Raw genomic sequence first — 144179 nt, 5'->3', positions numbered from 1 at the left:
ATTGCATGTTTCCTGAGCAAAAAACCGCTGTAGGCACATTATAGCCTTTTTTTCACTTAAATTTTCACTTTTTGTTATTAAACCAAGTTGAAATTTTGAGTTACTAATTAGTAAAACGTGAGTAAGGTGGGGAAGTTGTGCTCCCGTCCTGAAGAAGGAGCGTTTGCTTCGAAACATGTCGACGCACACAAGAGGTACTGTCCATTAACAAGACAGAAGTTACCTCGCACTTCACTTCTTTTAATAGTGCCAGCCCGAGGTCCTGAATACATTTTTCTTTCACCTACGAGCCAGGTACTTTTTAAACCAGTCACTACCCACCACCACTCACATTATTTTGCTTTATCACTTGCACCACACACACCACACATAGCCATTTATCAGTGCTCCCGCGTAGTCGTAGGTCGTAGCACGCCGCATCCCGTTAGAGGGGTGCGAAGACCCCGATGATGAAGCATGACACCAAGGGGCCTTTTGGTGTGTGAGGGGTATTTTAAAAGACACTAAGTGCTCCCATATCCTAAGGGCCAAGTACACCATAAAATAACCTGTGCTCACCCTCTGGTAGCTTGGCACAGGGCAGTCAGGATTACCTTGGTGGCAATGTGTAAAGTATTTGTGCGACACTTCAAACAGTAGAACATTGAAAACCCGACACAAAAATATTCCACACCAGGTTAGAAAAATAAACTTTGAATTTGAAAAAATAAACCAAAACGACAAAAATAATATTAGTAGAACTTGAGATAGTGAATTTTAAAGTATAATGTCAACAATAGTGACAAACAGCACAAAGCGCTATTTCAGCGGTGGTTTCTGCGTAAGGACGGGGGAGTGTCGTCTTCCCACGAGCTGCGAGCCACGCTAGGTATTAAAAATAAAATGGCAAAAAAGTAACCTCATTGCCAAAATGAGCCAGGAGAAATGGGGGCATCTCCTTTGCTGTCGATTGGCAGCACGGACGACCGGCTAAACACTGGAGAGTATGCATGTCAGTTTGGCCAGCTGTCTTACGGCTGCCAAAGTGACCTGCGCACTTTGCAGCTCTCCACTTAGCTGATTAGATAGCTGGGTCGAGAGGAAGCATAGGTCTCCAGGGCCTAAAGGTGCGTCAATGCAACCTGCTCCATCCAATCCTTGCACTCCTCTCATGCTGGTTAACAGTATGTGAGCAGCATATGGATTGGTTAGGGGAGCTCTTCCTACCACAGACTGCAGGAGAACACCAAGGAGGACTAGTTGTAGCCCGTGGGTAAGTAAAATTCACTTTTTAAAAATATATTAAATGTGTAATGCATGTAATTAGTTTATGTTTAATTTTGGGGCTTTGGAGGGAGGGGTTGTTTTTATTTGGGGTTTTGGAGGGAGGGTTATTTTACTTTGTGGTTTTGGAGGGAGTGGTTTTCTAATTTTTTTTTTTAGAAGTGGTGGGGCACTTTGCTTGCCTCACCACTTTCAAAGGGTACCAGCCGCCCCTGCACTTTTGAGGGATATCTGGTCACACCGGACCGGGACAAAGCCAAAAGACCGCGATGGAACACAGGCCGGCTACATGGACCCAGTTAGACTAAAGTACCTTAAATTCTGGTTGCGAAGCGATTCATGGATCTGCATCGAAGATGTGTCACACAGCAGAGGCAAAGTGTCTGTTCTGAAATGCGATGAGTCTGTGGTGTGAAGTTCTGATGCAACAATGTCAAGGATCCTGTTGACAGGGCATGCGATGCGAAGGCCGGTGTCAAGGATGCGAGGAGCAGGTGAGACGATTTGTAAGTTCAATGAGCAGTGAAGCTGTGATGCGGAGGTTTCGGCGTCATCTCTGAGACTGTTGTCAAGGGATGGGAGGAGCTTGCGCTGGCTCACTCAGTGTCGGTTCCGAAGGCAGTGTATCATCTCAGATGGAGGGTACAGTGACGATGCAGGTCTTTTGCGACAGGTCCAGTCCACGCAACAGCAGTGATGCTTCGGTTCTGCTCGAAGATGCACCGCTAAGCTGAGGAGATGCATCAGTTTTGCTTGGGGATGTGTCGCTCAATAGAGGATGCGTCGGTTCCACCAGAGAAACACCTTAGGCCCACTTCCAAGGGACCAGGCCTGGGGTAGCACCACTTGACAGGGAAGACTCACAGATGGCATAGTCCAGGTGCAGAAGCAGGATGGTTGTAAGTCTTCTATGTCCCTGAGACTTTAGAAGGAAGGCCAGCCAGCTAGCTCTTGGAGTCACTCTGGGTTCAAGTGATGCAGGTCCAGTCCCCTCACCCATGTAAGAGGGCAGTAGGCAGCAAGTCAGCATTAAGGCAAGAGTTCAGCAAAAAAGAAGTCCAGCAGAGTGGCAGACCTTCCAAGAAGCACAGCAGTCGTTCTTCCTGGCAGAGTATTCACAGGTCCAGAAGTGTACTGAAGTGGTGCTGTCCGAGGTCCAGTACTTATACCCAGTTTGGCTTTTGAAGTGCTCTCCCTGCCCTGGCTCCAGACTCACTACAGAGGGGTATGCAGCCCTTTATGTGGTCAAAAATAATAGGGCGGAGTCCCGAGGAACACCTATTAATGACGAGCATGTTAGAAAGTAGCGTAAGAACTCATTTTTAGAAAATAAAGGCTGCTTGGACCTCGTTTGAAGGTATGAAATAACTGAATTTCCCACACTTGCAGTATTATCATAACAGAATAACATCTATGTGATTTTGGTTTAAGGTTTTTGCGCTTTTTTAAGCGCATAGAGGGAAAATGTCAATTGGAAAATGTTTATCGCTATGGGTAATAAGGCTCTGTGTACAACACAGTTGGGACATGTTCATACGTAACAGTGATGTTTGTTTAAATTTGTAGTGATCCCCCTGAAGAAGGGCTACATTATAAGCCCGAAATGCATTGGGAACCAGCAGAATCACTAAAGATTTGTTTGAAAGTACAAGCATGCGACAGCAAGAAGTTTTTAACACAGCTGCCGTGTAGAAGCAGTGTCACTTTCTATGGTCTACCCTGTAACAAGCACAACTGAGGATACAATTTGAATACAAAATAAAAGAATTAAAATGTGAAATGATTGATGAACTTTTGATATACGCCGTTCCGGCAAATGCGGCGCGCTCGAACTTGAAGTTACCCGCTTCAATTTCACTTGCATCTATTCACCATGTGGTTCCAGGACAGACCGCTATCGAGCGCACGCCAAACATTGTAAACATGGACTAAATCGATAAAGAGTTAAAAAGCAAATAGGAGTGCACTTGACCTTGCACGTTGTTTTCGCCCTTTATGTTTCGACATGACACAGCCTATTCGGGTGTATATGAGGCTGGGTCCAGCTCTTTCCTCCCAGAATGGCCCATGAAGTCACACCTAAGCTCCCACTGTGTGTGGCTGTCTAGAGGGAACACACAAAGCCCAGCTGTCACCCACCCCAGACATGTGGTCAGAAAAAAGCAGCTGGCACCAAATGGCTAAAGTAAGAAAATGCCAACGGTCAACAAGTGGCATTTTCTGGATTATAATTTAAAATCCGACTTCACCATGAGTTAGGATTATAAATTAGAATTCCAAAGACTTTGGGGTCTTATCTCTTCCCAATTGGAAATTGCACTTATAAAAGGCAATAAGGTAATCCCAATGTTATCCTATGGGAGAGGTTAGCCTTTATGTAATGAAAAACAACTTTGAAAGTTTTTCACCTACCAGGACAAGTTGAACTTAAAAGTACATGTCCTGCCCTTTAAAGACATTAATACATTGCACCCTGCCCTCTTGATTGTCAAGGGTCTACCTTAGAGGTGACATATGCATAACAAGCATTTGCAATGTAATAGGTCTTGCATTTATGAGAGTTTGAGCTATGGGCATTCTAAATGACAATGCCTTTTATTTATGTGTTGTTTTTAAAACAGATAAATAAAAGGCATTGCCATGTACAATGCCAATAGCTTAAACTCTCTCAATTGCGAGACCCATTGCATTGCGTTCGGCGCCCCGGCTCTAAAGTAAAAAAAGCGCTAGGAGAGAGAGTGTCGCAGGCAGGACAAAGCTATTTGAAAAAATAGTGCTCAGAGGCTGTAATTAAAGCCTACAGAGTAACAACACACGTAACGGGGTGTCGCTATGTGAGGTTATAAATTGAGACAAGGCGGTACTAAGAAGGGACTACTAAGCCTATTGACCAATGAACAGCTACAGTTTACAGTAGACAATGACACAAGCCAATGAACAATATATGCAGAGAGTGGGCAGAGATTCAAGTCCCTACCTGAATACAGCATGCCTCTCAGAGCAGCACATGCACTGCCCAGGCTCAACCTAAAAAGGGAAGGTGTGGGTCTGGCAAAAGGTTTATTTTGCCTGGTCGACATGGTAGTATACTGCACATGCAGGCTCTGCAATGGCAGGCCCGCGACACGGTTAAAGGGCTACATAAGTGGGTGGCACATTCAGTGCTGCAGGCTCACTAAAAGCATTTAATTTAAAGGCAATAGGTATAGGGGGTACCATGGTTCGAGGGACGTATAAGTAGATTAAATATGCTAATTGAGGATGAACCAATATTACCATGTTTAGGGGAGACAGGACAAGCAGTTTTGCACTGGTGATCACAGGTAAAGTGCACGGAGTACTAAAACCAGCTAACACAAGGTCAGAAAAGTGGAGAGAGGCAGGCAAAAAGTTGGGTGTGGGAGACCACCCTAAGGGTCAGGTCTAACACACTTGTATCTGGTGCAGTGGATATTTTATTCTTCAAACAGCCATCAGCTGATTGGAGACATTTCTGCTCGATATACGAGCCTTGATCACAATGAGTGGCATATTCAGGGGGGTAGGCCACACAGGTGTGAGGAGGTACCCTATGATGAAGCATGCCACCTAAGGGTGAGTGAGGGTGACCATGCTGAAAAGGTAAGTTCACATGTTCTTCTCACTCTAACATTGGTTCACATTATTGCAGTGCACTTATCCTAGGGTACTTGGGTTATTAATATATTAGTTACAGGGTTGTACCATAATTAGTTCTTTTCCCCGTTTCTCTTCAGCGTAGCTTATCAGAATTAATTACCTTGGCCATTGCAGGGTGCTGGGGAGAAACATATTGGGTTCTAACAAAACACGAAGAGGATCTCCCTTCATGAGTGCATTAAAGAATACAATACATGACATAGGTTGGTGCTGAAGTACACACAAAATTCCAACTTCAATAGAATCTGGAATGGCAAACATACAAGAAGTCACAGAGCCTCACAAAGGAAGATCTTGAGAAGAGCTTGTAGGCAGTGCGGGACAAGAGTACAGCAAACTTCCAAGAACATCTTCATTCCCTTAAATCAAACTTGGCGTAACCCATTCCGCGCTGCGCACATTTTCGTGCTGTGCGGGCGTTTTATTGAGTGGGTGGAGTTTGGATGGCCCCCGGCCGTCCTCCGCACATGCCCACCGTGACGTCGGACGGCCAGGGGCCGTCTGCAGAACACAAGGGGTTAATCAGTGAAGGATTTCAGCATCTGGGGATACAAATAAAAATAAACAAACAGGCACCGAAGGGACCAGCTTCAACAGGAGATGAAAACACACAATATTTTAGGCTTAAGATGAACAATTGATGTAAGTTTGAGAAAAGTTTATTGACTTGGAACACAGACCAGTAATAGATAATGTACACCTAAAATATATCGGAATCAAAAAGGACATAAAGAATGTTTTAAGAGTTCATTTCACAGTCCTGTTGATATAAATGTCAGCATGCTGGTGGATATTTATCGAGCACTCTGTGTAAGCAGAGCTAGGTGTCACACATAAGCCAGGAGACGCATTGGTCAAGGTGTCCATTTTACCGGATCAAAGAAAGGATGATTTGAGAGGTGACAGAACAGTCCAGAGTATGTTTCCTAGGAATAGAAGTCCAACTCTTCGAAGATTGTACAGCGCAAATACTAAGGACATGAAGGAAGCCACTACAGAGTTTAGAAGACATACAATTCAGGTTGCTTCACCCATGGACACTGCTCTTTCAATAATAGTTCAGTAAACTCACCATGAAGTCACCTTGCCATGCAAAACACTCAGGGGCTTATTTATGAGCCCCAGTGTCACTTTTGCGCCGCCGTTGCTTCACTTTTTGCAACGCAACAGCGGCGAAAATAATGCATCAGCTTGCCGCCATATTTACTAGGCAGATGCGTCACTTCGTAAAACCCTGCGCTACAGTACACCTGCATCAGGTATAATGTATGCAGGCTAGGCGTTCCCCCGCAAGAAAGGGTTGTAGGAGTGGCGCAGCGAATTCTATTAGATTTCACTGCGCCACTTCTAGGACACCAATGTGTCAAAACCTTATGTCTGCTTCATAGCAGGCGTAAGGGTGATGCAGGCCCTTTCACATGGGGCTTGCCCCATGTGAAAGGACACACCGATGGAGTTGTGTCTGGTTACAGGCAATGCGCCACTTTTGTGCCAACAGATACATTAGTAATACTGACGTATCTGTCAATTCTTGCAACATGATGCATCATGTAGTAAATATAACGCATCCATCATGTCGCAAAGAGGGTGCACTGAGAAGTGTTGCATCTCTGCTTTCATGCAGCGATGCAATACTTCTCATAAATGAGCCCGCAGTGCTCAACCCATGTGCAACACCTAATGCACCCTTGGGTACCTCAACCTGTGCTGCCTGGAAGTGCATCTTTCTCTGCTCTCCTAAGACACATCTCCCGGTGCCCCCAAGAGGTGCATTAATTAATGCTACCAGGCGCACCTCGTCATTTGTTCATTTTTATTTATGTGTAGTTTTATATAACCACAAACAAGACCCAAAGGGCTTATATTAACATATGCTCCATGACTGCACTGCACATTTGTGATCACAATTGTGTGTTACACTGATGCACATCCCCCAGGATCCCTGATACGTATGGTTGTGTGGAAATGTTGGTGTGTACTCTTTGTATATCTCTTCGCCTGTGTCTAACGGGGTCTTGGCCTTTATGAATGCTTTATTGTGCGCTTACCTTACCCACCTATATGTGCAATCATTGTGTAATAAAGCAAACCTATTGGCTTTTCAATGCTTCTCACTATCTGAGATGAATCCAAGGATTGTTCCTCCGGCCACTCCCTAGTGCTGAACTGTGTCATGATGCAAGAATCTTTTATAAATGCTTTTTAGTAATGGGAACACCATCTAAGCAGACTCTCTCTTTGTGATGTTATCATGGTTTCCTCCAACTTAGTAAATATTCTCTGGAACTACTATGTACAGCAGCTACGTTGAATAGCTCACCCCTGAAATGACATTATTGGGATTTTTCAGATTTAGCATTTCGATAGAAATTAAAAGTTAAGATGATTTTTAAATACTAATACTAATTAGTTTTTAATGAAAAGCAACTGCACCTTTTTATAATAACGGTATTGTGTTAAAACCAGGTGTATTTTATTAATGAAATACTATTTCTATTATGATTTCTATGTACACTGGTGGGGAATTGTAACGATTTTAATTAATCATACAATAAAATATTGACTAATACGTGGGACTAGTTTATTTTCTAATTGGCAAATAGTCCATGGTCCGGATTCTTAACAAATGGGAACATCTGCACCCATTGATTTGCTTTGACAATTGGATGCACATTTTCAAAGTTTTAGAATGTCAAGAGTTCTCTTGGAAAACATTTGTGAGTTTATAATTATGCCATTGTGAAGTCAATTCTGCATGCCTATTTGTACATTGCTTGTATAGACTCTTCTAAAAAGGCTTTATTTTCCCTTGTCTCAAATAGTATTTCCTGTGGATAAACCACCTCCCACAGCTTGGTACCAATTATGGGGCTGTTCCCTCCCCATTGCACTTCAAGAAGGATTTTTCTTCTACCTTTGACAGGAGTACATCTCCAACCATATTCTTGGTGGGAATGGGCTGAGCAGAGGTTTGTGAATTCCCACAAATTCAAAAGTTTTTGGGATTGCACAAACTTTCCAGTCCAAATATTACCCCTAGAAGAATATCCAGGTTGACATACTTTTATTCAATAATGTGGTAATATAACATCTTTTTAAGAGTGCAAGACTACATTCTGTGAATACCAGTAATGTTATTTGTGCTCTTAAGCTGAACTTACACATGCAAACAGCTTTGTGGATTGGACCCAATTCTGTTGCTCAGTATAAACACTAGCAACAAAGTTCACTCTCTACTTGGGTGGTTAGATCTTTCAACAGGGTTAACTATTAGGTCCTCTCCCTTCCCACGGGTTCCCCAAAGATATCGGTTTGCTGTTCACCCCAGCATGTACTCATTTTCTCCACTTTGCCTTGTCCTGGAGAAGCCTCTGCTGTTCCTAGGCATATTTGAATTTAATGCAGACTGTCTCCGCAGGGTGCTCCCGTTCAGGAGGAAATTATGCTTTACAGTCATAAACACAAAGAAAGGGGGTAACTGAGGTGACCTTTACTTTTCCTACTTCAGCAAATTTATAATCATAAGCGTCTGCTTTTTCAAATATAAAACAACAGAAATACTTCCCCCCCCCCGCGTACTCTTAAACTGTCTCAATTAAATACAGACTACCCCAAAGAGACCATAGGCGTGGGTCTGAGCGAGAAAAAGAGAGGGCGGGACAAAGCCCAATACCAGAGGGGATGCTAATAACAAGCATCTGCAGTGCAATAGATCTCGCATTTACGCGAGTTTGAGCTACTGGCATTGTAAATGTCAATGCTTTTTATTTATGCTTTGGTTTTTAAAACCAAAATAAAAGGCATTCCCCCAGATTCATCAAAGTCCCGTTTTGCGAGTCCTTAATAGCGATTTTTAAGGAATCGCTATGAAAGACTCGCAAAACGAGATGCATGTAGAAATCGCAATATTTTTTGCGATTTCTACTGCTTCCTTATTTGCGATTCGGTAATTGCTAATCGCAAATAAGGAATGGCTTTCCCATTCATTCCTATGGGTCTAAAGGCCCATAGGAATGAATGGGGAGTCATTCCTTATTTGTGATTAGCAATTAGCGAATCGCAAATAAGGAAGCGATTTCAAAGGTGCCAGGGTGTCCAAAGGACACCCTGTAGCACCCCTGAAATGGTAAGGTACACTGGTGTTGCGCACACACATGTCCAAAGGACATGTGTGTGTGTAACATGTGCATTTTTCTAAGTTTTCGCTATTTACCACGTAGTTAGACTTCGCGGTAAATAGCGGCCCCAGATTGCGAATACGCAATTTTAAAATGGTTCATGAATTGCATTTAAGGAATCTCAAATTGAGATTCCTTAAATGCAATTATTCGCAATTTAGCAATTTCTAAAATTGCGATTTTTGCATTTGGGATGATGAATCCCAAATGCAAAAATAGCGCTCGCAAAGGGCCAGATTCGCAGAATTTGGCCCTTTGCGAACCGATTTCGGCTTGATGAATCTGGCTGTACGTCATTTACAATGCCAATAGCTTAAACTCTTGCAAATGCGAGACCTATTGCATTTCAAATATTTGAAGGCATCGCTGATTTGCCCCCTTCTGTCTCCCATGGCCCCTGAAGAGCTCCCAGTTTGCTACTGGTTAAATAAACAAGCCGGTGGTCACAACTGCACACGAGAGACCCTTCAGCAGTAAGAGAAACGGATTAAAGAAAATAGTGATTACAGACTAAAGAAGACGTACCCTGTATCAACCGAAGTAAAAAGGACAGTCCTCATGGGCGGTTACAATTGCAGACAAGGCGGTACAAGCCTTATATCAACGGTCAGCCGGATGGGGGATATGCTTGAGGTCTGGTCGATGTCCGATTTTGTCCAAGAGTAGTAGCACAACGTGGTAAAGGACCACTGCGGCAGCCATCCTGGGGTCAGGCAAGGGATTCAGCCCCTGGTGTTTCATTCTGCCGGTCCCCATTTTTATCTTTCCCCTATATATTCACAGGGGCCCCAAGGTTAATCGCGCAACTTCGTCAAGTGTCTCCTTGGCTGTTTCAGTAGGAGACTTCTCCTCGATGCCTATTCAGCCACCATTTAGGGTCCGGGGTGCAGTTAGAGAGATCACCAGAGGCGGAGCCGAAGCAGGCTCTCAGGGGTGAACGCTGTGCGATCCCCGCGTTCAAGGGGGCTGTGTTTGTTGTGCAATGGAGCAATAACAATAATACTTCTTATTTACTGCTCTGTGTCATAGGTCTAGTCATGATAAAAGTGAAGGCCTGACTAGTCACGCCATTATTAACCCGTTTACCGCGCGAACATTCCGCTGCGGTGCAGGCGTTCTGAAGGCTGGGCGGGGCTGCGTCGGCCAACGGTCGTTCGCAGCACCAGGAAGGGATTGCTCCTGTCGGCCAATGGCCGAAGGGAGCACGGAACGGGTTAAGGAGTATTTTTGTGTTCTACTGCATTCTGAGTGTTTATATTATATTACCTGCCTTGTTACCATTATGAGCCAAGTGTGAAAGAGGGGGTACTTGGCCATTTCAATTTGGTGTCTAATAGTAATGTGGCCCTAAATTACCAGTGCTAGACCAGTAACCTCTGACCACCATAGGACTCCAGGAGCCAGGTATCCTAAAGTGTTTACAATTTTGGCCTGGGCCCGCAAACCCGCACGTGATAACTTGAAACAGTGTCGGCCACCAGGGTCATGCTGAAGGCTGATGTAGAGGCACTCAGTCCAAGACTGAAGAGCACACCAGTACTCCCTTGGGAAACATTTGAGTGGCGGTTAGATGCCAGGGTCTTGTTTGGTTGCTATGTTCTTTACCCTTTTCAAGTTGTGTATGAACTTGGCCATTGATGTACGGCTCATCTGAGGTGATCTTTCAATAATGAATGAGCTTTAGTGATTCAAAACAAATGTTGGAAAGACAATCCCATTTTTTTTGTTTGAATATTTTTATTGGTGTTTCAACATATAGTAACAACACAGAGCTGTACACAGTGTAGGGCGAGACAACAATTATCGATGTGATCAGCAGCAAGGAGTAAATACAGTGGCAACACTGCACGTTACAATCATCTCGAGCCCCATCCAACATTGCTGAGAAAAAGGAAAGGAAAAGAAAATAGTATTGGAGACATACAGCAGTCCCTCTCCGCATTCCCCACCAGGGTGTTTTGCCTGTGACCGTTTCCACCCGTAACCATCCACCAGAGTAAAGATTGCCTTCGAAGATCAAGGCAGCTGGACTTAGCATGCGAATGTGAGTGTGAATGTGGTTCATCACAAATGTCAAGTGCACGGGCAGTGGGGTGTCATAGGGGAGGGGCGCCGCTGAAGGTCGTGATGGGTGCGGCACAGGCCAATCCATGCCCAGACATCTCGCGTTAATTATGTCGGGGGAGAAGAAAAGTGAAAGTATATCCTACTCGTTTCTAATTCACAAGGATATAGGTAATGGTCGCAGTGCGTTGCGCATAATGTTTCTCTCTGCCACTCAGCGATTCGCAATGTGGTCTCAGCAGTGTCATTGCAGTCTTGTGCGCTCCGTCATATGAACATGTAAACAGGGGAGAAAAGGAAAAAAGAAGGGGGGGGGCCGGGGTGTGGTCATGAGTCTCGGTGGCGTGTCGTGCGTGATGCTGTGGGTGCGCCGCGACATGAGCGGGTCTCAGAGAGGCCATCTGGTGTGTTTGTCGGGGCATTTCTGTTGTGGTGAATGCGCGGGGAGGCGTGCAGGAGCTGCGAGACGCGGGAAAGGCGTGGAGGTCGTCATCTCGTCAGCTAGAGTGTGGCTCAACTGATGGTGTGGTGATCTCCCTTTCAGGGGGATGCATGAGTGGCTAGGCTAGAGATATCAGGGCTGTTGTTTACCTCGGCCGCTTCCGCTATCGCGTCTCCATCCCTTCTGGGGGAGTTGATAGGCGTGTGGTCTCCTAGTGGGTGCCTGTCTCTATGAAAGGTGTTGAGCATGTCATCCCATATTGCTGCTATTGGGAACTGGCGCAATCCCGCTGTCTCTTCATTGTGGAGGACTATGCTTTCCGCTCTCGCCCAGTTGTCTAGGGAGGCGCGCCAATGTTGCGTTAGGGGTGGAGTCGCGCGTTTCCAATGTTTAGTGAGCAGCCTTTTGGCCGTAATGAGGCCTAGGTCCCAGAAGCGGGAGGGGACTCTATTGAGGGCGGTCCTCCTATAGAGGCCCAGTAAGCATGCCTCCCATGTATGCGGCAGTGGCATAGCCGTGCAACGTTCAAGGATCGAAAGCACAGACCGCCAGTATGTTTGTATCCGTGGGCATTGCCACAGCATGTGTAGTAGGTCCGCTCCAGCAAGTGCGCATCTTGGGCAGCTAGCCGAGGCACCCGGGAAATATTGGTTGATTCTGTCCGGCGAGAGGTATGCCCTGTGTAACACGTAAAATTGTATCACCTTAAAGCGTGCGTTACGAGGGACGTTTTTGGGGCTGGCTAGCACCATCGCCCACTCCTTGTCCGTCCAGTCCCTCCCTCTGTCGATCGCCCATTTGGCTCGCAGGGGTTGTAGAGTATGGTGTGTGTGTGTCAATAAAGCTTGAGTTAACCAATGCACCACGTGTGTACCATCCCCCATGACATGTAGGTGTTGTATCAGTTGATGTGTGGGGGGCTCATCTGTGATGTTCCCCCATCGTCGGGTGTATGCCGCCACTATGGATGCGTGTTGTAAGAACTGTCCTGCGGGGATGCCCGTGTCACTGACTAGTGTCGCAAAGGGAATTAGGGTGCCGCCAACATATAGGTCCGCCATGGTGTCTATTCCCGAGCTCGTCCAGTGCTCCAGTGCGGCTTCCGTGACAGTGGCTGTTGCTTTAGGCGTACCCAGGAGCGGAAGTGCCGGGGCATAAGGTTTGACATGCTTAGTGAGCCGCAGGCCTCTGTTAAGGCATTTCACAGCCACGTCTACATGTAGTTGTGGTCGGTGTTTCGTGCGCGCTAGTGGGTGGAAGAGTGAGTGTATCTGTAGGAGATTAAGTGAGTCCGCGGACGTGGCCGTGTCTGCCAGGTTCCTGCCCGAAAGCCAGGCCGTCACCCACTGTAGCTGCGCCGCCAGGTAGTAGAGCTCCAGGTTGGGTACTGCGAGGCCGCCCGCTTCGACCAGTGCGTACAATTTACTTAGCGCTACTCTGGGTCTTCCTGCGTTCCAAATCAGCTCCCTGAACATAGTCTCTAATTCCCTAAACGTGCGGGCCGGGACGTATACCGGGATGTTGGCGTAGTAATATAGGAGTCTGGGCAACACTATCATTTTTGTCAATGTCACCCTGCTCGGTACATTAAGTGGGAGAGTCTTCCAAAAGGCTATCTGCGACCTAATGGACGTGATGGCGCGTGTTAGATTGCCATCCAGGATGTCTGGGTGCGATCTGTATATATAGATCCCCAGGTATTTGAACGTGGTATCATGCCACGGCAGCTGCTCCCCGTTGATGCTAATGCCGGGGTCCGGGATGTTGGGTGCAAATGAATATGCTCCCGATTTTGTCCAATTCACCCTGAGTCTAGACATGGCCTCAAAGGTCTGGAATATGCCCGAGAGTTCTGGTGGTAAATTCGCGAGGTCCCTGAAATACAGTAGTAAATCGTCAGCATACAGCGAGACAACGTGTGTGCCGTCTGCTAGCGGTATGCCCCAGTTCGCCCCACCACCGCGCAGAATCTCAGCGAGAGGTTCAATTGCCAGTGAGAAGAGTAGCGGGGACAGCGGGCATCCCTGTCGGGTGCCCCGTCTGACCTTTATGGCGTCTGATAGTAGCTTGCCTGTGCGGACGCGTACCTCAGGACTCCTATATAGTAGTCCGACCAATTCGATGTACTCATCGCCCAGGTCGAATTTGCGCAGTACCTCTTGTAGATAGGGCCACTCAACCGAGTCGAATGCTTTTTCGAGATCGAGAATTAAGCACCCTGATCTCGGCCAGTCCCGCACCGCATATTCCTGCACCCGAAACAGCCTTCTGATGTTGTGGGATGTGCTCCTAGTGGGCACGAAGCCGTTCTGGTCACTGTGTACCAGGGAGGGCACCAATGGCGCCAGTCGTCTGGCCAGGGTTGACGCCAGGATCTTATAATCCGTATTCAGGAGTGCTAGGTCTACGTCTTGTGTCCTATGCTGACGACACTCAGCTGGTGGTATCCCTCTCACGCGCACCTGGTCTAATGGCAGACAAGTTCAGAGTCTGCATGCAAGAACTGGCAGCCTGGATGTCCGCCAACTGCCTAAAACTTAATGGCAGCAAGACCGAGGTGCTCGTGGTGGGGGGGGGTCCACCTGTCTGGTCGTCGGCATGGTGGCCACCCTGCCTGGGAGAGGTACCTGCTCCATGTCATGAAGCAAAGAACCTGGGTGTATGGCTAGATGAGGATCTTGCTTTTGACTCCCAGGTTAGTCGAGTGGTGGGGACATGCTTCGGCATTCTAAAAACCATGAGGAAGATCTTGGATTTCCTACCCATTGCTGCTCGCCGGACGCTGGTGCATGCGTTAGTCACATCTCGCATGGACTATAGCAATCTGCTGTATCTGGGGGCAACGGAAAAGGTTTTAAACCGCCTCCAGGTGTTGCAGAATGCTACCGCTCGCCTTGTTTTGAGGCTTCCTAGAAGATCTCCCTCCAGGGCAGCGCTCCAGGAGTTGCACTGGCTTCCGGTCAGGAGTAGGGTGGAATTCAGGGCTTTGGCCACATGCCACCGCATTCTGAGAGGAAAAGCCCCTGCCCCATTACAAAGTCTGGTCACCTGGTATGAGCCCACCAGGAGCTTGCGCTCGTCTTGCACAGGTCTTCTGAAAATCCCCAAAATAAAGAAAACACGCATGGGGGGTAGATCATTCAGATACCTGGCCGCTAAGCGGTGGAATGATCTGCCGATGGAACTTCGCATGGAGTTTTCGGAAACCCTGTTTAGGCGAAAACTTAAGACTCATCTCTTCAAACGCTAACTACTGTTGGGCTGCTACACGATCACCCTACCCACCACAGCGCGGGGACACGCCTTGGGCGTAAACCAGGCGCTTTACAAAACTCCCTAATAATAATAATAATAATAGGGGTCTGTACGAGCCGAGGAGTGTGGCGTTTCAACCAGGTTTGAGAAGCGACACCAGTGTTGCTTCGTTCATGGATGCGGGCAAGGCAGAATCTTCTAGTGCCGCCGAGTACATTTTGAGGAGCTCCGGTATCAATATATCGGAGCATGCCTTATAGTATTCAGCCGGTAGGCCGTCCGGCCCGGGGGCCTTGCCGTTCGAGAGGGCAAAGATGGCGTCGCGCAGCTCGTCCGCCTCCATTGGCGACCCGAGGTCGTCGCGCTGGTCTGCCGTGAGGGCGGGCAGTGTGATTTCGTCTAGGTATTCGGCAATGTTCGGATGTGGGTTCGATAGACGTGACTTGTATAGTGCTTGATAGTGCGCTATAAAGGCTTCATGGATCTTCGCTTGGGTGTATACCACCGGGCCGGTGGGCGGGTGTATCGCCGTGACGGGTGATGTTCGCTCTTCGCGTTGTATCAACCAAGCCAGCATTTTGCCGGGCTTATCGCCGGTGTGATGTGTGCGGGCCGAATGTGCCGCGTAGTTAACATGTTTCAGGCTGTCTATCAGTCTATCATGTTCCGCGCGAGCTTCCAATAGTCTGACGTCGTCGCCTTCAGCCGCATCCTGTTCCGCTTGTAACAGGTCTGTCTAGTCGCCTAAGGTCGGTTTCTATTCGACGGCGTGAGAGAGCTTGTGTGCCCAGACATTGCCCCCTGAGGACCACTTTAAATGCGTCCCACTCAATCTGCCGGGTCGACGCCGTGCCTGTGTTGTCTTCAAAGTACTGCGCTGTCTGTGCGCTAATGGAGCTTCGGAATTGACCATCTAAGAGTAGATCGGGTTGGATCCGCCAAGTAGGTGTCGGGGGTCGGGGGCAGTCCCACGCTATACTCAGGGTGTGGGGGTTGTGGTCAGAATGTGTGCGGCCCATGTAGCAGGTGTCCGTGACGTGTGGCAAGATGTCACCCGTGACCATGTATCTGTCTAGACGCACATGTAGAGCGTGTGCCCCAGAATAGAATGAGTAGGCCCGGGTGTGTGGGTTGCGACTGCGCCAAGCGTCCTGCAAGCCCCATTGTGTGGACCATGCCTGGAGGGTGCCCGCAGCAGTTGGCGCACGTGAGTTGGGCGGCGGGGGATGTGATCGGTCCAGGGCCAGATCTAATGTACTGTTGTAATCTCCGCCCAGCACCCAAGGGATACCATGCCAGGGAGCTAAAGTGGTGGACAACTGTGCCAGGAAAGCCGTCAGGCCCGTGTTGGGTGCGTATACCGAGGCTAGCACCAGCGGGTTCCCGTCTAACCTGCCATGGACCACCACGAATCTTCCCCCGGTATCTACATGTGTGTTCAACGTCGCCCATGGGGTGCCCGGTCTGACCCACACCAGTGTTCCCTTAGCGTAAGACGAATAGCGCGTGGCATACAGTTGCCCCCGCAATCGGCGGCGTAAAGTGCAGATTTCCGAGTCACTGAGGTGCGTCTCCTGCAGGAGAGCTATCTGTATGTGATGGCGTTTGAGGTATGAATATATCTGGTAGCGTCGGGACGGTGTGTGCATGCCCCTGACATTCCACGTGCATATCTTAATGACAGACATTACAGTATCTCAATAGTGTCCCTTCTCCCGCCTCCCCGTCACCTCCTCCCACGCCCCACATTTTCGTTGAACAGTCCTCCCCAGCACCACACAACAGCAGCATATCCGTGGCCACAATTCCCAGCAATGGAAGGGGGGAGAGGGTAAAGGTGCAACAGAAGGAACAGTGAACCTGTGAATGTGGTGAACAGATAGAATACCAAAAGGTTGGGTGCGGAACGTGCACCCGTCCATACTCTCAAGGAGAGCAACAATGTCTAAATCAAGAGGGGGCAGGTGTGCAAGGCGCACCGTAACCGTGGTATCAAACCAACAAAGTCTGTTCATGGAGGTCCTCCACCCTCCCGCACCTCGTGTGGTTCTACTGGTAAATGGGGCGCTGTGGGTGCTTTGCCCGCATTCCCGATGCGTCTGGACTTCCCACTGTCTCGGGCGGTTGGGCTTCCTCCTCGTGGCCGGCTGCGGGCGTGTGTGCTATCTCTAGGGGCAGTCGCCAGTGTTCCCGTCCCCAGCCGCCTCCACTGCCCAGGCTCCCGCCGCTCACCTCTACCAGCAGCTCGGCCCGTCCGAACTTTCCGCGGGCTGGGTTTTGTCTCCGGTCGTCGCGTGGGCCAGTCGCCTATCGCTGGGTTCAAAGAGGGCCGCCCCCGCGGCCTCTGGGTCTCAGCTCCCTCGCCAGTGCCGCGTCAGGAGCAGTAGCGTGTGTGGGTCCAGTGTTCACAGTGACCAGTTAGAGGCCTTGTATGTTGTGGCCGGTCAGCGTGGTCAGCGCCGTAGGCGTGTCATGCAGGCCGCTCCCACGGGCCTATCCATAAAGGTGGAGCCCCGGACTTTCCTAGGCGCACGCCGGGTGTGGAGGCGGCGTGCGCGGCTGCGCCCTAGCAGATCACCCGGTGCAGATCGGGAGCACCGATCCTCTCCAAAGTTGGTGGGGCGCTGCAGGCGCGTCCCGGTTTTTCCGGACACTCCTCTGCTTCGGGCGGTTGAGCCTCCTCGTCGCGGCCCGGCGGCAGGCGTGTGTGCTGTCTCCAGGGGCAGTCGTCAGCGTTCCCGGCCCCAGCCGCCTCCTCCGCCCAGGTCCCCGTCGCTCACCTCGCCGGGTGCTTGGCCTGTCCGCACTGACCGCGGACCGGGTTTTGCCTCTGGTCGTCGCGTGGGCCCTCCGTCGATCGCCGGACACAAAGGGGGCCGTCTCCGCAGTCTCCGGGTCCCAGCGACCTCCCCAGTGCTACGCAGTGTCACAGCACCGTTTAGGTGCGTAGGTGTCGGGAGCGGCAGTGTGTGTAGGTCCTGTGTCCGCAGTGGCCGTTGAGAGGCCTAGTATGGTATGGCCAGTCAGCGCGGCCAGTGCCGTGGGCGTTTCATGCAGGCCGCTCCTCCGGGCCTAGCAGCAGAGGTGGAGCCTCGGGTTTTCCTAGGCGCACGCCGGGTGTGGAGACGGCGTGCGCGGCTGCGTTTCAGGATATCTCTCGGAGCGGGCCGGGTGCACCGATCGCCCCCAAAGTTGGTGGGGTGGTGGACGATGGCTCCCCACCGCGGCGCCGGTAGTTTTCGTCGGCTGCAGTTGGTGTTCAGCAGGATAAATGCACCGGGTAGGGGAGCTCAGCGCGGAGCTCTACCCGGAGGCGTCCATGTCGGTCGCGTGCGTAACCACGCCCCCCTTGGAAAGACAATCCCATAATGTGATGAAAGGGGCATTGCCCAGTTTTTTTTTGGGGTGGATTTTATGGGTGACCAGATTCTTATCTATGTAGAAAGTCAGTACTTCCGCAGAGGTTTCATCAGTTCAACTTCAGGGAAATGAATACCAAAGGTTTGATGCACCACAGGGGGTTTTCAGAAGTCAAGGCTCAGCTTCTCTTGGGTTGTCATTCCTAGGTCATCAGACGAGATGCTCTTGGCTAGGTGTTGAGCCTGTCACAATTGGCAGTGGACTACCTCCTTTATCAAGAGTCCATCCACATTAGGAAAACACAACTTCTCCTGGATTCAGGTTTTCCTTTTACCTACTCCCCGGCAGTGGTTAATTTTTGAAAAACAACATGGAAGGGCTCTGGTCAGGAAGCAGCTTGAACCCACCCGTTTCTGCTGTAAGCGTTGCCTAAAACAGAACCCCGTGCCTAGCGAAAATGAATTTGTCCATGCTCCAGAACCGCTGGGTCGAGTTCGCGCTAAAATCACTCATGTTCATGATTAAGTGCCGGTGCTGAGCAATGGAAACCACCGACTCAAATTAAGCACTGCTACCTGGTATCCTTTTTGTGCTAGCATCGTGAACCAGGGATAATCCAGGGCATATGCGACCAGTCAGGGCACAGCTCTGCTCTAGTTTTCATGCCACTGTACTGTTTAACCCCTTGGCTGCGGGGGGATGCCGCACTCGGTGCCGCTGTTCTTGAGACGGCTCGTCATGAGGCACAGTGCAGCTGCACTCATGACGAGCGGAGCTCGTCACAGCCACACCCGTTTTGGAATGTTCAGCACAGCGGGGAAATTATCCCCGCGTATGAACGTTCCAACGGTCATGACGAGCTCAGCTCGTCATGAGTGCAGCTCAACCATGCCTCATGACGAGCTGAGCTCATCATGAGCATGGAAGAGGTTAAAGTGCATGCATTTAACTTGGAATTTCTCTTAGTGCCTGAGCTGCTGAGAACACCTCGGACACAGAGAGTGGCACCACTGCTCGTTGTTTACGAGATGCACTGTCTGCAGCTCATACACTAACCCAAAATTCCAAGTTATCTTGGAAAGGATTTCCTTTAAATATAATACCAATTCAAAGACTGGCAACTATGTGTGCATATTTGTTTTGGTGCGTCAACGTTTTTATTGCATTGGCAATAAGTACTGGCAAAGTCAATATCCAAAAGCCTTCAAAATTGAGCCCATTTGGCTTAGCCAATGTCTATTGCTTTGGGTTTTGTTTCTTTCTTCCTCTGTTTCTTTAAAGATTTCAAGTAGTGCAGATGTTTGATTGCCTTTAAGCACGTCTTCATTATTTGCAGTTTGCGTCCCATGGGGTCACCAGACTTCTCCCACAAAAGTGGTCCATTTGTGGAATAATGTATTCAGTATCCTGAGCCAGGAGAAGAATCTACACGGGTTTAGTTTCTGTCAGTCCTGTCTTCCTAATTAGGGCCATATTTTTCTTTTGCAGATTTGGCGGTAAATTGTGCAAAGGAGCAGGACGTGAATTAGAGATTTTAGGTTGTAGCCATTGCTTAGGCATGTTAGTGATTTTACTTTGGATCTCTCGGCCAAGAGTGTGTTAAGAGGAAGGATGTTGCTGCTGCATGTCATGAGGAACAGCCTTTTTTAAATAGACTGATGTTCATGATGAAATAGTTGGCCGGAACTTTGTCAAAATTTGAAGATTTCTGATCAGTGGATACTTTTCTTTGTTTCTCTCGTGGCTCGTTGACATTGTTTTTGTTGAGCTTTTTGCAGACTGAAAAGTTCCCAACATTTTTCTAGGTTTAGACACATGGGAGCTTTTTATTGATAGTTCATGAGAGGATCTTTGGATATTTAATGCACTGCCAACGAGGCAATTGGATCTACTGAATTTTCCCTTCGAGGTGTTGTATAGCAAGGCGTTAGCGGCTCTGTCTTAGATATGCACTTACCCTAGCTCTGCCTCCAGAGGGTGCAGTTGTTGATTGGGGGAGTTCCATGGTGTTTTCCATAGCGGCCTGTTCAGGCGGTCTATTGCTGGCCTATTGCCTGTCATAGGTTTAACGTGTCACTGGGAGGTCAGGAAGATTAGCGATTGTTCCAAATGCTAGTGTACACCGAAGAAGATTCATTTGCTAGAATGGCTTAGGAGAGCATTAACAGCTTTACGATTACAAATGCTAGGCAACAATCTGGTGGCAGCACCAGATCAGCACCATCAACAACTTGTTCCACATCATTGTAGTTAGAAATGTTCAGTCAGGAACCCCAAGACTCATGCCTGCCATTTGGCTTTGAGGCCCAGCTGACTCAAAGTAGAAATAGATGTGAAGTAGATGTGCAGCCAGGCAAGCTCGCATCGAGAAGAGATTTTGAACGAATATCATTTGTTACAGCACATCATTACATTGTAGTACATTCCAAAATGTTTTTTTATCAAGCATGTCTTTACAAAACATTGTAATGTACCACTGTGTAATTTACCTTTACCACACAAGATTTTACAGTGCTTTTTTGATACCGTATTACAGAAGAAAATAAATTCTTTTAAATAAAAGAATATAATTAAAAAGCATTTTTTTTCTTAAAAACGTATATCAATATTGAAAATGAATGTGTATGAATGTGTTTACGAACAGTTTAAAATTCACAAACAAATATTCTTGCAAAAAGGTCAAAAAGTGTTTTTTTAAACGTTAACAAAAAATAGGTTTCTGACACACAACATTTCCCAGATTGGAAAGTATTCCAAAACCTCTTTTAGAAATAGAAACAGATTTACAGCTGATACCTATATAATCATATGGCCACCATTTTGCTGTCAGTCAACTGGAAACCTCTGAGAAGACTGTACAATAAGCCTGAGGCTGGTGTGGAGTAATGCTGAGGCAATTGTGCCATCTATCATTTGCATTTGGTATCCAAAATCAATAAAGATACACACTTAAATATATACATAAAAATAATATTATAAGAATTTTTTTGTTTTATTTTAAAAAGGGATTTTTGGTAGGAATATTACTACAGCCTTTAAATTAAACTTACTGAACTCTATTGGGAGTGTTGATTAATAACATCATATATTAAATACACCACCAAAAAACACCAAAGAACAAGCCATGGAATGAAAAAATCACTTTCTTTCTTACTTCAAAGTGAAAAAAACCTGTGACAAACTATTTAACTAGCATTTCAATTAATGATAATTCTTTCGTCTCAGCAATTACCAAAATTATATTTTTGTTTACAGTACACCTAACATAATTGCTTTTTACAGAAGAATGTAATAGCACAGAAATGAAACAGAAAAGCTAGCAACTTTTTTCCTTCAGCCATTAAATAGAGGAAAAATAAATGGAAACATAAGCGATTGTTAACAATCTTGTTTTTTGTGTTGCAGGAAAATAGATATATAAACAATATTATTGTTATTCAGCAAAGACCCACAGTGAAGGGTAAGGTATAAAGAACATTGGAAGCATAAGAAGTCAAAGTAAAATGCAATATAAAATCAAAACGACAATTTTCAATGAATGTTTCTTTAAAAAAAAATATGAACGGACCCTCAGTGGAAAATATGTCAAGGGCTAAATACCTTTTATCCAAAAGTGAAAGATTATTAGAACATTGGAAAGTTGGGAGCTCCATTGAAGACAAATGGAGTGCTCCTTGCTGCTACAGGCCGGTAAAGGCCTGCAGAGCAACATTCTAATGTTTTACAAAGGCCTCTCGGAGCTCGAGGGAAATGAAACATTCTGCCCTCTAGTTTCAGAATGTTCTAATAGCCTTATAGCCCTTCGTAGCAGGGCTATACTGGCTATTAAAGTACCATCCCTTGTTCAAGTACCTCGCCTTCAGCCTTTAACGCGGGAGCAGGCCTTTAATAGCCGGTATAACCCGCTACGGCGGGCTATAAGGCTATATTAAAATATGAATGATAGCTTTTTTGTAAGGACAGACACACTGAACCCAAGGTACATTGGAAGTGTGTAAATTATTTCTCAGCTCACAGCAGAGGAAGAGCAGTTACTCTGTGGGACTTTATTATAAGAGCCTCAGAGCATTATAACTTTGTCCTTGCAAAATAATAGCTTCCATATCCAATGTGGCATCTGGTGCAGTGCTCCAGAAGGTTCCCAAAAATGTTCCTTCTCATGTTGCTGGATAAATACCTGCTATCCCAAATAGGAGGAAAAAGAGGCTAGTAATGAGGTCCGATGTTATCTAGCATATATCTTTACCAATTCCCACCTGAAAGAAACTATGTACAACACCTTTTTAATGGATATGACATATAAACCTATTAAGACAAAACATGAGTTCACATACTGCATCGTAAAAGCATGCAGAGTTATGACAATGATGACATGAAATTTTAACAGAGTGAGAGTTTTCGAGAATAAACGTATTCAAATGTGCATTAAAATGAACATATAAATGCATGGTGGTATTAAAGAAAATGTAGAAAATGCTTTTGCAAAGAGAAACTGATGTAACAAGAATATTGAATTTTGAATATTGAATTTTGTAACATATATGAAAACTAATATAGATAAGGTACTAAAAGGTGTTTCGTTAAGAATTATAATAACTGGTATTGAGTTGATAATGACTAATAAGGATAAAAGATTTTTAGTAGTACCTAATATTGGCGTGTATTTCATGAAGAGAAATTATAACTGCATTAATGAGAAGTTAAATGCATTTGTGAAAATGAGTTCTTCAATAATGTTAACGCAACCGCGATTCAACTATTTTGCTGTGTAGGCCTCATAGCTTTTGATTCCTTTTCGCTAATGTAAAATAATGTGAGACAGTCACCTAAGTGCTCTGAGAACTTTCTGTAAAGTGTCACTCCTGTTCAGACTAACAATGGACTCTCTTCTCACTAGCAGTGTAATCGATAGAGCTGTAGCAAACATTGTTGCAAACCCAGGGAAAGGCACTTGGGAACGGATTGATTATGGACAAGTACAAATACCTCCTAATTCAGGGGAAGTGACGAAATACTAACTAATGGACCGTAATGAATTCTAATGAGATATGCAAAAAGGGATTATTTGATTCCGGAAACTTTATGATATACTGATCACCCCATGTCAAACCCACCGTGAATGACCAATGACAACCCGATGGACTGATAAAATGGATATGTTAAGGGGTGTAGACCTGAAGCACTTTGGAGTATATTGCCCCCACTGAGGAGGAGACAGTGATGGCTATCATTCAACTTTTCTGCCTGACATGCTGTCAGTCTGACTTTGGATTTCTAATATTCACCTAAGACCCTCTCCCACTCCATCTCTCTGGATTTTGTTCCTAATGAACTGAACTTTAATTGAACTGCAACTCCTAACCTTGTACCTTGCAGCATACGACAAATAACCTTTCGGCTGAGAGGTTAACTGACTCCTGCTATGGCATGTGGTGCTTTAGCTTGATATTGAACTGCAGGACTTGAGGACAGACCTGAAGCGAACTGCAGTGCTTGGTTTGTATGCTAATACATGTATTTCTCCCTATGCTCTATTTTAGGCTGAATTGTACTGCCCATTAATGATCTGAGCTAAACTGTGAATGTACTTGAAATTAACCTATGTCATTAAATCCGAAACTGAATTTGCCCCTGCTTTGTCAATCCAACTCGAGGCATGAGATAAATGTTTTTCTTGAAATATCTTTATCGATTCTGTCCCATTCTTTTGGTCATATCTATTATTTCAAGGAGTCTAAATGTGTAGCTAAGGAAGGCTTTGTTGCAGGTTTGAGAAGATATATGGTCAGGATATCAATTATCTATTCCAGGTTCTCATAGGATAATTGATTGCATCCCCACGTGTTCCAGTTCCCTATCAGCTGAAAAAAAGATCTGTTGGAGGAAAATGGGTCTGTGTGTTTAATGTATGAGAACTGGTGAAGAGGAAATATTGGTAAACTTTTTCCTTCAGCCATTAAATAGAGGAAAAATAAATGGAAACATAAGCAATTGTTAACAATCTTGTTTTTTGTGTTGCAGGAAAATAGATATTTAAAACCATAATATTGTTACTCAGCAAAGACCCACAGAGAAGGGTAAGGTAAAAAGAACACTGAAAGCATAAGAAGTCAAAGTAAAATGCAATATAAAATCAAAACGACAATTTTCATTGAATGTTTCTTTAACAAAAAAATGAACGGACCTTCAGTGGAAAATATGTCAAGGGCTGAATGCCAACACTGAAAGATTATTAAAATATGGACGATAGCTTTTTTTGTATAGAGAGACACACTAAACCCAAGGTGCATTGGAACTGTGTAAATTAGTTCTGAGCCCACAGCAGAGGCAGAGCAGTTACTCTGTGAGACTTTATTAAGAGAGCCTCAGAGCATTATCACTCTATCTCTGTGAAATAATAGCTTCCACCTCCAATGGGGCATCTGGTGCAGTGCTACGGGAGGTTCCAAAAAGAATATACCTGCTCATTTTGCTGGATAAATACCTGCTATCCCAAATTCGAAAACAATTAATAGGAGGAAAAAGAGGCCAGTAATGAGGGCCATCCCCAGCTCAAAACATGCATTAATTTTAACATACTTAATGATTGAAACTTTTAATATGAACCTTTCCTTCTTTATGCGCTGCGGTAGGGAGGTGGTGGCAGCATCCCCCGACCCGCTGTTGCATACGAAGGTAAAATGACTGCCTGCTTGTTCTGACTGCGAGGGCTGCGAGGAGTTGGGAAGGAGAACGGCACGCAAGGCATCTTTTAATAGTGAATATCGTGATTTTAAATATTTGTTGGAATTGATTTAAGAATCCACATTTATTACTACAATTGCCTAAATTCCTGATACTCTCCCCCGCATTGTCCGCATTCCCTGGTTCGATACTGAATCCTGTCCGCCCCGGTCCGACTCGGCAATTATTGCCGTAGAGCGGAGGGCGGCCAGGTAAGAACCAGGCATTACCAAATTCATACTTCCGCTAGAGCGGAGGTCAGCGCTCTAGCTGTCACCGCCCTCAGGGCTATTTAGCAACGCCCTTCTAAACAAGCGCGCAGCGGTTGCGCGCCTAAGAAGCGCCGAAGAAAAGCCCGTCTGCGCCCGTCCACGACAGGACGGGACAAGGGACATGGCGCGGATCCCTGGATCCTTTAATACTCAGGTAAGCCCCATTTTATGTTACCCTAGAGAAACGCTTCTTAGCTTAAATACAACCCCTGATGAGATATGCATACGTGACACTTGGCCTAACTTCGAAGGCCCCTTTTCTTGTGCCAATTGCCATTTTCTGACTACAAACATATGCATACCTAGAGATATCCCCACTGATGTGGGCTCTATAACTGGAACACAACAGCTCGCTCGGACCCCTCCTCTAATCGGAGCTGATAGCACAGACAATATTAATCATGCTGCCAGGAAAGGACCCCCAGGACTCAAATGTTTTCTATTGAATGTACGCTCATTAGCCAAACACCACCAACAACTGTGGGATCTCATTAATTCCAAATTGCCAGATATCTGTTTTCTTACCGAAACATGGCTTAAACCTCATACCATCCCCACAATTATGTTAGCAATACCTGCCGGATATAAGATTCTACACCTAGATCGACAGATTAAAACCGGAGGTGGTGTGGCTGTTGTCTACAAAGATAATTTAAAGGTCTCAATACTTGACCAGTGTAGCAACGACCAGATGGAACTAATGATTTTTAGATTTACCTCCTCTCCCAAATCACAATGGAAAGGGGCATTATTATATCGCCCCCCTGTTTCTTGTCTGGACTTTTCCTTAAATCTCATAGAACTATTAGCCCCATATTTTAGAGCCAATGAAAACTTTATTCTCCTTGGAGATTTTAATATTCATGTAGATATACCAAATAATCTTGATACCAGAATTTTACTTGATGACCTATCCAGTTTAGGACTTGAAATTCAAAACTATGGTTCAACACACATAGGAGGTCACACACTAGATTTAATTTTAACTAACTGTCCTAAAATAAGATGTTGTCCACCCATTCCTATTCATTGGTCAGATCATCATCTACTATCCTTCCAATTACTTGGTCCGTACACACGGTCCCAAAAACCCCTTCCACCTATATGGAAAAGGAAATGGCACAAAATAACACCAGAAGTATTACAACAAACATGGAAAGAACCCACTTTCCTTGAAGAGGATAATATTGAAACAGGATTGGCCAAATTCAATAAAGCATTATTAGAGGCCATTGATCAAATTGCTCCACTAGAATTACATAAACAATGTATTAGGTCCAAAACTGAAATATGGTATACAGAGGAACTAAGAGCCGAAAAACAAAAATGCAGGAGCTTGGAGAAAAAATGGAGGAAAACTCACACTCCTATGAGCAAAACTCTTTATATAGAAGCCCACTCCAACTACCTTAAAAATATAAAGAAAGCTCGGAGGCACAAACTTGACTCACAAATCACAGAGGCAGGAAATTCCACTAGGGAACTGTTCAAAGTGCTACAATCCTTTGTCAAACCTACAGTTTGTGAGAGTCCAGATGATTTTAACCAAAATTTATGTGATGAGATCTCGATATTCTTTGAGAAAAAGATAGACTTAATCTATGACAAAATCACCAAAACACCATACAATAACAGAGATATCATAGATAGTCCCAGGGATGAGTCCACTAATAATGGAACATGTAGACTCACTCTAACTTCGATTCCAGAGATCAGTCCCACTGAAGTAGACTTGCTTCTTAATTTAATTAAATCTGGATCACCGATTTACCTATTACCAGCCATGATGATTGCACCTTTGGCCAGCATTCTGGCTCCAAGTCTTAGAACTCTGATCAATATCTCCCTAAAGGAAGGAAGGATCTCTAATGACTGGAAGATGGCGGTAGTTAACCCCATTCGTGAAAACACCGCGCTACCATGGTCTGACCTTAATAACCTACGTCCTATTTCCCTCCTATCGTACATCAGTAAGATGACGGAGAGACATGTTAACACCTATCTGTCTAAATTCATCGAGGCAGCGGACGGTCTGGACCCTTCTCAATCTGGGTTCAGACCAAATCATAGCACAGAATCAGCTCTCCTCTCCGTGACCAATACCATCCGAATGGCACAGGATAGAGGAGACTCTATGATTCTAGTGCTATTAGATTTGTCCGCTGCCTTCGACACGGTGTCTCATGACACCCTGATCAGTCGTCTAGAGGGAGTAGGTGTGGAGGGAACCGCTCTATCTTGGCTGAAAAGCTTCATTTCCAACAGATCACAAAATGTTCGCCTGGGCTCCCACTATTCCACCTCAAGGGAGCTCACCAAGGGGGTTCCACAGGGTTCATGCCTAAGCCCCACATTATTTAATGTGTATGTGGCCCCCCTGGCGAAGGTCGCAAGGAAATTTGGGTTTATACCAATATCCTATGCAGACGACACCCAGCTGTTGTTTCCATTCCAAAACATGACTTCTGCAGTAAGGAATTCCTTCGCTGCTGGAATGAGAGCCATAGCTGGATGGATGACCTCCAATTGCCTACAGTGTAATGTGGGCAAGACGGAGGTCATGCTCTTTGGAAATGCCCCTCTCTTTTGGTCGCCTGAGTGGTGGCCGCCGGAATTAGGTACAGCTCCTTGTCCCAAGGAAAGTGTGAAAATCTGGGTGTTAAATTAGATCAATCCCTGGTGTTAAAAGATCATGCCACACAGGTTACGGGAACCTGCATGAGAGTCATTGGCCTACTCAGAAGGGTTTTCCCTTATTTAGCTGACCATCATCGGAGAACACTAGTACAAACCTTAGTTATGAGTAGGCTTGACTACTGTAACGGATTGCTTATATTTGCTAATATAGAACAGCTGAAGAGATTACAGGTTGTTCAGAATACTGCTGCCAGATTGATCCTTAATGTCCCTGCTAGATCCCCTTCACACCCCCTACTGAACAAGCTACACTGGCTCCCCATACGTCAGAGAGTACAATTTAAGATATGTTGTACCATTCACAAGTGCTTATACGGTACTGGCCCTAGGTATCTGACTGAAATCTTCCAACTCTATCAACCTGGAAGAACTTTAAGATCTGAAAATCAAGCTCTGCTACAGATCCCTAGGATCAAAAGAGAAAGACAAGGAGGCCGGGCCCTTGCATTTAGAGGTCCTACCTTATGGAATTCTTTACCCCCCTTCCTAAGACAAAATTCCAATCTTGTTACCTTCAGAAAATACTTGAAGACATACTAGTTTCCTGTCTAGTAATCCTAAGATAGGTCATACAAACTTGCTGTCATTATCTGTCTTCGGAACAACACAGCGCGGAGATATCTCCTTGGAGATCGAATTCCTGCGCTTTACAAGAAATATAAATAAATAAATAAATAAATAAAAAGCTGAAAAAATAATAATATTCCTTGGTACTCCACACAATACCATAACATTAGAACACAGTGACATTTGGATAGTGCATGGGACATTTAAAACAACTTTATATCCATTCTTCAAATGTACACAATACCTTCTAAAATTAACGGACATTACAATGCCTCTACTGCATGCCTTACTACCAGAAAAGCATTCTTCTACCTACATGGAATTATTAACTGTGGTAAAAGAAAAACCAGTACTCAGAGACCTGTTAAATTGACACTCAAATTCAAGGATGTTCAAGGATGAGTTTTTTTCCATTTTTCACAGTCAATATCATAAAATGCAAGAAAATATAAAAGAACATCCTTTGCAGGAGTCTATATGAATATCTATAAGCTGAAAGTTAAAACAAAAGAGACAATTTACAAGGAAGTGACGGAGGGCAGTGTTAGCCTTCTTGGCTTAATGCCGCTCTCCGCCACATTTGAAACGCAGGACTGCACCTGTATTTACAACAATACGGTGCAGCTCTGCGTTTCCCCCTGCGCTGGCACTAATTACAGCTGCCTAGCGCCAACATAGGCACCCATACGCCATTGTGCAAGTGTGCCTGCATTGCAGGGAGAGATTGTTTATGTGCAGACACGTGTCTCTTTCTGCACATAAACAATCTTAAATGGTGATTTTTAACTTCTATGTGTGCTATATTGTGCAGCACACATAGAAGTTTTAACTCATCATTTTTTTAAATGATTGTTTATGTGCAGAAAGGGACACCCTCTTGCACATAAACAATCATGCATGGTGTTTTGCTGTTTTTATGCGTGCTACACTATGCAGCACACATAGAAACAGCAAAAACAAGGAAAGATAAAGCATTTCTAGTTGTTGCGCCATGTTAAGACCAGGTTTTTTTTGTCTTAACTTTGATGCTGCCCCATATTTAGGCCACCCTTGTAAATATGGGGCAGCGTCAAAATCAACGAGTGTTGCGGCGGAACACCCACCGCAACACCCATTGCCTACCTCTCTCACGCTAAGTATAGTGTGAAAGGGTGCCCTATTTACAAGGCAGCGTTAAGCCACGTTAAGTGGCTTAACACTGCCTTGTAAATAGGGCAAAGCCCATATCGCCACAGGAACGTTGAAAAGAGTGATCTTCCTGTGGCGATAGGGGCTTGTATATATGCCCAAACATGCCTTAGCTTTTGGTTCCACTGACCACGTACACAGCAATCATTCAGTTGGACTATTGCACCCAAAATGGAAAAAAATAGCACTCCTACCAAATTACTTTGAACAAACATGGATTGCCATCTAAAGAGATCGGGGTCTAGCCGGATACCACAGTATCAACTTAACTGGTGAAACTGCTACTTGACCGGCTTAGAGGGGGAGCAAGAACTGACAATCTAATGGAGAGTGGCATAACTCCTTCTATCTATAGCTGTGTATAGAAACAGCTTCCTAAGGGGCATATCAGCAACAACCGGCTATAATTATCGCTAAGCGTACTTAGCGCTTGGATAATTATCGCTGACTATCTCTGGTTCATATTGCCGAGATAGTGTGCTATCAGCAACGCTCATCTCGATTGCGACAAATAAACCATCTATAGTTTCAAAAAGGTGCGATTATCGCTGGAAATCCAGCGATAAAGGCACAGGGACAGGGGTTACCTTGTTGATAGGGCTGGGTGGTCTCATCCCTATAATCCACCACCCATTGGCTAACATTGGGCCTCATTAGGATGGCGGCCACATGAAACACCCAACGCCAGATTAGGATGGCGGTGGGAATGTGGTGGGACCAGCGGCGGACGGCAGGTCCGTCCGCCGCTGATCCGCGAGTTTTTGCGGGCTATTTGGTGGCTGTGTCTGCAAGACACCGTCAGCCAAATTAGGAAGCATGAGTAGACATGCTTTACTGCTGCAGTTTTTCCACCGTGGAAAAGCATGTGGACCTTTGCTTCTGGGGGGCCCTTGCGGGCCCCCAGGGTAAAGGGTGGGTGGGGTGCACATGGGGGGTACCTATGGTACCCCCCCTGCATTTGCATGCACGAAGCGGCAGGCACTGCGCGGTGCCTGCCACTTTGTGCATGCAAATGCAATGCATGCATTTTTAACATTGCGGCGGGTGCTGCTTGAAGCAGCCCCCGCCGCAATGTTAAACATACAGGATGTGACCGCCAGGGTGGCGGTCACATCCTAATTTGCACCGAGGGACCGCCGCTGCCCCTGCGGACGGTCCCTCCACCTCTGGGGTGGTGGACGGACGTAGGTCCGTCCGCCATCCTAATAGGGCCCATTGTTTAGTCACAGGAAAAGCAGGCATAAAGAAACCTGCGATGAGCGCGGTTAGCGCTCCTTTTATCATCGCTGCACAGGTTAGCGTGCAGGTTGATAATAGGAGTAATTTCACTTAGTGACATTTTCCTGGAAATATCTCTGTGTTACGCCCACTTTGCATCTCATTAGTGATGCAAAGCTGGGCGTTATTGTAACGGGCGCTAAATCAGCAAAACACACGATAGCGTGTCTTTGCTGATAAGGCGATGAAATTATTGCCGCGTTTCGCCCGAAAACGGACGCAAAAGCAGCGATAATTTCATAGCGCCGCCTTGATGATATGCCCCCTAGTTCTGTAATTTCCTGGAAATCTTGAAAAAAGTGCAAAGTTTCCAGGACATTAGACAGTTCCAATCTTTTACTAGTAATCTGTAGCCCAAAGTACCTAAAATAAAACAAGGAAAATGAGCAAAATATTGCATCTTAAAGTACAATAATTGGAAATGTTTGGGGGGACAGCCTACCTCGTCCATATAGCTTACATATAACACTGCTAATATATTTATATTACTAACAATAAATAAATTCACCTTACTCTCCTGTCTTGCAAAACCGATATCATTGGCTAAGCCCAAATTTACTGCAACCGTAGTTATCATAATACATTAAATTAAACTGACAAAATCCTTGTCCTCATTTTTTTTGTTTCTAGTTTGGAGTTGTCTTCTTCCTTCAACTGGGTTACCAGTTCCTTCCACCATCACACCTTATTGATCCAAGTCTGGACCATTAAAAAAAGATCCATATTTTTGGTGTAAAAACGTGCTCCAGGAAAACCCAACTATAAACAATAAAAAAAGATGACTCCTGTGTTAAATCCAACTTGAAACCCTTGAAATTTAGAAAAAATAATAATTAACCAAAAAAAAAACCCTTTAAAAGTGCAAAGTGTAGAAGGGAAGAATATTAAGTCAAGTTTAAAACTTGACACTGCACTTATCCCTAAAGACATAAAGCCAAGAAGTAAAGTCTGTTTATCTTGGGATACATAAACAACTCAAAAATATGGTAAAATGCATTGTTACAAAAAGTATAAATACTCTCCAATACTAAGTAATAGCATATAAAAATGAAGAGAGAGAAATAAAGGTTAAAAAATTGCAGCCAAAGAACAGTACAGACAGGCAAGCTACGTAAGTAAACGGTTAAAAAAATAAATGTGAAAAAAAATTCAACATTATTTAAGCAATCTAACCTCCCTTAGACTCTCCTTCCAATAGATGTACCTTTATAAATGTGCATATTTTTCATTAAAAAAAAAGGTTCTTACCTGACCAGAGCTGCGGCACCCTTCCAACCTCGGCCACAAAATTCCACCAACTATAGAAAGAAAACTCCAAAAAAATGACCATAGTAAAAAGTTTAAAAGATCGTATGATTTCGATGAAATGGGACGATTGGTCTGGGCCTGCTGACTGAACACACCTCTGGAGTGTCCTACCATAGCCAGTGCGGGAGCCCAAGGCTAACTAAGATGGTTCAATCCTAATATACACCCACTTACAAATCTCGCCGTAGAGAATCCTTGTGGCTCTGGAGAGGTCAACAGACTTTTTTGAGCGCAGGCGAATTAGAGCTTTCCCAAATAATCCAAAACATCAATGACATTTAGAATTTGCAATCAGTCAATGATTAGAAGCTGGTAAAAGTTTAAAAACCTTTATTTATCATAAGTTTAGAATCTCGAAATCTCTTTATTCAAATTAGTAGGTTTACAGAAATATAAAATATATTTGGTTAGACGTCATCGTTGGAAAAATACAGTGTTCCTTAAAGAAACCCTGTAAAATGACTAAAGGACCTATTCTAAATAGAACTCATGATAAGTTCTTCTGTAGAAGAGCGAGTAAGAAATTAACTTCTCATAAAGAGTAGTTCTAGAAACTAAGCCGAATTCCCTACAGCTGCAGTAACAACTGTACTTAAAAGTGTGATCCTTGTAGTAGCATCGATCACCAAGATCCAAAAGTCGCCACTGCAGGAGAATAGTTAAGGAAATCCATCTCTCCATAAAGAAACCATCAGGACAAGAAGAGGCCCAGTTACAGAACCACTGGAATTAAATAATGGGTAAGGGTACGTCTCAGAGAAAGAGGAAAAATACATTTTAGTAACTATATAGGAACATTCATTGATATAGATTCATACTTTCGTATCAATTCAATAGGCGTTCTCTGTCTATGTTCAATGAGAATAGTTCATGAGGTGACGTTGTCAGTCATTCGATTCTTCTTCTACCTATTCCCACAGTCTGTACCCATTAGTCAATACAGTTGTTTCATTATTTGTTACATGAGGGAAGGTTCTCATGAGAACTCTCATACCGAGGCTAAAGGATGCACTAAGAGCTTGGTGCATAAACAATAGCTAGCCAGCAATATAACATTTATTGCTAAATATCTAATTTGTGTAACTGTGAGCAAGAGTCAAGTCAAAGACTTTTTGGGCCTTGTTAATATATATGTTAGGAAATGGTTACCTAGTGCAAAAACTTTGGAAACTTGCATTCATTTACAGGTGTTTATCCAATATATTTTTACAATTTATTTACTAAGATTGTAAATATTATGCATTTACTCTTTTTCCTACAAGTCATTTCCTAACATAAACGTTTCTACAACATTTAAAGCATGTTTAAAGTGCAATTCTAAAACAGTAAGTCGGTTTTCTAAATTTGTGCTTATTTCTCCCACCAGACACCCAGCTGGTGCAGGAATCCAAGGGGCATATTACCAACAAGTAGCGATAATTATCGCTAAATAGGCTTAGCGACGATGTTTTTATCGCTGCCTATTGCTGGATATGTTAGCGGAGAAAACATGCTATTAGCAACTTTTTTCTCCATTGTGCTAAAATATCCAGCAATAGCGGCGAAATGCATGAATATCGCTGAGAATACAGCGATATTCATGCATTAGCGACGAAATGCTCTTAGCCATGTTATCCACCTCCCATTGGATAACATGGCTAAGAACTGGTCTGAGCAGGCGTTGGTTTTTGGCGATAGCGGGAATATTTCCATCGCTACTCCTGCCTTTCTAATAGGCGATAGCGACGTTAGCGACTGCTTTCAGTCGCTAACAGGTTGGGTACGCCCACTTTGCATGTCATTAGCGATAAATATCGCTAACATGCAAAGCGGGCCCCAAACCGCTCGCTATCGCCTAAAAGCTGTCGCTAACATCAGATAGCGACAGCTTGCTAATAGAGCGATAGAATTATCGCCGTTTAGCGGCCGAAAACGGCCGCTAAACCGGCGATAATTGCTTATTACCCTTGGTAATATGCCCCCAAATATCTAGCATTTTGCTGTTCACAGAGGACAAAGCAGGAAATTCTCATCAGGAGGTTATGACACAAAAAAGGAGGAATGTGATTTCTCCAAGCACCCAATGTGATGCCCTGAAGACCTATAAATGTGTCCCTCTCTTGTCTCAGCCCTGCTTGAGAACATGAGCTGGGAAGTGGTGCCTATCCTCACCCTGAGTTTGTTTACAGGACACCACTGAGGGAGGGGCTTTAGGAACATATTTACATATAGGGCCCGATGTAGGTAGGCCGTTACCGATCGGTAACGGCCGAAAATACCGAATCTGGGCCCTTACCGATCGGTATACTGGCATCGAGATGTAGGGCACAAAAAAAAGTACAAATGGGAGCGAAAACCGAATCGGAATGATTACCGAATGTAAAAGAATGCGATACGTACATACCGAAAATCGGATACAGTACGAATCGGTAACACACCGAATCGGATGCAAACACCGAATCGGTGCATGTACCGATTCGGTAGTGACACCGATTCGGACATAAGCCGAATCGGTGTATGTACCGATTCGGTAGTGACACCGAATCGGACATAAGCCGATTCGGTGCATGTACCGATTCGGTAGTGACACCGAATTGGACATAAGCCGATTCGGTGCATGTACCGATTCGGTAGAGACACCGAATCGGACAGAAGGCAAATCGGAGAACCTACCAATTCGGTAGATTCACCGATCGGGAAAATCCCCGCTTCGGACAGATGGGGAGATGTAGGGAGACACAGAAACACCGATTTTGGCTCAAAATCGGTAGAATCCACTCGGAAATTACCATGGATTACGATCAGGTGGTAACCAACTCCAACCCATAAAAACAGCCCCAAAATGCATTGCAACTTGCAGGATGGCAGCTTTTTATGTCATAGCGAGGCGGCTACGGCTACAGCAGCAAGGAGAGAGGGAATGGCAAAGAGAGGAGCAGGTATACAGACAACGTATCACCCTGGTCATGCTGACAGATGCAGAGATCCTACAGCGGTACAGGCTGGACTCAGAGACCATCACAGACCTCATTAGGGACCTCCAACCCCTGTTGCAGCACCCCACCCCAAGGGCACACGCAATCCCTGTGCAGGTGCAGGTGCTATGCTGCCTACACCTGCTGGCGTCTGGCAGCTACCAAAGTGTAGTCGCTGTGGCAGGAGGGGTGACCCAGAGCAGCCTGTCAAGGTTCTTCCACAAGTTCCTTGATGCCATGATCCAGAGGATGGCCCACTACATTTCCTTCCCTGCAACCCAGGCAGAACTTGTACAGACCAAAGCAGACTTTTACCAGATGGCAAGATTCCCCCACATCATTGGCTGCATAGACGGCACACACATTCCGATTTGCCCACCATCTGACACAGAATACATCTACCGCAATCGGAAGTCCACTCACACCATCAACGTACAGGTGATCTGCAATGCGAAATGCATCATCACAGACCTGGTAGCAAAATTTCCGGGTAGTACCCACGACTCCTACATTTTCCAACAGAGCGGCATCTATGCACGGCTGATGGCTGGGGAATTTGGAGAAGGATACCTCCTAGGTGAGACACATCATCAGCCCCCCATAACCAAAAACAGCAAAGTGAAATACATGTATGCATGTAAGTAATTTTACCCCTTTTCCTTCTAGGCGACAGTGCATATGCCCTCCGTTCATTCATTCTCACCCCCTACCTCAACCCCTCTACACCCAGCCAAAGGAGGTATAACCGTGCCCACAAAAGCACCAGGAATGTTGTGGAAAGGACATTCGGCATCTGGAAAAGCAGGTTTAGATGCCTGCACAAGAGTGGAGGTGCAAGGCAGTACACCCCCATCACCTGTTGCAAAATCATAGCTGTCTGTGCAATGTTACACAACCTTGCGGTGAAGAAGGGCACTGAGGTGGAGTTGAGTGACTACGAGGACCATGATGACGACGAAGCTGTGCCACTAACACAGCCAGCTGGGGTGTGTACGCCAAGTGATGGGAGACATAGACGTGAGGAGATAACAGCAAACTATTTCTGAGTGAGTAAAAATGCACAGACAGGTGAATGGTTGTGTTGAATAAGCAATTTTTAATACTGTTGCTACACAGTTACTGCACTGATGTGCAACAAAACAAAGGTGTAATGTCAATGAAAACAAAAGTCTAGGGTCCAGGTTGCCTCACCCGCCCTTGCTAGGCTATTTCTTTGAGCGCTTTGCAGCCCCACTGTGGTGTCCCTCACCCCCTTCAGAATGACCAGCGGCATCTGCGGAGCGCCTGGTGCTCCTGCGTGGCTCTGACGCAGCGCTGGCCGGGCTGCTGCGGCTGCTGCTGTCCCCAGCATCCCCCAGGTCCAGGGCAGGATTTGCGGCAGTGTTAGAGATGATCAAGGCCTCCATTGCTGTCGTGATGCGGGCCATTCCCCTTGTCAACTCTGCGGTATTTTGAGCGAGACTAGACTCCATGTTGGCACCACGCTGACAGAGTTGTGCCGTTGCTGCAGCAAGGCGGCTCAAGGAGCGGTTCTGCACCCGGGCATCCCGCCTGCGCACCACCTCTTGCTCCTCCATTCTGCCACATAACTGTGTGATGGCAGTGGTTAGCCTGCCTAAACCTGCTACTGCCTCCTTGTTGGAAGCCACAAAGGCCTGAAATCCTTTCACCATTTCCCCCATCTGCAGGTTGTGCTGCAGGAGCTGGCGTTGGCATGCCATGATGGATTTCGCCTGCTGCCTTTGGATCTTCACCATATTGCCTTCGAGGCCCCGGAACACACTGGCCTCCCGTGCTGGGTCTGCAGTGGTGGGAATGGCACGGCGCCGGGTACTGCTGCTGCCCGCCTGCTGCGTGGGCTGGGGTGCCACTGGTGGGGGTGTGGTGCTGGCCGGGGCCTGAGCCCCTGCTCCCAGGACAGGGTGTACTGGAGCCACAGTGGCAGGAGCTGGTGTAGGTGGAAAGAGCTCCCTTGTCGGGGAGTTCTCTGGGGAGAATTGCAAGGAGGGTGTGCTTTGCATTTGTGGGGAGTGAAGTGCATCAAAGTCAATTTCCAGGTCTCCCTCAATATCCAGGCCTATGGTGTTTTCCTCCTCCTCCTCGGCAGCCTGACTCGTGCTCGGCCCTGCGAGTGCAGTGGTAGATGGTGCTGCTGCCTCCTTTGGCAGTGTTTGTCCGCCTGATGGTGCCCCTAGGTACAAAGAAGCATTTGTAAATAGAGTACCGATGTATTACAGTCAGTACAATTAAAGCATTCCACATGTCCTAGCATCTCCGTAGAATGTGTTCCACTGTTTCATGTCTTGTGATTCTGCACTGCCATATTTTGATACCTACTGCTGACTGGATGTACCATGATGCTTGTCTCTTGTATGTTGGTTGCAGTACTGTGCTGGGGTTTGGCTATGCATTGTGTCTAATGGGGAGGTGTCTGGTAGGGTGTGTCCTGATGCGCATGCCTCTTACCTGTAGCTGTAGCTCTGGCTGAGCTGTCCAGGGTCCCAATTCCGGTCACGCTCTCCCTCTCAATGGTGCTGGAGACCAGTTCCTCCAGCTCGGTGAGGGGTGGCGCCGGGTTCCTGCCACCACCAGTGACTCCAGCCTGCTTCTGGATCTCTGCCATCTTCCGTTTGGTCAGGCTGCGGATGTCATAGAAGCGCTTCTTCAGCTCATCCAGGGACCTGGGGGTGACACCCACAGCGTTGACCTTCTGACCGATATCGCTCCAGAGCCTCCTCTTGGTGCATTCTGGCACATTGAGGGACAGCCTTCCGAATAGCTGCCGGTGCACCCTCACCACCTCCTCAACCAACACCTGCAGCTCGGTGCTGCTGAACTTAGGCTTCCTCTTCTGGCTGGACTTCTGGCTCTCACTCTGGTTTGCCATCTTGGTCTGAACAGTTCACTACCTCCTACTCCCACTGCTGCTAACTGTGACTGCTCAGCTCAGGCTGGCTCTCCAGAAAGTTCTTAATTGGCTGCACCTGCCAGGGTTGCCACTCCCTGTTTGGGAGGGGGAGGGGGAGCCACCTCATTGGCTGAAGCGGCTTTAACCGATTCGGCTATCTCCGAATCGGATATTACCGATTCGGTAAAATCCGAATCGGTATCATCCGATTCGGAGATAGCCGAATCGGTTTCTTCAATGCATTCCTATGGGCTTTTTGGCCATGGGTGTGTTTTCATACCTCCGATTCGGTAATAGCCGATTCTGATTTTTCCGACTCGGCTAATTCCGATTCGGTGGTAGCCGATTCGGCTAGTTCCGATTCGGTGGTAGGCGAATCGGTACTTTCCGATTCGGTCCGTGCTGATTCGGTACGTACCGATTCACATTACCGATGCCGACCGATTCCTTATTATTTCGCTGTTTGTTTCCTACATCTCGTTTTCCGATTTCAGAATACCGAATCGGCCCGCCTCGGTATTTTGGAATCGGAAATTCCCTTTTACCTACATCGGGCCCATAGTGATGCTAATAAGGAAGAACATGAACCAATGAAGTGAAGCGCCCTGCACCAGCAGCGATGCAGTCATTTCCCACAAATCAGATGTGCTGGAAGTTTGATATTTTAGCACATCTTTACTCTAATCATAATATAAGAGCAAAACAGAACTTGAGACTAAATAGAGGTATGTTGCTTCCTCAGTCATGTACAGTGGTGGACCAGGCGTCATTGTCTGTCAATTTTCCCTACTTACCTATAACAAGAATTTGCAATGCAATAGGTCTCACATTTATGAGAGCTTGAGCTATTGGCATTGTTAATGACAATACCTGTTATCTAGGTGTTGTTTTTAAAACAGATAAATAAAAGGCATCATCATTTACAAAGCCAATAGCTTAAACTCTCACAAATGCGAGATCTATTGAATTGCAAATGGCGTTAGGAGAGAGTGTGTCCTGCCTGAAAGTTGCCCTTTGCAATGAAGAATGAGCCACGGTGGAGAGCTTGAGCAAACTCACCAGCTGTCTCCCTGGAGCCACGGTGGTCTTTCCAGCAAATTAATTACAGCTGGGTGGCGTGCGTGGGCATTCTTTGTGTCAACCTGGAAGTCAGTGTTCAGCGAGGGAAATACTGCGGAACAATTTAGAGAGACAAAGCTGCATGTCCAAGCACTGTGTTGGAGATTTAAAATATAAAAACAGGCGCCTGCTAAAATATTAAGCGTGGAGCCCGTGTTGTTAATGCTCAGAGTTTAGCGTATGCCTGGGGGTGGGACAGCAATAAGGAGCAAAGACTGTAAAAGCGGGTTGTGGAAATGAAAGAGGAGATGTTGACATAGGGCCCGATTACGATCGCGGTGAATCCGCATCCTCCGGGCCGTTGCGGGCCCCCAGGTGTGTTGGGGGTGCACCCCCCAACATTTACATGCACAAAGCGGCAGGCACCGCGCGGTGCCTGCCGCTTTGTGCATGTAAATGTTAAACATACAGGATGTGACGTACAGGGTGGCGGTCAAATCCTAATTTGCACGGAGGGACCGCCGCTGCCCCTGCGGACGGTCCCTCCACCTCTGGGGTAGCGGACGGATATCCTAATCGGCCCCATATAATAATAATAATAATCAACATTTGTGAAGCGCACAATCACCCGTAAGGGTCTCTAGGCGCTGGGGGCCGTCGGGAAGATTAAGCGAGCTATTGCCCAGAGTCACATGGTGCTGGGCTAACCTGCCGCCGGAGCCGGGGATCGAACCCTGATCCCCAGATTCCAGCGTCAGTCGCCCTGGCCGCGGCGCCACACCTCTCCCCATAGAGTTGGGAGAGCCGTGCGTCTGCCATTGTTTGCTTAGTTTCCGCCGTGATTACCGGCAGCATTGCGTACTATACAAATTGCAAAGTAATAGTTATTGTTATTGCCAAAAAAGCAATTATAAAAGTGGGCACCTGCTAAAATATTAAGCGTGGCGTTGTGGCATGCTGCGATGTCGGGGATGAAATAGGGGAAGATCATTAAAGAAAATAGTGCTCACCGACTAGGTAAAGCAGACCGTGTAACACCACAAGTAAAAAGTCCAGTCCTTATGGGAGGATACAAATGCAGACAAGGCGGTACCAAGGAGGCACTAGTAAGTCTATTCATGAATGAATAGCAACAATTTCAAAAGGACCGTAACAGAAGCCAATTGAGGAGATGGGTGAGAAATGGGCAGAGCTTGGATTCCATACCTTAATACAGCATGCCTCGTAGAGCAGCGCATGCGCTGCCCAGGTTTGACCTAAAAATGAGATAAAATTATAATCCTGTATGGATGAAAAGCGTGCTGTGGGCCTGTTCTATGAGTTGGTCCTTGGTTCTCTTAATCCTCTGTAAAGCTGTTTCAAAGTAACCCCGTACTGGCAGGTTGGGCGAGATAGGCATTATGGGACTTATTTACAAGAAACAGATGCGTCAGTTTCCCTGTACCTGCGTACAAAACCCTTGCACCACCATGGTTGTGCCATATTTACAATATGGCGCACTCTGGCGCAAGAACTGACAGATGCGTCAGAAATTTCTACGCATCTGTTGGTACAAAAGTTGCCCATTACGGGAGTCATGTCGCAAGCACGACACAACTACAGCAATACATGGGGAGGCCCATTCCTAATACACTGTGTCACTCCTTACGCCTGCTCCAAGCAGGTGTAGGGTTTTGACGCAGTGGTGTCACTTCTACAAGGCTTTCCCGCATGGGAACACCCACCCTGCATACATTATGCCTGACACAGGCAGAATGAGGTGCTGGGCTTTACAAGGTGATGCATCTCCCTAGATGCAGCATGTTGTAAATGGGCTGCATCGTGGTGCATTGTTTACATCGCCGCTGTGTCCCACAAAGTAACAAAATGGCGGTGGAAAAGTGTCACAAGGGGGTGGTAAATCTGCCCCTATATGTCTAAGTGTATGAGAGCGGGTGCTGCACTCAAAATGATCAGTTTTTATGTGCTTGTGCGGTATGTGTGCTGTGTTGGACTAGTGCCTGCACACTGACGTAATAATTGTATGTGGCCTGGCGCCAAAAGGCCACCAGGACTCCAACACGCACTACGAAAAATGAAATATTTTGTTTGTCAAATTACCAATCAATTTTATCCAATATGGTTCATCAAAAAATTTATCATATTACAGTCATTGTAAGGAAATACATTTTGTAAATCGTTAATTTCACATTACATTTGGATGGCAAAAGTACAACTTTATACATCAAATAATGAATACAAAAACACCCAATGCATTTCGGGGCGTCTGCCCCTTCGTCAGGGGTCTGTTGAAAAAGCACAAAAAGGAAATCTTATTACTTTCGGTGTAGGGGAGAATCGAAGCTATTGTGTACTAGCTCTTGTATTATAATGCTTACCTCGTGATTGCAAGTACTTAATGCTACTTTGTAATCTGAAGCATTAAGAAAAATCTACAATGAAGAAAAAAGAAAATGTTTTAACCTCAACGTGTTATTTTAAGATAAATGATGATAATCATGTTTGTTAACCAATCTCCTCATATAGGGAATCCTTGAATTTACCTGATCCTCCTTTGAGTGTGCAGAGTCTGTGAAGAAATAATAATCACAGGCTTTCAATAATTGGGCTAAAAAAATATTTATAAAATATTAATCAATAATGACATTTCTGTGTCATTAATGTTGTCCAAATCTCACCTGTTGTTTTCTTTAATGTGACCTTAATCCATCATATCTGTAACGTGCAAATAAGCAAATCTCAGTATTTCTTGTCACATACTTCAAAAAACGGTATGGGTTTTATGTGAAGGAGCTCTTTTTACCTGCAGGGCTTCAGTTGAAGCTTGACCCCGCTTTTTCACCTGTAGACGATTCTACCTGTGGAACATTGAAATCGGAGTAATCAATGCTCCCTATATGAGGAGATTAGTTAACAAACATGATTATCATCATTTATCTTAAAATAACACGTTGAGGTTAAAACATTTTCTTTTTTCTTCATTGTAGATTTTTCTTAATGCTTCAGATTACAAAGTAGCATTAAGTACTTGCAATCACGAGGTAAGCATTATAATACAAGAGCTAGTACACGATAGCTTCGATTCTCCCCTACACCGAAAGTAATAAGATTTCCTTTTTGTGTTTTTTCAACAGACCCCTGACGAAGGGGAAGACGCCCCGAAATGCATTGGGTGTTTTTGTATTCATTATTTGATGTATAAAGTTGTACTTTTGCCATCCAAATGTAATGTGAAATTAACGATTTACAAAATGTATTTCCTTACAATGACTGTAATATGATAAATTTTTTGATGAACCATATTGGATAAAATTGATTGGTAATTTGACAAACGAAATATTTCATTTTTCGTAGTGCGTGTTGGAGTCCTGGTGGCCTTTTGGCTCCAGGCCACATACAATTAAACCTATATGTCCAAGGCCACACAGTTTGCTACAATGCAGCACTGCTTGCCCATCATAACGTTTGGTGATTAGACAATGCGACTGGCTGCTGCATGTCCCAGGGTTATAGCCAATGTGCGTGGCTTCCAGTCTATTGTTTTATCGCACTGTGGCACTGTTGAGCCTGATTCTATAGGGCAGATTTACTAGAAGTTCAAACTACGCAATGCAGCAAGGCAAGTTTCTACACGGCGCTGCATTCACTGAAGAGAGCTGAACAGCGCCAAATTTACAAAGATATGATCAGTTCCACTCCCTCCCTGTGCTTGTGGCTATCTAGCGCCAACACAGGCACTATTGGGCCATGACACCAGGGAGCCTGCGTTAAGGGCAGGATTTTTTCTTTTTGCAGGGAGGGTTACCGTCCTGCAGAACAACGATCCTTAGAGGCATATTCATCTTTCTGTGTGTGCTGCAGAATGCAGCACACATGGAACAAGCATTTGCAATGCAATAGGTCTCGCATTAGGAAAGTTTGAGCTATTGGTCTTGTAAATAACAATTTTTTTTATTTATGTGTTGGTTTTGAAAATAGCTAAATTAATAGCTTTGTCATTTACAATGCCAATAGTTATAACTTTCGCAAATGTGAACCTATAGCATTTGTAATGCAACATGCTTTGTATTTACGTGACTTAGATGTATTGATATTACAAATTACAATGGCTTTTAATTTTTTAAATAATTAATACTTAAATAAAAGTGATTGTAATTTATAATGGCAATAGCTTAAACTTTTGTAAATACCTTTTGTGAAGATTATGTTCAGTGTATTTTATTGTGACGGATATCCAAGACCAGAAGTGAAATATTAACATCTTTTTGTGACATTTGTAATAAAGCTTGAAATATTGAGAGAACATATTTGAACCAGTTGTTGTTGAATGGTTGCACAGATTGATGCTGGGGTGGCGCTGAGTGATGCTGTGGTGGTGCTGAGTGGTGCTGTGGTGGTGCTGAGTGGTGATGCTGAGTGGTGCTGTGGTGATGCTGAGTGGTGCTGAGTGATGCTGGGTGCTGTGGTGGTGCTGAGCGATGCTGAGTAATGCTGTGGTCGCGCTGAGTGATGCTGTGGTGGTGCTGAGTGATGCTGTGGTGGCGCTGAGTGATGCTGTGGTGACGCTGACTGATGCTGGAGTGGCGCTGAGTGATGCTGGGTGGCGCTGAGTGGTGCTGGGGTGGCGCTGAGTGATGATGTGATGGTGCTGTGGTGGTGCTGAGTGGTGCTGTGGTGGTGCTGAGTGGTGCTGTGCGATAATGTGGTGTTGCTGAGTGATAATTTGATGGTGCTGAGTGGTGCTGTGGTGGTGCTGAGTGATGCTGTGGTGGTGCTGAGTGGTGCTGTGGTGGTGCTGAGTGATGCTGCGGTGGTGCTGAGTGATGCTGTGGTGGTGCTGAGTGATGCTGTGGTGGTGCTGAGTGGTGCTGTGGTGGTGCTGAGTGATGCTGTGGTGGTGCTGAGTGATGCTTGGGTGGCGCTGAGTGATGCTGTGGTGGCGCTGAGTGATGCTGTGGTGGTGCCGAGTGATGCTGTGGTGGTGCCGAGTGATGCTGTTGTGGTGCTGAGTGATGCTGTGGTGGTGCTGAGTGGTGCTGTGGTGGAGCTGAGTGATGCCGTGGTGATGCTGAGTGGTGGTGTGGTGGTGCTGAGTGATGATGTGGTGGTGCTGAGCGGTGCTGTGGCGGTGCTGAGTGATGCTGTGGTGGTGCTGAGTGGTGCTGTGGTGATGATGAGTGGTTCTGTGGTGTGCTGAGTGATAATGTGGTGGTGCTGAGTGATAATGTGGTGGTGCTGAGTGGTGCTGTGGTGGTGCTGAGTGATACTGTGGGGGTGCTGAGTGATACTGTGGGGGTGCTGAGTGATACTGTGGTGGTGCTGAGTGGTGCTGTGGTCGTGCTGAGTGGTGCTGTGTTGGTGCTGAGTGATAATGTGGTGGTGTTGAGTGATAATGTGGTGGTGTTGAGTGGTGCTGAGTGATGCTGGGGTGGTGCTGAGTGATGCTGGGGTGGTGCTGAGTGATGCTGGAGTGGTGCTGCGTGGTGCTGTGGTGATGCTGAGTGATGCTGCTGAGTGATGCTGTGGTGGTGCTGAGTGATGCTGTGGTGGTGCTGAGTGATGCTGTGGTGGTGCTGAGTGATGCTGTGGTGGTGCTGAGAGATGCTGTTGTGGTGCTGAGCGGTGCTGTGGTGGTGCTGAGTGATAATGTGGTGGTGCTGAGTGATAATGTGGTGGTGCTGAGTGATGCTGGGGTAGCGCTGAGTGATGTGGTGATGCAGAGGGCAGGAAGGCATAAAAACTAGTCTAACAGAGGGCAGAAAGGCACAAAAACCGAGTCTAACAGAGGGCACAAATCCACAAAAAAACGAGTCTAACAGAGGGCATAAGGGCAGAAAAACAAGGGAAAAACGAGTCTAACAGAGGGCAGAAATGCACAAAACCCGAGTCTAACAGAGGGCAGAACTGCACAGAGTCCTTAAGACTACAGAAACAATTCAATAAACAGGAGGTATGAAAGCACAACGTTTGGAGGAATATGACACCAAAGATGTCAGGTCTAATAATTAGTAGTGCATTTTAGTTACAAATGTCCATAAAGTGTCAAAGTACAAACCTTAAAAAAAGAGCTTAGAAACAAGAACTGCTGCACTTGAATAAAAAAGTGGCCCAATAATTGTGAATACCTAAAACCTGAATTTGGTATAAAGATTAACATTGAGCAAATGAGATTCACACGATAGGTACTGTCATAAGCTGTCCGAGAAGCAGCTTTCCTACATTGTGGTCAGATTAAGGCGTTTACAGGAGAACCAGTACTTGCAGTCTATTCTTGAATGTATTTCTTTGTCAGTCAATATGGAATCCGTACACGGAAACGGTAAAAAAAACCCAAAGGATGCTTATAATAAAACAGCGAACTCGGTATGTATGACTCTCCTTCCGCTAACCCTTCAAATATGTGCTAATCCTTCAAATATGCTTTCAACACGTGCTTCTAATGAATTTATTTTCCTTTTGGTAGCCACGGGGAGATTTTTGATTTGCCTAGAATCACAGGGGACACTTGGACGTGCATTAGACTTAGCGTAAAAAATATTTTATGTAGATAGACATACCATGTTAGCCAAGAGTATTAGAATAAGGCATTTATTCGGCTGATAAAATAATTGATTTCCATTTTTTGTGCTCAAAGACCACGAAAGACATTGCACCCAAATGGGTTACTATTTAAATGATGAAACTTCCACTTCGTCCCATCTGCAGCCGCGTATGATATAATGGCTAACACTTCCCACTGTCCTCTCCGATGCACGTGTCTGACATCTTTTCAACTTGGCCCTAACAAAAATAAGACAGCTACAAATGGGGATAAAGGTGAAAGGGATACAGATAAAACACCAGAAAGTAAACAAATCTAATTATCACACTAGTGCCCCCTCTACGAGGAATACAGCCCTTAAAAACTCCGCTTATCTTACAACGCAAGTTTTCACTCGTTTTACTTTTAATAACATAGGGGATCATACACATTATTCCAACGACAAGCATGCCATCTCGATGCTTACACGACCCACTGACTTTCAAACCACTGACACAGGCGGTGTTAATTTACTTTAATGCAGTAACCAATTGGCTGTGACATTTCTATGAGTCACCCTTATTCTGATTCTGCACAGTTAATTACTGGCGTCCTGCTATGCCCCTTATTCTAGGAGACTGAGAAAACAAACCAGGGCTTAAATTTCAGCTGTTAAATGACTTTAAGCTCCGTGAAATGGACTGACATTTATAAGAGAACAAAACCGACATATATCAACAAGGCTGCTTGCTATACAAATCCACAGAAATTCTCCTAAAAACTTCAGCTGCAATGCAGCACTAAAAATACACTGAATTGTGTCGAGCAAAGCAGTCAAAATACCCCAGAATGCACTGCTCCTGGCTTGCCCCCGTTGATGACGCCAGGGCTTTGGCTTCGCTCGTAACTCTCTTGCTTGTTATGGGGGTTTAGTGAGATTTCATAACATCTGGCAGGCAGGGAGAACTGAAGCAGAGTCAGTCATACGTCAGGCTCCGACTGTCATCCAACTTTCTTTGTACCAGCCCTACTTTCCTCTGGGAGCCACTGGCCTGCCGTGAAATCTCCAGGTTTCCATGCAGGCTAGTAGCACTCTGGCACCAGCACGATCTCTGGAGAGCGCCTCTGTGGAGAGTAGGGTGCCCGGAGAGCACATCACGCATCCCGGAGCCAGGAGGGGAGGTTCCGCTCGGCGGTAGCAAGCAGAGGGAAAGGGTAGGAGAGAACTTCAAGCGAGACGAGAGTAAACATCAGAGGAAGCAGCTTGACAGTGAGGCGATTAGAAAGCGCTTACGGCCCCCCGACAGCAGTACTAGTTACCCAGTTAAATAAACAAGTCAGAACAAAACCTAAGAGCCGCGCGCGTGAGCTTCTACCGTAGACAGCTCACGTCGCGCGGCTCTTAGGTTTCGTTTTCCAAAGCGCATGGCAGAGTCGCGCTCGCACGCATGTGCGCTCACGAGGTCAAATCCGAGATCCGAGACGGAAAGCACGTGCACCTCCCTGTCCCATTTACAAAAGTATACTAAAGTATACATGAGGTCCGTTCGCTACGCTCGACCTAAAAAGGTAGTAACGAGGAGAAATGAAGATATTTCTCCTTGTTATGCCTTTCTCCGGTAGGCACACCATTTTGGCACAAACCCAGATTTGCTGTTTAAATCTGTGTTTGTTTCAAAATACATGGATGGATACTTGAGCTGCATTGCATTACATTATGGGACATAATGTAATGCAATGCAGCTCAAGTCACTCCTGTGTTTGTAGTTCTCTACTAGTATGGAATTATAGCTGCGCCAAAAGAAAATGGTGCAAATTGTTAGTAAATCTGAACCTAAGTACTTAGGGGCAGGTTTATGATAACTGGCGCATCCCCAGGGATGCGCCAGTTATTTTGCGCCGCTGCTCCGCCACACATGGTGCTCCAGCAAGGCTCGGGGGTGCCCCATCTTTACAATGCTGCGTCAAGACCTACGCCTGCTTCAAGCAGGCGCAGGGTTTTGACGCAGCATCGGCCTGAAAGTGACTGAGTGAAATCTTATAGATTTCAATCAGCCACTTTTGCGAGGCGCACCTGCCCCGGAACGCCCACCCTGCGCCGGAACGCCCACAAGTGGCGCAGGGCTTTACAACGTGACGCATCTGCCTGTGCTATGAACCTTTGACTGGGAACCCAATGTGGGCTTTGACTGATTACATTACTAAACAACTCAAGAGATGGCATGGCTTGGGATTAATAGATAATGACGAATTAATCTACCTAAAACCTATTAAGCCAAAATATCCATGTATCTATACGCTACCTAAGGTACATAAGTGCTCGAATAAACATAATACTTCTGATCGTTACAGGATAATGATTAATCATTTACGAGCGGGAATAGTATATCCTCCATTAACATAAATGTCGTAATAGATGTGATAAACCACAACTAAGATGGCCGCTTCACTAAGTTAATCTTTTAGTCCTTCTTTGATTTTTTAACTCGCGATTACTAACCAATCAGAAACGTAGATAGGAGAGAGTCGATTTGAAATTAGAGGCGGACGACACCTGGGCCACAGACGCGAGATATACAAGACGATGGGAAACCTTGGAGCAGCACTACTGTAGCTGTACTTATAGGTAAGTGGACATTTGAACTAATTGGATGTTCACTTATGCGTGACAATGGAACTAAAATATCCGTAATAATTTACCGTTTGTTAATAGCAGAGATTGTGTCATATTTGACCTACTCTAGCCTTACTGTTTGCTCTCGACTTCCCTAGAAATTGATGCCTCTTATCGAGCATTTAACTTAGTGTTGTGATACTTTAATATAGTCGGAAACTAAGAAACGCTAAATTTGATACTAAATGCATTATTTTCAAAACGTTAGAAATGAAGAACCAGGACCTTATACTGAACACAAAAGAGACAACGTATTGATAGCGCTTTTGACACTTGGAACCCCCGTGTGGGTCGGAATTATCACCACGCTTGAAGTAGGTGATTAAGTAATTTTGGTTCGTAATTTTGATATATTTGAACGTTATCGTTTGATAATGTTTACAAATTTGTGACAAATGTAACCTTTTACAGGGATCAACACAGGAATTCTTAGGTATCGTTGACATATTTTCCCATTGAATTAATAACTAGTAATTAAAACTAACGGACCTTTGGGTGACGAAATTCACATTTTCTCTCATAACATTTTTTTCCTTTTCCAATCTCGCATGTAATATAGAATTAGTAATTGGAACCTTATATTTTCTGGTCTTTGTGGACACTATAACTGACCACTAATTTGCTTTTCTGGGCAGTAAGGTAGAGATATTATGAATCATTTGGAGTTAATTCTCCGTTATTTCCATCACAACTTTTCTAAGCTATACGTTAGACACAAATGAAATGTCATTGCAACGTATGTAATTTATTAAGTAAATAAATGTTGAAATGTGCATAAACATTTGGGCCCTTAACAATTAGGGGTGTAATTTTCTATTGATACCTTTTGTATATTGTGTTTGGGGTTAATGGATAATGATTGAGTTTGGAGAAAAGACTATACAATTTTGTATATCCTTTTATGCAGCCTTGAGAAAGTCGCGGATCCACTTTCTGTAGCGACGAAACGCGTTGGCTGTTGTTTTGCTGTTGAGAAGAAAACCGAATTAAACAAGACAAGAATTTTGTTTGATAATTGTTCTGTTTGACATTTTCTTTTGTTTATGATATTTGTGAAATTCTGAATAAGTGAACTCAAACTTATGAACACACGTGTGCTTGGGAGTTAGAAAATTTCTGGTGAGAGATTAGTCTCTTGATTTATGGAGTTTGTGTGGTTCTCCATTCCTTTGAGCACCGTATTTACATTTGGTAATTGAATACTATTTAGTGCTATTCTAATACCTAAGCTCCAGTGAACCTATAAGTATAACCACGTCACTGTTTTGTTGTTACATTTCCTTGCACCTCACATTTACAAAAAACAGTTCTCTGTAAAGTACTTTGATGCAAATAGAGGTGTCTCCTCGCTACAGCATATGCATAAAATAAATAAATTGAGCACATTAATGTATTTGTCCAGTGGGTTTGGTTTATACAGACACAATATATCTTGCAGTGAATTCACATCACTCACAAGATTCCATTGTACCTGAGTTTAAATGTCCTGTGAATTCAATGTAACATGATATAATGATATTTTTTAATAGTGAAAGGTTTATTCATATAGAGAAAAAAAATTACATTCTTTATATTCCTGTTTCCTTGGTTTTCCAAGATTTTAAGCCAAACAAATCTAATTGTAATTGATATTAAGGAAAAGTAATTTTTAGAAAGTTACTTTTTTCCATTCTGGATCACCTGAATGTTAATTTGAATTACTTTTCCAGCTTCTTCCAGCCAGTACTTGGCCTGAAACATGTGGTAATGAAGTGTAGAATTCCTCCAAGGAGCTACACAATTGGACAGTATGATTTACAGGGCAACCTGAATGGGCAGTTATTACTACTTTGAGCTCAACAGAAGGGCTGTGAGCATCCTTTTGGGCATTTCAGTGTCATATCCTGCTCCAGTGTCAAATCCTGCTTCACAGGTCTGCTGAGTTCACACATAAAACTTGGAGTGTACTTGAAAGGAAAGAAATGGCAAACCAAAGCAGTTCTTGTTCAGCCACTGTCTGGTTGTTGAAGAGCCCTGCTTTTATCCTACCAGACCTCTGTCTCTGGGTTTTACGTATGACGCTTAGGATGCACTTGAAATGAAGGGAAGAGGCTCCCAAGACAGTTTCTGTTTATCTTTTGTCTGGTGGCTGAAGAATCCTGTTTTTGTCCTACAGGACTTCTGTCTCTGGGTTCATTTTGGGTACAGTGGTTGCCTTAAACTGGATTTTAGAGTTAGATGGGGGAAGACATTAAGATTGCGATAGTACACTTCTTCAGAGCAGAAGTCTAGTGTGGTGGAAGACTTTCGCCATCTTGAAAATGTCCAAAGTGGGTAGGGTTGTGTGACATTTAGAAGAAGGAGGCCCACGCAGAAAGATATATAAACTGTAAAGTTTATTGGCCAAGATAACATAGCAGATATGACCGACCCCAGCCACAGCTGCCTCCTCAGCTCGCCAGCCGTCGTCAATCACCCGGGCGCTCGCCTTGGAACCTTGACCGCCGTGACATTCTAAATGATGTCACAGCGGCGCATTCCACGGCGATCGGGGAGGGCTGTGCAGCAGTGGCAAAGTATGCATTCCCCCCCTGCACTGGAAGATACCACACATCCCCCTTCCCTGTGCAAAACAAGAAAAGACAATGCATGAAAGAAACATTTGACGTGATAACTTTTACTTGGTAACATATTGCTCCAGGTGTTTGGGCCGACTAACCACCCTGTGGCTAGTTCTGCGGGTAGGATAGGATTCCCTAGGGCCCCTCCTCAGGGGCGGGCCGCCCCTTGTCTGAGGATTGACTACACTTCTATCCTCAATGTCTTTGTCCACTTCGGGGAAGTGACATCTTACAACTCTCCCTAGATTCCAGATCTTCCCCTCTTGAGTTTTTACAGCATTTTTAAACAGTTTGACTATTCTTGTGGGTTTAGTAAACTCAGACCAGCTCGCCCTATGCATTGCCCCCTGCACTGGAAGATACCACAGGTTGGCTTTGAAACCTTTTATCTGATTGGTTAGGGTATACCAAGGAGTCATTCCCACCCATTAGCTAGTGTCAGGCATAAACATGGCACCTCCAAAAACCCACTTCAGAACAGTTTCTGGACCTGCGGAATAGCAGAAAAGTACTGGACATACTGTCTGTAACCTTAGCGGAACCCTGAAGGACTGGACCTTCCCCCTCTTGTACCTATGACAAAGAAGTGGACGCCAATAGTCAGTTGGCTGAGCTCCTGTGTGGCTACAGGGAGACGTAAGGCATTTTCCTCGATGTACACATCTGATCAGTGGCAACTGGACCTGGATTGGCATCTGTAGTTGGTCTCTTCCTGACATCATGGGAGTTTCTGAGGGCCTGCCCTGAGATCCTGGGGGCATAAGAAATGTACTCTTGGGGTGGACAAGACTATAAAAGACCAGGGGGCATATTTACAATGAAGTGGCAAAGCGTGACGTTAGCCTCCTTGGCTTAATGCGACGCTCCGTCTCTTCAGAAATGCACGGCTGGACCATATTTACAATAATATGGTGCAGCCCTGCATTTCCCTCTGCGCTGGTGCTAAATTTAGCAGCCTTTATTTTAGAAAAACAATGGTCCTTAGATAGAGAATAAAGAGGAAACAATAACATATAGACCTTAATGGGTACTATAGATATTCAATGCCCAGCCGGACAAAGAATTTTTAATGTGCAATTTTGATCAATAATAATTTTCATAAGGAACAACAAAAAAATAAAAAGGGAGACGCAATCCTGCACCCGACATAGGAGAAAGCAAACAAAAAACATACAACATAAAGAGTTTTCAGACAACAGAAGAGCAATGGCGGCTTGAAATAGTCATAGAGTCAAGCAAGCTAGCAAAAACAGTAGCCACATTCTTCATACAAATTGCTAAACAATGGTACTGTTTTTGAAAATGTCGACGACGTTCTGCCGCAATGGATGTTACTGGTTAATGCAGCACACATAGAAGTTACAAAATGTCATTTTTTTTAAAAGATTGTTTATGTGCAGGAAGGGTTGCCGTCAATCAATGGCCTTTTGCTGTTTCTATGTGTGCTGTACAACGCAGCACACATGGAAACAGCAAAAATAAGGACAAATAAAGCATTTCCCTAGTTTGGACTGTTTAAGACCAGGTTTACCCTGGTCTTAATTTTAACACTGTCTCCGATTTACGCTGCCCTTGTAAATAGAGGGCAGCGTCAATATTAATGGGTATTGCATTGGAACGCCCACCACAACATCCATAGCCCTCCCATTTCACGCTAAGTACAGTGTGAAAGGGGGCCTTATTTACAAGACAGTGTTAAGCCACATTAAGTGGCTTAACACTGCCCTCTAAATAAAGCGATGCACATATCGCCACAGGAACGTCATTAAAGGTGATGTTCATGTGGCGATAGGGCTTGTAAATAGGTCCCCAAGTCAGAAGGTCAAATCTTTGATCACGATGAACTTGTTGATGTATCTAACACGCGTTCCATGGCTGTCAGCCTCACATTATGTCTCAGTCCTGGTCTACAGCGACCATTGACTGTCATTGGAGCTTTGTGCTTTTGGTGCTATTTTTACTTTAAAACTTTAAAAAATCATGTCTCATAGTCCCCTTTTTGGATTTTTGTCATTTTGTTTATAAAATTGTACTCTGTTTTCGAATTTGCTTTATTATTATTATCCCTTTGCATTTTGACTTTATTACTGTTTATGCACTCCATAAATACTTTACACAGTGCCCTAAGTTAAGCCTGTCTGCTCTATGCCATAGCTACTAAGGGGTGAGCTCAGATTAATTTAGTTACTTGGAGGTTTCCCCATACATGGGTGTAATTATTAGTTGAGGTGGGTAATCAACCCTATCAGTTAACAACTTTTTGTTTTTTAAAGGGCTCAGAAAGTGAAGGCTCTAAACAGAAATCAGGCACATGGCAATTTAGGAGTCGCTAACAGGCGGTTGAGTGATTTGTGCTCTGTTCCAGTCAGGAGTACATTGTTTGACCAAGTTGGGCAATGCGAAGGGATCGTGCCATGGACAATGTTCAAAACCACAGCAAAGAGTCTACAAAGTTCTTGGTACTTGGATGATTGCCATACTGACCAACGATGGTATTGGAACATAGGGATGTGGCAGTTTCTAAAGGTTTCTGGTGGCAAAGTGTGTGACTCTACCCAGGGGCGCAAAGTGGTGTTGTGGGTGGCCTGTCAAGTGGCCAGTATTATATTTTAGCTTGCTCATAACAATGGCATTCATAAATGGCAATGTGGAAACTGAGGTAATGTGATTTTTAGGGCTCGGCTATAACGCGCTGAAAAGCGCGTTCTCGCCGAGAACTATTGTCGGCGTCTCAGCAGTCTGAGAACACCGAAGGGAGACAAGACCTGGCCGCGCGCAGCGTTTTTCCATAGGATAACGTTGTGCGCGCGGCCAGGTCTTGTCTCCACGGCATTCCAGGGCTGACCGGATCGCGTCGCGCGCCTCTCTGGAATGCAGGAAGAGTCTGCAGAGAGGCGCGCGGCGCTGATCCGATCGTGACTTCCCCAGAACTGAACTGCACTTTCGTTTATAGCGCAGCTAAAAACTCACTCATTTATATTCTATTCTTAATCTCTATTATCTAGTTAATTATGCTGATTATTATATGAAGACTTCGTCTTTTAGTTGCTTTCTCTTCAACCAGAGGGTATGTGTACATAGATTTGCTACAAGGCAGGGTGAGCAAGCGGAGAACGGCGTGGAAACATGAGACGGTGCACCCGATCATCTACAGCCTCCGTCGGCGTGTTGCTGGGGGACCGGGTAGTACACCCCTGCACTCCTAGGTGAAACAGTTGCACCCTTGTGTGTGAGCGCCCAAAGAGCAGTGTGATGCCACACTGCACCGTACCAAAGCGTACAATGGCGTTGTACTACTTGAGCAGAGTTAGTGACTATTTTGGAAAATATTTATGAGTGTTTTTCACAAGTGCGACTGTTTATCCCAAAGTTGCTTTTCAAGACTGCTACTGTGTGCCCCGCCCTGTCTTTGTTTCTGTTGCGCTGCACCTTTCCTCCTCTTGTGCTTCGCGCCCCCTCTGCCAATTACCCACCCCTGCAATTTGCTCTGCCAGGTCAGTGCCTATTCTGTGTGTGAGCATGAAAGTGAGGGGCACAGGAGGCTCAGCCGCTACTCTAGCGCCTGCTGCGCTGCTCCTCTTATGTTGAGCATCCCTTCTGCCTGTAGTGCGCCCCACCCTCTCCTGCTCAGTTAGTGGGCTCTGACCGTTACAGATCCAGTAACCAGCCCCTCCAGTTGTTGGCTCCGCTACTGCAGCCCCGGTCCCTGTGCAGGCTCGGTCGGGTACGCGTTACTGAGCAGTTTCCAATCCCTTTACTGTAAGGATTCTGCAGGGCCCCACACACCTTTCATCTGTGTAACTGCCGTTACATTTTAGAGGCCTTCTTTAAATTTAACGTTTTAAAATAACTTTTTCTCTGTTGGCTTCAGTGACAGGTCTGCTTCTCTCAGGCATGCATTGAAACGGCGCTTATTTCACTCGAAAGGGACCACTTGCACTGGGGTTCCGGTGACTGGGGGGGAGGTTTTCGATGCTCATTTATGACTTCAGTTGCCCTGTAAACTTCACGGATTCCCACAGCATGCACACCCCAGAGCACCCCGCAACCCTACCCAACCCACATAACAATATTTATTGGTTATGCAATTCCGACGACACTTGAAGCCGATACCACGGTCGGAACACCAAGGGGCTGCCAGATTATAAATAAAGGCCCAAACATCCCCGTTCCAAGGGAATAAGGAGCTCTAAAATGGAAAAAAAAGTGATTTTGCTTGGTACTTTGAAAACCCGTGCATGGCACCTGCGTCGGCGCACAGGGGTAGCACAGGGTCATTGATAATGCGGGGAAAAAGCAAGGTCATTGCTGGCTGGTCCCACCCCACACTCCTTCATTTAAGCAAAAGTGGAGAACTGAACTCTTATAGACAGATAGGGAGTGAACCAACGCAAATAAAGCTTTTCAAAGCCCAAGGCAAAATAAAGTGTTGTGTCATGGAGCTCTCTCTACACACCTGCTATATATTGCATTTATTGAATGCAATGCTTCACTGTAAGAAGCATGTCTCGTCTCCTCAACAACACCCCAAAAACAGTTCTCAAACTGTTTGTCGTAATTTTACACCAATTGGGGCCTTAAGGCTACTGCGTCACCTTGATTTGTGGAAGTGCTGACCCGAAATCTGAGGTTTCACCAGCGATTTGGGAAACACTCCCAGGCATATTTTCAATTTGGTGGGTGTCCTGACAGCCTCCTGAGGCGGCAGAGGCCCTACCAGTGGTTCATTTCTATAACAATAGGTGCTGGGCCTCTCATCCAGGGCAGCTTGCACCAGCCCATTTCTCCTCTTAGCACCGCCTAAAACAGAACCAACTACATACCATGAAAGTGGGGAGAGGATGTGATATAATGGCCAGAGCTGCCAACTTCGCCGCATGTACACTTTAGCACCGATTAACCACAACTGACATAATGGCTGACACTGCAAGAGTGCAATGGTCCACGACAGTTAATTAAATTCGTAGTTGCCAACATTTGAAAACAAGCATTTGCAATGTAATAGGTCTTGCATTTACGCGACTTTGAGGTATTGGCATTGTAAATGACAATGACTTTTATTTATGTTTTGATTTTTAAAACATAAATAAAAGACCTTGTCATTTACAATGTCAAGACCTTAAACTTGCGTTCATTTACAATGCTAATAGCTCTAACTTTTGCAATGCCGAGACCGTTGCATTGTAAATGCTTGTTCCATATATGTAGTTGTTGAAATCTGGCCTCAGGTATTGGATTCAAGCAGAATCATGTTGCCAAACACTACCATCAAATTATTGGCATTAAGGAACACGGAGAGGGCATCCAGAGGAAAGATGTTTGGGCCAAAGGATGCAGGAAAATAAATGAGCTCAGTTCTAGAAAAGGAAAGCACGAGGGAGCAGATTTACAAGAAGGTGCCACAGCGTGGCGCCGCAAGCCCTTTGGCTGCGCCACGCTGCGGCACTTTTAGAGTTTTGATATGTCGCATTCCTGTGCTCTCCCCTGTGCTGGCGCACAAACAGCTGCCATGCGCCGGCGCAGGCACCCTTGCACCATGGTGCAAGAATGCCTGCATCATGGGGAGATTATTTTTGCGCAGGAAGGGACACCTTCCTGCACGAACACAATCACTACAAGCATTTTCCTCTTTCAATGCGTGCTGTAGAATGCAGCACGCATTAAAAGGAAAAAACAAGGAGAAATGAAAACATTATTCCTTGTTGCGACTCGCTACGCCACCGCTGGAGTGGCATAGCATACTGACACATTTCCAGGTTGACGAATCCTCGTAAATCTGGATAAGTGTCTGGTTCCATGGGTGTTGCGTGGGAACACCCACAGCAACACCCATGGAATGCCCCTTTCACTCAAAGTGCTGCGTGTAAAGGGGCTGTATTTACAAGGACAGGAAAAGCCACGCAGGGTGGCTTTTCCTGTCCTTGTAAATATGGGGCAGAGAAATACGCTGCCAGTGCATCACAAAAAGTGACGTATTGGGAGGGCAAGGGGCTTGTAAATCTGCTCCGAGATTTATTAGAGGCATCTAGTAATGGATAGTAGTAAGGCAGTCTGAGATCAGAGCATGAATATGAGATGGAGAGTGATTTGGGTGTAGATATCACAGAGGTGATATGAGAAGCCAAATGAAAAGGTAATGTTGCTAAGGAGGTGATGTCAGCATGTCCTAAAGGCATGCCTTTTCTTTATCCTTTTCAAACATTTTGCAATTGCTAGTTTCCCTGTGAGAACAGTAGCTGGCCATAACAGGTAACACCTCCACATAACTGTATTTAGTATGTTTCCTAAAATTCCTTAGGAAAGAGTGTGGGCTCCCAAAATCCCTTAAATTGGCCATTACATAACTGAGAAGAGCAAACTCATCAGAATTCCACAAACAAGAAACTTCCCGAGACCAGTTATCTAAATTCAGAGATGGCCTCCCAGGACTGAATGAGATGTTGCAATATCTCTGAATCCTAAGGAACTAAGGGGCATATTTACAAGGGCTTTATCTCTGCTTTTTTGGTCTACAAAGCCTAAAAAGCAGAGATAAAACCAGCGCCCTATTTACAAGAGGGTGCTAACATGCATAATCGCATGTTAGCACCCTTTTTCCCAACGCCTCCCTTTGCATCTCCAATGAGATGCAAAGTGGGTGTTACTGGGCGTACCCAAGATGGACAACTTCCAAATATCGCTGATGTTTACATCGCAATATTTACAAGGCAGCCCACATGATTTTAGCACACATTAGATTTAAAATCTAACGTCTGCTAAAATCCTGATTTAGCCATCCCTAACATAGGGGGTGGATTATGCTGATACGACCCTGTGGGCCGTATCAGCAAGGTTATCGCCCTTTTGCAGGGGACATCGCTGGAAAACCAGTGATGTTCCCTGCCAAAGGGCGATAACCTCGCTATCTCTGGAATTTTTATCGCCCTGGAGTAACGCGTTGTTAATTACGCGCTACCAGGGCGATAAATACCAGAGATAGCCTGCGATAATATAATTATCGCTAAGCACGGCCAGCGATGATTCTCGCTGGCCATTGTTAATATGCCCCTAAGCAAGAGGAATGGCATCCTGAACTCACTCTCCGAGGTGAGTGGCGGCAGAATAATGGAAGGGGCTAGTGGCCTACAGGAGGTCCAGGTCACCCATCCTAGGAGGAGAGAGATAAGCCAATGAGTTGCAGACGGTGTACGAGATTAGATCCAGTACCATCCAGTAATGTGGGCAACTAATGATTATTGCTGTTTGGAGATGTCTCATGCCAGGGTGATGCATAGCAGGAAGCATGTCCAAAAGATGCAAGACCTCAACAGATATCAAAAGATATCTTGACTTTGGGCCTGATTTCAACTTTGGTGGATGGGATGGACCTTTACAAATGTGACGGATATCCAGTCTGCCAGAGGATATGATGCACTTGTGATACAGAGGACAGAATATGTGGCACGTGTATGATGGAGAATCCCGCACGCTAAACTCTAAATCCGGCCCTGTATTGTGATAATCTCTGTGGGTAGCTGTGCAACAAGTCAGTATACTACGAGATAGGGGCTTTAGCAAACAACGTAAGTAATTTGGGGGCATATTTACAAGGGCATTATCACTGCTTTAGCTGCACTTTTTGCCGCTAAAGCGACGGTAATTTCATCGCCCTATCAACAAGGCGGTGCTAACATGCATTAGCACATTATATCTGCCGTTTTTGTAACGCCACGTGTCTGTCGCGTCGCGGACCCTCACACAACACGCAGGAGACGGTAGGGTTACAGCAGGCAGTTCCTTTATTACAATAACAGCATATTGGTACAGCATGCTCTGTGCCCTGACCTCTTGCTCCGAGGTCCTGATCCCGACTACCCCTCATCCCCTCCCCTGACCGGATGTGGTGTCCGGTGTCCCTGTCCCCTAGCCTTGAGTCCCCAGGGTCCTAGTGCCATCGTGTGGGCACGACAGCGTCTTAGCGATATGCATCGCTAATGAGATGCAAAGGTCGCGACCAGTACATCGCGTTATTTACAACGCGGCCCCGGAACCACGAAGCGATGATCAAACCCGCGCTAACCACGGTTTACGCCGGATCCTTGCGCCTAGTCAAACCTTGACCTAGGCATGTTTTGAATGGGAGTTGGATTGTTTGGTTACGTCCACACTCCCCCATTATCAAGCTTTTCATTAGCGTGTGAAATCATCACTTGATTTCACACGCTAACGATGAATCTCGCCGCCTATCGCAGGTTTGTACATCCCCTGTGAGCAAGGTGTTGTAAATATGCGTCACTAACACAGCGATGTAAACCAGTGATAGGCAGCGATATTCAAAATCGCGCTAAGCGTGATTTGCGATGTTTAACGCAAAGCGTTGATAATATCCCCCTTATTCCTCTTGGTCAAACCATTATCCTCATCAAGGAGTCAAAAGGAGACCTGAACCCAATGCACTTTATCTACCTAGAGGTAAAGCCAGCAGGAAACTGCCCATTGTGCGCCGGCACAGGAGAAAAGGACAGGAATGCGCATTCCTGCCCTTTTCTTTTACTGTAGGGCAGCACAGCACGAAGGCCCTATTGCAAAATCTCATTAATGAGACCCAGTATGTTCTACCTCTATGCCTGCTGCTGGCATTATTTGTGCTAATATCAGGGAAATTGACATAAAAACTGGCACACCAGAGCATAAAACAACCCCACAAGCAGCCAGTAAACCAGTCCATACACTACTCTGTCAGACCAGCCCTCCTGGCACTGCCGAATTTGCCAAATACACCAGTCACTCCAGGTGTCACTGAAGGAAAGCACATTTTCAAAACAGCATATGTTGGGAAAATGTTGTGAGTGTTAAATTCACATTTCAGTCAAAAAGTGAGTGTAAAAAAGAAAAGAGAAACAAACCCTCGAACTTTGTCGGATTCAAACAAAATGCTGAACGAACTGGACAGTGATATTGAACAGAGAATGTAACATAAGTGGATTTATTTTTTAAAGTTCTGTGTTAACCATCTGTGATGACCGATACTGCACAGAAGCAGATAAACGCTGCCATCTGAAGACAGGAGCACAGGGAAGGCATCTGCTTAATGTAAGCCTGTCTTTTCACATACACAGCGACCCCTGGGCAGACCCTCCAAAGATGTGTTGGGGGGGCGGGGGGGGGGGGTTGGTTACTTTATCGTGGGCCTGGTATGCTTTCTTATCACTTGACATCTTTACACTTATGTTTTACAGCAGGGTCTGCAGCTTGCTATCAGTACCACCCTGCCCCTGCATTCCAAAGGGGGAGGGGTCATTTCAGACCAGTGGGAACTATGCTGCAGAACTTCAAGAAGGCTGGTTTACTTGGGGAAAAACAGAAAGAGTCAGAACTATTTTCTAACTCTGTAGGAATACACTAATTCCATATCCAATAAATAAAGACGATTCATAACCTTTTCAATATGGTTTAAGGTTTAAGGTGGTTTGTGCAAGACATTTCTTCTGTATTTTTTTTATTTTTATATTGTTAAGGCGAAGAATAGGTATGTGTTGTATGTATCCTGAAATGAGGCAGGTTTGATGGGTACTCTTTGCAGTCATTTACTGTTAAAAACTGTTATGGGCATCGAGCCCTATCTCACGTACCCCATCACTACACATGAACGTTTTCTATTGACAAGATTCCGGTTAGACTATTTACATTTGTTATCAGCAGTACCAAAAGGTAGCCATAGAGGCCAAGTGTTAGCACCCTGCGGCTGCGACTATAAGTCTCCGCAGGATCTGCTTCACTTTATGTTTTTCTGTAATTTTTCTGTGGGACCACGGCGATATTTTTTATTTCCTCTTGTAAAAAAACTGAAATTTTCCCAAGTCCGCCCCGCTCTCCTTTATCTACAGCTGCTTCATCCTGAATGTATTTTATTTGTGGTAGGATTTTTAAAAGCCGTTGTCAGGATTAGAAATAGTCTACCCGATTGATTTGATTATGTATGACGCACTTGTCTTTTAACAAAAAAAAAAAATAATAATAATGTATCTGTTGTGTGTATCGTGTAGAATCCTGTACAGTTTATTAATTTGTATAAACTATGCTGAGTCTCGTCGGGAGGATCTTCATGCTTGGTATACTTTTGTCGAACTGTTTTAATATGTTTTAATCATGTATCTTTTATGGTTTTAAAACTTAAAACCGAATAAAGTGTTTTGAAATTGAAAAATTGGGTACTCTTTGCTATTGTAGCATTGTGCCTTTAAGTAATGTAGTTTGCAATCTAGTCCTCTGCTGCCCACGTCCTTCGTCAGAATCTAGTAGAATCCAGCCAGCCGGCAACTGCACCATGGTCCTCTATGGATATTAACTTGTTTCAGGTTACTGAATAAGTTATATTTCAATTGTTATGTTATGCTATGCAATGCTATGCTATGTTATGTTACTAGTCAGTTACACAGCTAGGGGCAGATTTACAAGAAAGTTACGCATCTGTAGAGATGCGTCACTTTCCCTGCGCCACCCTGACAAACCCTTGCGCCATCATGGATGTGCACAATACGGCGTACCATGGCGCAAGGATTGACCGATGTGTCAGAAATTCTGACACATCTGTTGGTGCAAAAGTCACGCATTGCTGGAGTCGTGTCGCAAGCACGACGCAACTCCAGCAATGCATGTTGAGGCCGTCCTCATTGTGCGGCGTCACTCCTTACACCTGCTTCAAGCAGGCGTAAGGTTTTGACGCAGTGGCGCCCTAGAAGTGGCGCAGTGAAATCTTGTAAATTTCACTGCGTCACTTTTACTAGGCTTTCCTGCGTGGGAACACCCTCCCTGCATACATTATACCTGGCGCAGGTATAATGTGACGCAGGGCTTTACAGCGTGACGCATCTTCCTAGATGCGTCACATTGTAAATGGGCCGCATTTTTACGCTGCCACTGCGTCACAAAATGTGACTTAACGGCGGCGCAAAAATGACTCAAGGGGATTGTAAATCTGCCCCCTAGTCTCTACCTCTGGTGTAAGAGAGAGATGCTTTGATCGTATGGTTGAAGACCATGGCGTGCATGCATTGTCCTAATGGGTGCAGGCCAAAACGCTCATACCTTGTTCCAATGGTTGCACGCCGAAGTGTGCAGGGCATATCAGAATGGTAACAAGCTGCAGTGTGCACGCATGCCTAATATGAATGGCTGCACCCCAAAGCGTGTGTTCCTTGCCGCAAGTTTGAAGGTCAAACCACACATACCTGGTCTGAATCATCGCAGCCCAGAGCATGCATGCCTTGTCTGAGCAGTTGCCGGCTGACATGCGCATAGCCTGTCCGAATGGTACAGACTGTGGATTGCTTGTCTAGTCCTCATCATTGCAGGCCAGAGAATGCATACCTTGTCCAGTTGGTTGCAAGCCAGAGTCTGCTAGCTTTGTCTGGTGATTGTAGGCTCATATGTTCATGCCTTCTCTGAATGACTGCGGCTATACACACAAAGCTTAACTGAATCAATACACAGTCGACCAGGCACGCCTCCTGTCCAGATAGTTGCAGGTCAGAGCATGCATGCTTTGTAAGGTTGATTTCAGTGTACATGCCTTTTCTGAAAAGATTGCAAGATGGAGGTTACATGCCTTGCCTGATTGGTTGCAGGTAGAGTATGGTTGCCTTGACCAAACGGTTGCATGCCAGAGCATGCATTCTTTGTCCAATGGTTGTCAGCTGACACGTGCATGGTTTGTTCAGATTTTTGCAGGCCGGAACCTGTTAGTGTGAAATGCTACCATAGGATGCCTCGATTTATCTGTGCACGGGTTCATTGAACTCCACATGCTATCTGTTATGGGTGACTTCCTGGAATACTAGATCACCAGCCCCACTCGATTCCAAGAAATAGTGCTATGATTTGAAAGACCACCTCAGAATTCATGATCAATTTGCTTTTATAGCAGTGGTTAAATGAGCAGGTAGTGAGTATCTGCACTTTTTGGTATTGCCTGCGACAGTGAATGTGCTACATGCGCTCTCGCTTACGAGCCATATTGTATGTAACAAAGGTCTTGCAGCCCACCCATTGCTTACCATCTGTTGGCTTCATTGTCACTCTGATTTGCTGCCTTCTAATTGGCCAATGTGTGCTGGCTTCACTACTTCTTATTTCTGCCGGATCTTGGACCATGTAGTGATTGGTCAGCTTGATGGCTGTCCTTCAGCTGACCGAACCGTGATTGATGTATTATTTGTATTTTTTCTTTTTCGTCTGTCATCTTTGTCCATGTTGCCTTTTTCCTCCCAACCCCCACTGCCTTTGTTGCATCTTCCCCTCTCACCCCATGCCTGTATTGCTTCTGAATAAACTTGAAAAGAAAAAAAAAGAAAAAAAAACTTGTGTAATGGCGGAGAGCAGGATCTAGAGCATTTAATGTTTGTATGCCCAAATCTAAAAGTGGTAATGGCAAGGAAAAAGTTTTTGCAAGCTATATACGTCAAATGTAAAATTAGCTTAGCAAAGGAATTGATCGTTTTATGTAAATTTCCCCCAAATGAATTTGTCTGTCATAAATTTTACAAATGTTTAAAATCATTTTTAACTTTCTATTAACATGAGAAATTTTAAATGGTGTAAAAATTGAATTTTATGCTTAAAATATTTGTGGTCCTCAGTTGAGTACCAAAGCAAATAAAAATAAATAAACTTGAAACTTGAAACTTCTTTCCTTTCCCACTACCCCTTGTCTCTGTTGCTTTGTCCCCACCAACTTCCCCGTTGTGCGCGTTTCTTCTTCCCCTTCCACACCCACCCCCTGTTGCCTGGGTTGCTTCTTCCCCTCCGAACACCCCTGTCCTTGTTGCTTCTTTACCCCAACTCCCTCTTGTCTGAGTTGCTTCTTCCCCTCAACCCTCCTGTCCATTTTGCTTTTCCCCCACTCTCTCTCTCTCCTATTGTCATTGTTGCCCACTCACAACCCACATGAGAAAAGAAAGGGCTATGACATAGGGAGCTCTAGCCGCGTCATAGCTCTTTATTTGTCTCATTGCCCTTTCGCCGCCACACTCCCTGTTGCTGCCAGTGTTGCCCGTTCCATCCCACCCTCCCTTTCCTTTTACATGTTGCCCTCTGCCACCTGCCATAAGGGCTATGATAAGGCCAGTGTTGGCACCTTTATAGTGCTTTTTTAAAAATAACTTTCAGTCATGCTGCACAGCTGTCTAAAAGACATTGGCAAAGCCATTAGCTGTTACATAGGTGAGACCGATTGGCTTTGCCAGAGCTTGCTTAGTTTGAAAGGGGGCGTGCCAGCACATCTCAGCAGTTGCCATTTTGCTGTGGAAAAGTTTGTAGCCCCAGTACTTACAAAGGGGCATATTATCAAGACAGGCGATAAAATTATCGCTGTTTCAGCGGCAGAAAACTGCCGCTAAAACGGCGATAATGGGCTTGATATTATGCCCTATGGAATTCCAATTGACGCCCATGTTAAATGTCCTTCACATCTAACATGGGCTTCAATTGGAATTCCATAGAGCATATTATCAAGTCCATTATCGCCGTTTTAGCTGCAGTTTTCTGCCGCTAAAACGGCGATAATTTTACCGCCTTTTTTGTTAATATGCCCCACAGTGTTTCCAGCTGGCACCCTAGCCTGACTAACTCCTGAATGTGACTACTTAACTGGGTACTATAAGGTTTCAAACTAATCGTGGCATTAAATGCAACACGATGGCCAAGTCAAAATTAATGTCACTTTTAAGGTTTAGCAACTTTTAGAAAGTTGCCATTCTGTGCTCCAGCAGGCACACAGGCCCTGGCATGCAGACAGCTTTCTGCCTGCCTGGCGTGATGTGTGAATTACTCCCAGGATTAGGAACAAAGGCAGTTGTAGCAGAGAGGTGTCACCTCCTCCCACAGGATGGCCACTCAGGGTGTTAGCCCAAAAGGAGTGCTTCAAAGAGAAGCCGCCTTTGACAGGGAAATGGAGACAACACCCCTGAGAAGGTTGCCTTTTGTTCCTGTAGACAAAGAGGAGCCAGGGCTCGTGAGGGGAAACCTGTCCCCAAACCGCTTTTTCCGTGGGCTAGTAGCCCTCTGGTAGCCACACCCCTAAAGTGGGCTACCAAGCTCCTGGAGACCAAAGAAGGGTTGTGCCATCTTGAAAGGGGCAAGAATGTTGTACTCTGGGATAGCCAGGTATAATACATCACAGGAAACTCATCACTAGGAGGGAGGGAACCCAGTAGCCCATTGGCTAGTGACCGCGTGGTCTCCTCTGGGCTCTTACCTGGGATAAATATGGCACCCCTGGCACCCCGCCCCTCAGTACACATTGGATTTTGGAGAAAGGATCGAAGTAGGGCTAACCAGCTGCCCTTGATCCCGCACGAAGAGACTGCTCGTGCTGCACTTTGGGCTAGTGAGTGCCTGTGGATCCTGCTGCAGGAAAAATTGATTCCTAGCCCCATATTGAAGCAGTAACTCCATGGTTCAGTCGGCTGATCCTCTGGAACCAGCTCCAGGGGTAAAAGAGCTGACGTAGCCTAAACTGACAAGTTGGTAGCCACCATTGACATTTTGCCACTACCAGACGCGGGGCACACCAAGGGACAATGCCGAAATAGCCAAAAAATGCACCCGAGTTTGCTGGACCCAGGAGTGCTATCCAAGACCAGATTCATCAACCACAATGAACACTAGCCCCACCTAAGGATTTTGCCCCAACTGAGGTGCAAGGTGACCAGTAGCCCAGCTTTAACCGGCCTGCTACTGCAATGTAGAGGACTTGGAGGGACCCCGATCTTTGTTGCTAAGTCTGCCCCAAATTACCCGTGGGCCATGGAACCACCACAAAGATACCTCCATCGACCACACCACAACGGTAGCATCCTTTGAGCACCGTTTGCCTGTATCCTCAGCATCAGGACCATTCCATTGATTCCTATGGCTGTCAACCTGTAAAGTTTGCAACTTGCCTTAAAACGCTCTGGTAGACAGTTAATCTCTAAAGTTCCTTTCTGGTCCCCTAGACCTCTGTCCCATTGAAATTGGTCCCCCAAGCCGGGCCGGAGTAGCCATACTGAGGAGCATATTACCAACAACTAGCGATAATTATCGCTAGGTTGGCTTAGCGGCAATAATTTTATTGCAGTGTAGCGATGATTTTTATCGCTTAGGAGCCTTGATATTATCAAGGTTTATCTCCTAAGCGATAAAAATCGGCCGAAATGCATGAATATCGCTGAAAAGTCAGCAAATGCTCTTAGCCATGTTATCCACCTCCCATTGGATAACATGGCTAAGAACTGCTCAGGGCAGGTGTTAGCTTTTGGAGATATTCGCGCTTAGCGCGAATATCTCCAAAAGTTGGTAATAGGAAATAGCGATGTTAGCGACTGTTTCCAGTCGCTAACATCTTGGCACGCCCACTTTGCATGTCATTAGTGATAAATATCTCTGATATGCAAAGCGGGGCCCAAGATGGTCACTATCTCCTACTAGCTGTCGCTAACTGGTGTTAGCGACAGCTAGGTAATAGGGAGATCATTTTATCTCCGCTTTCTACGCTTTTAAAGCCAAAAAAGCGGAGATAAATCCCTTGATAATATGCCCCCAAATCTTTCAAACTTTGCACAAGTTTTTTTGACCAATGCTTGTTTCTGGCTAGATTCAAAAGTGATAAAAACATATAAAATGTGCAGCTCCTGAACAATATGGGAAATTATGCTCACCAAGGTTTCTAGAAATTCATTACAATATTCTCTATTTTCATAAATTGGTGTCTGATTTCTTTCATGTTGTGTGACATTCTTATTTAGTTGTTTGGTGCTGTTAAATGCTTTATACTAAGGGACATATTTATGACATTGTCACGCAATGCAGCACAGCAAGTCACATTGCTGCGCTGCACTGCATGACAGGGACAGGGCAGGAATGTGCCGTATTTAAAAGAATACGACGCATTCCTGCCTCTTCCTCTGCGCTGGCGCCGTTTTGGCTCCCTAGCACCAATACAGGCACCCATGCACCTTGGTGCAAGAGTCCCTGTGCTGCATGCAGGATTATTTTTGTGCATGAAGGGGGACCTTCCTGCACAAAAACAATCCTGAGAGGCATTTTCCTCTATCTATCTATGTGTGCTGCAGGATGTAGCCCACAGAAAGCGGAAGTAATAAGAATTATAGATATTTCTCCTTGTTACGCCTCTCCTGTGAAGGCATATCTTTTTGGTACATTCCCAGGTTTACCAGTTCTGTTAAATCTGAGAATGCGTCAAAAACCGTGGGAGTATCTTGGGAATACCCATGTAACATCCATGGAACGCCTCCCTAGTGCAGAGTAATGCAGCACAGCAATTTGTGCTGCGTTGCTTTGCACGAGGTTTATGAAGCCTATAATGGCTATGCAAAGTGGCCTTGCGTAGCTCCATTCATCTGATTTTTCAGTTGCGTTGTGCATGTGCTACATAGCGCGGCGCAAGCACAATGTAACTGGGGTCATACACATGGCCCCAAGTTCCTTTGCCAAGCTTTACTGCTCGGATCCATGCCTACCCAGGGTTCAGAGTAAGGATAAAAAAAACAGTCTGACAGAACCCAAGACAGGTTTTGTGAGTGTACTCCACAATAAGGCCCCACGTCATATCACATAGTACACTCACATCCTCACAAGCACCTAGACTTCATTTTCAAAACACTATTCCCCCTAAACAAAAGTGAAATAGATATACTGTACCCTAACACATCTTAGCTGCCAAATAACTAGGGGGCATATTACCAAGGGTGGCGATAATTCTATCGCTCTATTAGCAAGCTGTCGCTAACTGATGTTAGCGACAGCTTTTAGGCGATAGCAAGCAGTTTGGGGCCCGCTTTGCATGTTAGCGATATTTATCGCTAATGACATGCAAAGTGGGCGTACCCAACCTGTTAGCGACTGAAAGCAGTCGCTAACGTCGCTATCGCCTATTAGCAAGGCAGGCGTAGTGATGGAAATATTCCCGCTATCGCCAAAAACCAACGCCTGCTCAGACCAGATCTTAGCCATGTTATCCAATGGGAGGTGGATAACATGACTAAGAGCATTTTGTCGCTAATGCATGAATATCGCTGTATTCTCAGCGATATTCACGCATTTCGCCGCTATCGCTGGATATTTTAGCACAATGGAGAAAAACGTTGCTAATAGCATGTTTTCTCCGCTAACATATCCAGCGATAGGCAGCGATAAAAAAATCGTCGCTAAGCCTATTTAGCGATAATTATTGCTACTTGTTGGTAATATGCCCCTAGTTTTCTTATGAGTGTGATTTGCATGTGTGCAGTGTTGTGTGAGATTGCCATGTTTGCAGAGTGTTATGTGTGACAGTTCAAGCCTTCATGTGTTAAACTTTGAGATGCACTTTAGTTTGAGCCAAACAAGGCAGTTGTGTCTGTGTAAAGAGATTATTTTCGGAAATTACATCCTTTTCTGAAATGTATTGGCCAAAAAGGGGCCTTAAAGGGCCTGGAATGGCCCGCAACATGTGGGCACAGGTGAAAAGTAAATTGGCACATAAGAACTGATCCTACCAATCATAAAGCATGTATAAACTGAAATTGTTCTCTCTCAATACTCTCACCTTTGCTCCCACTTTGTGTTTCCTTCTCACACCACCTTTCTCATCTCACTCTCCCTCCTCCTTTGAACTCACTTTCTATTTTTCTCCATCTCCCTTTCTCCCACTTTACTTCTCCCTCTGCTCCCTCCTTCAACTTCTCAGATCTCCTCCCTGTTCTTGTGCCTCTCCTCTCTCGCCTACCTTTGTCTCTCTCCTATCTCTGTGGCTCTCTTTCTCTGTCACCTCCCCATAACTCTACGTCCTTTTCCCATTGCCTCGACCTCCATGTCCCCTTTTGCCTTCCTTTGGCTTTGTCTTAATTCCCCTTTTCTCACCCTCTCTCTCCTCCGTTTGTTCCCCTATTCTATGTGGTACTGAAAATTCTGGACCCGTGTCATAAACATCGTCGAATCATGACGATTTTGGTATCAGCGGACAGAGAATGACGAGTACACTATGTACGAGCATTTTCGTCCCATTCGAGTGGCGAGATCACCCTGAAATCAGGAATCTCGTCCTGAACCCTCGGGTTCCATTTTGTATACGGCAGCCATTTTGTGGTTGCCCTCACATAGGCCGATGACTAAGGCCAAAAACGAGTCTGAAGGACACGTACACCTTTGCTGACTTCCCTGTGACCTGGGCAAGCTGACTCCACTGCCTGAAGCCAAACCTGTTCGGTCAGTTCCTTTCCCAGTGGCCAATCAAGATTAGATCAAGGCACGGCATACCATAAACCCTTCATCGCACACAAACCACGCCTAATCTTACACACACCTGTCTCTGTTTCTTACTTTATGACTTGCTTTACGAGGAGGAGGTGCCCGATTTTATTAGGGGTCCGTCCGATATCTGATGGAAATGTTGGGCCTTGCCGGGAAATTGATTGTGGGCTGGACAAACTGAAAATGGGCTTGTCATCATGAATCTGCTTTTTCATTGTTGTGAAAATATGTGAATGGTCAACTGTAAAATAAGGAATGTTTGCCTAAAGCATAATATTTTGTATAAAAGGAGGATGGCTGGCTTTGTAAGTTGAGCAGTCTCCTGAGAATATACACCGTGTTGTACTTCTAGGATACCTGTTACTGGCTGCAGCCAATAAATTCGATCTTTGACTTCACCTAGAAGACTCTGTGTTTCTGTAGTCTGGGACAGGAAGGACTCAAAGTCTTAGGGTGTGTTCCCTGGCACCGCTGGGTTCTTAAAATCCCAGTACTTCAGTTGGCGCCCAACATGGGGTGATTTCAGCGGTACCGGTCCAAGCCAGGGGTTCGTGAGGAGATTCGTGTGAAAATTCTGGAGGAAGGCCAACCACTTCATCGACCCCTGCATGTCGTTTGTGGTCCGAAAGTCTTTGCTGCGAGGTTCCCCGCTTCCCGACGGCTACAAAGGACTGCTGCCCTGAATATCGCCCTGTCTTGGACCCTTGATGATTTGTAGAGCGAAACGATAGACGAGTCTTCTGGTGACGTCATCGATACCTCAGTTAAGTATAAGTGGAGCGTCTCCCAGTCCTTAGTTTGGTTCTTAGTCTGGGTATCCCCTTGGGATCTTTGATTTGGAACTTGCAAGTACCAAAGCCGAGGGACTCGTGTATTCACGAGACTATCGTATTTCGATAATCCTTTGAAGTTTGAAGCTAGACTAGAGAGCGAAGATGCCTGGTCTTAGCAGACTTGGAAACTTGTTTTGTCTTGGTTGTTATAGGGATTCCCGATTGGAGGACTCGTGTCCGGTTCCTCCGATTGGAACTCCAACCTATGAGCTCTACGTGAAATACGGCGTGGGCCCCATCACGTATAATGGAGTATGGATCCGATACACCAGAAAGGATGGTGTTTTAAAATGGCCCCAATATGGTAGTTTTGACACAGAGATATTGGATAATCTAGAGGTAAGACTTTTTAAGAAGAAAACCCGGCCGGCAATGTTTGACTCTTTCCGCCTATGGCGAAAAGAAGCCAAACAGAAAGAAATTAAATTAGCTAAAAAGAATAAAAGAGAAAAGGGTATTTCGATAATGCAAGCTGCCATGCAATATAAAGATGACGAGGAAGAACAAGCGAGTGAGCAGTTGCACAGGCAACGTAAACTGGCAATCGATAAATGCTATCCAGTTTTGGCACCTCTCCAGCAGGATACAGCAAAGGAACTTGAGAAAGATCCTTTAATGTTGCATTTATTGAATTCACCACCCCCCTATGCGCAGAATGCTACTGCACCTCCGCAACCTTTAGTTGTGCAACCTCCGGTTGTTGTGCCCCAGGTTCTTCCACAACCGCCAGCTCCTCTTCAGTTGGCTCCTACTGCTACGGCTCAGCCTCCTCAAGGGCCGCTGACTTTGCTACCTGCTCCCCCTGTACTTCCTACAACTTTGCCTACTGCACTGACTACCTCTTCTGATGTTCCTCCTGTTACTGCCTCTGCGTCTGCATCTGCATCTGCTTTATCGCACTCTGCTTTTTCTCCTGTTCTTTCGCCGACTTCTCCTTCTGTTCGGCAGAGAATGACTGATACAGTTGCTAGTCTTCTGTATCCTCTTTTTGGGGCAACAAGTATGACCCCTGTTTCAACACACAAACAATTGCGTAGTCAATTGCCCGACTCTAGAGAGCGGGAAACATTGAATTATTTGGCACACAAATGGGTTACAGACCCCACAAGATATGAGCTAGATTCTGTTATGGATGTCTTCCATCAGTGGGAAGCACCGAAGCAGAGATACGTTTTCGAGAAAATGTGTGTTTTTCTTTGTGAGGAATTGGAGGAAAATGATTTAGAATGCAATCCACCTGAGCTGTGTCGAGTACGGTACGAGTTTGCAAAAGGCACAATTGTGGGTTCCGATGTTGAAAAAGCAGTTGCGACATTGTTGTCGTTTAGGAGTGAGGGTGTTTCTTGGTCATTGTTTGAGCATGATTCCTCTGTTAGGAGGAAAGTGAGACAGTACCCAATGAGAGAGGTTCCTCCGGTATGGAAGGAAGCAGTTCAGGCTGATGCCGCTCATAATATCAATGCTGTGCCGGCACATTTTCAGCGTGTTTTTGTACATGTTCCTTGGAAGCGAGCTGAATTTTTGGCCCTTAAGCAGACTTTACCCGACCCCCGTAAAAATCCTGCAGGATATTACAAGGAATTATCACAGACTGCAGACTCATGTGTTATAAATTTGGCAGATATCGACATGTTGTTTGGAAATGTTGTTCCACAGCCTTTATGGGGTTTGATTCGTCACACAGATCATGCGCAGGAGTTAGGTGATACCTGGGCTAATATTTCTGCTGCAGATGGCCGACAAGTTGGTGGTGCTAAACCTGAGCCTGTAGTTGCAGAACTCCCTGGTAAAATCGTTACCTACATGAAGACTTTAATGCCTGCTATGCGAGTGAATTGGGACAAATTGTCTGCATGTAAGCAGAAGAAAGAGGAAACCATGTCTGATTTCTTCACTAGGTTTGAGGAGACTTTTATCGACCACAGTGGTCAAGACATGAGTACAGAAGGTGGTCAACGGTTGTTCGTTGACAAGTTTGTGCACAATTTGCTTCCTGAGTTGTGTAAAAAATTGAAAGATTCAGAGAGTTCTTAGGCCGTTTCCTCATCAGCACAGATATTGGCTACTGCACAGTATTACGAAAATAGAGATAAGGACGAAAAAGATAGAGCAGACAAGAAAACTAAAGAGTTAAAAACTAAGGTTCTTTTACAGCAAGCTTATCCGCCTCGTGGTGGCCAGCGTGATTATCAGCAACCTCAGCAATTTCAGAGAAACTCGCAAAGGTTCGGGTTTTCTCAACCACGCTTTCCTGTAGGCCATAATCAGTGTGCATATTGCAAAGAAGAGGGCCATTTTAAAAGTAGTTGCCCTGCTCTGCTACAGCGTATGAATGGTGTTTCTAGCGCACGAGGTCGAGGTACTCCACAAGCGCCTAGAGGTAGAGGAAGTGGAATTTCCCCCAGAACGCGCGTTCCTTTCCGCCTCAGAATTCAATGAATAGTTTTGATCAGCAGAATAACGCGTCTGGTAGGAAGCCTCAGTACTATGCTGATGACTACTATGCAGAAGATGAGAATATGGAAGGTAATGATTGCTAGGACAGCCATAGACAAAGAGAGGGAGTTGTTTCAGTTCCAGTACATCAGAGTGGACCTTATGTTGAGGTGATTACATCAGGTGTGTCAGAGCCTTTTCTGTTGGATACTGGTGCTACAAAGAGTTCTATTATACACTCTAAACTCCCTGGCGCACCTTTGTCTGGCGAAATGAATGTTTCAGTAGGTTTTTCTGGCACCCCGGTTAGGAACCCGATTTCTAGTCCTATGTCCCTTTCTGTTGGACCTTATGAATTGGAAGCACCCCTTATTTTGACAACGGGTTGTGGTGAGAACTTGTTAGGATTGGATCTGTTAAAAAGATTGTATGCAACCTTGTATTGTTCTCCTTCAGGAGTACAGCTTACACTGGGTAAGAAAGTGGTCTCCCCAATGTATTTGTCGAAGAATAAACTTCCGGCAGAATTGTTATCTCTTCCAGATATTCTTTGGGCTACTGGCCCTAATGATGTGGGTCTTTTGGAAATACCGCCATATGTTGTGACATTGAAAGCGAATGTTAAAATGCCACGCATTCCCCAATACAAGATCTCTAATGAAGGTGAGAAAGCGTTGCTAGCGATCATTTATGATTTGATTGAAAAAGATGTAATTGAAGAGACAAGAGGCAACGTTTGCAATAGTCCTGTTTTGCCTGTTTTGAAGCGCACTGACCCTTCCCAGCCACCTGTTTACGGATTTGTAATTGATCTTAGAGAGGTGAATAAAATAGTTGTGCCACAATTTCCAGTTGTCCCTGATATCACTGCCTTATTAACGATGATTACAGCTTCCGCCACTTGGTTCTCAGTGATTGACCTGAAAAATGCCTTTTTCAGCATCCCAATTGCCGAGGAGAGTAGGGATATTTTCTGTTTCTGTTTAGGAGGACGAAGCTTCCGGTTCAAACGCGCTCCCCAGGGCTACTGTGAAAGTCCATCAATATATAGTCAGGCTTTAAAAACACAGCTTGATACGATTGTTTTACCTGATGGTGCTACACTTATTCAGTATGTTGACGATTTGCTAGTCGCTGCAGATACTGAGGAAATTTGTAAAGAAGCAACATTGTCATTGTTGCGTCATTTGTCTGATTTGCATCACAAAGTATCCCTTTCGAAGTTGCAATATTGTCAACAAGAAGTGACCTACTTAGGTCATCTCTTATCGAAGGAGGGAAGGAAACTGACCCCAGAAAGAATTCAGGCAATTGCAAAATTGAGTGTGCCAAGGACACAGAGAGAAGTGCGTGCTTTCTTGGGCATTACATCGTATTGCAGGCAATGGATACCGAATTTTTCTTTACTGGCCAAACCTTTGGTGGCATTGACCCGTAAAGATACACCGAATCCCCTTCCATGGTCTGAGGATTGTCAGAAAAGTTTTACCGAATTGCGTGAAGCATTGTGTTCGGCTCCTGTGTTGGGTACCCCCGACTACAGTAAGCCTTTTACACTGTATGTCCATGAGAAAGAAGGTTGTGCATTGTCAGTGTTGACACAGTCTTTTGGGGACAAGCAACGTCCATGCGCATATTTTTCGTCGACTTTGGATCCAGTAGCTAGAGCGTTGCCGAGTTGTTTGAGAGCCACAGCGGCAGCAGCTGTTTCTATTCGGCAGTCTGCTGGGTTAGTGATGAATAATATTGTTAGACCTGACACCTTTGGCGTGGTTCTTCCCCCATCTTTTTGCCTCTGACTCATGTGTTTTGATGCTGTGCTGGATTTCGTTTTTGCTGATTTAGATGCTTTGGACACTTTGCCACTGCTGATCAGTGTCAGAGTGTAAGTGCTCCCTCTGTAAATTGCCATATTAATTGAATATACCTGATTGGCATATTTGTATCACCATGGAGTCCCTAGTAAAGTGCACTGTGTGTGCCAGGGCTGGTGATGACAGATGCTACTAGTGGGCCTGCAGCGCAGATTGCGCCACCCACATGAGTAGCCCTAAAAAGGACTCAGGCCTGCCAGCGCAGGGCCTGTGTGCAGTCAGTGGACTGCCCTGTCCCCCTGGCCAGTGTCTCCACTGGCTGGGCCTAACCCTTCCCTGTCTGTGCACCTCAGTCACCCCTATGGAAGGCTCAAGGTACCCCCCTGGGCAGGGTGCAGTGTATGGATAAGGTAGAGCATGTACTAGTGCAGGTCACATGCTCTGGTAGTAGGCAGCAGCCATTTTATGTGCTCACTGCTGTAAGGCTCTCTTGCTCCATAGAGTAACATGGAGGTGGCTGGCCCCATGTGATTCCAGCCTATCTCCCCATAGGAACAAGATGGGACATAAGTGAAAGATATCCCTGAACTCAGAATTTAATGACACATCTTTTAGTGAAGGGTGTTTTTAAATCCTGTGTTGGAGAATAGCACTTTTAGAAAGTGGCTGTTCTCTTGTCTAAACCTTTCTGTGTGCCTGGGTTTGTGGAATGCCTGTCTGGTCTGGGTGTGACAGGGGGGCTGCAGAGCCCCCAGAGGAGAGGGTCGGAGCCAGCCCGGGGATGAAAGGGCACATCTGCTGCCAGGGAGGTGGGAGGAAGAAAAGCCTGATAGTGCTGGGCTGTGCCTGGCTGCCCCCCATGCTAGCTCCCTCCTGCCGGCCAACTGACACCTCTGAGCCTGGAGCTGACAGGAAGAAGAAAACCAGAAACACCTCAGTGCTTCAGCAACCCCCAGAACTGGTTTAGACTGGAGTCAGGGCCGCTTGCACAAAGACTTCAAAGGACTTCAAAGACTTTGAGGGGTATAAGGAAAGGACCCCTGACTACAGAAGTTTAGATTCTAAGATCCTACAAGCAAGAAGGAACCTCGGCTGGAAGGAGGACGGCTGGAGAACTAAAGGAAGATTGCCTGGCGGTGTGTTCTAAGGGCTGACCTGTTCTGCTATCTAACTGGAAGCTGAGTAGGAGAAAGGGACTTTGCTGTGTGCTGTGACCCTGCCTGCTTGAAACTGCCAAGACTTTGCTGTGTGCTGTGTCTGCAACTTGAATCTCCAAGGGCCTGAGAAGAGCTGGCCCCCTGTCTGCAACCCAGGGACATAAAGGTTGCCCAAGGACTACAAGACCCTGCTGTGCCCTCTGAAGCTGCTGTTTGGCGAGGAGATCGTGAAACCCTGTAGTTTGCCTGCTTAGCGCACGGGCTGCTCTCTAATCTGCTTGAGAGCGCCGCGCTGACCCAGCCTGCTGCGTGGCCAAGATCGACGTGTTCATCGACACGTGTGTGGGGCAGACCGGAGACTTGTGGGCCTTCCCAGTGCAAGGCGCACTGAAAACCACCGTGAGCTGTGTCACCGCCGCTGCCCGGGGGCCAGGAATACCCCCCCGAAGATCGCCGATCGTTGGGGAGCTGAAGCGGCGAAGAACGAAGCCGCCGCGCTCCCATTGGCTGAGGGAGCCGAGCACCCCTCACTAACGCCGTGACGGGATTGGCCCGTGCAGCGCAGCGTCATCAGTGGTGTTGGGCCGTGATTGGCCGAAGGAGCGGAGCGTCATCGTTTGCCTGTCCCGGGAGCCGCTCTGCCATTGGCTGACTCCCGGGTGCTGCTGGAGGCTCGCCCCCGACAGGATTGGTCCCCGTCATCGGGACCTCTGTGAGCGCCGTCTGATCACCGCCGGACCCGGGAAGAAGTGACCCGTCCCCGCCGAGGGAACCGCGAGGGCCTTGGAGACCCCTGGCCTGCCGTCCCAGCAGCTGACTGCCTGCCTACCTCCCCCGCCGCTCGTAGGAGTGCCGAGAGCGGGCGGGAGAGCAACCAGGACCGGCCGGGGCAAGGAGCGAGTGTGCTCTGCAGGCGCGGGGCGCCTGAAGCTAGCGGGCGCAGGAAGCTGTGTCGGCGGAGGACAAAAGAGTCCGAGGAGCACGCGGTGAGGCGCGCTTGCAGCGCTGGGGGTACAGTTGCTCCTAGGGCTGTTTTGGGGACATTATTTACCTACTTGCATAGCGTGGTGTGCTTGTGTTGCGAGCCCCCTAAACACAAATCAGCAACCCTATTTTTGAAGGCTGATTTAAGTGACTTGAGACACTGTTTGATATACGAACTTCCTGAAATTAAGTACCACCTTAAAGATTAACTGCAACCACTAAGATTAAGCGCAACCTAGTCTTGAAAAAGTGATTATCGTGCTATTGCTTTATTTACCTTGCTGAAACTAGATAAAGTTATATATTTTTATAAAATATACTTACCTGTGTGGTCTCAGTTTGTGGTGGATTGGGGATTATTGTTGTGTTAAGTGCACATGTTATCCACATTGCCTCTGTTTAGCCTAGACTGCTCGCGCCATACTACCTAGAGGGTGAGCAGGGGTTATCTCAGAGGGTCATTCCTTCACCCTGACTAGAAGCAAGGGTCCCTACTTGGTCTAAGGTACTTACCTCTGCCAACTAGAGACCCCCGGTTCTAACATTGTTGGACAGCGGTGCGGATTTTGAACTAATAATTGCACTTGACCTGCAGTGATTTCTTGTACATCACTAGTCTAGTTTAGCAGAACAGGTTGCGCAAGATTTTTTTTCTTTTTGGTGAAACCTTTTTAGTTGAAAAGGTTAGGAAGCATCATGTCTCGGAAAGCGCCAAGCGTGAATGGAGAAGTGGAAGTGGAATTTGAAATCCAGGAGTTGTTCACCCATAACAAGGAGCAACTGAGAAACTTCTGCAAACGGCTTGAATGCCCAGTAAGGGGCGGCGCGAACAAGGAAGAGCTACGGAAAGCTCTGAGGGCCTGGTGGGAGGCCAAACATGGTGTTCCAGAAGCTACTATTGGAGAGGGAGGCACACAGGAGAATGTTTTTTTGTCCAGTGAATTGCCAGTGGGGAAGCCAGCGTCTAGGCCCGGCAGCAACCACTCCGGTAGGGTTATTTCTCCAGAGGAAATAGAGGAGAATCAGAGAGCTAGGGCCCATGAGATTGAGCTTTTTAAGCTCAAATCGCAAGCAGAGGCGGAGGAGAGAAGAACCGCTCTCGCTTTGGAGGAGAGGAAACTCCAATTGGCTCATGAGTTGAGCATGAAGGAGTTGGACATCAAATTTAAAGAGAGGGTGTCCAGTTCTAATGGTGGCAGCGCACAACCGGTACAGGCGGGTAAGGTATACATACCAAAGGATCTGGTACAGAATTATCAGAAGGGTGAGGATATTTATGCGTGGTTCAGAGCGTATGAACTTGCCTTAAAGATGAATGAAGTGCCTGAGAAGAATTGGGGGGCAGGATTGTGGAAGCATTTTGAGGCCTCAGGGAGGGATGTTTTGGCACCCTTGGAAGCAGAGGATGCTTTATCCTACCACGCAATGAAGGAGGCTTTGTGCCTCAGGTATGGGCTCACTGCAGAACAGTACCGCCAGAAGTTTAGGAACTTCAAGAAGCTTGATTCAAGTACTTGGGTGGACTGTGTGAGTATGTACACGCGTGCACTGGAAGGTTGGATAAAGGGCAGCAAAGTTACTGATTATGTGGGGTTGTGTCACTTGATTAGTAGGGAGCACTTAAGTAGTTTATGTGTCCCAGAGCTGCGCCAGCATCTGTTGGATAGCAAGTTAACTGATCCCAGTGAGCTTGCTAAAGAGGCGGACCGGTGGACTAGCACCAGAGTCCACAAGGGGGTGGTAAGTACCCCAGCCAAAGGTGGACAGGGTCCCCAGCAGAAGAGTGGGGGGGACATGGGTAATCACAAGGAGTCTTCTAAAGGGCCCCAAAATGGTTCCCAGGAGAAGGTGTCTCAACCCCCCAGCCTAAGAAGTCCTGGCCCCCTAAGGGCACGCAGGACAGAAGGGCCCCACTTACTTGCTATTCATGTAGGGAGGTGGGGCACATTGCCCCCAAATGTCCAAAGAAGAAATCAGCACCCACTGGTGCTCCAGCTCCAGCTCCGGCGTTAGCCAGTGTAGCTTTGGGAGGGGATTTGATTTCTAGTGGGGAGAAGGGGTTAGCGTTGATGACCCTTGTCTCTCTAGGAGACCAAGAGATGGCCCCGGAAACCTTGCTGCCCCAAAACACTAAGAAATACGGGCAGAAGGTGACCATCAATGGACAGGAGGTGGAGGCTCTGAGAGACACAGGGGCCAGCGTGACATCTGTCAGGTGTCGGTGGGTGACTGAAGAGCAAATTGTTCCCAAGTTACTCCGGCCTGTGGTGTCATCTGACAGTTCAGTGCACTACTGCAAGTTGGCAAAGGTTCCATTTGAATGGGGAGGAGTCTCCGGTATTTTGGAAATTGTTGTAAGTGATGTCTTGCCTGTAGATTGTCTATTAGGTAATGACCTGGAGAGCTCCACATGGAAAGAGGTGGAGCACCGGACTCACTTGGAGATGTTGGGTTTGCCTGCGTGGATCTGTGTGTCCACCCGTGCAATGACAGCCAGAGAGGGCGGTCTAGCAGAGCTGGAGCCTGGAACAATGGCCAAGGGACCTGCCAAGAGAGGAAGGGGTAGAGGGCGCGGGAAACCAGCCCCCACTGTTCCCACGGTCCAGGAGGAAGCAGACCCTGAGGGGGATACCCTGGAACCTACAGGGGAGCAGGTGGCCGAACTAGGGGAATTGCCTGAGCTGTCCCAGTGGCAGCAAGAGGGTGTTCCCTCCAGGGAGGAATTCTGCCAGGCTCAGAAGGAGTGCCCTTCTCTCATTGGTGTGCGGCAGCAGGCTGCAAACCAGACAGCAGGCCTGGGGTCCAAGGAGCATTTGATCTACTGGGAGGATGACTTACTTTATAGTGAGCCTAAGTTCACTGAGCCCGGTGCAGCCCGTGTGCTGGTAGTACCGGTGCGCTTCAGGAACTTCCTACTGGGTCTGGCTCATGACGTGCCTCTCGCAGGACATCTGGGGCAAGACAAGACCTATCACAGGCTTGTCACCCATTTCTACTGGCCCCAGATGAAGACGCACGTCTCTGCCTTTTGTAAATCTTGCCAGACCTGTCAGGCCAGTGGCAAGAGCGGAGGGAAGCACGTGGCCCCCCTCCAACCCTTTCCCGTGGTGAGCACCCCTTTTGAGCGGGTGGGCATTGACATCGTGGGGCCCCTGGATCCCAAGACAGCCCTAGGCAACAGGTTTATCCTGGTCTTGGTGGACCATGCCACTCGGTACCCGGAAGCCATCCCGCTCAGGACAGTCACCGCCCCAGTGGTGGGCCGTGCCCTGATGGGGATCTTTTCCCGTGTGGGATTTCCCAGGGAGGTGGTCTCAGACAGAGGGACAAACTTCATTTCTAGGTATATGAAGTCCCTGTGGAGTGAGTGTGGGGTGACATACAAATTCACCACTCCTTACCACCCTCAAGGAAATGGGTTGGTTGAGAGATTCAACCGCACATTGAAGGGCATGATTATGGGCCTGGAAGAGCCCATGAGGCGGAAATGGGACGTCTTGTTACCATGCCTGCTGTTTGCCTACAGGGAGGTGCCTCAGAAATCCTTAGGGTTCAGTCCCTTTGAGTTGCTGTATGGCCACCCTGTCAGAGGGCCTCTTACTCTGGTGAAGGAGGGGTGGGAGAAATCCCGTGGGAAAACCCCTCAGGATGTGTTCAGCTATGTGCTGGCCATTCGCAACCAGACCAAGCGCTTCAGGAAGCTCGCTCAAGAGAACCTGGAGGCTAGCCAGGAGGAAATGAAGAGGTGGTATGACCAGAACACTTCTCTGGTTGAGTTCCACCCTGGTCAGAAAGTGTGGGTGATGGCGCCAGTGGAGCCTTGTGCGCTCCGTGACAAGTGGTCTGGGCCATATGAGGTGGTGGAGCGCAAGAGCGAGGTTACCTATTCGGTTAACCTGAAGACTCCCAGGCAGCCCCTGAGATTGCTACATGTGAACCGCCTCAAACCCCACTTTGAGAGGACCGAAGTGACTATGCTTATGGCTACAGATGCTGGAGGGGAGGAGGATAGTGATCCTCTCCCTGACCTCCTGGCAGTCAAGGAGCAAGATGGGTCAGTGGATGGTGTGGTCCTCTCCCCCACCCTGACTCCAGAGCAGCCGGATGACTGTCGCCAAGTCTTGGGTCAGTTCGCCCCCCTGTTCTCCCTGATCCCCGGTGTCACCAAGTGGTGCGTCCACGACGTGGACACTGGAGACAGTCTGCCTGTGAAACAGAAGTTTTACAGAGTGGCTGACAAGGTCAGAGCCAGCATCAAGGAAGACGTTTCCAAGATGTTGACGCTAGGGGTGATTGAGCCCTCCAGCAGCCCCTGGGCTAGCCCAGTGGTCTTAGTGCCTAAGAAAGCTGCTAACCCCGGTGGCACCCCAGAACTTTGGTTCTGCGTGGACGACCGTGGGCTCAATGCGGTCACCAAGACTGATGCGCACCCCATCCCCAGAGCTGATGAGCTGGTGGATCGGTTGGGAGCTGCCCAGTACCTGAGCACTTTTGATTTGACTTCAGGATACTGGCAGATTGCCTTAACTGAGGGGGCAAGGGAGAGGTAAGCATTTTCAACACCAGAGGGGCACTTCCAGTTCCGTGTCATGCCCTTCGGGTTGAAAAATGCCCCCGCCACATTTCAGAGATTGGTCAACCAGGTACTGGCGGGACTGGAGCAATTCAGCGCAGCCTACCTGGATGACATTGCTGTGTTCAGCTCCACTTGGGAGGAACACCTGCAACACCTCACTGAAGTGTTGAAGGCTCTGCAGAAGGCAGGCCTCACTATCAAGGCCAGTAAATGCCAGATAGGGCAGGGATCTGTGGTGTACTTGGGACACCAGGTGGGGAGCGGCCAGGTGGCGCCCCTACAGGCAAAGATTGATACCATTCTGGCTTGGGAGCCCCCCAAGACCCAGACTGAGGTGAGAGCCTTTCTAGGTCTCACCGGGTATTACAGACGGTTTGTCAAAGGTTATCGCACCATTGTAGCCCCTTTGACAGAGCTGACATCTAGAAATCAGCCCAGGAAAGTGAATTGGACTGAGGCCTGTCAAACTGCTTTTGACACCCTCAAAACTGCCATGTGCACAGCACCGGTGCTTAAGGCACCTGACTTTTCCAGTGAGTTCATTGTGCAGACTGACGCTTCAGAGCAAGGCGTGGGAGCAGTACTCTCACAGATCAATGATGAGGGCAGAGATCAACCAGTGGCTTTCATTAGCCGGAGGCTAATCCCCAGGGAACAGGTAGAGCATGTACTAGAGCAGGTCACATGCTCTGGTAGTGGGCAGCAGCCATTTTATGTGCTCACTGCTGTAAGGCTCTCTTGCTCCATAGAGTAACATGGAGGTGGCTGGCCCCATGTGATGCCAGCCTATCTCCCCATAGGAACAAGATGGGACATAAGTGAAAGATATCCCTGAACTCAGAATTTAATGACACATCTTTTAGTGAAGGGTGTTTTTAAATCCTGTGTTGGAGAATAGCACTTTTAGAAAGTGGCTGTTCTCTTGTTTAAACCTTTCTGTGTGCCTGGGTTTGTGGAATGCCTGTCTGGTCTGGGTGTGACAGGGGGGCTGCAGAGCCCCCAGAGGAGAGGGTCGGAGCCAGCCCGGGGATGAAAGGGCACATCTGCTGCCAGGGAGGTGGGAGGAAGAAAAGCCTGATAGTGCTGGGCTGTGCCTGCCTGCCCCCCCATGCTAGCTCCCTCCTGCCGGCCAACTGACACCTCTGACCCTGGAGCTGACAGGAAGAAGAAAACCAGAAACACCTCAGTGCTTCAGCAACCCCCAGAACTGGTTTCGACTGGAGTCAGGGCCGCTTGCACAAAGACTTCAAAGGACTTCAAAGACTTTGAGGGGTATAAGGAAAGGACCCCTGACTACAGAAGTTTAGATTCTAAGATCCTACAAGCAAGAAGGAACCTCGGCTGGAAGAAGGACGGCTGGAGAACTAAAGGAAGATTGCCTGGCTGTGTGCTCTAAGGGCTGACCTGTTCTCCTGTCTAACTGGAAGCTGAGGAGGAGAAAGGGACTTTGCTGTGTGCTGTGACCCTGCCTGCTTGAAACTGCCAAGACTTTGCTGTGTGCTGTGTCTGCAACTTGAATCTCCAAGGGCCTGAGAAGAGCTGGCCCCCTGTCTGCAACCCAGGGACATAAAGGTTGCCCAAGGACTACAAGACCCTGCTGTGCCCTCTGAAGCTGCTGTGTGGCGAGGAGATCGTGAAACCCTGTAGTTTGCCTGCTTAGCGCACGGGCTGCTCTCTAATCTGCTTGAGAGCGCCGCGCTGACCCAGCCTGCTGCGTGGTCAAGATCGACGTGTTCATCGACACGTGTGTGGGGCAGACCGGAGACTTGTGGGCCTTCCCAGTGCAAGGCGCACTGAAAACCACCGTGAGCTGTGTCACCGCCGCTGCCCGGGGGCCAGGAATACCCCCCCGAAGATCGCCGATCGTTGGGGAGCTGAAGCGGCGAAGAACGAAGCCGCCGCCCTCCCATTGGCTGAGGGAGCCGAGCCCCCTCACTAACGCCGCGACGGGATTGGCCCGTGCGGCGCAGCGTCATCAGTGGTGTTGGGCCGTGATTGGCCGAAGGAGCGGAGCGTCATCGTTTGCCTGTCCCGGGAGCCGCTCTGCCATTGGCTGACTCCCGGGTGCTGCTGGAGGCTCGCCCCCGACGCCGCGACAGGATTGGTCCCCGTCATCGGGACCTCTGTGAGCGCCGTCTGATCACTGCCGGACCCGGGAAGAAGTGACCCGTCCCCGCCGAGGGAACCGCGAGGGCCTTGGAGACCCCTGGCCTGCCGTCCCAGCAGCTGACTGCCTGCCTACCTCCCCCGCCGCTCGTAGGAGTGCCGAGAGCGGGCGGGAGAGCAACCAGGACCGGCCGGGGCAAGGAGCGAGTGTGCTCTGCAGGCGTGGGGCGCCTGAAGCTAGCGGGCGCAGGAAGCTGTGCCGGCGGAGGACAAAAGAGTCCGAGGAGCACGCGGTGAGGCGCGCTTGCAGCGCTGGGGGTACAGTGCTCCTAGGGCTGTTTTGGGGACATTATTTACCTACTTGCATAGCGTGGTGTGCTCGTGTTGCGAGCCCCCTAAACACAAATCAGCAACCCTATTTTTGAAGGCTGATTTAAGTGACTTGAGACACTGTTTGATATACGAACTTCCTGAAATTAAGTACCACCTTAAAGATTAACTGCAACCACTAAGATTAAGCGCAACCTAGTCTTGAAAAAGTGATTATCGTGCTAATGCTTTATTTACCTTGCTGAAACTAGATAAAGTTATATATTTTTATAAAATATACTTACCTGTGTGGTCTCAGTTTGTGGTGGATTGGGGATTATTGTTGTGTTAAGTGCAAATGTTATCCACATTGCCTCTGTTTAGCCTAGACTGCTCGCGCCATGCTACCTAGAGGGTGAGCAGGGGTTATCTCAGAGGGTCATTCCTTCACCCTGACTAGAAGCAAGGGTCCCTACTTGGTCTAAGGTACTTACCTCTGCCAACTAGAGACCCCCGGTTCTAACAAATATGTTAATTGTAATGGTTCCACATGCAGTGGACATTTTGTTAAACAGGACCAAGACACAGCACTTAACTAGTGCTCGATTGTCAGGTTACGAGTTGACACTTTTAGCGAGTCATGTGCACATAAAAAGATGCAACACGTTGAATCCAGCTACGTTGTTGCCGATTGTAGCAGAAACAGATGTTTCTGAACAGCATGATTGTTTTCTTAAAACAGAGGAAGAAACTAAAGGGAGAGTAGATCTTAGGGACACTCCTCTTGTGAAGTGTGATGGTACCTTATGGGTGGATGGTTCATGCTTCAAGCTTCCGAATGGTGATACGACTGCAGCATATGCTGTTACGACTTTGCATACGATTGTTGAAGCTGCACGTATCCCACATAATTCAGCTCAAGCAGCAGAGTTGATTGCACTTACAAGAGCGTGTGGGTTGTCAAAAGGGATGAAAGTGACTATATATACTGACTGCCAGTATGCATTTGGTGTGGCCCATAGTTTTGGACGATTGTGGAAAGAACGTGGATTTCTGACTTCGCATGGAGCCAAGATACAGCATGGTCAGTTGGTGAATGAGCTTCTTGAGTCACTTACCTTGCCGTTGCAAGTCGCGATTGTGAAATGCAGTGCACATAAGAAGGTTACTGATGATGTTGGTCGTGGCAATGCATTTGCTGATGAAATCGCAAAAGAAACAGCGAGGGATGTGATGAGTCGAATGTATGTTGCAGGCCCTGCGAGATGGGTTGGTGACATTGGAATGTGTGAAGATACGATAGAGAGTGTAAAGTCTATTCAAGCTGAAGCTACAGAGAAAGAGTTGAGTGTGTGGAGAGAGAGTACGGGTAAATTGGATGCAAATGGTTGTTGGGTTGAATTGTCAGAACATCAGCGATGGTTATTACCCGATGCATATGTGCTTGCAGTGGTTACAATGGCCCATGGAATGGCTCACATCAGTGTGAAAGAGATTTGTAAGTTGTTGGCTCCAGTATGGCAAAATGCTAGAATTCCTAAGTGTGCAGAGAATGTGGTCAAGAATTGCATGGTGTGCTTGAAATACAATCCTGGTAGGGGAACCCCAACTCCAGCTGGTAATTTTGCGCCTCCAACGTACTCGTTCGAGGTTTTGCAGCTAGATTTCATCCACATGGGGAGGTGCAACAACTTAAAATACGTACTCGTTGTTGTTTGTGCCTTTTCAAGATGGGTAGAAGCATATCCCCTGAAGGTCAACACTGCCATGTCCACAGCTAAAGCGCTTGTCAAAGAATTCTTCCCCAGATTTGGGTTACCGAGAATGGTCTGGAGTGATAATGGGAGTGAGTTTGTGGGTCGAGTGATGAAGAAAGTCTGTGAAGGGTTAGGAATCCAGCAAAAATTCCACACTGCAAATCACCCCCAATCAGCTGGACTAGTAGAGTGCTACAATGGCACCCTAAAACTTAAATTAGCCAAGATACAAGCAAGCTCTGGTCTTAAATGGCCTGACGCTCTGCCTTTAGCACTCCTATCAACAAGAATGACTGTGCATTCGCGAGTGGGACTTAGTCCCTATGAAATAGTGTTCGGCCATCCGGCCAACATATGGGGAGTGCCTAGACCGACAAAATTCAGTGAAATTGAACACCCTGTATTGCTTGATTATTTGTATGATCTGACGGCTAAATTGCGTGTTTTACACCAACAGGTTCACGATTCTCTGCCTCAGGTTTCTGAAGATCCAGGTCACACTATCAATCCTGGTTCGTGGATTTTGGTGAAAAATTTCCAGCGGACAAAGAATGATCAGCCCCGTTGGACAGGCCCCCACCTAGTCCTTCCCTCAACGAGATCAGCCGTTCGAGTGGAAGGAAAGAAGAACTGGATCCACGGCGTACACTGCAAGAGGGTCCCTTTGCCTCTGCCGTACGACCGGTGGGTCCAGGAGGGTATCGCTGACTCTGAGACTGAGACTGTGCCTCGTTTTCTGCCTTTCAGCGATGCACGTGTAAAAGGAACAATTTCTGAACAGGAAAGTGACAATCTTTTGCAAGAAGCTGTGCCACCGCCAATTCGATTGGACACTACCGAGCCTGAACTCTTGTTTCAGGACCAGACATTACCTGGAAAAAGACGTTATAACCTGAGGCCGAGAACTATGGACAAATAAAAAGATTTCTTTTTCTTTACTATTTTTAAAAGTGCAGCTCTCTCATCTGAGAAACTTTTTATTTTTGTTTTTGGAACCACCATTCGGGTTCAGCTGTAGGGTCGCGGTTGCCGAAGTCTTTGGAGTGCAGCCGAAGACGTTAGGTCGATGGTTCTGGTTGGTCTAAGGGAGTTGCCCTGGACTGACAGAAGCATTCCTTAGCATAGAACACCCTACCATCGCGAGCAGCAATTAGAGAGGACGGAGTTTTTCGAGATGGAGAGACCTGCCAAAGAGATGAACTTTAAAGCTGAAATTTGTAGAATGATGACCAAGAAACGGTTTTTGATATTATGCATTTTCATGTTGTTCAATGTAATTATGTTTTTAATAGGATATATTTTGTTCTCATTTCGAGTGACATTTGCACCCACTACACAGCCCATACCTCCTTCTACTGCCTCCCCACATTCCTTTCACCCTCTCCCTGAACATGAATCCGCTAGGAGATTAGAGTTTATCAATAACTCCTTCGTTCAGCTTTTGCACCAACACCAATTAGTAGTGAACACAACTAACTGTTGGGTGTGTGGTCTTATGCCTCACACTACTGATAAAGGTATCCCTTACCTGGTCCTGCCTTTCAGCCATAATGGTTCTGTGTGGGCATACAGAAAGATGTTCATTTATGCACATGAAGTCCACCCCCTACGTTCTATAAAAGATAATCCAAAGAATAGTGCTCTAGTTAAGGGTATAGTAGATATGATTAGGGAAGATACTTCCTATGAGACTATCCCGAGAGATGAGACACTAGCATACATTGGATGGAACGTGACCGGATATGGAGTTACTCTGAGTGAGAAACAGCGAGCTAAGAGATCCTAACCGATTTGGATTGTACCCCATCAGGGTCACCTATGTCTGCAAGGTAATGGCAAGAATCCCAGAGCTCAGTTAGGAAAGAGTATCTGCACCGAAACATATGTCTTTGCATCCCAGACTTCCCCTTCGTTCCTAGCAGCTAAGGGTACCTATTTCATCTGCCATGATAGAGCCTACACGTGGTTGCCTCCTGATTTTTCGGGCACATGTTTTGTTTTGTTCCTGTTGCCACCTACCTACACCGCAGCGGCAGATTACCACAAGACAAGGGTAGTTAGAGGTGTCTTCAATGAGAAAGAGACTGCAGGACAAGAATTGGGAGATTTCTTGAAGGGTTTTCTGCCGTTTTGGGGACCTATGGTTAACAGCAGGAACATAAGGCAATTGACAAGGGTGGTCGAGTCCACCGTAGTTGAAACTGCCGATGCCCTTAGTAACTTGACTGCTGAGCTCCAGTCGGATCGCCTTATGACCCTTCAGAACAGGGTCGCGTTAGACGTCATACTTGCAGACCGAGGTGTGGTATGTAAAGTGATCCAATCGAGTTGCTGTGTTTTCATCCCAGATAACGCTCCAACAGTGTACCAGGCCATCTCCAAACTACATAAGATCTCCGAATCTATTCATGTGGATAAAGGAGATTGGTCGTTGATGGGGTGGTTCTGGGAACTGATATCCGCCTGGGGATGGAAGATTCTGATGGTCATTGGGATGATCTTAGCCATCCTTTTCCTGTTCTGTCTGTGCGTACAGTGTGCTCCTACTATATGTGGCCTCTGTGCTACATCGTGTGTAAGGAAACCTGTATCAAAAGACGAGCTAAGCAATAGGATAATGCTACAGCAACACCTCAATGAATTTTTGAATATAGACCTGGACTCAGATTAGCGTGAGTGTAGGTTGATTGCCTATGTAAGGGCAAAAGGAGGGTCTGTGGTACTGAAAATTCTGGACCCGTGTCATAAACATCGTCGAATCATGACGATTTTGGTATCAGCGGACCGAGAATGACGAGTACACTATGTACGAGCATTTTCGTCCCATTCGAGTGGCGAGATCACCCTGAAATCAGGAATCTCGTCCTGAACCCTCGGATTCCATTTTGTATACGGCAGCCATTTTGTGGTTGCCCTCACATAGGCCGAAGACTAAGGCCAAAAACGAGTCTGAAGGACACGTACACCTTTGCTGACTTCCCTGTGACCTGGGCAAGCTGACTCCACTGCCTGAAGCCAAACCTGTTCGGTCAGTTCCTTTCCCAGTGGCCGATCAAGATTAGATCAAGGCACGGCATACCATAAACCCTTCATCGCACACAAACCACGCCTAATCTTACACACACCTGTCTCTGTTTCTTACTTTATGACTTGCTTTACGAGGAGGAGGTGCCCGATTTTATTAGGGGCCGTCCGATATCTGATGGAAATGTTGGGCCTTGCCGGGAAATTGATTGTGGGCTGGACAAACTGAAAATAGGCTTGTCATCATGAATCTGCTTTTTCATTGTTGTGAGAATATGTGAATGGTCAACTGTAAAATAAGGAATGTTTGCCTAAAGCATAATATTGTGTATAAAAGGAGGATGGCTGGCTTTGTAAGTTGAGCAGTCTCCCGAGAATATACACCGTGTTGTACTTCTAGGATACCTGTTACTGGCTGCAGCCAATAAATTCGATCTTTGACTTCACCTAGAAGACTCTGTGTTTCTGTAGTCTGGGACAGGAAGGACTCGAAGTCTTAGGGTGTGTTCCCTGGCACCGCTGGGTTCTTAAAAACCCAGTACTTCAGTTTTCTTATGAGCGTGATTTGCATGTGTGCAGTGTTGTGTGAGATTGCCATGTTTGCAGAGTGTTATGTGTGACAGTTCAAGCCTTCATGTGTTAAACTTTGAGATGCACTTTAGTTTGAGCCAAACAAGGCAGTTGTGTCTTGTGTAAAGAGATTATTTTCGGAAATTACATCCTTTTCTGAAATGTATTGGCCAAAAAGGGGCCTTAAAGGGCCTGGAATGGTCCGCAACATGTGGGCACAGGTGAAAAGTAAATTGGCACATAAGACCTGATCCTACCAATCATAAAGCATGTATAAACTGAAATTGTTCTCTCTCAATACTCTCACCTTTGCTCCCACTTTGTGTCTCCTTCTCACACCACCTTTCTCATCTCACTCTCCCTCCTCCTTTGAACTCACTTTCTATTTTTCTCCATCTCCCTTTCTCCCACTTTACTTCTCCCTCTGCTCCCTCCTTCAACTTCTCAGATCTCCTCCCTGTTCTTGTGCCTCTCCTCTCTCGCCTACCTTTGTCTCTCTCCTATCTCTGTGGCTCTCTTTCTCTGTCACCTCCCCATAACTCTACGTCCTTTTCCCATTGCCCCAACCTCCATGTCCCCTTTTACCTTCCTTTGGCTTTGTCTTAATTCCCCTTTTCTCACCCTCTCTCTCCTCCGTTTGTTCCCCTATTCTCCTCTCCTGCCTCTTTACACTCTCTTTGTTTATTGCTGTCCTTTACTCTCCCTGCTCCTACTGTGCCCTATTTATTAGGGTTAAAACACCATGCTGAGGACTGCTATGTTATGTCATGTCATTTTATGCCATGTTATGTTAATGACACTTATATAGCACACAAATACCACTGGTCTCTAGGCGCTTGCCCAAGGGTTATGATAACATGTTACTACTGATATAGACGAGATAAGAAGTATTAATCTATTCTGAAAGCTTGTTGACGGGCTGGCGTGACAAATGCACCACACGACGTAGGATGTAGCCCAATGGCTAGGGCGGTCGACCTCAAATCTGTGGCACCGGGTTTGAGTCTCGGCAATGACACTCAATATCCTGTGATTCTGCGCAAATCACTTAATCTCCCGGGGACAGATTTACAAGGCCCTTGCGCCACAGTTGCGTCACTTTTGTGATGCAACGGCAACACAAACATTGCGGACAATTTACAACTTGACGCATCTAAGGAGAGGCGTCACTTTGTTAAGCCCTGTGTCACGAAATACCTGCGTCATGTATAATATATGGAGGGTGGGCATACCCACGCAGGAAAGCCTTGTAAAAGTAACGCAGTGAAAGACTTTTAGGATGCCACTGCGTCAAAACCTTCCGCCTGCTTCAAGCGGGCGTAAGAAGTGACGCAGTGTATTGGTAATAGGCCATAACTCGCATTGCTGGAGTTGTGTCATGCTTGCGACACGAGTCCAGCAATGCTTGACTTTTCCACCAACAGATGCATCAGAATTTCTGACGCATCTGTCAATCCTTGCGCCATGGTGCGCCGTATTGTAAATACGGTCCATCTATGGTGGCGTAAGCGTTTTTCACGCAAGCGCAGGGAAACTGACGCATCTATACAGATGCGTCAGTTTCTTGTAAATCTGCCCCGGTGCCGAACAAAAATGAATGGGGCAGATTTATGAGGCACTTGCGCCACGTTTACGCCGCTGTTGCGTCACGCAAGGCGACGTAAACGTGGCGCATCCCTACGAACGATTTACAACGTGACGCATCTAGGCAGATGCGTCACGTTGTAAAGCCCTGCGCCGCTTGTGGGCGTTCCGGCGCAGGGTGGGCGTTCCGGGGCAGGTGCGCCTCGCAAAAGTGGCTGAGTGAAATCTATAAGATTTCACTCAGTCACTTTCAGGCCAATGCTGCGTCAAAAGCCTGCGCCTGCTTGAAGCAGGCGTAGGTCTTGACGCAGCATTGTGGAGATGGGGCACCCCCGAGCCTTGCTGGAGCTGCGTCGCGCTTGCGACGCAACTCCAGCAATGCGTCACCTTTACGGCACAGATGCGTCACGCATCTGTGCCGTTTTTGCCCCATGGTGCACCGCATCATAAATGCGGCGCACCATGGGTGGCGGAGCTGTGGCGCACTGTGGCGCATGTTAACTGGCGCATCCCTGGGGATGCGCCAGTTAACATAAATTTGCCCCAATGTGTCTTCATGTAACGCAACTGGTGCTCATGTAAAGCGCTCTGATACCTGGGGCCTCATTTATGAGAAGTGACGCATCCCTGCATGAAAGCAGTGATGCGTCACTTCTCAGTGCACACTCCTTGCGACATACCTGATGCGTCATATTTAATGTATGACGCATCATGTCGCTAGGAGTTACAGATACGTGAGTATTTCTGACGTATCTGTAGGCACAAAAGTGACGCATTGCTGGAGTGTGTCACGAAAGTGACGCAACCCCAGCAATCCGTTCTTTCACATGGGGCAAGCCCCATGTGAAAGGGCCTGCGTCAGTCTTACGCCTGCTGTGAGGCAGGCGTAAGATTTTCACGCAACAGCGTCCTAGAAGTGAAGCAGTGAAATCTCATAGATTTCACTGCGGCACTTCTACGAGGCTCTTTGCGGGGGAACGCCCCCCTTGCATACATTATACCTGACACAGGTATAATGTAGCGCAAGGGTTTACAAAGTGACGCATCTGCTTAGATGCGTCACTTTGTAAATAGTGCGCAACAGGAGGCATGTTTTACGCCGCCGATGCGTCACAAAAAGTGACGCATCGGAAGTGCAAAACTGACGCAAAGCCTCATAAATGAGGCCCCTGATTCGGGTCATTGTTGCGCTATATAAAACTTTCGGGGGGAAAAAATTCACTTGGCAGCTATGGCTATCAAAGCAGCTCCTGTGGTATTGTGAGAGCGAACAGGAGAGCGCCCTGCCCTCGGCTGGCGTCGGATAGAACCGGCAGCCGTCCAGGGACTCCTGAAATGTGGACATTGACTGATTAGTTTTAATGAGCTACTACTGCTCCTTTGGAGGTGATCATGAGGTCAGCTGCTGGGTTTGGCAAGCCTAAGTGCTTAAAGTGGGAATTGGGAGTCCCAGACATGAACTGCATGTCCCAAGTGCAGAGAAATGTGTTTTAATTTTTGCTTTGAACTGTGTGCTTCCAGGCTTTTGGCAGGGTGGGGAAAAAGTGTTGCTACTTTGTTTGAACCCTGTGTTTCTCTCTTGATTTTAGGTGTGCAGTGGCCCCATTTCTATTGCTGATTTGTGCCAGGACCTCTGGTGAAGGCGTGACTCTAGAGCCTCCTTTTGCGGTCTGATGACCCTTTGTAGGGAAACATCCTTTACAACGCAACTTTTACTCTGCACTACCATTACGACGCAGCTACTACAACGCAAGTCGTTACAACGACTTGCGCTGGAGGGCACTGTAGGATAGGGAATAGTTTAATTTTCTATCCAACACCTTCCCCACTATCCACGGGGACTGGAGTTGGAATAGAAAATTAAACTAATCCACTATCCAGCGCCCCCCCAACGCAAGTCGTTGTAACGACTTGTGTTGTAAAAACTGCGTTGTAATGGCATGCGGAGTAAAAGCATGCGTTGTGATGACATACATCCCCATTTGTAGCTCAGATCCAGGGCAACACCATGGCTGAGCCAGGCTTGATTGTTCCATGCAGGATCAGATGCTAAACATCGTTTACCACGCATGCCATTACAAATCCAGCGCTGTAGGGGTCAGAAGGTGTTGGATTTAAAATTCGACACCTTCCCTACTGTTGCACAGACTGCAGTTAGAACAGTAAATCATACTATTCCAAAATCCAGAGCCCCCACTTACAGTAGGTCGTTATTCCGACTTGCGTTGTAATGGCATGCGATGTAACAACGCAGTTGTTGTAATGACCGCGCTGTAATGGCATGCGTTGAAAAAGCATGCGATGTAAAGTGGCATATACGATCAGATAGAGGCTGTGACCTCTACCTGGCCCCTGCTGGGCTCCTGCCTAAAAGTGTGGACAGAGGCAGAGCGGGACTGGGCATTGATGTGCCCAGACACTGCAGGACACAGCTCAGTGCCCAGCTTTATTTTACCAGCTGTACCAGCTCTGCCAAGTGCCAAAAGTTGCATGACAATATCTGGCATTGCCGTAATGCTGTAACATTGCCAACAATGGGGGATATTGACAACAAAATGTCGGAGCGCGCTGTTTCGCCAAAATTGCTAACGCGCGCTCACAGATTTTTTAAATGCAGGGATGTGCAGTATTTACAAAAATCCGGGGCACCGCTGTGTTTTCCCTTGTGCTCGCACTAATAAAGCTGCCTAACGCCAGCGCAGGCACCCTTACTCCATCTTGCAAGGGTGCCTGCGCTTCAGGGGGGATTGTTTATGGAACAGACACCTTTCTGCACATAAACAATCTTGAACGGTAATTTGGTCTTTCTTTGTGTGCTGCAGGATACAGCACACATGGAAAGAGCAAAAAAAAAAAACTGTTTAGTCTAGGACCAGGTATTCCTTGGTCTTAGTTTTTGGCGCTCCACCAGCCTTGTAAATATGGGGATGCGTAAAAAAGCAATGGCTGTTGCAATGGAACACCCATCGCGACACCCATTGCACGTCCCTTTCACTCTGAGTGAAGCGTTAAAAGGGGCCTTATTAACAAGGTGGTGTTAAGCCACGTTAAGTAACTTAACGCCGCTTGGGATACCTCCTTGTAAATATGCCCCAATGTGTTAACCTAACTCGAGATTTGTGGCACAGGTGCCACAATGACAACCTAAACTGGAGCTACAAGCACTATATCAGGCATTATTGTCAAGATTGTGCAAGAAAAAAGATTAATTGTTTTCATGCACATACTAATTTTACCCACCCAGAAGGATGGAAGAGTGACAAAGCACTTAAGGCTTTTAGCCCACACTGAGCAAGTTTACTGACTTGCACCAGCAAGACATGACATAGAAGCCATACGATAATCAAAACATTTTGCTTACCTCTGGGGGTGTGCTAGGAATCACAAGACACACACCTGTATTTTAAAGCCTTGTCTGCTCCTGACATCTAATGGCTCAGACACTGCTTGCACCTCTTGCAGACCTGGATTTTCAGCACCCCTTGAAGCTTTACTAGCACCAAAACAGAGGGCCATATTATCAAGAAAGGGCGATACATTATCGCCGCTTTTATCGGCAGGAAGCTGCCGCTAAAGCGGCGATAATGGGCTTGATAATATGCCCTTGTGAATTCCCATAGAAGCCCAGGTTCTGGTGCTATCCTGGGCTTCTATGGGAATTCACAAGGGCATATTATCAAGCCCATTATCGCCGCTTTAGCGGCAGTTTCCTGCCGATAAAAGCGGCGATAATGTATCGCCCTTTCTTGATAATATGGCCCAGAATTCCTGCTATTTGGTAAGCACAACAAGCAACAACTAGTCCATACCGTGCCCAATGGCATGAACCTGGAAACCTCCATCTTTCACCCAATACCAAGTCACTCAGATTCACCCTGCAGACCAACCTCACCCACAAGAGACATGTTACAAAGAAAACCAAGACAGATTGGTACCAGCACTTTATTAAAGAAAGTGACACCGTTTTCCCCAGAAAGCAGTCAGAACTGGTGTTGAAGCCCCTATACATTCGCATGTGAATGGTGTCAATGACCCGAAATGTGACCTCCTGGACTCCACAGTTGCCCACCTGAAGAACCTGCTGCATGCCGTAGCATGTTTCATCAAAGGTCCACTCTAAAGAAATGGAACTCAGGCGTTTAGGACTGTTTTTGGTCTTTGTATGCATCAACATCATGTGTCTGCATGTGTGCTATTCTACGCTTAGCAATATTGCCTCTGAAAATACACTTGGAAAATACTTCATGTAGAAATAGAGGGGCATATTATCGCTAACTGAGCTTAGCGTTAGTTTTTTTAACGCTGCGCTTCGCCCAATATTATCGTTGAGATAACGTCCTATTACCAACGTTTATCTCAAAAGCGATAATATTGCAGGCGTTAGCGTGAATATCGCTGGAAAACCAGCGGTGTTCACGCATTAGCGTGCAAATGCTGTTAGCCATGTTATCCACCTCCAATTGGATAACATGGCTAAGAACTAGTATTTGCAGTCGTTAGCGTTTGGCGATATTCGCGCTTAGCGCAAATGTTTCCATCGCTTTGCCTTTCTTGGTAATAGGCGATAGCGAGGTTAGCGACTGCTTTCAGTTGCTAACCGGTTGAGTACGCCCACTTTGCATGTCATTAGCGATAAATATCGCTTACATGCAAAGCGGGCCCCAAACCGCTCGCTATCGCCTACAAGCTGTCGCTAACTGGTGTTAGCGACAGCTTGGTAATAGGGTGATGGAATTATCGTCGCTTAGCGGCAGAAAAATTCAATATCGCCACCCTTGGTAATATGCCCCAGAGTCTGTGGGAGAACCTAATTTGAGCGAGTGGTTGCAGGTAGGGCCCGCTAGTACTCATTTGTGGGACCAGCACTTATTTTTCTTGATCAGGCTTTGCTCCAGAGCAAGACAGAGAAAAACATACAAGGGGGAACAAAGGAGAAAGTAAAAGTTGAAAAAATGATGTAAGAAAGCAGGATACTGCAAGAGTGAGACAAAGGGACAGGGAATGTGTAGTAGTAAATTAAAGAGCCATGAGGTGACAATTATGAGTACACATCATTGGTATTCTGCTTGTTGACATTCAAAACAGCCAGCCGCAAGCTTTTTAGCAAAGCTTTGGGCCACAGCACTTATTCTTTTTCAAATTAAGCACTGCTCTGGGATATCAAACCATGGGCTAAATTGTTTTGTGCAGAGCAAACCCAATAAGACGATGGACGGAGCGCAGACACTTTTTAGACACTCCCCAACAGTCACTATTAGATCTGGGCTCAATCCATCATTGTTCTTTTGCTCACTTCGCCTCCCCAGTTCAGACCCAAATCAGTTGTGACCCTGCTACCCATGGGAACAGTTCAGCCCGAACTGCCAAGTCAGGTCTTCCCTGGACCGGAAACAAGCATCCTTGGACCAATTTCAGGGTTGTAATCATAATGCTTGAGTGCTAACTTTCAGGAACATCAATCTCCTCTAAAGGAAGGTTTGAGCCCAAAATAGTGCACCTCACCCAGAAACTGACACGCTAGAGTTTATTACCCACAATCAAAACTGCAAAGTAAACTTAGGGCATAAGAAATCACAGAAGGGAGAACTGGTAACTAAAAATATGCCAGTAATGCTAAAATAATGTACATACGGATGACAGGTCCAAGTACAACCTACACAGCAAGTCACACTCTCGACCCTATTTTTTCCTCCAACAACAGGATCACAAATATCCACACGTCCCAGCTCAAATGGTCTAAACACTACATCTTACATTGCAAGATACTCAGCCACCAAGCCACCCCACCAGATCAACCCAAAGCACCATCAAGACCCTGGGGCAAAATATCTGAAGAAAACTGGACCACGACCCAACAGGAATGCCCACCCAACTACACCAGGAACCTCAATGCCGACACCAAGCTCTTTGATAAATGTCTCACCGACCGCGCCAACTGCACTACTGCCACCAGAAACAAGACCTATGAAAATAGAAAACTACCCAGCTGGTACACAAATGATCTGAGGGAGCCCAAGCACCACTGCAAACAACTTGAGAGGAAATGAAGGCTCGACGAAAACACCACTGCAAGATCCAAATAATGCAAAGCTGACCTAAACCTCGATCACCAACAACTATGAGAGGCAAAATAAAAAGGCCCCAACTCTGAGACTCAAAGCTAGCTCCAACCATGGCAAAGAACTCTTCACCATCTCCAAGCAGTTCTCCAATCCCGCAGCTGCGAACAATTACATAATCCCATCCCAAGCACTCTGCAGCAACTTCTCAAATTTCTTCAAACAGAAGGTTGCAAAGATCTACAACACTTTCAACCCACAGTATACTGATACGAACTCCCTCGACCAGCCAGACACCTTCTTCATTGCCAAACAGCAGCTGAGCAATAAGAAGCCCCTCTCAAATGTAGAAACTACCACCTTGATGATTACTATCCACTCAGGAGCAAACTCAGACCCAAGCCCCAACTTCATATACAACCATGGAAGAACCATCATCTACCCCATGCTCACAGCTATCACCAACACCTCCATAACCACCGCCACCTTCCCATCTTGCTGGAAAATTCAGAAGTCAACTCTCTATTGAAGACACAAACACTGGACCCCAACACCCTCAGCAGGTACAGAACCATCTCGCTTGTGCCTTTTCCAGCTAAAATCAAGGAAAACGCCTTCAATACCCAACTCCCAGACCACCTAGAACTTCATCAACTCCTAGACAGCCCTCAATCAGGCTTTTGCATCAACCATAGCACACGGACAGCCCTCATTGGGGCCACCGTTGGCATCAGAAGCATCCTCGACTGAGGAGAGATGGCCGCACTCATACTCCTCAACTTCTCCACAGTTGTCGATCTGGGTCTCCCACAAGTCCCTCATCAGAAAGCTTCAGCACTTGGGTATTTGCGGACTGGCCCTTAAGTGGATATTTGCCTTCCTCATGGACAGAACTCAATGAGTCAGACATCCCCCATATACCTCAGAACCTAAGAAACTAATCTTCCATGTCCCTCTAGAATCGTCGCTCAGCGCAACACTCTTCAACGTCTACATGGCGCCCCTCATGGACATCGTCAGAGCCCACAGCATCAACTTAGTGTCCTACCCTGACAAGCCAGAGCTTATCCTCTCCCTTACTGACTCAACCAGCACCACCAAAGCAAATTTCACCAACTGCATGAGCAACTTCGCTGCTTGGATGAAAAACAACTGCCTCCAGCTCCATCCACAAAAAAACAAAATCCTAATCTTCAGCAACAAACACTCCACGTGGGGCGCCTCTTGGCAGCCCACTGAACTTGGCCCCCACCCGGCTCCTACGGACCATGACACGAACCCCGGAATCATCCTTGACACCAACCTGTCTATGAACATACAGATAAACGCCGTCTCCTCGTCATGCTTCCACATCCTGCGAATGCTATGCAAGATTTTCAAGTGGATCCTGCTGAATATCAGATGAACAATCACCCAGGCTCTTATCACAAGTAGACTTGATTATGGAAATGCCCTCTACACCAAAATCAGAGCCCAAGTCCTACGCCGACTCCAAACCACCCAAAACACCGCTGCCAGACTCATCCTGAACATCCTGCAAAATAACCACATCTCCCCACACTTCAACAATCTCCACTGGCTTCAGTATAGGAATAATGTAAGTTCAAGCTACACACCCACACCTACAAGGCTCACCACAACACTGGTTCAGCTTACCGCAACCCCCATCTCAACTTTTATCAACATATCAAACACCTTTGATGTGTGTCCCAGGCAAGAGCACACCTCCCTCACATCAAGACGACGAGAAGTGGAGGATGCTCCTTCTCATACCTCTCAATTAAGACCTGGAACGACCTCCTGAAACACCTCAGAACCTCCCTCTCCCTCATGGACTGCCAAAGGAACCTCAAGACATGGCTCTTCCAGATGAAACCGGCATGATCTCCTCCTCCCCCTTAGGACTGCCTACTCAGCACCTGGATACCCTCCCGGGTGATTAGACACGCTCTGCAAATTCACGTAACATAATATATTCCGTGCGTCTCTCCATGTCGAGCTGCCTGCTCTTGCATGACACACTGAGGCATAGATGTCAGAGAGGTGTTGCTGGACCTTGGTTCAATATTTCCTTTTGCAGTAAGTTGGCGATGTGCCTGGAGTGACTATTAAGGGCTGCCAATATCATGGGTGAGTTACAAGGTGTAGGGTTAAGACTCTTGTTTCCAATATTTACCCCAAGATATTTGACCAACATCCATTGTAACATGTCCTGCATCTCTTAGCCAGAGATTAAAGGCACAGTCTGATACCTATGGTACCCGAGACAGACGGAATAGGCTAGCCACACACCTTCTCTCATGATTAGTTATTGCTTCACTACTTATTGAGCTACCCCTTAAAGTAGGGAGAGACATCTCTAGGAGCTATCCTATGAAAGGAATAGCAATGGTGAAGTAAGAGCAAAGATTTTTACTTTGTGATGGAAGTAGAGTGAAGTGCAGAGGGGTTATTTAAGTTTGCATTTCCTTCCCTTACATCACTCCTGAATCTTAGAATGACCTTCTATTACACATCAGACCCTCCTCCTCACTTCTTGAGTTCCACAGGAAGCAGAAGACCTGGCTCTTCGAACAGCCATCTGCCCACCTAAGGCATGGCTAGACTCTCACCTACACAGCACCAGGCTATCATCCCGGGTAATAGCGCACGTTACAAATCAACATAACATAACATGGAGTAATTGATTGCACACAGCTTTCAGGAGAAGCACCACTGTTCTTATATTGTGCCCTGAAGTGACTGGAATTTTGTATATTAAGGTAGAGCTTGCATGTGTCTTTCTTATTGTGATGGAGGGTTTCCTGTGCCCACAACCAGAATGAGGCCACTTTCATCAGTTGCAGAGTATGTGATTTGTCCCTATAGTATACTGGGCGCATGGAGTAGCGAGTGTGCCCATTTGTGTAGGTCATTGCCAAACAGGTTAGTAGTATCCTGGCAGAGGGTACATCTGAACCAGTGAGGGCCGCAGGGCCACACAATGGAGGCACTGTGGAGATGTTAGTATTTTTGCGGGTGTGACTCATGGCTGGTGTGTTGGGTTTAAAGAGACTGTAGACTGTCTACCACAGTGCCACGGGCCACAGAGAGACAGCAAGTTGCTGAAGTCTAGAGTGAGTAATGACCTACAGTGAGGCAGCAGTCAGGACATGTGTGCTAGTATTGTGCTAAAACAGTGTTCACAGATTAGAAGAATCTTGAGAGTGGATTGTAGGATGTAGGGGGCTCATTACGATGGCGGGCGGACTTGGTCCACCTGTGACCATAGCGGTGATTGGGTCCAACCACCATGCGTGAGGCAGTCCCGCATATACAACTATGATGGGACCGCCACCACTGCGGTTGGATTCCGCACCTTTAACATTGCATCAATGGCTGCTGACGGCAGCACCGTTGCAATGTTAAAAAGAGCATGTTGTTCATTTCACTGCACTACGTGGCAGGCACTACACTGTGCCTGCCACTTGGTGCAGTGAAATGTAGGGGTGTACCATGGGTCTCCACCCCCAGTGCACCCACACCTCCCCCCCCTGCAGCGGGCCCCTGGAGACATTCTCCGCCAGCCTTTCAATGGCGGTTCAACCGCTACGGAAAGGCTGGCTTCCGCCGGCATCATAATTGTGTGGGCGGAGCCTGCTAGGTTCTGCCACCATTGTGAGCATGCTGACCGCTCCGCCAGGCAATCGTGATGATTGCTACCAATGGAAAAGTGGCGGACGGACTTTCCGTCCGCCGCGATACCCACCGCCATCATAATGTGGTGGTGGTAAATCTCATGACGATGGCGGAACGGTCGCCACCGCTGGCCCGGCGGTGGCTATTTTTCCGCCATCGTAATGAGCCCCTTGGTGCGCTCCTGTGCCAGTTAACCAGAACAAACATTTGTAATGCCACTATCAAAAGGTGTGTGGTGCACAAGTGAACAAAAGTAGGTAGGTTTGGGGATTCTTTTTACTTGGCGCAAATGGCTACCCGCTAGTACCCCATACCTATGCTCTGCAAACATACAGTTGCAGAAATGCTTTTAGAGACATTTTAACGTGTTTAATAGAAGAAATGTTGAACTGGTTGTATCTTTGTGAGCAGTAGAACAATATAGGGCCATATGTATCAAGCCGTTTGCGAATCGCAAACGGCCTTTTTGCATGTTTTGGTATGTATGTAATATTCGCAAAATAAGGAATAGCAAATATTTGCGATTCCTTATTTTGCCATAGCATTTAAGGAATCGCAATTTTACGATTCCATAAATGCTATGTATGTACCATTTTTGGGTTGCGAATTATGGTTAAGAATTCGCAAATTACCACCAACTTGTAGTTGATGGTAACTTGCGAATTCTTCAAAAAATGCACAATGTGGCATTTTTTAATGTGGCATGTGATGCACACACATGCCCATAGGGCATGTATGTGCGCCATATGCACACACATGTACATTTCGGGGGTGCAGCAGGGTGTCTTTGAGACACCCCTGCACCCTTGAAATAATTCTCGAATTGCGATTAGCAAATTGCGAATTCGCAATTTGAGAATTATTTCGCAACCATTCCCATATTCCTTAATTGCGAATTCGCAAAATGCAAATTCGCAAATAAGGAAGATTAAGGAATCGCTAAAATATAGCGATTTTCTTCATACATACCATTTTGCAATTCCTAAATAGCGATTCCTTAAAAATCGCTATTTAGGAATCGCAAAATAGTTTGTTAATACATATGGCCCATAACCTCTTTACCCCTTTACTCCAAAATGTTACCTTACGTTACATTCCTTGCTGACATTCACCCAGAATATTAGGGAGCACATGGTGATCAAAATGACATTTTTCTTAGCATTTTTCTAGGCCTTGAATTGATGATGTGTGTTCACGGTGCATCAGCAAAGCAGTGTCTCTTATGATCTGCATCGGCCAACAGTTCTTTGAAGATTTTCAGACAAGCCCTGTAATCTCCTGCAGCTGCCGGTAAAGCAACTTGCCTTAATCATGGATTACCATAATTGGTGTTTTAATGCCTTAAGTAATTCCTTTCGATGTGGAAATTGCCCTAAGTTGGTTTTTATGTCTTAGTTGTTGTGCTCCAAAGTCGGTGAGCTTTGGCTTCGATTGATGTTAGATTGTGCCAGCATGTTGAGCCAATAAATTGAAACGAGCTGATAGGGATTTTTAATGCCAAGTGTATTTTCATAGTTCATTTTGAGATCATGCTCTCTTTGAAACCTTTCTTCTTACATTTTTGTTTTCCCAACTCTGTGATTTGTCAGATCTTAATGGCCTTATTTTCAGCTAACTTGCACGTTATGCTCTTTTTTTCAGCATTAGTGCTTTGACAACCCTTATCACTGCTTTGATCCGCTGAGTGCAAAGAGGAACCGAGCAAACAGCAGTTCCCTATCCCCATTGGTTGGACCAGAGGGGGCACGATCTGTGTTGGCTACCAGGAGTGGTTATTTTCATGCAGGTGATGGCCCATTGCAATGCCCCACATTTGGTCACCAGCGAACACATCAATCTAGTGCCTTACCTTCAAAAGTGCAGGGCCTGAGGCAACCCTGTAAAGTACCCCCCCCCCCCCCCCGCCGTTTGCTCTATCTGGTACCCGCCCTGTCCCTCCTCCAAATGACAAAGATATGGGACCTCGCTTATGAGGCCGTGCGTGACTTTTACTCTGCCGGTGCGTCACTTTTTGTGACGCACCAGCAGCGTAAAAAATGTGCCTTGTTGCACCATATTTACAAAGTGACGCATCTAGGTAGATGCGTCACTTTGTAAACCCCTGCGCCACATTATACCTAAGCCAGGTATAATGTATGCAGGGAGGGGCGTTCTGACGCAAGAAAGGGTCATAGAAGTGACGCAGTGAAATCTATAAGATTTCACTGCGCCACTTCTAGGGCACAAATGCGTCCATTTCTTACTCCTGCCTCGCACCAGGCGTAAGACTGACGTAGGTCCTTTCATATGGGGCTTGCCCCATGTGAAAGGATACATTGCTGGAGTTGCGTCACTTTTGTGACCCACTCCAGCAAAGCACCACTTTTGCGCCATACAGATACGTCAGAAATACTGACGCATCTGTAACTCCTTGCGCCATGATGCGTCATACTGTAAATATGACGCATCATTGGTGTCGCAAGGAGGGCGCAGTGAAAAGGGACGCATCGCTGTTTTCACGCAGCGATACGTCACTTATCATAAATGAGGCCCATGGTACTCTGTGGGAAGATACTTGCAGGGAAGGGGGAGCTGTTGCACACCCACATCTATCAATTTATTCGTTTATCGGTAGAGCAAATCAAAGGTTATTCCATCCCCAGGATGATAGGAGTAATACTGTAAACACAAACATTTACACAGGTCACTCACCCCCTTATAATGCCATTAACTTCAGTAACCTAGTCACTGTATTCAACCAACACTCACAGTCTAAGAAGGGAGCCATACATCTTGGTCCTGACCATTGGACCATCAATTGCAGTCTAAGGAACCATTTGCAATAGCTTTTGATGGAGCAAGGTTTCATACGTACAGAAACTTGCTTGGACTCTGCCCTCTCGAAATAACGTATAGTATATTAATCAACATGTTTTGTTTACCAATTTTTGCATTTCACGACATTTTTAGTATCCAGGGGAAGCTTGACAATGTGCTTTTACTAACATTAACCTGAGTGTCTTAAAATGGCCGCCGAAAACGCGGGAACTGATACGTCTGCCACATCTATGTGGTGTGACGTACTTCTGCTTTTGGTGGGAATTTCTCGCTTCTGCGCACTAGTGCCAGAAATGGCTGCTTTAAACCTCACATGCTAATGCTTATTCTGCTGCTTGTACTAAACTTGTTCGTTCTGCTTAACTATTAATGCAAAACTTGGGTTTAGAGTAGAGATAAGTGGTATACAGTGCATTCATTTATTTTTGTATTCTAATATGTTTCTCTTTGACTTTGCTGCTAGCTCGTACTTGGGCCTGAATACTGATACAAACTCCATCTTGGAAAAGCTGCGCGTGCGCACTCATGCTCCTAAGTTGCTGAAGCATTGACATTGAACCACAGCCAAGAATCATCTTACCCACGATGTCTATGAGAAAATGCCCTTCTGACCTCAGGAGGAACTGAAGCTATATAAATTGTATCAAATTTGTTGAACAGTATTGCTGGGTGGAATAAAAGTGCATGGGAAAATAAATTATGGGCGGTAACCGGAATCAATTGAAACGAATATTGAAATCACCTCATCTTAGTATGGTGTGATAACCTCCCCTCGTCTTTCTGACCAATCACTGAAGGGGTACACATAGATTTGCAACATTTAGGGGTGGTACATTGCCTTTGAAATGGTATAACTAAGGTACGTTTAGATAGAGAAATTGTCCAACTTGTCTGAGTAGCTGACCTGTCACTGACCCAACGCATGCTATAGGAGATCGAGAGCAGAGGTGCTGGCGGAGCACTCTGTCAGAAGAATCGAGGTGTTGCTGGGAAATTATCGATTACCCAGTCGGGGGTGCCAAATTTTGCTAGAGAGGGGTGTGACGCTGGCGTTGCACTTTGCGGAGGTCACCTGTCCTGATCTGCACCTGTCTTGTCCCGTGGGCACCTGATTAGTCAGGAGCCTGGTCCTTGTTTGCCCCAGCCCGTGGCCAGGATTGGTTATTGCACCATTCTAGGTAAATATAATCCATGTGATATGTCCTTGTACTATTTCTCTTTCTCACCCTTCCCAGGTACCGATGTTTAAAGGTGTTGCTGTCATTTCTTACAAACTTTATGTCCTATTGATTATATTCTTGCTTGTAAAATTTATGGTCACGGTATTGTGGCCTTTCTTTTGACTCAGAAAATCTTGCATAGATAAAACTTTTAAACCTTCCCCGAGTCAGTGGTTATTACAGGAAAAGTAAATGTGTTTAAATATTACCTGTTTATTCTAACTCCCTTTTCGATCCCTAGAACTTATAGCAAAGGTGACAAGGATTGGTAAGTCATTGTGTACAGGTATAAGTCCTTAAAGGACCCCAAAGTACTGATAAGCGATTAATTAGTAATTAGTTAGGCAGGATTAGTATTCAAGGTGTGAATGTGTTATAGGCCCAGGTGAGTATGGTAAATTCTGAGCTAGTGGTCCCGCGTGCTCTATCACTATCATGAAACATATCTGTATGTAAAGCAGTTCTCCAAAGTCAAGGACCTTGACTCACTGGCAAGTTTCCTTTAAAGTGAGAAAAAACATCCAAATGAGTTATTGCATTACATAGCCCGCGTAAGTGCCCCTTTTAAAACCCTAGACCGCACGACACAATCTGCATGCAGTATGTCTAGCAGAACCAAGCAGCACTCATATTACTAACCAACCATCTATCCCAAAGCTATAATCTAACCATCCTGGAAACATGTGTTGCTAACCAAAATAACAACCATACATCACTTCTTCGCCACAACTTGGCATGTATTTGGATCTGCCTGCCACTCACTCCTGAGCATGTCGTCATCATCAAATTAACTTTATTGGATGCGACAAAACAATTTATAAATGTACAGAGTTCAGGAAAAAAGACGTTTCATATCACTTTAAGAATCCTGAGAATGTAAACAACAACAATGTTGCAAAGAGGGGTAATTTTGGAAAAATGTGTTTGGTTTAGCAAAAGCATTTGTGGCTTATCGAATCCACCAATAGATTAGTTATTGGACAGAAATAACATTAACTAATGAATACACATCATGCAATATAAATATGTTGAATTATTTTGTAATATTCATTCACAGAAGAAATGTTGATAAAAAAGAATAATAAACAACAATGAACATCCAGTGTAATTAGGGTCCTCAGTGTGTTTGGTGATCAGACAAGTGCAACATCAAAAACACATGTATTACAGTCAATTGCATATCAGAAAAACTCGAGCCAATTGTACAAGTTAAAGAATGTTTTTTAGTGTTGAATAATTTTTATTGGCATTTAAATAACCAAAGTACAGTACAAAGAAGCATTGACCTTGCGTCAAACAAGATGTAATCATAGTACAAAATAATTCATTGTATTGCAGTACAAAGAATAAACTATGTGTAATAGTTTATCATCGTACCAAAGGACAACATAATGCAGAAAACATGTAAGACAAACATAAGTGGCACAGAAAAATTAATTAAGAAATCCCGTAAAGTAATACTAGAGATAGTTGAAGTAAGACACGAATGTTTTTAAAAGAGAAAATCCTATGTAACACCAGTGTTAAACGAGGTCGTTTGTGTCTTCTCTGGCATTTTAACAATAAAGCAAGTAACGGTATCCATCAGGCCTGGGAAAGGGTTATCCGTGCACCATTTTATTGAAGCAAAATTCTCTCTTCCAAAGATGCTGGTGAATCCCAGTATAGCAGTGACATTTTAGGATATTGGAAGTCAGGGAGAAGAAATATCCTGCCCTTTCCAGACATATAGGTGGTAAGAGGTCCATGAGAGTAGTTCATCAAGAAGACTATGGGTCCCAGATCAAGCCGAACAATTTTCAAGTATCACTTAATTTAAAGGGAGGTAAGCGCAGCGCGATTTGTGCATATGGAAGATTGCTGCAGAGAAATGGCTATGCCTGCTTTGCGAGGGGGACACAGACAGTCATTGTGCCTCAACCCATAGGATTTGCAGCCATCTGCCAACAATTGATTCACCAGCTGCACCATGGTCAGTAAAACGGCTTTTCAACCATGGGTCATCTCTCTTACAGCCACAGCGAGTGTCTCCGGGTGCTTCCCTCTCCAGTTGCAGGCTCTTCAAAGGGGCATCCTTGGAGTCCATTGAGGTCAGAGCAGAACAGAGCTTAGGGGTACATGCATTAAGCCTTTTTGCCTTCACAAACGAGCCTGAAATGCTTTTCAGATGCAGCAAACCCTATTTTGTGATTTGGTAACCTGCTATCGAATCGCAAAATGGGTTTGCGATTGGCTATTAGGAAGGGGCGTGTTTAGGGCGTCCCTTCGTAATACCGAATTGCATTGGTATGTAGGAATGTTTTGTGACTGAAATGCGGTTGAAAAACATTCGCATTTTACGATCTACTTTAAGTAGGTGATAACCCATTCTCAAATGGGAAGAGGTCCCCAAGGGACCCCTTCCCCTATGTGAATGTTTGGTACAGCGTTTTTTAAGAGCAGGCAGTGGTCCCACGGACACCTGCCTACCCTTAAAAAATAAAAATAAACTTTTAATTAACTTTTTTTAAAGCATCTTGTTTTCCTTTAAAGAATACAAGGTGCTTTACAAATAAAAAGATTGCTTTATTTAAAAGCAATCGCAGACATTTGTTAAAATATAATCGACAGACGTGAACATTAGCCGGCGCCATCTTGCTTAACAAGAGCCACATCGTGCGCGTAAGCAGCAACCATTTTAGATATTGCAGCCATTTCATTCACTATTAGTCACCTTTGATTCACCCTGACCTCGCAATCATCCCCAGCACTCTGACGAAGCCTGAACACACGTACTAGGGTCATAAAACCTTGTCAGCCTGATAAAACTTTCCACATTTTTTATGTGTGCTGCACTGTAGCATAAGATAGATATGACACTTTTCTTCTCTTTACCTTTCATGCAGTGCATGCTCAGTAACTTTGGATGCTGTGCTGAGTTGTGGGACACATTTATAAATCTGGCCCTAAGAATCGTAATCAATATCTGTTTAGGTCTCAGTTTCCCATGCCAACTGGACTCCGGACCAGGATATATCCAGGACTTCATAGAGGGCTCCCAGGTGTCCAGCCCACTGACTTACTCCTCCTTATCCTGATTTGAAGGTGTTGTATCACTGACAGGTTCCAGCCACTCAGTACCTTGGAGTGGAGGGTCACAATAGGCCCAAAAGAGCAGGGTCAAGACTGATTTAGATATGGCTGGGTTTAAACTGGAATGGCATGGGGAGCAAACAAACTATGGAGTTAGGCCCAGATCTCTGTACTGTGGTGAATGTTTGATATTGTTCAGCATTCTGTCCATCAATTGTTCTTTTTGCATTAGTCGCCCCAAAGGAACACCTGCCAGCAGTCAAGAGTGTCCCTGTATCCACTTGTCCTGTTCTTGGGTGTCCCCAAGGCCCCTGACCAATATCAATGGTTTTGCAGGATTTTCTGGAGCACTGTAATTCACGCAAGTCAAAAAAGTAATGCAAAATATCATTCAGATTTATTACAAAATACATAGCATAAGTATGAATATCAAAAATGATAGGTCAAATATTTACAATGCCATCATACAGCATGAATCACAGTAGTCAATCTAATAGATACAAAACATTATGATTTGAATGCAGGTGGTAAAAGATCAGACAGTATGTGATGCACAAAAAGAACAATGTATGTCTTCGCATAACACGTCCGATCAAACAGCACAGCAAACACGTGTTTCGTCTTACTTGACTTCTTCAGGGCTTAGGGTATATTACGTAACTACCCATTGGGAAAAATAAAAGTAAAAGGACCAAAATCCATGGTATGTGGTGATGACTGTATAAAAAAATTCTCAATCAATAGCATGCTGCCAGACAAGGTAAAGTCATTGTCAGTGGAAGATTCAACCTGAACAACTAGAATTCCTTTTGTAGTACTGCCCAAAGGCGTTTGTAAATCATAACTTCACGGATATAAAAAAACAACAACAGTAGACCACCAAAAGAATCAACAGGTCAAAGGTGCACCACTACCAGACAACCTAACAAAGGAAAAAATAAACAATTGAAGGTTAAGACAACGGGTCTCAAAGGTGACTATGTTTGCAGTGCAGTGGGACCTTCAAAGACTAAACACAACACCAACACAGTCGTAAGACAGTTCATTCATCCTGTTGTCTACCGACAATGTCATTACTGGATACCATTGTCCTTGCAGGGAATCATATTTATGATGAATGGAAAAAATCTTAAGTTATCCACCCTGTATGACCGCAACGAAGCTTAATTGAATGTTCACCGCTTGAATACATTTTTCGACCAAAACATAAGCATTTACGACTTTTAGGGATGGGTGCAATGGGATATCCACTGAAAATTGGTGGAGGCCATGTTCTACCTATTGTACCTTTCCACTGCCTCATTTAGAGGTGGTCAAAGAGTTTGTTTCCGTCAGCTGAGCATCATCCAGCCTTGCTCTCCGATACCCCTTTGCAGCGAGTCAACCACCACACGACTGTCATTGGCAGGTTGTCGGAAGACCTATTCTGTTTAGGGCAGGTGTTCCAAAGCTGACTTTTCCTGTTGGCAGTGCTTTGAAAAGCATGGTGGATGAGGACAGAAAAAAGCAACAAAGTGTTCCATTCACTAGGAGTAAACTACTAGCGGGTCAGCGGCAGTGCTAGAGAGGTCTACTTACAGAAAATAAAAAAACAATGGGGTATATTAGCAAGGTCCTAATCACCACTTTAGCGGCACATTTTGCCGCTAAAGCGGCGATGTTTCTATCACCCCATTAGCAAGCTGTCGCTAAAAGCAGTTAGCGACAGCTTTTAGGCGATAGCGACTGGTTTGGGGCCCGCTTTGCATGTCAGCGATATTTATCACTAATGACATGCACAGTGGGCGTACCCAAACTGTTAGCGACTGAAAGCAGTCGCTAACATAGCTATCGCCTATTAGCAAGGCAGGCATAGCGATAAAAAAAATTGCGTTAAGCGCGATTATAGCTATAATATAACGCCTGCTAAAAACATGACTTATCTGTTTATCCAATGGGAGGTGGATTTTCAGGTTAAGTCCCCATTGGCATTAATGCGTGAATATCGCTGGATTTCCAGCGATATTCACACATTTTGCCACTATCGCTGGATATTTTAGCACAATGGAGAAAAACATTGCTAATAGCAGGTTTTCTCCGCTAACATATCCAGCGATAGGCAGCGATAAGCGCATTTAGCGATAAATATCGCTATTTCTTGCTAATATGCCCCAATGTCCTCACTGAAAGTGCTCCTTCCATGTAAGCAGAATCTCTAATGGCCTAAAATCCCTTCTGACACTGCAAATTGAGGACCTTTTCTGCCCGATGATCTGAAAGCGGACTCACTAAGGGTTAAATGATGGCAATAAACTAGCATAAATTGAGCAAGTACGGATTGTATGGTATGGATTTCGGTTGCACAAATTCCCCAATCAAAGGAATCTAATTTATCCAGTGATTAATTTGAGCCGGTGGTTTCCGGCACTTGATTGTCAACACCGGCACCTATGACAGTCTGCCACATGGTGGCGCTCTTTTTTGAATTCAGAGATGAGTACAACTACTGTTGTTTATTAATTCAATATACATTTAACCCCTTCCGTTCTCCCGTCGGCGGCACTCCCTCCCCAGTGCTGCGAACGGCCAACGGCCATCGCAGCCCCGCCCACTTAATAGAACGCCTGCACCGTGGCGGAATTGCTGCCGCGGTTAAGGCGTTAAGAATGACTAATACCTGCTGCCAAAGCCATTCTTTTACCATTGCGGTCCTGAAATTGTCAGAATTGTAACACTTGTAGGAGTGCGACTTATTAGTTATGCTGTTTATGTAATTGACAGCAGCAATGGGCAATGTAAGTGGAAGTGGCCTGCTGACTAGAGCCCTGGCACTTATTTTTTTACAAATTAAGCCTAGAGCAGATCAAATCGCTTTGCTGGTTGGTACACTAAGGGGCATATTTACAACAGAATGGAGAAGCGTGGTGTTAGGCAAACATTGTTAACACCACGCTTCTCCAATCTGAAAACGCGGGGATGCGCCGTATTCACAAGAATGCGATGCACCCCTGCGTTTCAACTAGCGCTGGCGCTGAGTTCAGCTGCCTGCACCATAGTGCAAGGTTGTCTTCATTGGGGGAAATGGTTGTTTATGTTCAGGAAACAGCAAAAACAAGGAGAAATAAAACATTTCTCCTAGTTGCGCCGGGGTAAGACCAGGTTTTCCCTAATCTTAATTTTGATGCTGCAGCATATTTACGCCTCCCTTGTAAATATGGAGCAGCTTCAAAATCAATGGGTGTTGCGGTGGAACGCCCACTGCAACACCCATTGCCCTCCCTTTGTGCCTAAATACAGCATGAAAGGGTGCCCTATTTACAAGGCAGCGTTAAGCCACATTAATTGGTTTAACGCTACCTTGTAAATAAGGCGGAGCCCCTATCGCAACTTCAACGTCACTCTCAGTGACGTTGGGGTGGCAGTAGGGGCTTGTAAATATACCCCTAAGTTTGTGAGCCCGAGTTGTAAACAGATCATAGGACAGTGTCGAGACAATGCACACCAAAAGTATTGGAAGTATATTGTGCAAAGCACTGGATTGAAAATCTGGACTGCCTTTTCTCTATCCATCTATCAAAAGAGATAAAAATGATTCGCGATTTGGCTGCTTTTAAATACCTGATTATGTCATGCATTCACATGCCAAAGACAAATTTCCTATGGTTGATATATTTCTATATTACATCAACTTTTCAGTTCAATGTAACCTTAGTTCACATTAACTAATATTTTCCAAAAGTTTATAGTTTTCCGTGTTTTGCAGTTGGCAAGTTGTATGGCGTTTGCTTTAGCCAATAGAATGTAATTGAGGTGCGCCAAGAAGCATCCAAGCTTTTTCTTGCCAATGATGTCTGAATTCCCTGGTGGGAGGAGTTTGTGCTACATGAAGTAATAAATAAATAAATAAAAACTGAGAAACATTTGGACCAATCTGAATTAAACTTGGCAGCCCCAAGTATCTTGGTTGTAGTCCCTGTGAAAGATTAGATGAAAATTGCTTCAGCCTAGTTTAATGTACCTGGCCCAAAAAAAGTCAGTTGCACATGTGAAAAGGAACATTCAGGGCCCGATTCACAGAATGAACTTAAGACTAAATCCTAAACTTACTACTATTTGGTATTCACAGAATGCACTTACTACTTTCAGGATTCACAGAGTGAACTTACTACTTTCGGGATTCACAGAATAAACTTACTACTTTCGGTATTCACAGAATAGATTTAAGACTACTAACTCTAAGTCCGAAATCGGGGAGTAAATTCCGGCCCGGAGGCGGAGCTTCCGGCTTGGGGGCGGAGCTTGCGACCCGGAGGCGGAGCTTGCAGCTCAGAGGTGGGGATTTTTGCCATGCTGAAATCTCCAACTCTGGGCCGCAAGCTCCGACTCTGGGCCGGAACCTCCGCCTCCGGGCCGCAAGCTCCGCCCCCAAGCCGGAAGCTCCGCCTCCGGGCCGGAATTTACTCCCCGATTTCGGACTTGGAGTTAGTAGTCTTAAATCTATTCTGTGAATACCGAAAGTAGTAAGTTTATTCTGTGAATCCCGAAAGTAGTAAGTTCACTCTGTGAATCCCGAAAGTAGTAAGTGCATTCTGTGAATACCAAATAGTAGTAAGTTTAGGATTTAGTCTTAAGTTCATTCTGTGAATCGGGCCCTCAATGTGTAATCATTTAGATTGCCAGTTTATTGGGCTCATTCATACATATTTCTGCAATGACACATATTATAGTGATGCCAGCAATGGCCTAACACGTAGTGAGTTAGCATCCCGAAGGAAGTATATTGATACTTGTCCTGGGAATATTGAAAAAGCCAATGACTATACTAATGGTTGCAGCTGGAAAGGACGTTTTTAAGTTCCAACAAAAGTATGAATTATCCACACTTTAAAGCAATTTAATGCTATAATAAGGTGTAAAGTTTACTTTTAAGTGCTGTAAAGTTGCCATGGGTCATGTGTAAATCAGCGGAATGCTTTACACACCCAACAAATAATTACATTTGTGCACACATTTGTTTTAAACAAATCCAGCTTGTTGTTATTTAGGGCCATATGCATGAAGCAAATTCGCATTCGCAAAGGCCGAAATTCGCCTTTGCTAATGCGAATTTGCAAAATGGTATGTATGAAGTAAAATCTAGTGTAAAATAAGGAATCGCAAAATTTGCGATTCCTTATTTTGCGATTGCATTTAAGGAATTGCAAATTTTGCGATTCCTTAAATGCAATGTATGAAGCCAAAAAAAATTGCTAAATGCCTTTAAGGAATCGCAACTTACCACCAACTTCTAGTTGGTGGTATGTTGCGATTTCCTTGAAAAATGCACATTTCCGCATTTTTCAAAGTGGCATGTGACGCACATACATGCCCTTAGGGCATGTATGTGCACCACATGTGCACCAATGCTTATTTCAGGGGTGCAACAGGGTGTCCTTTGGACACCTCTGCACCCTTGAAATTATTCTCAATTTGCGATTAGCAAATTGCGAATCGCAAATTGAGAATAAATTCGCATTCCTTCCTATGGGCCTCCTGGCCCATAGAAATGAATGGGAAGTATTCCTTAATTGAAGAATTCGCAATTTGCGATTTCGCAATTAAGGAATATCAAGAAATCGCTAAAATATTGCAATTTTCTTGATACATACCATTTTGCGATTCTGAAATAGCGATTTCTTAAAAATCACTATTACAGAATCGCAAAATGGTTCCTTGATACATATGGCACTTAATCATCACAAAAAAGGGTAAAATGGGAAAAAACAATGGATCAGATAACCTATGTTAAGTAACGACAAAGTTAATGACTATTCTAATACTGGAACAGTAAAAGAAATCAATTAAATCCAACTGAAATATTTATGATGCAGTTGCAGACTTTAACGCAATTTGAAGCTCTATTAAGATGTACATTGTCAATTTAAGTGCTTTAGAGCAGCTGTGAAGAAGCTATGAATCCTACAAATGCAGCGCTGGCAACGTCAGTAGCTCTCGCCTTTGTGTCATATAGGGGCATATTTACAAGTCCCTATTGCCACAGTAACGTCGCCATGTAAATAAGGCACTCTTTCACGCTATAATTAGCGTGAATGGGGTGGGCAATGGGTGTTGTGGGGGGTGCTTTGCCACAGTACTAATTGATTTGTACTCTGTCCCATATTTACAAGGGTGGTATAAATATGGGGCAGCCCCAAAACTAAGACCAGGGAAAACCTGGTCTTAATATGGCAAAACACACAAGATGATGTACGGAATGTTGCACAATGGCAAAACATTCACCACCAGTCACAGATCTGGGTTTAAATCATCGTTATTTTGCTCACCAAGCCACTCCAGTTCAGACATGGCCATATGCAAATCAGTCTTGACCCTGTGCCTCATGGGAACAGTCCAGACCGAACTGCCAAGCCATGTCTTTCCTGGACCGGAATCAAGCATCCTAGGACCAGTTTCTGGCTATGGTTTCTGGCTATCAGCCGTCTTCAGCCAGGATAGCTTGACTCCAGTGGCTTAGTGAGCAAGGGACCCATGTCTGGGCATACCCTTCCCACATAGGGTGAACAGCAAAACACACAAGATGATGGACGGAATGTTGCACAATGGCAAAACATTCACCACCAGTCACAGATCTGGGTTTAAATCATCGTTATTTTGCTCACCAAGCCACTCCAGTTCAGACATGGCCATATGCAAATCAGTCTTGACCCTGTGCCTCATGGGAACAGTCCAGACCGAACTGCCAAGCCATGTCTTTCCTGGACCGGAATCAAGCATCCTAGGACCAGTTTCTGGCTATGGTTTCTGGCTATCAGCCGTCTTCAGCCAGGATAGCTTGACTCCAGTGGCTTAGTGAGCAAGGGACCCATGTCTGGGCATACCCTTCCCACATAGGGTGAACAGCAAAACACACAAGATGATGGACGGAATATTGCACAATGGCAAAATATTCACCCTCAGTCACAGATCTGGGTTTAATCCATCGTTATTTTGCTCACCAAGCCACCCCAGTTCAGGACCTGGCTTGGCAGTTCGGGCTGGACTGTTCCCATGGGGCACAGGGTCAAGACTGATTTGCATATGGCTGGGTTCAAACTGGAATGGCGAGCAAACAAACGATGGACTTAGGCCCAGATCTCTGTAGTGGGGTGAATGTATGACATTGTTCTGCATTCTGTCCATCACCTGTTGTTTTTGCACTTAATATGGCAAAACCAGGAGAAATGCTTCTTTTTCTCCTTGTTTTTGCTGTATGTCTGTGTGCTACACAAAGCAGCACACATAGAAACAGCAAAAAAACATGAATGATTGTTTATGCGCAGGAAGGTGTCCCTTCCTGCACATTAACAATCATTAAAAAAATGACGATTTGCAACTTCTATGTGTGCTGCACAATGCAGGACACATAGGAGTGACAAATAGCCATCATGGATTGTTTATGTGCAGGAAGGAACACCTTCCTGCACCTAAACAATCATTCATGGGGGCAGATTTACAATAACTGGTGCATCTCTGCATATTTGCGTCAAGGAAAAATAGCCTTGCGCCACCATGGATGCGCCGCATTTACAATACAAAACCAAAGGGGACGATGGACGGAGTGTTAAACATCGCAAGCACTCACCCCCAGTCAACTGATATGGGTTTAATCCATCATTATTCTTTAGCTCACTCCGCCACCCCTGTTCAGACATGGCCATATGCAAATCAGTCTGACCCTGTGCCTCATGGGAACAGTCCAGCCTGAACTGCTGAGCCATTTCTTCCCTGGACCGGAAACAAGCATCCTGGGACCGGTTTCGGGTTCATAGCCCTCATCAGCCAAGCTATCTTGAATCCAGTTGCAAAGTGAGCAAGGGACCCACGTCTGGGCATACCCTGCCAACTTAGGGCAAACAGAGCAAAACCAAAGGGGATGATGGACAGAGTGTTGAACATTGCAAGCAATCACCCCCAGTCAACTGATCTGGCTTTAATCCATCATCATTCTTTAGCTCACTTCGCCACCCCAGTTCAGACATGGCCATATGCAAATCAGTCTGACCCTGTGCCTCATGGGAACAGTCCAGCCCGAACTGCCAAGCCATGTCTTCCCTGGACCGGAAACAAACATCCTGGGACCTGATTCAGGTTCATAACCCTCATCAGCCAGGCTATCTTGAATCCAGTGGCAAAGTGAGCAAGGGACCCACGTCTGGGCATACCCTGCCAACTTAGGGCGAACAAAGCAAAACCAAAGGGGATGATGGACGGAGTGTTGACCATGCAGCGCACCTTGGGGCAAGGATGGAAAGAAGCGTGACGCATCTTCTGATGTAAAGGCAGCTCATGGCTGGAGTTTTGTCGCAAGCACGACACAACTCCAGCAATGGTTAGGAATGCCAATTCCTAACATGCTGCGTCACTCCTTACGCCGCCGGCGTAAGGTTTTGACGCAGTGGCGTCTTAAAAGTGACTCCGTGAAATCTTGTAGATTTCAATGTATCACTTTTACGAGGCTTTCCACCGTCAGAACGCCCACAGCGCATACATTATACCTAACACAGGTATAATGTAGCGCAGGGCTTTACAACGTGACGCATCTCACTAGATGCGTCATATTGTAAATATGTCGCATAGTGGCGCATTGTTTACCAGGCCGCTGCATTACAGAACTGACGCAACAGTGTTGTAAAGATGTCACAAGGGGCTTGTAAATCTGCCCCGTGGTGTTTTGCTGCCATATCTTTTAAAATAAGGTGCAGTACATCTCTTTCTTCTTCAACCAACGAGGCATAACAACTTGCCTTGCTGCTCTGCGTTGCATGAATAGTTAGTAAATCCAGGTCTCAATTCTTCATCTCCATTTGCAAGCTGTCTAAAAGGCAACCCTTTTTTGGTGCTTTGCCTAGCACTGTCAAAGCCAATAGGGCAGCATTTGTGCATGCATAACATTTAGAGCTCTTTAAAGAATGCCTGTGTTTATATGTGTTAACAAATTAAAACTAGGCCGATTATCTTTGCAAATGCTTATAACTTAATCTACTGCTATGGAAAATCATATATGATGTAAATCAACATATGATGAGCCTAGGATGTAATCTTGTACGTTTGTACCAGTTGTTACATGAAACAGCTTTTATCAACTAAGCAATATATCCACAGGTTCTGTGAGGGGCACTATAGGCTTCCTTGTGCCAATGCACACAACATTGCAGCATAGGTCTACGGTGTGTGTGTGTCTGATGTCAAGCATATGTTTTTTTGAAAGGTTACCTTCCCATTATAAAATTATGGGCCGTATGTACAAGGAAGTGGGGGAGTGAGGCGTTGGCCGTCATGGTTTAACACCTTCACTGCCACTTCTGAAACGCAAGGCTGCACTATATTCACAAAGATATGATGCAGCCCTGCTTTTTCCCCTGCACTGGTGCTACACTTAGCAGTGTAGCGCCGACGCAGGCACCCTTGAACCATAGTGCAAGGGTGTCTGCGTGCAGGGGAGGATTTTGTATGTGTAGGAAAGTGTCTCTTCCTGCACATAAACAATTCTGAAATGCCGTTTTGTCACTTCTATGTGTGCTGCTTAATGCAGCACACATGAAAGTTACAAAATGTCATGTTTTTTAAGGATTGTTTATGTGCAGGAAGGGGCACCTTCATACACAAAAACAATCCAAGGCATTTTGCTTTTTCCATATGTGCTGCACAAGGCAGCTCACATGGAAACAGCAAAAGCGAGAAGAAATTAAGCATTACTCCTCGTTTCGCCTGTTTAAGACCAGGTTTTCCCTGGTCTTAATTTTGGCGCTGCCTCCAATTTACGTCCCCTTGTAAATAGGGGGCAGCGTCAAAATCAATGGGTGTTGCGGTGGAACGCCCACCACAACACCCATTGCCCTCCCCTTTCACTCTAAGTACTACATGAAAGGGGGCCTTATTTACAAGGCAGCGTTAAGCCACGTTAATTGGCGTAACACGGCCTTGTAAATAAAGTGACGCCCTTATCACCACCACAACTTCAGTAAAAGTGATGCTTTGGTGGCAAAAGGGGTTTGTAAATATGCCCCAAAAACGTTTCTCAAGCTAGACACTTGCCTTGAGGAGGAATAAATTTTTGGCGAAAGTCATTATCTGTCAATGTTAGTAGATAGGGATTTGTGTCAAAACCTATAGGTGATTGCATAAGAATGGCAGGCACCACCCAGGGAACGCTCCGATGCAAAGTAGCAGCAAGTATCTCACACCTCTACTTTTCATCACTTTAAGCTAATTTCCAACACAAATCAGGATTTGCGCTTGAAGGCAAATCCCAATACAACACTTTCTGTTGGGTTTGTGTGACTTTTGGGGTACAAGCCCGACATTAAGGGGTCCATTACGATGTCGGGAGGATTTCCTCCGCCAGGCTGGCGGTGGCCTGGCGGTGGCCACCGCCAGCCTAGCGGAGGAAATCTGCCCGTCATCTATTGCCCAATTCTCCCCCGCCACATTAGGATCGCAGAGGGGACTGTGGCAGTGTGAAACACCGCCCGCCTGTTTTCCGCCCCGGATGATAATATGGAGGCGGTGTCTGTTAGACACCGCCCGCCATATTACAATGGGCTTTTGCTGATGCTTTTCCGTGGCGGCAATGCCGCCCGGAAAGGCATGCGGAGACTCCCTGCGGGGCCCCCCTGCGGGCCCCCTGGGAGTCCGTGGCTTGGGGGGTGCACATGGGGGGTACCTATGGTACCCCCCCGCATTTCTAAGTGCAACATGGCAGGCACCGTGCCTGTCATGTCGCGCTTAGAAAAGCACAACTTGCACTTTTACCATTGCGGCGGATGGAGATTTCTGCTTCGCCCGCCGCAATGGTACATATACAGGATGCGCCCGCCTGTGTGACGGGCGCATCCTAATGCCCTGATCGGAACCCCCGCCCTTATGGCGAGCGGTCCCGGGTCCCGATATGATGGCGGGCGGACTAAGTCCACCCGTCATCATAATGACCCCCTAAGTGTTAATATATTCTTTCCCATATTTATAGGCCCTTTCTCAAGAAGTCACTGGAAGTACTTGTTTCTTGATAAACTTTTAAGTGCAGTTAAGGGAAGCATATACCAAGCCCTTTCCTAATGTCAAATTATGATTCCATATTGAGCTTTCTGTTTTAAAGTTATTGGGCAAGATGAAGGAAGCATGAGCTCACAAAACCTCAAAGTCTGATGTAATGGTTCAAAGCTGGACCAGGGCAGTCACGAGACATCGTTTTTCATTTAGCGACTGCCTTGTATTTCCATCAGACTCTGCTGTCTCTGCCAGAGCCTAGACTGAGTTGCTAGTGCAATGAACTGGGGGTTGTGTCAGCAATTGGCAAATATGTGCATTGCACTGGGCCCTGCGCCAGGCCACGAAGAGTTATTTTTGGAACCAGTGACATTTTTTCCTTAAGGCATAATGTGGGAACAAAGCCTGGGATATGGGATGCCATACTTAAGTGTAGCGCGCGCAAGAAGAGCAAATCAGGGTCCACCATCACTGGATCAGAGGTGCACGCTGTGCCCCATGAAGTGGTCAGGGGCGGTCTCCGTCAGGTGGCAGCGAAGAGCCGAATATCTTGTCGATGATGGTTGACTCACTGGTCCAACTCAACCTTGAACTACGAGATGAGTTAGAAACAGGGATACATGCACAGTGCCTCATAGAAACTCAGAGGCATGTTTACGAGGGTCTTGCATCATGCTTGCACCATGCACAGGGCCGGACTGGGAACCACAACCGGCCCTGGCAAAGTGCTCGGCAGGCCCCCCCCCCTCCCCACTCCGGGGGGTTGGAGGTGCCGCCGAACTCCTTGCGGGGGCGGGTTTTCGGCCGATTTTGGTACAGGACCGATTTTGCAGCTATGCTGCAAAAGCGGCCCTGAAACCAAAACCGCCCCCAGGGGCCCAAAACCGGCCCATACCCGTGCGGCGCACCGGGGGATTGCCCTGTGCCCGCTATGGCCAGTCCGGGCCTGACCATGCACCATCATACATGCATGACGCAAAGCTCCAAGTCATGTTTATGAAGCCACACAAAGCCACTTTGCTTGGCTTTAAATAGCTTCATAAATATGGAGTAATGCAATGCAGTGCAAATTGCTGTGTTGCATTACTCTGCGCAAGGGAGCGTTGCATGGGTGTTGTGGTGGGAGTTCCCACGCAAATCCCATGGTTTTTAACACATTCTCAGATTTACCAATCCCGGTAAACCTGGAAATATGTCAAAAAGGGATGCTATAATCACTTGTGAAAAGGTAGTGTCCCTAACACAAACAGCCAGACAGCCTATATGGTCCAACCAATTTTGGAGCAAGAGGTCACAAGTTATATAATTGCACCCTTCCTGTGAAGCAACCACACACACGGGAGGTGAACTATGCTAGTGTTAACAATGTTGATAATATTAAAATAGAAAAATGTAGACAGAATAAAATTGTTCCAGAGAACAAGTGACACTTGTTCTCTGGAACAATTTTATTTGTTTTTGTGCAATCTTTTTATTTTTTTGTGTATTATTTATTGGCCATTGCCTTTGTAATTCATGATTTTAATGTACAAATATGATGTGAATTGTTTATACAACTGTATGAATTGAATTAAAACATGTGTATGCTTTGTTTTACAACAAACTCGTGAATATAGTTCTTGTCCCATTGTATACATTTTTCTGTCTAAATTTTTCTGTTTTAATATGATCAACATTGTTAACACTAGCACAGTCTCTCTCTCAGCCAGTCAGTCTCTCTCTCTCTCTCTCTCTCTCTCTCTCCTCTCAGTCAGTCATTCTCTTTCTCTCTGTCAGTCACTCTCTCTCTCTCTCTCTGTCAGTCAGTCAGTCTCTTTCTCTCTCTGTCAGTCAGTCTCTCTTAGTCAGTCAGTCTCTCTTAGTCAGTCAGTCTCTCTCACTGTCAGTCTCTCTCTCTGTCAGTCAGTCTCTCTGAGTCAGTCTCTCTCTGTCAGTCAGTCTCTCTCTCTTTCAGTCTCTCTGTCAGTTTTAGTCAGTCAGTCTGTCTCGCAGTCAGTCAGTCTCTCCCTGTCAGTATCTCTCTGTCTCTCTCTCAGTCAGTCTCAGTCAATCTCTTTCTCTCAGTCAGTCAGTCAGTCTCTCTTTCAGTCGGTCTCTCTATCTCTGTCAGTCAGTCAATCAGTCTCACTCAATGAGTCTCTCTCAGTCAGTCTCAGTCAGTCAGTCGCTCTCTCTCAGTCAGACAGTCTCCCTCTCTCAGTCAGTCTCTCTCTCTTTCTGTCTGTCAGTCTCTCTCTGCAAGTCTGTCTCTCTCAGCCAGTCAGTCTCTCACTCTCTTAGTCAGTCAGTCTCTCTTTCTCTCAGTCTGCCTCTCTCTTTCTGTCTCTCAGCCAGTCAGTATCTTAGTCTCCCAGTCAGTCAGTCTCTCTCTCTCTACTCTCTCCACTCTCTCTCTCTCTCCTCTCTCTCTCTCTCCACTCTCTCTCAACTCTCTCTCCCTCCACTCTCTCTCCACTCCCTCTCTCTCCACTCTCTCTCTCCACTCTTTCTCCACTGTCTCTCTAGCTCCACTCTCTCGCTCTTTACTTTCTTTATCTCCCACTCTCTCTCTCTCCACTCTCTCTCCCTCTCCACTCTCTCTCACAGTCAGTTAGTCTCTCTTTCTCTCAGTCAGTCTTTCTCTTTCTGTCTGTCAGTCTCCCAGTCAGTATCTCAGTCTCACAGTCAGTCAGTCAGTCTCTCCACTCTTTCTCTCTCCACTCTCTCTCTCGCTCCTCTCTCTCTCTCTCTCTCTTCACTCTCTCTCCCTCCACTCTCTCTCTCCACTCTCTCTCTCTCTCCACTTTCTCTCTCTCCCACTCTCTCTCTCTCCACTCTCCACTCTCTCTCTCACTCTCTCTCACCACTCTCTCTCTCCACTCTCTCTCATTTCACTCTCTCTCCCTCCACTCTCTCTCTCCTCTCTCTCTCTCTCTCTCTCTATTTTCTCTCTCTCCCACTCCTTCTCTCTCCACTCTCTCTTTCCATTCTCTCTCACCACTCTCTCACTCCACTCTCTCTCACCACTCTCTCTCTCTCCACTTTCTCTCTCTCCCACTCTCTCTCTCTCCACTCTCTCTCTCTATACACACTCTCTCTCTCCACTCTCTCTCTCTCTCTCCACTTTCTCTCTCTCCTCTCACTCTCTCTCTCTGGGGGGCCGTGGGTAAATTACCTGCAAGGTCCGCGGGCTACCAAGGAAGGCCTGCTGCGGTCGTACTATGAGTACCATGGACCTAGACGCACACAGCTGCTGCCTGGGGGGGGACTGCCCAACATTACGCTCTTCTCTTGCGGCGTGGAACACGTGGGCGGCGCCTGGGCTATGGTCAGACCCGCTTGCACCCGTCCGCGGCCTACCTTCTGACAAGGACCTCCAATTAGCCACAGAGCTAGGAGTGCCGCAAGGGAGTTCTCCAATTTTCACGCACAGCATGGGCTGTATGGATGCACCACTGTTCCCCGCAGGATGTCTAGCAAAGACACTATGTTCGAATGAGCTGTGGGCGTCATCACAAATGAAACTGCTTTAACGGAGCGCACAGCGTTGGATTGGTAACGCGGGCACTAGGGCAATGCCCGAGGGGCCAGTGCTGAGTTCCAACTGTGGGCTGCTTTTTGGAGCAGTCTGGGGGCAGATTTGGGCACAGTCGCTGTTGTTCGGATACAGCCAGCGGCCCAGTGGGTGTCTGAGTGACCTTTCTGGAGGCAGATGGGCGCTCATTACCTCACGTTTAGCTACAGGCAGAGGTGCCACTTTCTTTCTGTGGCAGGGCTGGCCCATTAATGTATGCACACCTAGAGGGGCAGGGGGCCTGAGCAGAAGTGGCCTCACTTGTTTTCAGTCACCAGTGTAAACAAACCCGTGCATTTTTTTGTATCTCTCCCACACCTTTTTTTAATAATATTTCACCGAAGCAGTGTTTTGAGGAAAGGAAATATGCAAATGTGGGCCACTTTTTTTTAGCGTGCCCAGGCCGATTTTGAATCCCAATCCAACCCTGGGAGCGCAGATTATCCGTGGAACAAGGGAGGGGGGATTGCAGGTGTGGCTAGAGGCTCTGACGTATTTGAAGGCAATTTACAGGACTCTGGGAAGGAAGGAACTCCAAGGGCTGTCACAGAGGCATGAATTCCTAGCAGCAACAATGAGGAAATATGTAAAACATTCGCCACCCTTTTGCATGAGCCACTCAGTCTAATTAAGGAGCATTTGACCACCTTGGAGGCCCAACTAGCTAGCTTAAACTAAATTTATCCCACTGGCTATTAACCAAAATAACACCACTGGTTGCAACGACACCCATGCCTGCTGTTTCGAGCGTCAAGGAAAGAGAGGGGTAATTAGCTCCTTAAGAGCACTGAAAATCAGAGTACAGTCCCCTTGGCGCTCGCTATGACCCTCAGCTCTAATTTTGGCACTATGCCCTTATTGCCTCGGGGCAAGCGGATGGACCCACCCGCAATGACAGTCGTATCGACCCCTGTTTGAATTTCACGAATGCACAGGACCGCAGGGCCCCTGACAACAAGGGTAAAAGCAACTTACAGCCTGATTCATGTAGGTAAATTGCACTCGCAAAGGGCCAGATTCTGAGAATCTGGCCCTTAGCGAGTGCGATTTTTGCATTTAGTATTCATGATACCAAATGCAAAAATCGCTATGTAAGAATTCGCATATTTGCGTGGAATGGCATTTAAGGAATCTCTAATAGAGATTCCTCAAATGCTATTCATGACACAAAACAAAATAGCGATTTTGGACTTTTGGGGCCGCTATTTACCGACAGGTCAGACCTGTCGGTAAATAGCAAAAACTCAGAAAAATGCTTTTAAAAGCATTTTTCAAAGTTGCATGTAGCACACACACATGTCCTTTGGACATGTGTGTGCGCAACACCTGTCCAAAAGTGCATTTTAGGGGTGCTACAGGGCATCCTTTGGACACCCCTGGCACCCTTAAAATCGCTATCTTAGTTGCGAGTAGCAAATTGCTACTCGCAAATAAAGAACATGTAGGAATCGCTATTTAAGTAGCAATTCCTACATGAATGCCGTTTTGCGTGTCCTCAATAGCGAATCGCTATGATTCGCTATTAGGGACACGCAAAACGGCATGTACATGAATCAGGCTGTTAGCTCCCAAACCAAGGGCATCTCTACAAGGTACGGCGGTAGAATTATCGCCGCTTTAGCGTCCGTTTTGGGACGAAAAGCGGTGATAATTCTAACGCCCTATTAGCATGGACACGCTAACTCGTGAATCCATGCCTCTGTGCCCATTTTTTTAGCGCCTCGCCTCGCATCGCTGATGAGATGCGAGGTAGGCGTTCCCGACTGAAACTCAGTGGGAATAATCGCTAAAACGGCTAGTCACTATTAACTAGATAATCGCTAACACTTCTAGCGTCATTTAAAGCGTCATTTAAACTACCGCTAACCGGGTCTATCGCTAGTTCCTTACGCCTGATAAATTCATGACTTCGCAATATGTTGCATGAGAGGTGGATCATAATGCTAGATCCACATCTCCCTATTTACAATGTTGACTCTAACTGTTTATCATATCGCTGGTATTTCAGTGATATTTTATGCTTATCGCCGCTATTGCCAGGATTTCTATCGCCTCGGCGATGCGCGTTGTAAATATTGCGTTGACCGGGCGATAGAATACGGCATTTGGTGGCTTTAGGATTTTGGACGCTATACGCGGCCAGCGATAATTATCGCTACCGCTTGCTGATATGCCCCTTAGTGTCTCAGACTTAAACTTACCTCCAGAGGTATGTCCTTACATGCTGATATTGGCAGGAGGGCCCCTGTTAAAGCCAATCCAAACTGAGACCTGGGAGCAGCTGCACAATAGGGTCATCCACTGGCTCAGCATTTAATGTGGCAGAGAGGAATTAAATCCTAATGCTACGCAGGGTTGGATGAGTGGGTCCCTCATTAAAAAACATGGAGGATGAATGGATCATTGTGAACTTTAGCCAGCCGGCCATTGCCAAGAAACTATTGGGGTTCCACGAGGACTGTCTCCATGCACCCACAAGAATCATTACTCTGCCCCTTGGGTATTTCTACAAACCTCCCAAGCAGGGGATACATCCACCACCATCAAGTTACCAGCATCAATCAGATTTGGACATGGTACATAGTTTACAGCCCTATCAGGCCTTAAAGAGATTGTTTGACTTGGGGCACCTGGACTATCTTTCAATGGTATCTTGCCAAAACAGGCTGTGGTTTTTCTGGACTGGCCATCCCTAAGTTTAAATATCCCTACCCCAAAGACAAGTGGCTCCAGAATGAAAACTTTAAGCTGGAACATTCCAGTACTCCACTCTATGGCACACCTTCCAGAAGAATGTATGACGTTGCATCGCATACATTTACACCGCAGTAGTTTACAACACAAGTCGTTACAACGACTTGTGCTAGAGGTGCTGGTCTTAGGAATAGTATGATTTTCTATTCCAACTTCAGTGTGTGGAACAGTAGCGAAGGTGTTGGAATAGTAAATCATACTATTCCTTAGTGTAGAGCACCATCCAGCGCAAGTCGTTATAACAACTTGCGTTGTAATGACCGCGTTCTTCTGGTATCACAGTGTAACAACCGCGTTTTAAAGGTCGTTCTCCCTTCCAGAAGGGCAACTATTCATAAGAAGTTATGTTATCCTGCTGCTACAAGAGACTTGGTACCCCAACCCTTTTGAATTGATGAGTATCCATGCTTTACCGTCCCAGCTACCCCATCTTGCTCTGACCCTCTGGGGTTCTAACTATATTGATAAACCTATCTCTTGGAGGTCGCGCTGTGGCCTTAAACACCTCACGTTGTGTTTTCCAAGCTGTTCTATACAAGGGGGATTTCCACTGTACCTAATGAATTTTTATAACAATGATTTTGCTAATGTCCCAAACAGGAGGTTACCTGGTTTATTCAAATGTATTGATTCACTCATTAGGAGAGCAACGGGAGAAGGGCAGCAAGTGTTTCTGTGCTTAGCGGGGGACTTTAATGCTAGGTTGGTCCTTGTAAGGTCAAGGAACAGGGTTGATATTGATGTAGGTCTTACTCAGAGGGTCAAGGAACTGGAAGTTTTCCTCTCCTCAGTGAACCTGCCTAATGTGCTAGAGGAGGTGGTTATGAGAAATATGGGATGGCCAACATTCAAGGGTAGGAAAAGCCAGTCTGCTGTTGATTGTATCTTGGTCTCCAGTAACCTAAGTAAACGGCTGATACACAGCACCATTATACGCTCCAACTTTGGCAATCACAACCCAATTGAAGTAGCCCTGACCGAGTCATCCAGGGCAGAATTTTACGTTTGGGTAGGAATGTGCCACTTTACGCCATCCACTGACAATCTTAGAGTGTGTTGGAAACTCCCAAACCCACCCCAATTCTTGGATAAAGTGGTCATAAACAATAAGGATTAAGTACTGGCTAGGCAATAAATCTAGCATTGTGAAGAGCCCTAACCGTTCCTCCAAGGGACTCGGCTGCCACGGCCACTCTTTGGAAACAGTATAAAAGGGCCACAACAAAGAGGTGGAAAGCAGTTATTACCCATTGGTGGGACATCCTAGCTCATGCAGTCTCCACCCAAACTAGCAAGTCCTTCTGGAATGCTGTTTCAGTCATGGGAACGGCTAACCCGACGGTGACCCAGATCAGTTCCTGGGCGTAGTGGGCGTAGTGGGGCTCCACGGAGCTACGCGGAGAGGGCGAGAAGCTACACCCACTCCCGCACGCCGCGTAGCCCCACTACGCACCTCCCTCCCGCTCTCCCCTACATACGTTATTTAAGCAATTACCTTGATTAAAACAATTTTAAAGCACGTACCTTGTCCGGGGCTCGTCCGGGGCTCCCTCATTGAATAGCGTCCTTTCCTGGATACCAAAGCGCATGCGCGGGCGGCCGCGCATGTGCATTTGTTTCCAGGAAAAGGACGCTATTCAAAGAGGGAGCCCCGGACGAGCCCCGGACAAGGTAAGTGCTTTAAAATTGTTTTAATCAGGGTAATTGCTTAAATAATGTATCTAGGGGAGGGCGGGAGGGAGGCGGGTGGCGGCCGACTCGGCTACGCTCATGGAGTGGGCGTAGTGTTGCCGGCTACGCTGTCTATGCAAAATGCGTAGAAGGCAACACTACGCCTACTCCGTGGGCGTAGCCGAATCGGACGACCAGGGTTACGCGGCGTGGGAGGCATATTTTGCCTAAATGTACCCCACTGGGGAGCTTGTTCCCCAGGCTTTAGAGATGGGAGATCCCTACCTTGATATACAGGTCATGTTACAGGAAGTTATAGTAGCTACACAGCAGGGCTCAGGGGAAAAGCACCGGGCCCAGACGCTGTACCTATTGATTTAATAAAATGTAACATCAGTCTCTGGGCCCCCTTGCTGACAAATGTTTTTAATAATTCAAAACACCTATAACTGGCTTCTGGGCTTCATCCACCACTGTACCGATCTTCAAGAAGGGGGATCACCCTCTGCCAAGCTGATATTGCCCCAACAAAATTCTCAGAAAGGTTCTCTATAATAGGTTCATCGGGTGGGTGGAGGAAAATAAAATCAAAATCCCTGCAAATAGGGTTTTTGCAGTCGTATAGGTATGATAGAGCAATACCCGACCCTGCACTTGATATTAGGCAAGTACCCAGTGGCCAAGCAAACCCCATTATACCTCACATTCATGGACCTTTCCATGGCTTTCGACTGCATTTATCATTCCAAACTATAGCTACTTTTACAGGAAATGGGGTTGGGCGTGACATTAGTCCATCTCCTGGCATCCCTGCATAAGAACACAAAGGCCAGGCTTAGAGTCAGTCCAAAAGGGTGAAGTATTCAAGGAAATTCATATTGAGTGAGGGATGCGACAACGGTGCTTGCTCGCGCCCTTGCTGTTTATCTTGTACATTGATACACTTAGCTCCAATCTGATCTCCTGCACTCTGGACGTTAAAAGGCTCCCACTCCCTGTATTGTTTTATGCAAGTGATGCTTTATTAATGAGCTTGCTAGTGCATTCATTTGTATAATTTATCGCCACCCTTGATTTATCAACTAATTTTTCTAAATCACTCACAATGGCGTGTGGTCTTAAGAGCACACATCTCTCAAGTTTTGTAGTAGGCACAAACCGACATTCACCTGGACCCCGACGTGGACTGCTATATCTTCACTGGTTGACTATTACACAGCAATCCTGCAGTGGACAGCACTCTCCCTCTCCCAAATCACTCACCAAATCCCAGAGGACTCTAGTTGTCCCACCACTGGGCTCCCTTGTAATATGGGATTGGCATGCCTATGTACAGCTCAAGCTCCGGAATGCACCAGAATGTGAATAAAACATTCAAAATCAAAGATGTGTCATGACTATGTTCACTCAAGTGTGAAAGTGTGTATGTATGTATGGACAATGATTGCACAAGAGATTCCTCATTTATCCACTTGTTTGTTTTTTACAAATGTATAATTTTATTTGTGCAAATTGTTTTTAACTGTGATATATATGTTGAAACCTTATGTATCAATCCTTTTATTGACTGATTGTGTATATTTTTTTAAAATAATAAAATATACTCTTTGTGATATTTGTTAAATAAATCAGATTTATATGAAATTGTTATACTAGTTATTCTGTCCTGTACACTGCTTCACTGCACACAACATTTGTGTTCTCATTATCAATGTGTTTTTGTACCTGATATCCTAACAGGACCCCGAAGTTGCCTAGGTATTGTTATTTTGATTAATGCACAAGAAGGTACGCCCGTGTAAATGACATCAATGCACATGTTGAACCCTGAGCCACATGGGCAGTTGGATGTCTGTGAAGGTGAGTACTAGCTGTGGCCTTGTTGCACATTAACGTAAATCTCACAACCCCCCAGCGTAGGCACACGCGTCCATGTATGGAATAGGGCTTTGTGTAGGAATGACCAAATCGGTAGCAGGTCAGAAGTGGTGTCCTACATCACATGTGTCACCAGTACTTCATGTCGCATACCTACTCACACACATCAGTGTGGACACAATCTGCTTTGATTCATAGCATTGCTCCACATGGCCAGAGGTTGGACACCATACTCACATTGCTGGAGACACGTAAGTGCACAGGCCTGCCAGCAATAATCCTGAACACAGTGTTTGTCTCACAGATGTGGAGCAGGCCTAAGGGACCCACCCCATTGTACAGGCATCACGATGCTCATTGTAGTGCACGATTCATACATCTAATCAACACTCATCACATTTGGACAGTTGTGAAGTTGCGGGGATTTTATTGACATGTGAGTGTCAGTACGGACAAGGCAAGTGCCAAAACAAGCAGGGACATGCTTGAGACGCTTACACGCAGCATGGGGACATGTCAAGGTGCAAGACATGGAGGTGCAAAAATGTATACCAATCGTTACGGATGGCAACGGTCTTAGCCCACCTTGCCTTCCTGGACGAGTCATGTGATGTTTGGCGTCTCCCCATTGCCCCGAGTGAGTAGACACGACTCACAGCCCATGGGGTCTGCATAGTGCTGTGCCACCGGACTGCGCCGACTGTCTGCTCTGTTGACAGTGATCAGGTGGGAGGGTCCGACAAGGTCACATGTCGTGCTACATTGCCATGTGTGTCCCCCCTCCCGCAGTATGTCAGATTTGTGAACGTTGCCAAATGACGCTGTGCTGCTCCGGCCATGGAAGTGCCTCACCTTGCACAGTTGTGTGTACACACGCGTAGTTCCTCGCACATGCATTCTGAGTCCAGACAAAGATAGACATGTCCACTGTTGTGGTGGGATATGTGAGCATTCCCCACGATGCAACAAGGTGTTGGGACCTGTGCTGTGGGTGACCATCCGTTGTGGCTGCAGGAACGTACTTACTCGTCCATGAATACCAGCGCAGTTTCATGGGCAATGTGTTCCAATAGTACGTCATTGTTGGGTTCAAGGAACACCACGGTTACCCAATCCATTTCCTGGTCCGGGCAGATGTGCACAGTCCACACCGTTTCCCCTATCCGCGGTACAGCCCAATAGGGTAGCGCCTCGATGTGGTCACGGCACACAAGGAATTGTGCAACCTCCCGTGCATAACTTCCGGCACATACGCCAAAGATCAGTGCATCCCATGCTCAGGTATCCCGGTGACACTCCTGTTCATGGGCCAACAGGGGAGGCACTGTTAGGGCATAATCCAATTCAGCTATCATTGCGTTGGATAAGCAGACCTTCATGGGGCACTTGAATGTGCATGATCAACAGTGGAACCAGGGCTGGACGCAGGTGATGTGGGCAAGATGGAAACTGAGATGGTAACTGATTTACAACACTGCCATTGGCACAGATCCCAACAGATGCAGCATTCGCGCACGGTACAGTTCCATGTGACAGGGGTTGTGCATGTGCCCGGGAATGCCTGCCATTGCGTTTGTTGGTCACGTAGCACCGGCACTCCTCAGACCGGCGGCAGTTTGTGGGTGATAGGCCACAGCTCTGGGCAATGAGTCGTATATGTGTGAAACGTTTGGACATATGGGTAGTTATTGACCCATGGGTCAAGGGCTTCCTTTGCAGGGACAAATGTGTGTGGGGTGTGGGCAGGTTTGTTTTTCATTAGTGCTGTTCGTGGTGTGGGAGTCGTCAGAGGCTGGTTTGGTATCTCACGCAGGGTGTGCCAGCCACATTCAGGACCAAGGTCGGAGGGTCGGTTGGCCTCCCGCCTTGTGTGTGTGAACAATGGAGCTTTCCTTCCTGGTTTTAGTCTGACTACTGCTTGCATTTCGGAGATGTGATGTGGCCTTCGCGCTGACTTTGAACAAATTTCGAGACACACGCAGCTGTTTGCATGGGCCAAGAGCACAATTGGCATTGCACTTCTTGTTCAGTCTCTCACTTGCTCTCTCTTTCTCTCTCTCCCTGTCCTTTGCTGAGTGCCTGACACACCTTCTCATCTTGGATATTGTCTTGCAGGCTGTGACTCACAGATTGTCCAGGGATGCCCCGCCATGACTCTTCACAATAGTTGTTTTGAGACGAATTAGTATGTGGTATTTTGTTTGGTCTTTCCATGGTGCATGAATGACTCAGGATATCTGTAGTCACATGTGTCTTGATTGCTGCAATTGTGCGACATCAGGTGGGTGCTTTTTTCCATGTTTTCGGGCTGTTGATGTGCAGTGTCTTGGTCCGATGGTGGTGGGGTGTGCCCGGGTTGGGTGCCCGGGGAGGTCCTAGGGGTGGTGGCAGTGGGTGTTGTGGCCCTCTTGGGTATCCGGGCTGCATGTTCAGTGGCATCTCTTGATCTTCAGGTGTGGCTCTGGGCAGGGCTCCCATTTGTGGTGCGGGCTGTCTTCCGACTTTGCACCAGGTGTTAATTTCCTGCTGCTAACGCACCTTATCGCATGTTTTGCATTCTTATTGCCGATCTGGCTGGTCGTTGAGAATGTTGGGAAGTGGTGTTGTCGCGGCTTTTGCCACAGCAATGCCTACTCTGCATCTCATTAGCAATAGTTGCGGGGTCATCTGTGGCAATGTTTTTTGCGCCTGCTATCGCAGGTAAACTGGTGCTATGGGCTCATTGATGTTGTGCGCCTGGTGTCAATTCGTTTATGCAGAGAGTTGAGTGTGTGACAGAGTGCAGGAGACGCTTCAGTGTTCCCGCAGGCACGGTCCTTTATGCAGAGAGTTGACTGGCTGACAGCGCGCAGGATACTGTGCAGTTATTGTCCCCGCAGGCATTGCTCCCGCGCAATTGAGCACCCATTGGCCTTGGCCACGCCCCCGGCCCAACGCACATGTTTGTTTTCCACATGCCCTCAAGGAACCTAATTAAACATTATTGCCTCATGGATGTTTGGAGAGCCAAAAACAGCACAAAAAGGGATTTTTCCTTTTACAGTCGGAGGCATGGTCACCACTCCAGGATTGACTTCTTCCTCCTAGACCAGTTGTTATTTGCCTCTCTTGACACTATCTCTTATATCCCTGCTATCCTGTCAGACCATTTGACAGTGGAGCTAGTAATCAGTTTTAAACAAAAAGAATTGCAGAGGAGGTGGACTCTAGATAGAGCCTTACTATTAGAAGAAGGGATGAGGCTAGAACTGATAACTCTGACCGAGGACTTCTTTAAAAACAATAATGGCTCAACTACCCAGCAGGTGATCTGGGAAACCTTCAAAGCTTTCCTGAGAGGCTTGCTGACTACCTGGTCGATCAGAAGGAATAAGTTGAATAAAAAGAAGAAGGAAGAGGATCTTCTTAAACTTAAATCAAAAGAACAGGAACTTCAGGCAGCCTCAGTTAACCAGACAAACCAGATAAACATCAAAGCTAAGTTGCAAAAAGAGCTAGACGTCTTGCGGGCAGATTATCAAGCAGGTCTTGATAAGGTTCTTAAAAGCAGATGGGATGCCAGCAAGCTCCAAAATTTCTCATATGGGGAGAAATGCGGCCACCTCCTCGCATGGAAATCACGTATGGATAGAACTAGAAACCAGATTAATAGTCTACTCCTGCGAAGCACAGGTATAATTTAAGGATGAGCAAATTAGGGAGGAGGCCGAATCCTTTTTCCAAACGCTATATACTGCTAAAGCAAATCTTTCACCTCAGGCTTTAGAAAGCTGGCTTAGTAAAATACAGCTTCCTTGTCTGTCCGAAGACGATAACATCTATCTCTCCTCAGACATTAGAGAAGGCGAGATAAGAACCCAGCTTATGAAAATGGCTAAAGGGAAGGCAGCCGGGCCTGACGGACTTCCTGTGGAAGTTTATAGGATAGTCCTGGATCAAATAATACCTGTTCTGACAACTCTGTTCAATAACATTTTTAAAGAGGGGGAGAGGGCCCCAGACTCATGGGCAGAGGCCACTGTGACCCTGATCTTGAAGCCAAATAAAGAGCCTTCCAAAATCGAATCCTATGGACCGATTTCATTGTTAAATACAGACTATAAAGTTTTCGCTGGAGTACTAGCAGCTAGATTGTCCAAAATAGCTAAAACAATTATCCATCAAGTTCAGAGGGGCTTCATCCCGGATAGACAACTCAACGAATTGACATTTCAAACCATCGCAGCCATAGATGTTGCAGTCAATAAGAAGCTCCCCTTAACCTTGGCGGCGGTTGACGCCGCCAAAGCGTTCGATCAAGTAGATTGGCTGTAGCATGGTGCTGATGGTGCGGTTACCATCAGCACCATTCTTTTCGGGTTGAGCTCTGCCTACGATGTCAACGATCCCCACACAAGGTTTATTTGAAATGGCTGGGTTCTTTCCTTGCGGACCGTTTCTACCAAGTCTGGGAAGGGTCAGAGCAATCTGCCCTAATCCCTCTTCAATGTGGAGTCCCGCAGGGCTCATCACTGAGCCCTACCTTATTTAACACATATATGACTCCACTTGAAAGAGTTGTCGCCCCTTCAGGGGTGAAGATCATCAGCTATGCTGATGATACTCAGCTGGTGGTGGGCCTCACGCAGTTGGCGGCACACCCTGAGGTATTACATGACTGCCTCGCCAATGTTTATCGCTGGATGTCCATCTCCGCTCTAAAGCTTAATGGAGGTAAAACCGAGCTGATGCTCCTGGGTAATTCCAGTCCCTCCATCATTGCGAGCTGTTGGCCCCGGTCTCTTGGTGACCCACCATCCCCCAAGAAGGAGATCAAATCCTTGGGAATATGGTTGGAAGATGATCTGTCCTTCAGGACTCATGCTAAGAAGACCGCAGGGGTTTGCTTTGGTCTGCTGAGATCAGCCCGAAAGGTGTTACCTCTGCTTCCCGGTCCAGCAAGGAAGCTGTTGATACGCGGCCTAATTCTATCTAGGCTCGATTATGGGAATGCGTTGTTTCTCGGTGCCCCTGAAGCTACCTTTAAAACCCTCCAACAGGTGCAAAATGCAGCTGCGAGAGTCCTTATGGATGTTCCCAGAAGGCAGTCTGCTGCTCCTGCCCTTAAAGCGCTCCACTGGCTCCCCGTGAAGGAGCGGGTGAAATTTAAAGCGCTTTGTACAGCTCACAAAATCTTATATGGTAAAGGTCCTCCCATTCTTGCCAATATGGCCCGTCCTTACAAACCCCCACGTCTGTTGCGCTCTGATCAAAAACACCTTTTTCAGTCAGCGAGAGTAAGAAGAGCCCGGTCTGGGGTAGGCGTTTCTCTGTGCAGGTGGCCTCTCTTTGGAACTCTCTGCCCCTCAAGATTCGCTCAGAACCCCAGATCCTACCATTTAGGAAGCTGCTTAAGACCCACTTGTTTCCCCGGTAGTGATTAGCTGAGTCTCTCCTTTTGGTCTGTTGCGCCGGGATGCCCCCGGGTAAGCTGAGCGCATTACAAGTTTCATATTATTATTATTATTATTTGTTACATCATGCTTCTTGCTAGGCGCGAAATTTGTAGAGCATGGAAAGACCCAATACCCCCCACCTTTTCAAACTGTCTCAAACATGTTATTTTTACCAGCAAATCCGACATGGCATGTGACCCCTCAAGTTTGGAAAAAATCTGGGCACCCTTAGTGACCTGGCAGGATAGGTGAAAGGTGAAAGGTAATTTGGTCTTCCTATGATTTATCCTGTGCCCTGCTGGTTCCCTTATCTTCTTAGTAACGCAGGGTGTCAGATACGGCGTGAACAGAAGAGGATTGGGAAAGCAGTGGCAGCTTGAGGGATCAGTCATTGCTTCTCCTGAGTATGGTCTTTAACATCAGGGCCAGATAAGGTTGACCAACTCATTTGAGCTGTCCAAGTTTCACAATGGTATATGAGGAAACCCCCCCCTCCCCCCCAAAAAAGCACGCTTTTTTGGGGATGTGCCGGCGCGATTGTTGCTGGTTGTCGCGCCCATTGGCCACACCCCTTGCTGCCATGCAGTTGCAATTGCTGCGCCCATTGGCCTTGTTCACGCCCCCAGCACACGCCCCCAGCACAACGCACACGTTTAAGGAACGCTTGTTTTTTGTCGTCATGCCGCGCCCACGCCCACAAGGGACTACTTTGCTGGTAATGTTCTTTTACCTTTCAAATGTATATGGTGGGCATCTGTATAGCCTATGTCCTTCTGCTGCAACTGCCCTTTCCAATGCTGTATTGGGTGTTGTGATTGGTGCTGTGGTTCCTGGGATTACCCGCCTCAAAGGTTTGGGCTCTCACTTTATAATATTAGTATATATATATATATATATATATATATATATATATATATATATATATATATATATATATATAGATATATACTAGCAGCCCGTCCCGACCTTGTCTGGGAGCATTCAGGCTTCACATACCCCTGCCTCCCCCGACATTGCCCAGCAGCCCGTGCCCCTGCCCGCCCCGTCCCCCGCCTGCCCCGACCCCCGCCTGCCCCGACATTGCCTTTCCTCAGCTGATCTGTTTTCCCGCCTGGCCCAACCCCCGCCTGTCCTGAGTCAATGGAGGTCGGACAAAATGTTCCACCCGTCACCTTGTTAGTCCCCGTCCCCCGCCTGCCCCGACTCCCGCCTGCCCCGACATTGCCTTTCCTCAGCCGATCTGTTTTCCCGCCTGGCCCGACCCCCGCCTGTCCTGAGTCAATGGAGGTCGGACAGTAGTACGTGCAAAATGTTCCACCCGTCACCTTGTTAGTCCCCATCCCCCGCCTGCCCCAACCCCCGCCTGCCCCGACATTGCCTTTCCTCAGCCGATCTGTTCTGTTGTAGTCTGTTCTGTTGTAACTCCCCATCCCCCGCCTGGCCCGACACCCGCCTGCCCCGACATTGTTCCCGGAGCCTTACCTCAGCCGCCGCTCCTCAGTTGACCGCTCCTCACCGCTCTGCTGCTCACCGCCTGTCCGCCGCCGCTCCTCCCCCGCGCCATGTCCGCCTCTCCGCTGCTCGCACCGCCGCTGGCCTGTCCGCTGCTCCTCACGTCACCGCTCCTCCCCCGCGCCATGTCCGCCGCCCTAGGACGCCGCTCCTCCCCGTGCTCCTGACGTGAGCACGCACGTCGCGGCCGGCACTACTTTGGAGGGACTACTTTTTTTTAATATAAATTTTGTAAATAACATTTATTTTTTATATTTATATAGCCTATAACCATCTACACACCCTGACGATTTCAACGGTGTATCGTGTGTAGATTGGTGCCGTGGTTCCCGAGTTTACCCGCCTCGAAGCCTGAAAGTTCTTACTTTATTATAGTAGTATAGATATATATATATATATATATATTACCTACTGGCGGTCGCCAGTAGGTATATATAGTTAGGATTTTTTCTCTATGGGATTTTTGAAAATTCTATGTCTAATAACTTTGGCGTTTGTGGACGGAATTGGCTGAAATTTTCAGGAAAATGGCACATTTTGTTTCTGAGCAGCCCTTGAAAATTTGGGGGGGGTTCGTCAAGGGGGGGCCGAGAAAAAAGGGGGGTCCCAAAACGTGTTTTTAACATTGAGTTTTCCATAGGGCGGTTGGCCTCACTTTTAGCCCGAACGGCTGAATGGATTTGCACGAAACTTGGCAAAATTGTAGGGACTGGTAGCCCGATGTGCCTTTTGTAGGTCTCAATATATGTGCTCCAGTGGATTTTGAGAAATTAACGTTTTAAAAAAGATATATATCTGTAACAGCGGACCTGGCAGCGTCCCAGGACGCGTACTTTACGCGCAACGGAGCTTTGTGAAGCGAAGCTGATTGGTTCTCCGGCGTCTGTAAACATTCCAAAAAGTCCGTAGCGGCCGCCATCTTGTCTCTCGGTAGGATCGAGAGACAAGAGGAGGTCAAAACAAAGGGGGAAATAACTATAAGGGGGCATAGTAGATCCTCGCTGACCCCCTAGGTTTGATGTGGAGGTTTTAAAAGGGCCCCGCGGGGCAAAAAAAAATAATAATAATAATAATCGAACGGCTGAATGGATTTGCACGAAACTTGGCAAAATATTAGGGACTGGTAGCCCGATGTGCCTTTGCTAGGTCTCAATATATGTGCTCCAGTGGATTTTGAGAAATTAACGTTCAAAAAAAGATATATATCTGTAACAGCGCTCCGCTTCGCGTAACGGAGGTTTGCGAAGCTGATTGGTCATTCTGTCACTGGGCTATAGTTGGGCTACATCTGGCTGATATTTGGGCTACATTTGTTTTTTTGTGTGTCTGGCGGCCATCTTTGGGCTACATTGGGCTACATTGGGCTTCATTGGGCTACATTGGGCTACATTTGGGCTCCAAAATATATATAGGCCAATGTAGCCCAATATATATTTTTCAAAGTTAATTTTCGTAAAAACCACTGGAGCATATATCTTGAGACATAGCAAAGGCACATCGGGCTACCAGTCCCTACAATTTTGCCAAGTTTCGTGGAAATCCATTCAGCCGTTCGAGCTAAAAGTGAGTCCAACCGCCCTATGGAAATGAAGGAAATGAATGGGTAATTTGTAATTAGCAAATAGCTAATCGCAAACTAGGAATGGTAAAGAATCGCTATTTATTCCTTAAAGTTCGCTATTTAGGAAATGCAAAAAACTTTGATGATACATATGGCGGTTCATCTCTAACAAGATAAGAAGCATAGGGATACATTTATGATGACTGGCGCATCACCAGGGATGTGTTAGTCATTCTGTGCCGCTGTTCCGTCACCTATGGTGTGCTGCATTTACAATGCGGCGCATCATGGGGCAAAAACAGCACAGATGCGTGATGTATCTGTGCCGTAAAGGTGGCGCATTGCTGGAGTTGTATCGCAAGTGTGATGAAGCTCCAGCAAGGGTCGGGGGTGCCCCTGTCGCAGGGTTTCTGTTCTCACACAGAACTGTGGACAGAGGATTGGAACCTCGGCGAATTAGGGTGTCCCAAAACTCACGTTAGTAATCAAAAACTCCTTAGCAAGCTAGGTACAGTGTCACATTGGATATAACAAACTCTCAATGTTTAGACAATCCAGAATATGAACTTATAGTACCTCAGGATACGTGGAACTCATGAACAGTCGGTCGTTATATATTTCTTAGAAACCAGAACATGGAGTTAAGAAGAACACATGTGTATTTGAAATGTTTATTTACTAATGCCGTCTTCTCAGGCGTAGTATCTTAGATAATACAAGTACACATATTATCAGTAGCAAAATTACCAGCATAGTTACTAGTACATAAAAAGCGAATGGTGATAGTATGTTAACATGCTGTAAATGAATAAGAGTTAGCAACACTTATAAGCAGCCGCGGGCCGTGGAGGGAGTTACGGTGAGGCAGGGAGGCGGGGAGGGGGAGAAGCAGGGTGGAGAATACAAGTACACATATTATCAGTAGCAAAATTACCAGCATAGTTACTAGTACATAAAAAGCGAATGGTGACAGTATGTTAACATGCTGTAAATGAATAAGAGTTAGCAACACTTATAAGCAGCCGCGGGCCGTGGAGGGAGTTACGGTGGGGCAGGGAGGCGGGGAGGGGGAGGGGCAAGGTAGAGAGGGCTCCACCCTGCTTCTCCCCCTCCCCGCCTCCCTGCCTCACCGTAACTCCCTCCACGGCCCGCGGCTGCTTATATCTCACCCTCCCTAATACACATATTATATTATTTGCTAAGACGGTCTCTTTGTGTTGGTTTAGGGCTTGCCCATACTTTAGTGTCTTAGATTTGAAGGAATCACATCAGCATACACCAGCTCTCTCTTCATGTGAACCGCATCAACTGTTGTGTATGTGTGTTCGGCAAAGCAATATAAAACCCGCCTCATGCCCAGAATTGGCAGAAGTTGCACTTATGTTATGAGTATGAAGTCGTGGAGATCAGACCTCATAACAATTCTGTATCGTGTTGTTCTTGAAACTTTAGCACTCGCTGTACAGATATAGTTTAACAAGCAAAGCAGATAGTAGAGCAATAACATATTATTCTCATGTAAACCACGATGAACTACTAGGTGGAAAGCTAAAGCAACAACTAAGTGTCGTGTGCAGAAGTTGCAAAAAAGGAAAAATGGCGTTTAAACCGGTAATGAGCCCATGCTAACTTAACACGGTGTAAAGATATCCAGGACCTAGATGACACCTCCCCATGATCCGGAAACGAACTGAATAAGATAATAGAAGTGCCATCTCATGAGAGCAGATTGCAAGTTTATATGTGGACGGTCCGCAAGGTAAAGCATTAAAAACTAGGAAAATGTAATGCTAAAGAAAAATAAAACAGCCAAGTACTTTATCGAGTCTTAAGCCAATAGGCAAGGTAAATAATAAAAACTTGACAAATAAGTCAATGAATTGTCAATGAAATGCTAGTACTCAGCATATCAAACATGAAAAAGGTCTATGACATAACTGTGTATGCAAAATAAGCTGCAACAGCCTCCAATAGGAAGTCACCGTCTTCATCCGAAAACAGTTCAGCCATCCAATTTAAAAGCGGAAAAGAACATACGTGCTCTCCCAGCACCGGATCCTCTATCACCATCAGAGGACAGCTCGGTGGGTTTTCAAGAAAGCTCTGTTCCAAGAAAGACTGTGCTGCCGCCAGTAAATTCCAGGGACCAAGTAGTCCATGCATCAATGCCACAGCCATAATCCTTTCGCCAGGACAAACCAACTCGTGAGTAATGATAGGAGTCATCAGCTGATTAAAGTCGACGTCAGGAGAAACCGGTCCGCAGAGACACAAATCAATGGCCCAATCGAAATCACAGGTCAGGCAGTGAAATACAGGCTGGACACAGGTGAAGTAGGAGAATCGAAAAGATAATCCATATGCCGTGCTTAATATCGCCAACGGCATTGTGCCATAATATTCTAGCATGCGATTGCGGAACAGTGTCAGCAGCTGCAGGGTGGGAGGTTGCATAGGAGGGACATCCATATTTAAAAATGTAAAAAAGCACAAGAGCGTCCGCTGCTAATGCAAGTAAAAATGCCAATCCACGAACCAGAGTGGAGAAAATAGAATGAAAGGAAGCAGGGATGACTCCAAAGATTTTCTCAAATGAAGTCACGAGACCACTGGTAACAACTTTAAAAAAGTGCGCCAGGGTCTTTGTGGAGGATGCGTTAAAGATAGTCGGAACCATGTTGCTGAAATTGAAAGGCAAATCTGAATTGAAAAGGGTCTGCACCTCTGTACGGGTGTTCGCTATGTGAAGCACGAAAGTTTCACGGGCCGAACTCAAGGCCACCTCTCTCTGAGACAAAAGAGCTCTTATTCTTGCCATGCCGTTGAAATCTGTCCCACGGTTGGTATTTGTGGCCAGATTGAAAACTCCCTATGTTCATGTGTGGGAGGAAATAGAACATTTCTGCAGCAAATAACCCGTTCACTTACTGTTACGATAAAAGGAATACTTTTAATTAACTCAGAACAATCTTCATTATTGAGCATCAAATAACTACCATTTTCCAACAACTTGAACGTGGGGATGATAGCAGGAACTGGCGTGCCTTGCAACACGCAAGCCATATTTGGTCGGTGTTTGTTGCATGAACCGTGTAACTGTATGTGCCTACACATTAGTGAATGATCTGGCGTCTCAGTGCATTCCTCTCCATTCAGATAAACTTCTTGATCATCTTTGAAACATCTGTATGTGTATGGAAGCGACCAGACCTCATGAAGAAAAGCACTACCTAAAGGTTCATAACGACCTATTGGTATATATTTCATACAATTTGAAAACTTATATAAAGCAAAAGGCAGCGTTATTAAACCGTGGATAAGGCACGTTGCCAAAAAACCCGCAATCCTCTGCTGATGATGTCACTGAGCATGTCATGAATGATGTTATATGTGACATCATCAGCAGTGGATTACGGGTAATAGTATCTCTAGTTTACTCCCCTATAGCTGTCTTTCTTTTAACATAAGTGTCTGTTTCCTTCCCTTATACTTACTGTTTTTGGTTCGCTTCTGGTTCGCGTACCGGCGAGCGAACTGGGAAGCGAACTAAGAGAAATTGAGGTTGGCACAGTTCCAAATATTGTACCAATTTTTTAATAACGGGGAGGTAGTTCTGAAAAGAACTTTTTTTTATTGTTTTTGTTTTTTTATATTTTTTTTATTATTTTTCGGAAATTTTTTTTACTTTTTTTGAATTTTTCTGAACAGTTTTATATTTTTTTGGGTTTTTCTTGGAGGGGGCAATGAAAACGATTCATTGTAAAGGGCTCAACAGGAGCAACAAAACAAAAAAAGAAGTATTTATTATTTTGGGCGTTTCGTACAAACTTGCATATGATAGTCAATAGCTCTGTTGATCAGAGTGATGCTTTTTTCTCCGTAGGAAATGAATCCATCGCAAAATACGCAGATGTGTTTTACTTCACCAAATTTCATTTGTATATTTGGCACCATCTCCCTGCCCTCTGGTCCCGTTACTTCCGGTACAACAGATCTTCTGGCCATAATAGGGAGATTATCTAGGTCGTTCCGAAACTGTGCAGCACTGTAGTTGTTAGGATGCCACCTAGTCATATGGCGATGCATTGTGTAGTTTCCGAAACTGTATTTTTTCTCGGTTCCTCTGGACAGTCTATCTTGACATATAAGGCAAGTTACGTATCTTGCATTTACTTTTTTCTGACCTTTGGGAATTTTAAAAAATTGCCAAATGAAGTTTTCTTTCCGGTGAGACGTCCTGGGCTGCTCAGGCAAAAACTGCCTCTCTTCGTGCTCGTCGTCCTGTTCCTCTTCTTCTTCTTCTTGTTGAATTATAACTTGAGCAGGTGGTCCACTCTTCCTTGGATGTGGTGGAGGTGGTGGGGAAGCACCAGCTGAAGCTACTAAAGAAGCCATTGCTCAGTGATCACAAAGGGTCTTTCTCTCACAATGATGAAAGTCAGAGTGAGGAAAGAAGGAGGGATTTTCATCATTTGGGAAAAACAAGAGTTCTCAACCAATCAAAAGTGTTCATTTTAGATTATATGACCTAGTCTTACATCATTAGGAAACCAAAAGTGAAATGAACCAATGAAAAGTGTTATTACCAAGTCACATGACTTGCTGTGTTTACGTTAAGCGCTTTGCAGGGCCTCCCGGTTTGCTTCCAGAAACCTGCGCTTTGCGACTCGCTTCGCGTACCAGTTCGCCAACGTAGCACGTCATATGACGTATCACGCGACAACGTGAAACGTCATGCGGACGGGAGGCGTCACGATGTTGTTTTCTAACGCGGCACTTGCGGTAAAGAAACGTTTACCGGCTCGCGGTCTATTTCGCGGCATCAAGGTCAGCTAACGGGAAGCTTCCCGATTCGCGAAGCGGGAACGAAGAAAAAAAAATATTTAAAAATAAAATTATTCATGAACATATAAAATATATTTTTGGATTTAAAGAAGAATACATTTTACAGCTACAGATATTGGCTGTTAAAAAACCAATGAAATTCACAGAAAAAACCATAGGTTATAGACCATATATAGTTAGGAATTAGCATTTACAAAACCTTGAAAATTCACTGAAAAAACCATAGGTTATAGACCATATATAGTTAGGAATTAGCATTTAGAAAACCTTATTTTACTCACACAAAACCATTGAAATTCCATATATAGTTAGTTGCACTAACTATATATCGCGCACCCGCAATCCACTGCTGATGATGTCACATATTACATCATTCATGACATGGTCAGTGACATCACTGATGACATCACTGATGACATCTCAAATGACATCACTGATGACATCACTGATGACATCTCATTTGACATCAATGACCACATCACTGATGATATCATTCATGTGACAATACAATGCATCTCCTCACATTTTAATATAACCTCTGTTTCACCCAGTGTTAAAAAGAGAGTATAATTTTTGAAACCATTGACACACCAATACTAGTTACTACATACGCACTCACTGATTGCTACGTCTACACACACCTTCACTCATTCACCCATACAATCATTCATACATACAATCACTCATCTTTACAACACTATCATATGCACTCATACACCTATACAGACACTCACAGTCTGCCACTCATCCATGGAGTTACTCACACACCTAGTCAGTCCTGTAAAGAATCAATGACACTTCCATTTTCTTGTCTATACAGTTAAACATAGAGCACCTTACATTTTCAAACATATACTAACACATACTTACCTTCTTATACAATCATTGATACAAGTACAGATTGATCTGCACAGAGTCACACACCTCCCAGCTAGCCACACACACACTCAGTCTCCCATACAAATACTTGGGCAATCAATCAATAACCCATATAGTTACTCATATAGCTACTGATCAACACATGCAGCAGTTTACAGAACAACAGACATAATGATGCACAAATTAAGACAGTTTAGTCACTAACCCATGCAGTCAGTGAGACACATTTAATCACTCACTCATACAGTCAGTCATGCACCTACTAAATCCTTCGTCCAGACACTTACACATCCACTCATTCTTCAATATGTAAGACATATTTAAACTTTATAGAAACAAAAAATCACTGGATGTTGTTATCAGTGATGTCATCAGTGATGTCACTGACCATGACATGAATGATGTAATATGTGACATCATCAGCAGTGGATTGCGGGTGCGCGATATATAGTTAGTGCAACTAACTATATATGGAATTTCAATGGTTTTGTGTGAGTAAAATAAGGTTTTCTAAATGCTAATTCCTAACTATATATGGTCTATAACCTATGGTTTTTTCAGTGAATTTTCAAGGTTTTGTAAATGCTAATTCCTAACTATATATGGTCTATAACCTATGGTTTTTTCTGTGAATATATATATATATATATATATATATATATATATATATATATATATATATATATATATATATATATATATATAGATGTTTATATATATATATATTGATTGTCTGTTATTATTTATGCAGTTTTGCTTGTCCGCTGAAATAAAATTGATGTAATTGGACCCGCTGTCTGTGAGGCTGTGGCGTTATAAGGGGACTCGAGGACGGGCACGTTGGTTCTGGGGCAGTGAAAGACTTTTACACCGCATCCTGCTTTGTGACCGCAGTCAAGATTTTCTGGACACCCTCCATTATTTCACCGACTCGAGTTGCCATGAACATGAGGCTTCTTGGGAGTTGCAGTCCTGATATGCAAACGGACTACAACAGGTGTGCCTAATTGCCAGGGGGAGGAGCGGCTCACGCAAGCAACACATGAAATACAGCAGGAATGATTTTACATGGATGAGGGCTTCCGGTGTTGGGCGCTGAAGAAGGCGTCATGCCGAAATGCATCCGCCGCCACTGGGACTGCCTTTTACCAATAAAGCTCGTCTTACCTGTTCCCCTTGGGCTCCTGCTTCATTCTTTGGAAGGAAGGAACTTTGTCATAGATATATATATATATATATATATAGATATTTATATATATATTGATTGTCTGTTATTATTTATGCAGTTTTGCTTGTCCGCTGAAATAAAATTGATGTAATTGGACTGCAATGTATGTTTTTATTGCTTATTTGCACTTTTGAACTTGAATTTGATACACCTCCCCAGGTGAGGCGTAATGAGGAGAAATATCTGTATTCCACCTTGTTTTTTCCTTTTTCTATGTGTGCAGCTTTCTGCCACACATAGAAAGAGTAAAATACCTCTTGGGATTGTTTTTGTGCAGGAAGGTGCCCCTTTCTGCACAAAAACAATCCTGCCTACAACACAGGCACCCTTGCACTATGGTGTAAGAGTGACTGCATTCGCGCCAGTGTGCCGAAATGGCGCCAGTTCAGGGATAAAGGACTGGAATGCACCGTAGTGTATAAGTACGGTGCGTTCCTGCCCTTTCTCTGTGATGCAGGGCAGTGCAGCAAGGTGACTTGCTGCGCTGCCCGGCGCCACAGTTTGCATAAATATTCCCCTCACATACTAAAACACAACACATTCTCAGTCCTTCCATGTGACAAACTCAAGATGTTGGGCTGTATTGTGATGGACTTTACTGGCGC

The 144179-nt window shown here is 46.0% G+C and overlaps 1 protein-coding gene across 1 annotated transcript; it reads right to left on the bottom strand.

Moving 5' to 3' along the window:
- Positions 1–36389: 36389 nt before the first annotated feature.
- LOC144790758 (uncharacterized) lies at positions 36390–129195 on the bottom strand. The gene is made up of 7 exons (XM_078665460.1): positions 129141–129195; positions 42037–42087; positions 41738–41802; positions 41573–41626; positions 38685–38815; positions 37694–37908; positions 36390–37418 (listed from the first exon to the last, which is right to left on the bottom strand). Exons 1-7 carry the CDS (start codon positions 129193–129195, stop codon positions 36433–36435), a joined length of 1557 nt encoding a protein of 518 aa, XP_078521586.1. The 3' UTR covers positions 36390–36432.
- Positions 129196–144179: the final 14984 nt, after the last annotated feature.

The sequence above is a fragment of the Lissotriton helveticus genome, chromosome 11 (genome assembly GCF_964261635.1).
Source record: "Lissotriton helveticus chromosome 11, aLisHel1.1, whole genome shotgun sequence".
NCBI classification, from domain to species: Eukaryota; Metazoa; Chordata; class Amphibia; order Caudata; family Salamandridae; genus Lissotriton; species Lissotriton helveticus.
Note: the sequence above shows the minus strand (reverse complement) of the source record. Positions and strands in the feature narration are given on the sequence as shown.

Bases quoted from the DNA above. Each gene is read 5' to 3' on its own strand.
- LOC144790758 (XM_078665460.1), bottom strand. From the start codon at position 129,195: ATGACGTACTATTGGAACACATTGCCCATGAAACTGCGCTGGTATTCA. The intron at 42,088-129,140 runs GTAAGTACGTTC...CTCCTCATATAG, and splicing joins GCGCTGGTATTCATGGACGA to GGAGCATTGATTACTCCGAT. The intron at 38,816-41,572 runs GTAAGCATTATA...TATTATGATTAG, and splicing joins TAAGTACTTGCAATCACGAG to AGTAAAGATGTGCTAAAATA.